Consider the following 143858-nt stretch of genomic DNA (forward strand, 5'->3'; position numbering starts at 1 on the left):
TCACGTCACGTGCACGGTGGGACAATGCACATATGTGTAGTGTAGGTGTGGCAGCAGTGTGAGCAGAGACCCTGTACACTCTGGAAACAAGGAGAGGTTCGAGTGGAGTTTAAACTGGAACAAAAGAACTGTGTTTGAGATGTTTAATCCAGATTCTCTTTGTTCATATGTGGTTGAAAGCAGAGTGACACTGTTTTTAGCGCAGAGCGTCTTTGTTTGATTGTGTGAACAACTATTTCAGGCTCATAATCAGTGTTAATTACTTTAAATAACTTTTTTTTTTTTTAATCAAAACTACTTTTAAGGTTCATAATTAAATCCATTTTTCCATTGCAACATTCACTCCATTGTATGCTTTTCAAAACAAAAGCCATGTAGTCCCCTGTCTGTGTCCTCACACTTTGCACAACTGTTTTCTCAATGGTGTGTTTTTTTTTTTTTTCATTTTTCTTTCTCAGTATTGAGAAACAACACACATGTAGAATATTTGCAGCTCTCTGATTGGCTGGTGCGTCTCTAGCTCAGCCGCGGACCAATGGGGAGGCGCTGTTGTTTGTGCGCCGCTTCTCTCGCTCCTATAAAGTCCTGCAGCAATGAGGGATGAGAGGAGACATAAGAGGAGTCAGACACATCACGGAGACGTGTTTTTTCTACGTGCGAGCTGCCGGAGCTGCTCTGTGTTTGTCTGCCGTCGAGGGACGTCCTGTCCAGGGATCTGACTGAGGCCGGAGCCGCCGAGCTGCTGCTGCTGCTGCTGCCCCTGAATCCGCACTCACAGGTAGGGAGGGAGGGGAGGGAGGGAGGGAGGATGCTCCGCTGCTGCTGGAGCTGGAGGTGGTGGAGAGGAGGGAGGCTGAGTCATGACTGTGTCGGTGAAGGAGTCCCCGGCTCCCTGTGTCCCACTCGGTCTCTATACATCTTGTCCTGGCTCCTTATTGTTTGTGTTTGTCTGCAACAGCCTGCGACCAACTTCACTTCACTGCGGTGTGTTTGCACAAAGTCCTGATCGTGCATGTGTGTGTGTCTGTGTCTGTGTGATATCAGATTATATGAGTCACACTAGTCTAATCACCTCTTCATCCCCACACATGACGACAGTTCAGTGTGGATCCTCTGCTGCTCCATGTGTGCAAGTTGGGTTTTTTTTTTTATTTGATTCGTGGACAGTAAAAACATCCATGAAATAAAGCAGAGGGACAGAGGAGTGTGTTGTTTTGTCCCCGTGTCTTTGTCTCAGCAGCGGGACGGTGACTCCCGGACTGTTGTTGATGCTGAACAGCTGAGCGCCACTTGAGGAGCAGTGCGTCGAGCAGCTGGGACACAACACAGCCACAATCCAGGAAACCAGGGGCTTTGACTTCACAATAAAACACACAGCCACAAAACACTATCGTCAGCTGGAGTGTAGTGTCCTGGGGTTGATGTTGTGGTGGAGGATGCACTCAAGTAAAAGTAAATAGATGTACTTGAGCGAATCTGCTTTGTAAAATAAGCATTAACAGTAAAAGTACTTGCACGGTCTATTCCATAATGGTGAATCTATCATTACAATTGCTTTGGCTGGTCCCTTCTTTTCTTGTGTATAGATACTTTAAACATTGACCTACCTCTCCATTTATATCAGATGCTGTCTTGTCTCATCAATATGGTAGATATTGTTGTTGTGTTGTGGTTTTTCCTCACTTTTGTTGAGGGTTTGTCGCAGATGATGTCCCACCTTGAGGCAATTGTGATTTGGAAATATCCTTCTTTGTTTTTATAACATTAAATAAAGTGAGTGCAGGCTCAATATTTTTCTTAGAAATATTTTCTCCCAGTGCAGTAAAATCCCTTTTAATCCCGTTTAACTCTTATTTTGAATTGAGTCACCGGAAGAGCTGTGTGTTGCTCTCGCTGACTTGACTCCGTGGCAGGGAGAAGGATGGAGACGCAAACTGGGGGGGGGGGGTGATGATGATGAGGAGGAGGAGGAGGAGGTGATTTCAGTCCAGTTCAGACCAGTTTCTGCTCTGCTTCTCATTCACCGCAATATAGTTGTTATTCTTTTTGTTCTCAGTGTAATGATGGAGGACAGAGTGAGGTCTGATGGAGTGATGAGATGTGAGGGAGGAGGAGGAAGAGGAGGAGGAGGAGGAGGACGCTGCTGCAGGGACAGTGTGTTGTCCTCTGCAGGGACATCAAGTTTCTGCTCTGATCAAAAACAACAACAAACATCATTCAAACACAAGTGCAGCGGATTCAACACACACACGTTCCATGTACACAACAGCTGGAACACAATAGAAACACTCCTGTTGTGTACACGCGTCGTGTCACATGTTTTTGTGTAACAATCACACACTACACAATAAAATAGCTCATGATTTATTCCCATGTTATCAAAAGGGTTTTTTATTTAGTGAATACATTGTGTGAATGTTTTTTATTATTCACGAATCCTTCAAATTACGTTATATATATATATATATATATGTTTTTATCAATTCATCAATCTGATTTGCAACAGGATTGATTGTTTTGTTGATTATTGTGTATTTTGAAATGTTTATTTCATGTGTAATTACTGCTGCAGCCCTCACTGTTCAGTAACACACACATAATAAACAATAACACACACACACACACACACACACACACACACACACACTGTGTATGAGCAGAGGCTGCAGCTCGAACTCAGCCTCGCGCCGCACTGGTTCGAACCGGCTGGAGCTCGCGCTGCCTTCACGTGCGGTGGTGTTTTTTTTTCGTTGTCCACTCAAATACTCTACAATGATATTTATTAATTTTTTTTAAAAACCAGAATGGATTCACACACTCGCTTGGTCAGAGAAATGTATTTCTTTTTTCTCTCCATAAAAAAGGGAACCTCCTGCAGCCAGTGGAGTCCCGTGGCTGTTGTGTTGTTCTCACCAAACTAATTGGTGCATTATCTTATGATCGTTTGTTTGTTGGCTGTGAAATGTAGAGTTTTCTTCTTCAGCTGTGGAATTTGGTTCTACCATATACATGGGACCCCCCCAAATCCCAAAACACACACACACACGCACAGACGCAGGGGAGTTAAACGCAACATCAACCTCACGTGTAGCAGCTGCATGCTCTATGTCACCATCAGCCAATGGGAGGCGAGCTCAGAAACCCACAAACCAATCAGATGCGTCAGTGGGCGGGACAATTTAAGATTTATGTAGGGGGGGGGTGCTTCTGAAAGGCCTCAGCTGTTTTCTGTTGGAGTCTTGTGGAGTAGACCATCATCAACATCCTCATCAGGCTGAACAAAGACGTGTATGTGCTGCAGAGCACTTTAACATGAAGTGAATGTTTTCTAATGTACAATAAAAAGCAGAAGTGTAAGCACCACTGTTATCTCTGAACGCCTCCTTGTTTCTGTTCCTCCAGCAGCCTCCCTCACCTCCAGTCAGGCCGGTGCACTGCTGCCTCAGACCCAGCTGAGATGGCTCCCACCCTGGCCACAGCCTTCTCCCGCCGCTGGTGGATGGCGGTGACAGCCGTCATCGAGAACCTGCTCTTCTCTGCCGTGCTGCTCGGTTGGGGATCCCTGCTCATCATGCTCAAGTCTGAGGGCTTCTACTCGTACTTGTGTAAAGAACATGGTGAGGCGGCTTCACACAGGATTTCACATGTGACAGATGAGGTTGAGAGGGTGTTAGGGTGAGAGGAGCTCTGAGTCCAGCTGATGTTTCACATCTACACTAGTAGTTTCCAACGAATAGAAACAGTGTTTGAGGTTTGGAATCCGTGGATTCAGATCTTTGAAGAAAATGATTTCATACTTATTTCATGTAATAACATATCAGACAGGTGACTGCATGTGATTAAGCAGAGATAGATGACATATATTCTAGTTAATTAAACTGATTGATAGAGACTGTAAATGTCGCTCTGAGGCTACATCCACGTTTCATTTGAAAACTCATCAACTCTGCTGCGCCTGACGTCCACACTACTCCAGAGTTTTAGAGCCTCCGAGAAGTTTGGAAGCGCGACCTGCCCCATTTTAGTTTGAAAACTCTTGGGCTGTGCTAACGAACAGAAACAGAGAAGTTTGGAAACAATGATTTAGACAATATAGCCTTTGCTGATTCGTCAGGCTCCTATCACATGACGCCTCCAGAAGAAAACAACTGTCATGCAGTTAATGATACAGCTGTTTACAGGAAACAGAATATTATTCAAGCAGTCTGTGTCCAGCAGCACATTCATGTACGAGACATGGGCGATCCCGTGATACATGTTTTCAGGCGTGTAAGTATGCACATGAGAATATTTGTCATGCAAAGAAGATGCATGTCGCTCATCTCAGGAGCAATCCGTCCTGTTAGCATGTGATCAGAATGTTTGTATGGGATGCTAATTGGCCAAGAGTGCCTGTCGACGCCCTGAGTGTCATTTGAGCTGCTGTGAAGGCTTTCAGCAGATCAGGGGTATTATACTCTGAGTGGGTGTGGTGAGATTAAGAACATTTAAAGACACACAAACAAGTCAACCCCCCCCCCCCCCCCCCCTGCATATTCTGCAGCTCTCATTGACTTTACTCGTAGGTGTTATTTCCTCTGTGACCTTTGAATGAATCAGCCTCTTGTGTATGAGCTTGCACACTGGATTCATATTGATCCAACAATTGGGATGTCCTTGAGGAAGACAAGTCAATAAACCAGCGGCAGGCCGGACTGGGAACAAGATTGAAAAGCAGCCGTGAAGTGCTGCTGCACAACAAGTGAAGCGGACGCTCAGATTAGTTTGTCTCATTGTCCTCGACTCTCTGCACTCGCCGGCTCATTTGCAGTTTGTGTTGGTTTCTGTCAGATTATTGCTTCAGTTTGAGAGATTTCTTCTTCCTCCAGAGAGTGATGTGGAAGCAATCCTGTAAAACATAACAACAACATAGTAAAAGCCCACTTCATCGTCACCGGTGGGTGTTTGGGTCGTCTTCATTGCCAGGAGCAGAAGGATGTGTGAATGAGACCATTCATCCCTCCATTCTCCACAGTGGGCACTGTTTTTCTGTCTCTTTGATCCTCTTATCGTCTCTGTCTGTGTTTTCCCTCAGTCCGTCTCAAAGGAACAGCGATGAAAGCCCTGAGGGGTTAATTTGTGCATTTGATAGTGGTTTGATCGCTCGCACAGATTCATTAGCTCCATCACATGACATTGTGTGAGGACACCGCTGCCATTGTTACTGTGTTTCCAGAGCGCAGAACATTACTGTAGAGCTGCAAGAAGCCTGTCTCGCTGATTATTTTCTCATTTGTGGTCTATCAGAGGACACAGCCTGTGTGATCTGTCCTGAGTGGAAAGCGGAGGATGCACTGATCTGATTGGATGAGGTTCGGGTATCTCTTTAGACAATACAGAGACATTTGCAGACATGAAGTCCAAACTTTTCCTTTCATAAATGAAGAACGCAGCAGGAATTCTCTGGCTCAGACATTTTCACAACAACCGAAAAACATCTGGAATGTTCAGGCAACGGGTGGTAGAGCAAGCAGGGGACAGGACATGTGCTTTTATTTACAGCACCAGCGTCGGCCTTTATCACCAAAAGCTCTCAATTCTTGTCGTCTCTCCGAGTTGACACCTTCCTCTGCATCTTGTTCCTCTTTTCATCTGGAGATATTCCCTTTTTTCATTTCAACGTTTGTCACATGTCAGAAACATCATTCACAAGCTGAGGATCCTGAACACAGCATCACGCTTTATTGGGCTCACTCTATCATTTTGCTCCCAGACCCCGAGTAAAAACTGAAAGCAGCTCAGGTCTCCACTTCCTCATCCCCCACTCTGTTACTGATTCTGTGGTGTTGAAACTGCAGTTCTCGGTAGCAGATCGTAGCTGTGATCGCGAGGGGCCACATCCACTGTTTCTGTGTATTTGTTTGCACAGTCACGTTCACACTGTGCAGAAGTTAGTAGAAATGTGAGCTGTGTCCAATCTCAGTCTAAGAAGAGATCAGTTCACATTTGACACCGTTATTGGTCGCTGTAAAGAAACGGCCTCTCTGTAGAGTTAGGTATGAAAACTTATTGTATGTGAGTGATGAGGAACAGAATTTAGTATTGATGTGTGACGCTGTCTTTTTGGAAAATTCCTCTTTGTGCAGCTTTGTTGTCAACATTACGTTTTCTTTAACCCTGTAAAGTGCATCGTCTGAAACTGTTCGGTTCTCAAAAGAAGAAGACTGAACGCTCTGTGAGTTTAAACAAGGGAACAATGTGACACACAATGCCGGTCACAATGCATGCTGGTAGTTTATGAAGGTTAGTGAGTCCTTTGTTCCCCTCTCTTAATGCTTTGTTGCCTCCACATGCAAGTTAACAGCTCGACAAAAGGGAAGACAATATAGTAAATGATTCATCCAGCATGGAAGTCGATAAGAATGAAGACAGGGGGTGAAGATGACGTAAAATGTTAGAGATGTGTTGTTCAACCACAACCGTCAAGAGAAGCTCCGCCGCTCCTTCACCAGTGATTCTTCAGGTGTGTGGATCTCTATGGGAGCCTCTTACCAAACATCATCAGGCTGTTTTTGCTGTGTTTTCTCACTCTTTTATATTTTTAATAAGAATCTATTTGTTCATGAAAAGTACTTGAAAGTAAGTCTCATTCAGATTTTTGCTCGTTAAATTAATATGGATGATTTACAATGAATTCCAGATGATCGACCTCAATGAAGCACAACCATCCACCTTCCTTATCAAAACCATGCGCCTTGCATTACCCACAGTGCAACTGGACCTCTGTGTCGGTTGTGCATGTCGCTGCTAATTTAGCTTCAAGCAGCGCTGAGGAAGGATCTACTGTAGGTCCACTCATGTCACTGTGTTCAATCTCCCCTCCACAATATGGTTTTTACAACTTTTATTCCACATATACAATAGTATTCGCTAACAGCTGTAAACAGGTGTTTGACCAGCTGTTAACAAGTGGACGCACCGGGCAGCGGGTCAGTGGAGAAGAGTAGGCAGCCAGGGGACTGAGCTGGCCAGACTACAGCACTTCAGCACATTGTAAAGTCTGTGCAGTGTTTGGCCGAGGAAACAAATCACGGTCCCAGAGTGTGGTGAGGAATTCCACCAAGTGGCACGACCCACTGCTGCACTGGCACATCCCATGACCTACAGCGAGATAACGACATTTTTCTGTTACAGAACGCCGACGTAGGAGTATAGAGGGAGGACAGAGGTGGAGATTTGCACGTGCACAGCGTTTCTATGTTAGTGACGCTCTCCCACAGTAGCTTGTGGTTTCCCTGGTGGTGTGAAGTATGTGTGTCACAGTGTGTGTATGTGTTTGTCTCACTCAAGATAAAGAAAGAAACATACGTTCCCTCATCTCGCTGTTCTCACATCTGTCTGTGGTGCTTTCACTGAGATCTCCATCTTCCACCTATGTCTTTATGTTGCCTGGAGGTTTTGAGACACTCGTTCAAACTTCTCAGCATGAGTTGACCTCCTCATACAATAGTTGAGCTGTGTTTATCGTACAGGATAACTCCTCCTAAGATCTTCTGTGATTACCCTTCTGTACGTCTTTATTTCAAGATGCTGATAGTCAGGGGAAGTTTTGCTGTTTGGATATCTACAGGTCAATTAAGGGACAACTTAAGACATTAACCAGACAGAAAGACAGAGGTGAGTCTGCTTAACATCAGCTGTGTAGGAGACAAAAAGGAATTTGGTGAAGCATACACACTGGAAAGCTTTTGACCTTACAGTGTTGACATGAAACACCCTCAGAAGAATAGCAGGTGTGCATTCATCAGGGACAGTTCTCAAAGCAGACTAAGTCAGCCTTTATACCCTCGGGCGTGTTTGCCTCCATGTGTGTTTGTGTGGTAAGGGCTCTTACCCGTGTTGACTCAAGTTTGCTGCAGCCGTTTGATTAGTCAGCAGTCGGGGCCACAGGGGCACAGATGCTGCTACCTTCTGTTAGCCCAACAGTCAGCACTTAATGCTCCAATACGCCTCAAATACCAGCCGGGGAGGCCGAGCACACGATCCACTTGTCAGTATAAAGATCTGATCTCAAAGCGCGTCTGAAATCCGATATCAGTGCTCTTAATTCAGACTTTTTAAGCCACAGTAAATACCACTGGCTCCGCAGGTGGTAATGGTTTGAACTTTGGATAGTCTCCCTACATTCTGCAGAGGGGATGTGTGTGAGAACTCCAGTTTCCCATTGAGCGGCTCTGGACATTCTGTGGAGTTTCTCCTGCCATCAAATTTTCATCACTGGACACGTGTTTAACATTCAATTGAGTCCCACTGAATTTGGGACTTGCTCTACTTCTCATACTGGTCACAGTGATGCCTTTATGTTACCATGTTACATGTTAATCCAGTCATCATGGATTTATAGATGACAATTTTGAACTCCAGATTAAATAGATGCATAACAACTATTAAACCGACCTCGAGATATTTCTCATCTGCGACTGTTCTATTGATTTCCTCTATAATTAAGATGTACTCGAATAAAACGCACAAGGCGACTCGCTGTGAAAGCCCTCGGTTGTTTACATCTCTGCATCCCTGTGTTAAATCAAACCAGCCCTTTCAGCAGCTTCTGTTTTTAATGTACTGCTGCTCCAGTGTCCTCACATCCCTCCGAGTGTTAACACAACACTGCAGATGTTCTCCAGGCCAGGTTACCTTTCACCTATTTACATCCCTGCAGTACGATGCATTTAATATGTGACATAATAACTTCCTGTTGACCCTCTTAATTCTCTCCTTAGCCTTAACCAGGAGACCCCCTGCCCCTCCTCCCCTTTACCTTAAGCTGGGTCAGTGGAGGCCCTATGATCAACATCACACAGTCCTTTAAGGACAAACAGGGTTTATCAGATGCAGGAGGAACTTTAGCTGCTGTTGACAACTTGAAAACACTGATGACTAAGTAGTTTCTGGCTCCCTCCCTCCTCCAGATACCAAACATCTGGTAACTGCCTCTATTAATTTCCTGGCAGTTTAGTGCAAAACAAGTCAAGGTGAGCAAGGAGTTGTCTTCCTGCTCTCTGTCTGTCTCTCGGTCTGTTATTACTCCCAGAGGCAGCCGTCCACTGGAGCTGATAAACAAAAATAGACTCCACATGAACTCAGTGGACTGTGTTTACCAGTGATTTAGCAGGAGGCAGTCTGAGTGAAACTGTTTCAGAGTTCCCCCGGTACTGAGCAGGGGTTCACTTGTGACTATTCCTGGACTCTGTTTACTCTGTATTGTGTTGTTTTCCCCTCCAGTGTGTTTACTTGACCTTTAATAAGTCCGCTGGCTTTCGATCAGCCGCTCAGCTCTGTCAGAGGGAGGGGTACAGCTCAGGCTGAACAAGTCAACAGGTTCTTCTCTGGTGTTGTTTCATCATCATGATTTTTGTGAAATTTAAAAAAGTCAAACAATCAAACCATTTTCCCAAACGGAATTCTTTTAATTACAAGCAAATGATGTGCATTCAATTCAATTAAATATAAATTAGTATTAGCAGCAAGATAGATGTAAAGCATCACATGTAAACCTGTACAGAATGGCCTCTCTCAAAGTGTATGTATCTGATTATCAGCAACTCAACAACTAGCAAACCAACATTTTAGTTGACTTTCCGAGTTATTGTTGCAACAGATGCTGATGGGGATGTTGCAGCATGAATTCGTCATGATGAGTCATTAGTTCTCCTGTGCGAACCATGACTGATAGTTCATTGTCATTTGTAACCTTTAGCTTAATTGCCAAGTAAAGCTTTAACATAAAAAAAACTATCCATCTGCATATTGTTTCTGATTTCTTTCCCTCTCTCGTTTTTTTTTTTTTTTGCATTATCCAGAAAACAGATCCAGCCTCATCTTCGCCAACACATCCACCTCTAAGAATGCCAGCTCACCTGAAGAGTACCTGGAAATGAATGGCTGGTCCATCTGCAAGGACCAGGACGAGATGTTGAACCTGGCCTTCACTGTGGGCTCCTTCCTGCTGTCCGCCATCACTCTGCCCATGGGCATCGTCATGGACAAATATGGACCGCGGAAACTGAGACTTGTGGGCAGGTGAGACTGGATAAGAAAAAAAACTGTCATAATATGTGTCAGGCAGTCTCGGTCAGTTTGGTTTGTTCATCACCTTCCTCTTATTGTTCTGTGTCCTCAGTGCCTGCTTTGCCTTTTCCTGCCTCCTCATCGCCTACGGAGCCAGTGATCCCAACAGTACGTATCTTCACTCGTGTCATAGCTCACACGTGAATGAGTTGTCATCATCATGTCCAGTCAGGTGCTAAGATTCCTCACACTCTGCTCTCAGTCATGTGCTTTCGCACAGGAGCATTAATCATACTACGCACAAACAGAGGCACATGCAGAGTATTTATTCACTCATATCCAACAGATATGAACGAGTGGGAGTCTTCTCGAGTCAGCAGAGTAGCCACATCTGACTGTGTCACTAACCCACTCTTTATTCTGCAGACCTGTCCATACTGATCTTCTTTGCTTTGGCGATGAACGGCTTTGGAGGCATGTGCATGACCTTCACTTCTCTGACGGTGAGTAGGAGAACTCATGGATGATGGTCACCACATGAACTTGTTTATAAGTGACCTTGATTGAAAAGTGTTTTATTATCCCAATAACAAGTGAAGGAAAATAATATCTTATCTCGAATGTGTTATGTGTTGATATTAAACAGATATTAGGCATTAAAAGCAATTGAACACACCAAGAAAGACTTCCCAAGGTGCACATGATTGCAGATTATAACATATATAGATTATATTTTAAAATTTAAGAAGCTTATAGTCGATATTTAGTTTCAAAGTTAGCCACATTAGCTTGGGAACAAACCAGACCGAGTATAAGATATGATAGATTTAATAGAAATAAATGAAATAATACCAATATTTAGTAATTATTATTAAGACATGCAGTTACCTAGTCTTTATTTCAACAAATATAATTACTTATATGACAAACACATTAATACATGGAGTCGTTGCTGTGCTATCCAGAGGATTTATAGAGACCGACTAATGAAGGTTCAGAAAAAAAAAGAAAAATATCTCTGAAAAACTGGAGACAAATAAGACTGTATCTGTGTTTTTAATATAATGTCAATATCATCCATTCGGACCAGATGTAATATGAGGGGACATCAGGAAAAAGCAGCGCACATGCAAAGGACGGAGAGGGAGGATATAGAGGAAAGATGGATGGAGGGCGAGAGATAAAGGGAAAGACGGCTGGGCAGATGAGACGACAGGGAGAAAGGGATGAGCGGGGCCTTGTAGAGGAGGAGAGGATTGAGGGATGGAGGGAGCCAGTGGACAGGATGATCTCATCAGTCGGAGAAATTGCTGCATCACAAGAGAGGACACGTGAGAGAGAGAGAGAGAGAGAGAGAGAGTCACAGAGTGGGTATATATTAGTAATTTATCATTTTACTCCCACAAGGCTAAAAAAAGACCTCATCACTATTTAATGCACAAAAACACATGTGGACATGTGGCGTGTTTGTGTCAATGCAGCTCTACAGATGTGTAATTGTTGTGTACCAGCACAATAGAGTGTTTGCTGCTGCGGTCGTGTCCGTGACATCAAAGACGGAGTGGACAATGTCTCTGTTGCTTTGTCATTGAACAGTCGACCAAGTGTCGTGTGACGCCTGAGCGGTCTGTTGTTTTATCACCAAACGCAGCGAGAGCAGAGACAGACTGTCACTGAGGACACACAAACAAGAAGTAGCGACAGGGGAACTTAGTGTGTATGTGTGTGTGTGTGTGTGTGTGTGTGTGTGTGTGTGTCCACCCCACCCTTTTTTGGTGCTGTGCAGTTTCCTTTTCAGGCTGCATACTGGGACCCTGACTGTCTACCCCCCCCCCCCCTCCCTAACCTGTTTCCCAGTCTTTAGTCTTGGCCTTGTTGTTTTTGTCTTCTCCAGTGTCAGTTGCTCTCGCTCGACAAGGCCAGACCTGCACACAGCTGCCAAAACTATGACGAGCGGCATGTGCACACACGCAGCAGCGCTGTGTCTTACTGTATGTCAGCGTGAGCCTGTGTGTTCCACTGCGTGTTGTTTTAGCTGCGGAGCACCTGAAAACCCTCAGAAAGCCGAGCGGGCCTCAACAAATGTTTCATTAATGCCACTGCATCAGAGTGTGTGTGTGTTTGTTTGTGTGTGTGAGAGAGAGAGAGCTTGATGGAATAAGTTCTGTTGTGTGTCTGACTTGCTCAAGCTTTTCCTCTTCCCCTGCCCTTTCCTGAGACTCTGGGTCAGAGGTTGTCACTGAGGAAAACAAGTATTTTAAGAAACCTGTAACCTTTTTCCTGAGTGGGACGGAAAGCTCAGACGCATCATCTCAGGCACCGTGAAACTCGGCAGGTCAATGTGACCCACCAAACTCGCCAAGTGTGTGTGTGTGTGTGTGTGTGTGTGTGTGTGTGTGTGTGTGTGTGTGTGTGTGTGTGTGTGTGTGTGTGTGTTTTGTATGGGACTAGAACCGTAGAGATCTTTCGTCTTGTTCTTGCACCTCTGAGCTTTCTGTCTTTGTGTTCACTGACGAGCCTAATTTGGACAATTTCCCCTCTTTCTTTTGTCAAACATCTTCTCTTTATCTTTCCCTGCTTCACTTCCTCATTCTCTCCTGTGGATGCACACTCAGCACTCACTGTTGGAAAACAGGGAGTGACTTGGAGGAGGGGGGGGGAGGGTGGTCTTCATTCCTCCCATTCTGAATTATAAACGGTTTCATGTTACAGAAGAGGACGATAAAATGACAGCCCCCCCCCCCCCCCCCCCCTCTTCATATATATCTATACAGCACATATATCCACACCCACGAAGCTCCTCCTCTTGTTCTTCCTGTGGGTCGCACGTGCTGCAGCCCCCTCTGCTTCCTGGGTTTGATTTCCTCGAGTGTGTGCTCACTGCTCAAATGTTTTCTGTCCGATGCCTTGTGTTTATCCTCTGTTACTCTATACTCCCTTTCCTTGCCACCAGTTGGTCTTATAACGTTGTTGTGCACCTCTTGGCTGATTGGCTCGTCATCCGACAGATTCCCTGCTTGAAAACAGTAAACAAACTGGCCTTTGATTCAGGTTTCAGTTGAGGAATCTTAACGCTCTGGACATTTTCTCCTCGATGACTGGGCATCTAATTTGGATGCAAAAGGAAAAAACGAGGAGCGATTTCATGTGAAATGGAAAATGCACACACATCACTTCATTCTGTCCAGTCGAGGATGAGAGTCAATAAGTGAGATCAGGCTTTGGGCTATTTTTACCATGCAGGAGATGGCAGGGGGAGATGGAGGAAGGACAGTACATGCTCTGTTTACTGCGTGGGACCACATGTAATGAGGGACCGAAGGGAGGAGAACGAGGAAAAGAAGGGATGAATGAATGTCAAAGGTCAGGAGTCGCTCAGTAATATGAGATCGGAGCTGCTCAGACACAGCAGCAGTCGCTGATATGCGGATGAGGCTTCGTGCAATGGTGTGAATCTGGCAGCAGGCTGTTCCATGTGGCTGCTGCATGGATCAAATTTGTAGACAGGGACGGGTCATGACACTTGTTCAGAGAAATCTCTGCGCTTATTCCTGGTGCAAACACTCATGTTCGCTGGTTCAGTCCAAAATATTTGAGGCTTAGTCATAAAAAAGCATAAGACTTTGAATAAGAGGGAGCAAAACATGAGGTCAGGTCAATGGAGGTATGCAGTCTGGTGTTTGTCAGCTGGTGTTTGCTAATCTTACTGCCTGGTTTATGTGCTCTGATGGATGGGAGTCCTATCCCCCGTGCGTCAGGACGAGACCAGTCAGATCTGGTTCTCAGTGGTCCAGCAGAAGTCAGCGGAACTTTCCATTCGCTGCAGCACATGCTCTTCCTTCTTTCGGTCCTCTGTTCTTTCCCTTCAAATTGCTCGGTCCCATTTCCTCTTTTTTTTTTTTTGTCTCACCCCACACGCCTGACTTCAGGCTCAGCATGTTTTCTCGCTCCCTTCGCCTCTTTGTCACCTCACACTCTGCCTTTTCCTTTGCCATTTCAACACTCAGCACAGAATCGAAACCTCAAGTGACTAATACACTCAAGAGAGAGTGCTGAACAGCCAAAAAGCAGGCTTAGGGTGTTTGTATGACTCCGGACTAAACCTGTTGAACACTTACGTTTTAATAGTTTCCTGACATGTCCCCAATGCAGCGATAAGGTTAAGACAAGTCCGAGCCTGCGTGACGCCCTGCTGAAATGTCATCACCAAGCCAATAATAATAATTCTAAAGAAGTGGGTCACAGTCTGTGCACTAATAGATATTGAATCACCTGGATACTCTTCAAACAAAGCCCTTCATGTTAAATATCTTTGTGTGCCAGGAGACCTTGCAATCGCTTTTTTTGTTATTGCAACAAATGCCTGCACACGAAACCCCTTTGCGACACCCCCCCCCACCCGCCCCTCTGCACATGCACCTTCTGCAAACTGTCCCCCTGCAGAACCCTGATCTCTTATCTCCAGGTGACTGCTCTGGAGCAAAAAATAGTCCTTCAGTGGCTGTCTAAACACTGAGCTCATCTGTGTGTGTGTACCTTGCCGCTCGGTGCATGGATACACGGCGACCACAGAGCTAACAATGGAGCTATCGAGAGATAGAAGCAATAACAGTCAGTGGCTGGCGTCATAGTCTTGAAGAGGTGTCTACACACAGGAGTCCTCTCTGTCTTTCACCATTCGCTTGAACAGTGAGTCTGATATTTGGGATGTAACTGGTATTCACAGACGTGTTGCAGGTTGATAGAGATGATTAATGAGGAAAATCAAACGTTATAAAGGAGAAAAATACCAGAACAAACATTTGAAATGTTCATGTGAGGGCGGGTGCAGCTGCAGAGGCAAGGTGTCTAACTTATTCGTTCTCATCCGTGGTCCCATGTTTTTGTTTACGGCGTTCTCTAAAAGAGAACCCGTACGAGCAAATATATGTTTATGACGTATTTCATGACTGAACCATTATTCATGTCTTGTGGCTGAACAGTTTCTGTGCTGCAATAGTTGCTTGTTCTGTTTGCACGTGAGGCCACAGCAGATCCTTTGTCCTCAGGTGTTTAACGGTCACACACTCGTACCTGTCTGCTTGACTGACTGATGTGTTATTGACTCCAGCAACTGACAGCTGCTCCTCCCATCGACACGCTCCCTCACACGTTATCCTGACTCCTCCGAACTCATGAATCCCTGCTTCTTCTTTCACGATGAGCCGACCAAACTGGTTTGTGACACGTTTTTTGGGAAGCGGTTGTTTCCCAGCAGATGTCTGTGACTCAGGCCTAGTAACCCAGAAAAACTCTGATGTGATGCAACGCTAATAATGCTCATCACAAGGACTAGACATTTGTTTTCTGTCTTACAGATGGTTTGTGGTTCTTTTGCTCTGGCACTGCACTGAGCACTCATGTGATTTTGTTGTTGTCTGTTGCTCACCTGTGCACTGTTCCGTCTCCTAGATTAGAAGAGCAAATTAACGAGGCAGGGTGTATCAGTGGGAGATACTGAGGTGGATGACAGAGATGTTAGGTCACTACTGAGGCCTCTTTCCTTTTATATTGGCACTGAATATCTGGAATTTGTTCATATGAACTCGTTACTTACAGGGACTGAACAGAAAGAACTAAATTAATAGTGGTAAATTTCATTTCTTTTGAATCCTCCTCTTAAAAAACACTAAGGCTACGTCTAAACTGAAACGTTTTTGTTTGAAACGCATCAACTCTGCTACCGATCAGTCTGATGTCTACCCCCCCCCCCCCCCCCAATCATTTCCACACAGTCCCTTATTACCCCAAAGCTCAGGTCTTTCTAAAAATGTCTGATATTCACTGAGCTCAGACTAGACATGAAAAAAAAATGCACCATCATCACAGCCTGAGGGAAAAGGAAGTGAGAGAGCAACAGTGGGGATTTGAACCTGTTGACTCTGCAGACATATCGTGAGTTGGCCTCGATTTGTCATAACCGCATCAGGTCTGCTGAGCCGGGCACAAGCTGAGCTGCTCTCCTCTCGGCTGCTGCTCCAGAAACAGAAGTGAAATGGGGGGGGGGGGGGCTTGTTATTTTGGATGTCATGGAATGGGCGTAGCGATTTTGGTCACCTTTGGTCCAATTAATCTGAGGAGTGACGTCTGTGTGTTGGGTGAGAGGGTTCAGCCATCTAACTAACAAGCTGCATCCCTGTGGTGAGCACAGTGGCTGGATGGACGGGCTGACAGACAGATGAGGACAATGAGAGGGGGACTGGAGGGAATTCTTGGAGAAGTTTTGCACCGTATGACCCATAATAATGTTCCTCCCTAATTTGTCCCTCCCTTCCCCCACTCCATTTCCAGGGAATCACTTCACTCGTTGTTGATTTGGTCTCCTCACGTCCATCTGTTCCCTCCACGCTCTTTTTGTAGGTTATTATTCACACTTTGTTTTGACTTCATGTCTGAAGAAAGCTGTTTACACTTTGAAGCTGCCTGGTTAAGAACAGCGTGTGCTCTTATTTCCACTTGAGGGTTGAGCGTCATTGTGCAAGATCTCTCTCTGGCTGTTCTGTCTCTGCACCAATTAAACCCCAGAGCAAAAACAACAGTGCAAGAAGCACCTTGCTGCAGGCAGCACTGGTTGCACTTTGTTTTGACAGCTAATAATGTTGAGCACTAGATTGAGGCGTTTGTGTTTGTTGGATTTAGTGGATTAAAGAGAATACAAGGTGCAATGCAAAATTATTGCAAACGTTTAAACAGTTGCATAAATAGAATAGAAGTTTCATGGTAATCTGTCCTCTTTGTTTATTATGTAACGCTGCTTAGCAACACACAAACAAATGCTGAAGGTCTGGATCACAGCAAAATATCTGCTATCATCAGACCAAGTTAAGCTGCGACAGCCAAACACCTATTGAACTGGGCAAAGGTGTGTTTTATTGTTCGCGATGGTGGAACCTTTTTGTAAAATGCTTCATGTCCTCATTTGAAAGCTATATGGTTTGTTTTTATGTCAGTAGAAGTTTCTATCTCTGCAGTGGCAGCAATAAAAAAAACCCTCGGCTTTTTCCATCACTAGATTCTCCTGAAGGCTTTTCTCACCACTTCCAGTGCGTGCGTCACTAAGTCGTGTTATACAGTAAATTAGAAAACTGATCTTTATCGCTGCGGCCTCAGCCTGTGGTGTTTCACCGTTATGTAAATCACATTGCGGTGTCAGAAACAGGTCATGATTGCAGGCTGTGTTTTTGTGCAGACACTGTGTGTTACATTTAAGTCTCTTTTCCACTTCCTTCTGGTTCCGTAGCTCCCCAACATGTTTGGAGACCTGAGGTCGACCTTCATCGCCCTAATGATTGGATCCTACGCCTCCTCCGCTGTCACCTTCCCGGGTATTAAGGTGAGGACTCTTTTACATCACCTGATTTTTCCATTTACTATTCAATCATCTGTCCTCAGCACTCACAAGGTGGAGGACTTGTCTCAAAGGTGATGCTCTAACATGAACTCTAAAAGTATTACTGCTTCATTATGTTATTTGGGTGCCTGCCTGTAGGTGATCTATGATCTGGGTGCCACCTTCGTCTCCATCCTGATGGTTTGGGCCGGCTGCGCCTGCCTCGTCTTCCTCAACTGCTTCGTCAACTGGCCTCTGGAGCCCTTCCCCGGCCCAGAGGACATGGATTTCACGTAAGATAAAACAGACACAACAATAATTTGTGTAGCCTCCAGCTGCTGTTGTTAAGCGTTCCTTGCTTGCTGCTAGCTAAGCTCAGGTTATACTTGCTCTAAATGGATTCTGGCTGAGCCCAGTCAGCCTTCATTCTCCACAGAGATCACTGTGCGATCACACACACGTACGAGATCGCACAGACACACATGCTCACACACTCGTGCACAGTAAATCCCAGAGTAATGCAACAGAGGCCAAAGACAGGAAATACCAGAAATCCAGAAGATCAAATAGCTTTGCTCTCTTTCACCTGGATCTTTCTTTTCTCTTTTATTTTTTCCCCCTCTATCTGCGGGTGTTTTCTTGTCCTTCCCTCATGTATTCCCTGCTCCTGTTTTCACACACCACATTCGACTGTTTTCTCCACCGCTGACTCATCATCTTTCACCTTGTTGTCTTCCGCCGTCGTCTCCTCAGGGTGAAGATCAAGTTCAGCTGGCTGGGCTTCGACCACAAGATCACCGGGAAGCAGTTTTATCGGCAGGTGACCACCGTGGGGCGCCGCCTCAGTGTCGGCAACTCCATGAAGCAGCAGCACCAGCCGCCCAAAGACCTGGCCACGCAGGAGGCCAACAAGCTGTGCCTGTCCACCGTCGACCTGGAGGTGAAGTGCAAGTCCGAGCTGGAGAGTAAGTCTGAAACACGAGCTCGAACTTAAAATCTCCCATAATGCCACTGTTGTCTGTGTGCAGAAATCTCAATAGCCACACTGAGCTTCTCAAAAACACAGATAAGTCTTTGTGTTCAATTATTTAGTCTTTAGGCAGTGCTAGTATTTGTTGTGTCCCGGTTTCCAAACTTATGAATATTCATCCCCGCATCTCAACAGACAATCTGCTGCTTTAGTCAGTGTAAAGACTGAAGTGGGAGATCTGCTCTGTATTCTGCCTCCGTGACAGACAGCAGCTCAGACAAACATGTACCTCCAGGCCTGACCTACATCTGCACACACAGGCTGCCCTGACACTGCATAATGTCACGAAACTGCCCCTTTACCTCTGCTGGTTGTCACACCGAGGTCACGGACGCCCGCTGGTCGAGGGGCGGGGGTGTTCTGGTTGCCCTCTTCTTGGTCTCTTTGGTACCAAACGGACCGTGGAATCAGTTCTTAGAAAAGCTGCTCGGCTGCTGTGTGGCATCCTGGCAGGGAGCTCTCGAGGAGCATTGTTGTAGGTTGAAGTGTCAAGCCAGTCCTTGTGTGTGTGTGTGTGTGTGTGTCAGGACCCTCATGGTTGGTTTCATAACAGCTGGACATGTTTCCGTCTGTCAGGAGCTTTACAGAGGCCCCTGTTACATCCTCACACACAAACCCGCTTCAATTGCTCTGATTTGATGGCGTCAGTGAATATTTCACTGATACTTTATTTTGAACACATAAATTTTTATCACCGCTAGCAAACGCAAATCACAAGACTCAGCATAAGCACAGTGTCCTAGTTTGGTATGTAAACTACATCTCAAGCCAGAATGAAAGACAGTCAGGGAGGATATTTATTCCACTTGATCGTTTCGATATTTAGGTCAAAAACAAATTAGATAGTGAATATTTTTTTATCTCTAACCTCTTCTGTTTTTCCAGCTGTTCTGGAAAATTTAAATAATCTTAATTCCCACCTCAGGATGAATTGTAATAACTTTGCATTTCTACAAATGTTAACATGCTGACTTGCTAAACTCTGTTCATGGTAAAAGTACATAAACCTGCTACAGATCGTTGTGAGCAGCCTCACCGAGCTGCTATCATGGCTGCAGACTCACTGAAACACTTTTCATCACATTCTTTTCTCGTAATATGCTCCGATTGTGATATTAATGAAGTGATGAGTGGGTTCAAGTGCTTATAAAAAAAAATCCCGATCAAGCCTCACGACCTGACCTTTCACGGAACGATTCCCTTCATTAAGCTTCACATGGATACCTGTTGTTCTGGGTAATAAACCCATCTGCTCCGTCTGTGCACCCGCCATTAATTGGTTTGTCCAGTGCTTGGCCATATGGGCAGTTGGGTCCTTTTTCCATTTATATTCACAACTTTGATTAATGATTAACTTTTCCCAGAACCTTTCTTTCTTTGAGCCATCACCACCCACCCGCCCCCAGGCCACTCAGCTTCTCATGCGGGCAAAGACGTGTTACCGTGGCACCCGAGTGCAAGTGGGAATATTTAGATGACAATCTCTTCCCTAACAGGCCCCTGGGGAGGAAGAACATCAGTGTAGATTTCCATTGTATGAAAAGGGTTCAGAAGAAAGTGAGAGGTGCATGAAGATTCTCTGCTGCAGAGGTCCTTTAATTATTTTTACAATAAGAACATTAGTTATGTCTCTGTACACAGGACAGAAAAATTTAAAATTAACCTCCTTCTCAATTTCGCAGCGCTCACACATTAAAGATAGTTCAAGTTCCTCTGGAGAAAAATCGTACTTATTATCACATGTTGGGGTGAGCTGCATATTCAGAGGTAATTGCATGATCGGACAGACACCTACTACCCAGAATTATAAAATATAAAAGCTTGTATAGAACCACTTTTCAAATCCAGTGTTCGTACTGACTCGTGGAAAACTGAAATGCTCTTCTCTTTCCAGAGAGACCACAGATGTCTGTTAGATCCTAAAAATACATTTCCATATAGAACCTGCTGCTCGATGACTGGTCGTAAAATGGAACCAGATTTCTTTCCGCAGGGTTTGCATAGGGAGCATTATATAAAGTAACGTATGGAGTCACATATAGTGCTCTGTAACTTTCCAGTGATTGTGAAACTCTGAAAAAATTGTCTCTGTGTGGTATAAACTGGTTTGATGGAGCTCTGATGGCCTCCTCTCTCTCTCTCTCTCTCTCTCCTCTGCAGCTCAGACCTTCATGAAAAGCATCTTCAGTCCAATCTTCCTGCTCAGCCTCATCACCATGTGCGTGACCCAGCTGCGCCTCATCTTCTACATGGGCGCCATGAACACTATCTTGGAGTCCCTGACGGATGGGGACCTGAGCACAGGTGTGTGTTGCTGATGTTTGAACATGTCCACGCAAACACAGTCGGCTTCTGGGAATGGTCACTAACGTCTGACCAGACATTTAACCGACTGTTTACCTGTTGTCCAGACTGTTTGTGTCTTGTCTCTCTGCTCTCCGACACCTAACGATCCTATCTCTGCTGCTCTGTACTCAGCGAACTCGCTTAAAGTGCTTGTCGTTAACTCTGGCTTCCCGTTTCTTTTGCCTTTCCTCCTCTCTTGATCTTTCTCTTTTTCCTGTCATGCTGGCTTCTCGCTGCTGCAGTGGAGAAGATGCAAGTGGGTAAGAGACAAAGATCTAACCACACACCTGTCTGTGCTTGTGCATTTCTCTCTAAACTCTTCATGCCATACATTTCATGTGCAAAACATAAGGATATATATATATATATAACATAAAAACATGATAATGACGCCCTCCTCCTCTCTACTTTTGTCTGTCTCTCAGTGAGTGTTTACACGTCCATCTTTGGCGTGCTCCAGCTTTTGTGTCTGGTCACCTCTCCTGTCATTGGCTACGTCATGGACTGGAAACTCAAAGATTGTGAGGACGAGAGTGACAAGTGTGCCAATAGGTGAGGGTGTATATCCAAACACTTACATTTAGAAAAAGAAGAGAAAGTAACAGCTGAAAAAAATGTCTGACTCTATTTCATTCTCTTCCTCTCCACCAGGGAGCCTGGTCAGCCCCGGCGCCCTAACAAACAGATCCAGAAGATCGTCAACGCCACCAGAGCCTTCATTTTCACCAACCTGCTCCTGGTTTGCTTTGGATTCACCTGCATCATCCCCAACCTGCACCTTCAGGTACACAGACACACACACAGACACACACAGACACACACCGGTGGAGTTTATTTCTTTCAAACTTTGTGGGTCAGCATGTGTCTCCTCACAGAGACGTTAGCACTGCAGAGCCTGTAGAGATGTACTTTCACATGGCACTGCGGCTGCTGATATTTCTCAGTGCTTCGGTGACACCTACTGGACGGAAGGAGTCATAGCATGTTATTTACTGTTACTGAATCTCGTTTGTCAAAGATGGAAGCCATGTCTCAGTGAGGACAGCTGACCTGGTTCTTAACGTTGTGTCTGTTTTCGTTTTTCTCCTCAGATTCTGTCGTTCGTCCTGCACACGATCGTCAGGGGCTTCATCCACTCTGCAGTCGGAGGCCTCTACGCTGCTGTGTAGGTGTAAACACACACACACTGATAACAACACGACTGAAAAAACCTTTGACTAGATAGACCACATGGACAAAAGTATGTGGACAACTGAACATTACTCCATTATGTGATTATCTCGATCGAGCATCGGCTTACTGTGGCTACTACTGTATTAGATCACATCAATGAGTTTATGACTCTTTCTATTAATGATACACTACAGTAGCTTTTAGCATTTAGCATTATCCCATAAGATTTTGATTTGCTGTAGCTCACACAGGAGTTGATATTCATTGTATGTACATGGTTTAGTCATGTCTCCTGTTTGAATTTTCCATCTGAGACATGTTTTTTGTCCCCTGCAGGTACCCGTCCTCTCAGTTCGGCAGCCTGACAGGCATGCAGTCTCTGATCAGCGCTCTGTTCGCCCTGCTCCAGCAGCCTCTCTTCATGGCCATGGTGGGACCCCTGGAGGGAGACCCTCTATGGGTAAGATTTTACAAACAGAGGTGACAGAGAGAGTTTCAGCCAAAACATCATGATCTTGGTCTGACCCTCATGTCGTTTTCAGGTGAACGTGGGCCTGCTGGTGCTGAGCATGCTGGGATTCTGCCTGCCCCTCTACCTGCTGTGCCACAGCCGCCACCTCCAGCGCCTCAGAGACGAGCGCGACGAGGATCCCAAGATCTACGTCCAGATCAACAACGGCGACAAGCCCGAGGCCTTCGTCTAGAAAGACTGGAGAGTTCATACACCAAAAAGAGACAGACAGAGAGAAGAAGAAGAGAGGGAGAGGACGGTGGTGGAGGTTATCATAGCCTGGGTGACACTTGTGAAAAATACACTCTGTCTCTCCCTTACACCCCCACCCCCCTCCACACCCACACACACACACACAGACACACACTCTACATTACACTGCCAGACATGACTACACACCACTGTGACACCCAGTGTTCCCCTCCTTCATCTGTTGTGTATACACTGTGGGAAGTGAGACCCACACATACACATCCTCTCCAGCCCTACGGAGATGTGTGTGTGAGTGTGTGAGTGTGTGAGTGTGTGTGTGTGTGTGTGTGTGTGTGTGTGTGTGTGTGTGTGTGTATTCAACAGCATCTCTGTAATGAGGAGTAAATAGACTTATGGGCGAAAGAGGAGGCAACGTTACACGTGCCGCTGATGGTCGACTTGTTTATGCTCTGCTGGTCCGTCTTATAAACCATCGAAGGAGAAAAGGACAAAGATTTCTGCCAATAGAATGTGTGGGAATTTTAGAGGAGACAAATTGTCAGTGACAGTATTGTGCTTTTACACACAGCCCACTCTACCACATATCTGAAATCTGGTGCGGTGTGAACGTGTTGCCACCACCGAGCAACCATGGAGTAACTATAGAGTAACCACAGAGCAAACAAGGGTGTTACTATGGTGACGGCCTGGTGTCTGTTTTATTCGTGAGGACTTGAAACATCCCCTTGGGAGACAAAATAAAAGTACGTAGACACAAGCGCACACAGACACGCACACAAGTTGCACCACTGGTCCGGACGTCTGCTTCCTCTTGCGCTGGAGGGCATTATCCAAATAAGAATCCATAGACAGCAGTATTGGTAGCAGTTGAGATTGAAATACACAGTATGACAGCACATGACGCACAGATGAATCAGAGTAAAACACAGCAGCAGGAGCCGCAGCTTTGTGTGTGTGTGTGTGTGTGTGTGTGTGTGTGTGTGTGTGTGTGTGTGTGTGACATGATGCAATGTGAGAAAGTGGCTTCTGATGTTTGAAAAACTACACTGCATGATTCCAGTGTTGACATGCTGGTCCTTTATTACACTTTCACTCAGTCAGTAGTGCAGGAACACACTCAGTAAAGTTTTTTGTTCTCTAAGTCATGAATTCCTATGTAACCTTTTATTGTTGTTGTTTTTTTCTTTTTAAATGTATTTATTGCAATATGATTGCAGATGTACTGTTAAATCTTTTTTTTACCCTACATACGATCTGAAGATGTGGAGGAGGAATTATGTTTCTAGACTATGTATACAGGATGACGATATTAGATGTAGTGCGTTTTAAAAGGCTGCCGTGGCGTAGAGGTGGAGCCCCCTGTTGTTCTGCTCGCTACACACATGGGTTTTGGAAATGTTCAATTCGTCGTAGCAATAAGTGCTTCTGTGGGATGCTGGGCAACGCGTTGACTCACAATCAAACACACGGACAGGCATATAATGTTTATGGGCTGTATCTCTAATCCACAACGGGTGCTAATTAATTACAGATATGTGTTTTGTGTATTTTTGCTAGTTGAAGTCATTTTACCACAAAGGGCAACACAATTGGCATAAATTTACCATGCTGTGGTTTTCCAAAGAGCCAATCATTTCACGTGGCTACTTTTCTCTTGGCTTTTGATGGAGATTGTTGATACTGCACCATAACACGCAGTGGAGCCACTTGAATTCACCAGTTACTGACATAAAGGGACATTAGCTTGAAGGTAGCAGGCTGATAAAGACACATTCGTCCTACTTCTAAAAAAAAAAAAAAGACTGAAAAGCCCAGGAGGCAGGAGCATTGAGGGTGTAGAGAATGATACAGGGGGATAATATTTGCATTTCGATTCAGCCCACTGTCTTCAGATGCCACAGAGTAAAGCTCCAGATAGTCTCTGCCCGCCAGTAAACTCACAGAGGCACTTCCAAAGACAGCCATGGCCCTCAGAGTGCCTCTTCATGAGTACGGGACGATTGGAGGAGTAGATTCAATGTTGCTCACCCAGTCCAGTCCCTCCCTCCAGTCACATATCCATCTATCTGTTGCTCTCATCCACCCATCCATAAGTCCGCAAACATGTCGCGAAGTGTTGGCGGAGCTGAGAGACAAGCCTCTGCTGCCACCAGAGGCCCCCAGTGAATGACTTAGCGAGAAGCGAATGGCACATGATGCACTTTAGACCTTGAAAATGGACCTCAGTCATGTATTTCTGAATGGCCTGCCCCCCCCTCCCCCACCCTGCAACGGACACAAAGCGCATGGCTGTTTAGTGGTGATTCATGATTCAATGAATGTATACTTAGAGCTTCAGATGTAGACTTATAATTCCGAACATGAGAATGGAAAGATGCTGTTATTTTTTTATACTCAGAAATTGCTTCACGTGTTTCCTATATTGCCTTTATGTGCGTGGACGGTGCGGCAGAGTCTTGTCTCTCAGCTCAGGACCTTTTTGTAATTGTGGACATCACCATATCACAACTGTAGGACACAATCATCCTCATTCACCTACATGATACCTATCTAGGATCAGAGAGAACTGTATGGAGTCAAATTGGTGCTGGAATCATTCAACTGTTTTCTTAGATGTCAAATGTAAAGGAACTTCAGTAAAGTAAAGTATTCTACATTTCTAATAAAACCAAATTCACATTTGTACATTTCTTTTTATGTCAAAATTTAATGTTGATTCTTAGGAAAATAAAAATGCAGCAGAAATTAATGAATCCTCACACAATGCCAGCACAACATTTATTACTAAATTAACTTTTATAGTCATAGATCTTTATCAGATATCCTGGTAAACATACACTGATAGTCTGCAGGAATTCATTACGTTCTTATGTTTTCTTACCTCCGCCAATGTGGTTATGTTTTCGAAATTTGGGACGCGATGTGAATCTAGTTAAAGGGGCAGATCCACATTTTTTTATTACTGTCCTCAACATTCAAGAGAGATTCACCAGTTACTCAGGAAATAATAGATCTTGATGTAAAATATCAGGCATGTGTAGGATTGCTTGGCTTTGGTGTCACAGGGTTGCTGTTTTTGCATTATTCACACATTCACATTTTTGTATTCTTTAAGTACAAAATTTCTTCTGGTTCTCCATCACATTTACACCAGGGACTGAAGTGGTCTTCCAAATGCCCCTTTCTTCTACAGCAGATTTTAAAATGTTAGTTCGTGTATCTTTATTTTTACATGACAGATACAAACGCACACACGGACAGTGATCGTTTTTCTATTATTCTTTTTAAGACGTGGAAAAACAAGATCTGTGTTGTGATATCGTCTCTCTCTAAATAACAGCTTTGTACTGGAGAGATTCAACAATGTGAATTTGTACATAGAACCGTACAAATCAAAAAATCTATTTGCTGTAAAACAAGTTTGAAATTACAATTGCACAACTTGTTTCCATTGTTAAGTCCAATAAAACACATTCGACTTACATTATGGCACTAATCTAACTCCATACAGAGCATCTCTCTGTGTGCTGGTGTCACTTGACGTTCTGTTAACGCAGGAGATGACAGGCAGGTACAGATATTCTCTCAGTGTTTACCTGTGAATGTGGCCGATGAGTTTTTAATATGTGCTTGGTAACCCACTGAAATAACACACAACATTGTGATTATGCAGCCTGGATAAATGTGTGCAGAGTTAACAGGTGAAACCTTCATTCCCTTACAGGGGGAAACTGATCAGCACTTTCCTTCACTGCGGTACCTTAAACGACTCACCCGCCCCCCCAATGCCATCACCCCCCTGGTCTGATCCCATTTCCCCAGGATATAGATTCTACATTGTAGTTTTGTTTATCGTCTGATGAACTGATCAATTGTTTGTTGTCTGAAGATGAATCCTAGGATGAGCATTTGCTTGCGGAGGATGTTTTAATGGCTTTGTGTGATAATAGGAAATGGAGATTTAAACCGAAGCCTCGTTTCCACTTCCCTGGGTTTTTATGTTCTGAATCTTTTCTACTCTGTACCTTCTTTATTTTCTTCATCTTCATTCTTATTTTTTTGCTGATGTTTACGAGGATATGAATCTCCACGGTCCTATATTATATATTTGTTTTGTTTACTTGTGCCACAGTATTAGCCATTGTCACTGACATTTCAAATCATATTGTTTCAACTGAAAGTAAAAAAAAAAAAAAGACAGATGCAAAACAAAATAAACACAATAATTTGTTTAAATGTGTCTCCTCTTTCACAAACAGCACTACTCGTCTTTCACCCTGGATGGAAGGAGGAGGGTTTTTTTTGACCAGCAGGGGTCAAACTCTCACATAAAAGCTGATTGTATCTGGAGTTTTACAGTTAATAAATGATCCATTCAACACATACACTGATACATGATGTGATTAACCTGTGGGGCGATAAGGTTTCACCAGCATTGTTTTAAATTAACCGTTTGACTCATGTCCAGTAAACAGGTGTTACCAGAGTGGATGGTTTCTCCCTGTACTGGTTTGACTACACAAGGGTGTAGACGGCTCCACCCTCTGTGAAGACAAGGAGACTTGTCCCGTCCTTGCACATGAACTAATACTCAGGCTTTGATCGCTGATACTCGACAACATGTGAAACCTTATCTACGAATCTATTTGTTTGATTTCACACGTCAGGCATCAAACACACTCTTGAAAACATCACTAGGATTATTTTATACTCAACTTCTTCCAATACGTAACTTTCACTCCTACACACTGGACCTTTAAATGTCTGTTGGGCCTTGTTGGAGGTGTGGCCTTTCTTCTTCAGGTGTGATTATAATTCAGCAGGTATTAGTAGAAGAAGTATTCATAGATTTTCAAAGTGGAATCAAGTGTAGTGGCAGCAGTGACATTAGCTCCATGAAACGATATGATCACAACTTCAAGTTCCGGATGGAAAGACTCGATAATGATTTACCAAACTGCTCGTGAACGCAGCATGAAGTTACCTGAAACTTAAAGGTGGGTGTGTCCCTCTGAGTCGAAGCCGCGCCCCTCCGCTCACCCAGCCGGTATCTTCAGGAAGTGGAGAACCGGCTCACAGACACCGACCTGCGGCCAGTGGAGCTCCGTGATCCCCGCACAGCTACAGTCGACACCGCCAACATGCTGATCACTGAATAGTGAGTATCTCAACTTTTCTGAAAGTGCTTCGTTTTTTTTTTTTTATCAGCTACAAAACAGAAACTTGTGGTTTTTTCCTTTTCAACCTTTCTCAAACTATTCACTACTCATCTTCATTTTTCAGCAACATTACTTTGAATGCATACATGCATGTTAAGTAAATGAGTATATGCGTGTTTATGACAACGAGGATCAATACCGACAAGGAGAGGTTTCATTTTTTATTTGAATAACAGGTGGAGCGCAGTTAAATACATTTGACAGCTAAGTGAACTCACCACCTGACACTCCAGTCATTTTGTGTGTGGAGGAAATCATGGGTGCAGCCAATCAACTTCCATTTCCATCCACTTTATTTGTTTCTTTGATGCACTGAGGTGTGCAGAAATATCCAAAAGCCAGTAAATGTATTTTTGAAAAATTCCCCTGAAGGAAAATGTTCGCCAAGAATTTGGAGTCATTGAGTTTAAATATCAGGTATCTTGGGTTTTTTTCTTTGCTCGGTTCATTGGCGGTTTATCGGCCGAACATAATAATAATCATAACTCACAGAATCGTCCTCTTCTTCCTGACTGCTCCTCGAGTCAAGATCTGAACTTTACTTCTTCTTCTTTCCATCTTCTTCTTCTTCTTCTTTGGGATTTAAGTCAGTTTAGTTAACATATTCAGACAAATGACAAACCTGCCTTTGATTGAAATGAGTGAATGAATTCACTATTCAGTAAAAAAAAAAAACCACAAAACTACACTCTTGTAACTCCTGAGCCAGGCGGTTTGACAACCCTGCCTCATGCACATCATTGCTGGAACATCATTCCGTGGCTGGCTGTCATATGATCACGGTGCAGAGTGCATGAGAAGGAGTCAGCCATGATAAATTATATGGCTTCAGATGATTCTGCCTTGTCTCAAAAAAATGCACTGGACCCTCATGGTGAGACCTTATGGCCGTGCTGTGTAAACGGTGCAGGGTAACATAACAACACATACAGTGTCCCTTTTCACCACACCAGCCTTTAAGTTCATGCTCGGGAGGCTCCTCTCTTACTCTGATCTGTTGTAATGAAATATTCAGGCCCTGCAAGACTGGCAGCAGGTGGCGATTAATGAGCTATTGTATGGGCTCACGCAAGAGATGGATACACAAAGAACACACACACACCCACACACATATTGTTGTCATTGCTGTTTTTGTTGGTGCATGTGCAGAAAGCTTGGATACATTACCAGTAGAGTTTCATTAGATTCCTGCAGCGGTGTGGTGTTTACATGACTGTCAGTCACCTCTGACTGATGGCTAATGGTCATCAACTATGTTCCTGTTGCTTTCTCACGTGTTGAGCTCAAATCCACGCCCTCCGATTTAGGATGCAGGTGCATCCTCAGCCCCTCATGCTGAGATGAGCACATTACACAAGTTCATTCATCCTAAGGCGTACTGCACGGCTTGCGAAAGCAGTTATTGTGTTACCGTGGAGGAGGTTTAGCAAGTTTTGGGGTGTGCACTATGATGACATCATGGGTCGTCTCTGATTGGGCTTAAAACTTTAAATATATAACAGAGAGTTTGGGCTTTGGAAGTTACGCATTCACAAGACAGGTAGCATTATGGGAAACGTTACCACGGCATCTGTTAACCTTTTTAAATATGTATTTAGTGACTACTGTAAGACAACAGAAGTGTCCCTTTAATTTAGTTATGCATCAAGCGTTAATTAAGTAAAGTTATAAAAGATAACGCAGACACTTTACATCACAGGTTCCCATTGAGCTTAAATATGAAACAGCCAGCCTCATTCACAGCAGGTAACTCACCAAGGCACACAACTCCTCCATACAATGGTGAATCGCCCTTTTTATGGGTTGTTGGGTTCGTCCTAAAGGGAAGATGTTGACATGTTAACTTACGCTATTGTCTTTGTTGGTCAACAGCTGAAGTGTGTCTGTTGTTGTGTTTCCTGTTTGATTGCTGTCTGGTATTTCTGTGTGTTTAATACCTACTCTCTGCTCTCTTGTAGCCGAATCGTCCTGCCTGTGTCAGTGGAGGAGGTAAGGACTCATTTGGTTACTCATTGTTTTAAACAGGGACAGTTCATGATAACTGACATCAATTATTTAAAGTATTTGATGATTTGCCTTTACTTCCTCTAAATCAAAAGTGTCACTGCAGGGATTTTCTCATTTCCAGTAGCAATTTCCTCTCTCTCTGGTGTCAGTTGATACATTTTTTGTTATATTTTTTCTCTCAGTGACTGTTTAAAATCCTACAGGCTGCTGATCGACATACAGTATTTCAGCATCTGATTTTACTGCCTGATTACAGGCACAGCAGAGCAGATTAGTCTCAGTCGATGTGCTTTAGATGCCCTTGCAGTTGAAACACTAAACGTTTGCTTCATATCAGGTCCAGAATTTATTTAGTTGCATTAAATATACAGCGAGAGCAGTTTCTGCCTCTACACCCTCCCCCCCTCGTTAGCCCTGCAAAGGATGTTGTGTTCACCCCTGTCCGCTTGTTTGTAAGAAAGATTACACAAAAACTACTGGTGCTGGGAACTGATATTTATTAGTGTGTGAAATTCTATGCAGCTTGTTTGAATTTAACCAAGCTGCAAATATTTAATTTAATGTACTTACTCTTTTAATAGAAAGACCATTGCTTGATCCCAGTTTTGATCAAAATCTTCCACACAACACTGAACCTTTGTTTTTCCATAACTTCACTTTGAGCAGTAGCCAGGATTTCACACACACCCACATAATCACAGTTTAGTGAATGAGCTTTTCTTCCGATCCGTTTTTAGTTTTTTTTAATTTGTGTGTTGTTGAGAAACCAAGGGAACTATTAAAGCACCTTGAGCTGGATTAGATATGAATGGAATAGGTGTGTGCTATGTAATCTGCGTATGATGTCATATGTGATGACGCAAAACGATTTGGAAAGAATTCAGTTACTTAAAAATGTATCCCAACAGCTCGCAGGATAACAAAACAATGTGTGCATCGCAATTACATTACCATTTCTAATGGTCAGTTTGGTAATGGTATTATTTTTAGTCAAAATTATTTTTTTATAGAATCATTGGTTCCTTTGAATTATGCAAAATAAGGTTTAAAGGCAAATTATTTTCATTTGTGTTGTATTTATTTTGTAGATTACACAACAGTTACATTATTTTAAATTTAATTTCACACTTAGCGAAACACAATTTGACTTTCCTCAGGTGGGGGAGTCGCACTGTTTCCAGTCTTTAAACAAGGTTTCTCAAGTTGTTTTCAGACATTCACTGAACTCCGCAGTTCCTCTGTATTTCCCCCGGAGGTGTGGGGAGGTTATTTACGCTTCCAACTCTCAACAGTTACAAAAATGAAAAAAAAAAAACCCTACAAAGCTAAATATGTCCCGCTGACAAAGTGGTGTCATGCACAAGACACCAAAGATGTCCAGAGAGATTCTGGTGATAGAAACTGACGTCAGTGTCTTCGTGTCCCAAAACAAAACACGTGATCTCAGCGGTGGACTTAATACGTAATACTTAATAGTCATGATATGCTCAAAAATCATTTATGAAGTCATGGTGACCTATACTTCAGATGTAATAAAACAACAGAACCATAACATGGCTGCATACTACTCGTGTGGTGTCATCCAAGTGTCCGCAAGCCCTGACATTTATATATGACTCAAAACGAGGTCATTTAAATCGTGTTTTAAGCCTAAATGTCCACAGATCTCTTCCTATGAGCTGACAAACGCGGCAAAGACCGTCAGACGTGCTAATGTCCGCTAGCTTAGCCACGTCCGTTGGACTTCTAGGCTAAAAGCACGGTGTAAACAATCTCGTTTCGAGTCAAAGATGGATGTCGGGGCTTGCAAACACTTGGATGACACCACACGAGCAGTATGGCCGCATGTTTTCTGCTCTTTTATTACGTGTGAAGAAGAGGACACCATTAACTTTAATTGTATTGGATTTACCCCTCGAGACTCCACAAGTGTTTTGTGAACTTCACAACACTTCACCCAGCCCTCCATCCATCAGCATAGTTGTGAGTAAATGAGTAACTTTTTCACTATCCCATTTAAGACGTCATATACCTGATGACATCATAACCACAGGATAAATCTGTTTTCAATTTTAATACACGTAAATATAGTTGTCAGTTACGGCCCTGATTAATTGAACATGTAGTGTGCAGCTATTTATGGAAAGACTGGTGGACAGTGAAGGCTTTAAACAAGTTTCAACAAGCAGACACTCAGAGCCATGCTGACGGTTATTCACATGGGACTGAAATGCTACAGTAGTTTGTGTTTCCACTAATTATAACAATGGTCCACACACCTTGTTTCTGTCAGTGATACCCTTGTTGTGAACCAGCAGGTTCACAGGTTTCTGCTGAAAAAACGATTTCGTGACCACCTCTGCTCAGGTTCAGCCTGTTTTCGTTGTTCGCAGCTGAAAGTCGTCCTCCGACCTTCTCTTATAGGTTCATAATTACATCTTGACAAAAGGAAGAAGTACTGGTTCTTCACGATGAGTCACATTTTTGAGTTCATGCTCACAGTGGCAGGGCAGAGCATCCCACGGCTACCAGAACAGGTTACTAGCCTGAAGCAGTCTCTGAGGAGAACAACATTTTTGTGTAGGTCAACTGCAAACGGTAGCACAGGTTTTAAAGTCTCTTCAGCTTTTGCAATATTTTTCCGACTTGGAAAAGTCACGTGAATCTAAATTTAGAACAGCAACTCTGTGGATAGCCAGCAAGACGTTTGGTACACATGTTGCCGACGTCATCACGTGTAAACAAATAAACATAATTATTCTTTTTTTAAATTTCACTATAGACACTTGCAAACTGCACGTCCATCTATTACAAGCACATCTCAGCTCGCGAACACACAAACACCCACACACATGTGGAAGTGTCCTGGCCAGCACCGGTCATGTGAGGCAGTCTTTCCAGTGTCACAACACATGCCCCTGAGTCAGGAAGGGGGTGGAGGGGTGCAGGAGGAGGAAGAAGAGAAAGGAAGAAGGAAAAGCTGAGCCTGCAGTTTTTTGAATGCTGAAGTCTGTGATAAAGGAAAATGGTTAACTCACGGTCATTCACATGGGGTCATGACAGAGTAATTCTTCCAACTAGCTCTCTGAACGTGTGTTTCCATCTCGTCGTGCGTCCTCGTTATTGGAGCATTTGATGCCCATGTTACATAGTATCACCAACAAAATCTCTCCAGTGATGCTCTGAGTGCTGCGGCTGAAACTATTGTAGAAGCTCGTGAGGTGACTCATTAGGAAACACTCACTTTTAGTTTATCAAGTAGGTATAATGTTGTCAAATAAATAAAGCAACCTCAGGCCACCTTTTCATTTGAGGAAATCGGAAGCATTGAATTCAATATTTGGCCACTCTGGGCGGCAGAACAAGCTGCAAGCAGAGTTTATCAGCACGACATAGCTGGAAATGACACATTGAAGAACATTTGGAGCATTCACAGGCTTACCTCCTGTAGGGGAGATTAAAATGATTGAATTCATTATTGTATAAAAGTGTCTAAACCACAAACCCTCCTTCCTCCCTCCAGTACCAAGTGGGTCAGCTGTACGCAGTAGCTGAGGCCAGTAAGGATGAGACGGGTGGGGGAGAAGGCGTGGAGGTGTTGGAAAATAGACCCTACGAGGAAAATGGAGAGAAGGGACAGTACACCCACAAGATCTACTACCTGCAGAGGTTGGCTGTGCACTGCTTATCTCACACTGATGAATGCTTAAAGGTTCGGTTGGCTAGACAACATCAGGGTTTCCCCTACATTTGCCGATGCAAGATTATTGCTCCCGCTGCTTTGGGATGAAAATAATTCCTTATGGTAAACACTGAATACGCAACCGATTCATCTCATCCCTACGCCCTCCTCTCAAAGCTACACCCCCAAAAACACATGCACCTGCTGCACTGACTGACAACTGCTAGAAGACGACTTCGCCGTGACTCTGCAATGTCGGGACATGAACAGGTGTTTTAGGAACAAATGGCCAACCCTACCTTTAAGAAGTTGTATAAAAGCAATTCTGTCATACCTAATATGTATCTGTGGTACTGTGTGTGTATTTTGTTTTCATACTTTCTGTTTGTGACTCTGCAGCAAAGTGCCAGCTATCATCCGCACATTAGCTCCGACTGGTTCTCTGGAGGTTCATGAGGAGGCCTGGAACGCATATCCTTACTGCAAAACCGGTGAGTCCCCCCACACACACACAAGCAGCATGAGGGTTAACACTTCAACACGTCCCATTGTACAGTAAACACTGTACTTTTGGTTGTGGACTGTTTCGGCTGACAACCTTGATGCTTTGAATCTGTGTATCAACTAAAACCTTGTCTCTCCTTCTCTTTCTGATCCATCCCCTCTCCATCACGTGCCACCCTGTCCTCTGATGCAGTCCTCACAGTAAGTACTCTTAGATGAAAGTTTTTCCATTTAACTGTTTATTTTAACTATGGGCCCATTCACAGATGAAACCACGTGAACATTATTATATTACGATTTCAGTGACCTGTATTTTCACGGTATTGTTAAAATGTTCAGAAATTCCTGATACACAAAATTAAATTATTTCTCAAATTATTATATTTAAGTAATATATTCATTAATAAAAGAAATAACAGCACCAACATCATATCAAATGTGCAACGTTAAAACTGAAGGAATATCATAATAATAACTGCTGCTCATTTTAGCTCAGTGTGAGGATGCATTTTACGTCATTTAGTGGAGTGTGCGCGCAAAGTTTTATACACACACCCTTTTCGGCTTTTGTGCGCATGTACACTTTTAGTATGAATCCTACGCACTGCTTTATAAATGAGGATCCAGAGCACTGGCAGCTCTCCTGCTCTCACTGCCTGCCACTCCCTCCAGCAGGTTTTTACTACACAATAAACCCACATTGATTGCTGCGTGCGTCTTGGAGACTTACTAACCTGAGGGTCGCCGGTTTAATCCCAATCTCCTCCATTGCATGTACCGAAGTGTCTTGAGGCAAGATTGTGGAGCAAACAGTTGTTATTTTATTTCACACTGCTAACACAATATTGCTGAATAAGTGTTGACTTGAAGGCCCGTGACTGATTGTCACTGAGATTATTTCATGAGTAAGGTCGATAAATATGACCTTTGTCCTGTTCCACACTGGGTCTCAGGGACACAGAAGTAATGCAGCTGAAGAATGGGCGCATAAAAAAGAGAATTAAAACAGACATATGAAAGTAACTCAAAAGTTACAATCCCTTGTAAGTAGTTACTTTTTGATGCAGAAAAAGTGATGTGATATATCTTCTATGTTCACAGAATCCCTGGATGAAAGAAAAATTCTTGATCAAGATTGAGACGTGGCACAAACCTGACATGGGGGATCAGGAAAATGTAAGTCATTTTAATTGTAATTACTAGTAACCAGTTGTGGTCATAATTTTCCCACCATATACGTTTGCATTAACAGCTGTTAACTTAGTTATCGATGAGAACTATTTAGCATCAAACTTCATTCCTTCGCTCGCCAAGAACTGTAATCATTGGTGGAAAACAACGTTAATTTTTCTGCTGCTTTGCTTCTATTTTTTTTAATCACACCTCTGCTCTTACTTATTAAATAAAGCAAAAGTAGCATCATAAAACGTTCAAACTTGAATACATTAATAATGGTAGACTTGATATTCAAAGAGCTGCTAATCAAATGAAAAGTCATAGAGGGTTTGAATCCTTTAAATCCTGGTGACTGTGTTGTTTATATTTAAGTCCGAGATTGGATCTTCTAGCACAGGCAGCAGGAGAAGTGAAGCTAAATAGGTAGAAATTCACAAACATCTCGTGCACACTTTCATGGTTTCCTGATGAATTATGAATACAACACATATATTCTATATATATATAATCAAGCTCCCAGGCTTTAACACATTAGTGGTTCAATCCCTGTTCAGTACTATTGGTCAATTTCCACCAGCCTCAGCTGAACATTGTGTTTAGTGAATGTTAGAATGCTGATGAGCGAAACTAAGCAAGTGGTAGTTAACAGAAAACATGAAATCTGGTATGTGTGTATGGTTTTACCAAGAAACCGAGCTCACTTGTTTTTCTTTGCCTTGCTGCAGGTACATGGAGCAAGCCCCGAACGGGAAATAGTTGACATCGACATAGCGGACAGAAAAGGCATAAGTTCAAGTGTAAGATTTAAAAAAAATGTCCATGTGTTTTGGATCTGAGCAGAGATCATTCTTTTCCCCTGATGGATATTTGATTCAAATGAACTAAACATTCAGTGTAATTGATCTGCTGCTTATTATGTTGCTTCATATTTGTCATAGCTGTGCTGCATGTCATTGTACTGATTCTATTCATTCTTAGGACTACAAACCAGAACTTGACCCAGCCCTTGTTAAGTCAGAGAAGACAGGTAGAGGACCTCTTGGCCCCAACTGGAAGGTACAACTCCTCACTGTGGCTCATTAAGTTAAATGAATAAATAAAAATATGAGTTTAAAGGCCTGTTTTTATGTGATCTGTGCATCTGTGCCTTTGCAGAAAGAACTCGCTAACAACCCCAACTGTCCGCATATGTGTGCCTACAAGCTAGTCACCATTGAATGCAAGTGGTATGGACTTCAGGCCAAGCTGGAGAAAATGATTCAAAAGGTACAACATTGCTGTTTGTTTTTTTGTTTGATCAGTATGTCATTTTTGACACCTACTGCTTTTTGTGGCCATTATATGCATATTTTGCTTAGACCTGAAATAGCACAGTACTATTTATCTGGTGTGTTCTCACGCTGCCTTTCTTTCACGCCCACTCTGTCCAGATGGAGAAGCGAATTTTCACCAACTTCCACAGACAGCTGTTCTGCTGGCTCGACAAGTGGATCGATCTGTCCATGGACGACATCCGACGTATGGAGGATGAGACAAAGAACGAGCTGGATAAGGTGACTGAGGATTTTAAACACTGTCTTATTACAGCACAATGAGCCGTTGCATTGATATAACACTAAGACGATCCTGTCAGTGCCGAGCAACTAGATCTGTACGTCACATGACTGATGTAGATATGTGGCAGGATATTTTCATGTGATGTGAATGTGCACAGTTTTTTCTGAGTGTGTGTGTGTGTGTGTGTGTGCATGCGCTTGTATTGTCTTTGTGAGGACCTCTTCGAGCGTAGATCTTATGGAGTGAGGACATTTTGGGAAAGTAAGGACATTTTAATTAACACAATTAATTGAGGGTAAAATTGAAATCCTGCTGGTCGGCCCAAAATCTAAAAGGGAAATGTTGCTGAATAAATCTGGGGAAATTAAGTCCTGGGATTAAACATGAGGTCACAAGTCTATACATATTATTTTAGATTCAGATCTAAGCTTCAGTTCACACATCAGAAAGGTGACGACCGTATATCTAACACATTATCGATATGTAAGGGAAGCCAGCTCGCTACTGGTAATCACGGGTACATTTGTTTTATTCATGCGGTGCTTTGATTTTTATTTTATTTATTTTGTAATCTTTGTTGTGAAGCACATTTTGCTGCAGTTCTTGTTTGAAAGGGGATATACAGGTTTATTATTATTATTATATATACACCACCTTTAGTTGATGATGGTGCAGATATTCCAATAAAACCTCTATGACAGTTTCCACACATGTTCACAGGCACAATGAAATTAACCTTTTTATGGCACAACTGTCGTATTGGATTGCATCAGATTATACAGGTGGACCTAATAAATTGGACACTGCATGTTTGTTTTATAACATTTTTTTTTTCCACGTCATAGTTGAGGGCTGGTGATAAAGTTCAAGGCATGTCAAATGAGTAAAAGTGATTGCAACGGATGGATTCACCCGGTGAGTATTTTACTTTTGTCTCGGATGAATTTAACACCAAGAGTGTTGAACAGGAAGAAGACAGTTGATTTTTTTTTTCTCTTCTCTGATACAGGACGATTTGACTTCCTTCAACAAACTCAGTCTCCTCACCTCGGACACTGAACCCAGACCAGCTTGATGGGCATTGTCAAGAATATAGCACTTACATCCTGATAAAATTTGCTTTTAATAAGAGCTGATTATTGTAAAACATTTGTTTGTATTTATGTACTGCATTTGTGAAACCAACTTTGGGAATGTAACATTCTTGCTTATGCCTGTTCTGTACTCTTAAATTCAAAAACACTGGGGAAGAGGTTTGGTTTGTGTCTAAAGCAACATATCTGATTAACTGTACTCGTGTGCCTTTTTAATGGAATATATTTGGACTTTGTTCTTTCCTTTGATTTTGTATTTTCCAGTTGTTTCCAATTGTTTACTTTTTTATTTTCAAAAAGAAAAGCTCCAGAGTTATTTTGTTTTCTACAACTGACTTAAACAGAAGAGATCTGACGACAAGTAGAATAGGCTCTAGTGCATTTAGCAAATTTCTCCACTAATCTCACAAAGTACACACATTGTTTTTTTTTTTTAAATCATCAAACTGGAAATTCATCCTGGCATAGTGACTGGAAGCCAAACTTTAACTTGTGAGGTATTAACATTCAAAATACCTCAATCAGAGCAATTTAAAGTAAGCTATTCATTCTGGTCTAATTTGGTCCGGTGGTTGGTTTAACCTCGGACAAAGATTACAACCGCTGTGTTCTAATTACAACTTTAAGCTTTGACTGTCAGTGATTATAATATGTCAGAGAAACCTAAAGCTCGAGCATATTCCTAAATAATTGACACAATAAAGCAGTTCTGTCTCGATAACTTGATAACTGGATAACTTCTCTGTAACGTCAAACCTCTGTCATTGTAATTGTCTGAATTTGGATGTTTTAATGTCGATCCAATTGTGTATTAAAGAAAGTTTATTTGTTGATTGCTGTTTGTGTGAGTGTACATTGGTCTGGTGTTCAATCACCAATACATGAACATGCATGAGGAACCCCCCCCCCCCCCCCCCCCCCCCCCTCCTCCTCACTGCCTGCCAGTAGAAATACATTTTAAAGCCTGGCTCCTTCAGAATAAAAGCATAACCACAACCTTTACAGACTCGGAAAACGGCATACGAGTCACATGGATTACACTTAAATGCACATATTTACTGCACAATAGTTTAGAAAAAGAAATTTGTGAAAGAAATGAAACTCAAATAAACACGTGACTATTTTTTTAAAGCAGGAAACTTTATTCTTGTGTTTTCCGGATAAGGGGCGTGGTCGTTTCAGTTTACGGTCCAGCTGATGAGAAGCTTCCGCTCAACCGGTTTGTTTACAGTTCAGTGTTCAACCTGTTTCTACACGTAAACAGCTGGAAACCAGGCTGCTCACACGTCCAGGTACAACACGATGAAACCCCAACTCTGTCAGCTCCACCGCTCAGTGTCTGATGCTAGAAAACTAGCTTTAGCAGCTAGCCGCGCAGTGTAGCTGTTAGCTCACGTGTGTTTGCTAAAAAAAAGCAGCGGGGCACGGTTGTTGATGTTAGCTTTAGCTTCGTGAAGTTAGCTCGGCGGAAGTTATGGCCCCAGCTCTGCAGTCACACGTGTGCACAAGACGGATGTGAAATATGACAAACGCATCGTGGAGTCAAACTTCCGCTGTCACAGAGTTTACACTGACGCTGCTAGCATCGTTGGCTAACACGTAGCTGTAACATTGCATTTCTCAGTGTGTGTGTGCCGCCGACGTGTCTGTGTCACCGTCCTCCAGCTGTGGAGGCGAAGATGGAGGAGACGGAGGAGCAGCAGCAGCAGCCGGAGAGGGGAGACACCGACACGCACAGCTTCAGGTTGGTGACAGCTCATGTGTAAACCATGCACAGACCTGCGGGTGTGTCTGTCAACTTCCAAGAGCTCATTAAAAGGAGACATTTAGTAAGTGGCTTGATCGGGTTCAGGTTTGAATCTGGTTTCAGGGAGATGTGCAGCTCAGCAGCATGTTGTCAATATGCAGTAGCATCAACACGGCAGACCTGAGAACGGACCTTGGCTCGAGATCATGTTGTTCTACAGACACGGCTTTAAAATGACTGTTTTAGTGGATTTTTCAGGGAATAATTGATTGAAACATGAGTGTGTGTTTATTTAGAATATATTGGATGATGGTGAGTATACACATCAACCCGATCATTGCTTCTCTCCACTGGCTCCCTGTCCTTTTCAGATTTTATTTTACTTCACATTGCATCCTGTTGATTCTCTTATATTTACTTTTCTTGCTTTGCTGTCAAAGCACTTTGTAAACTCAATAATAAAGTTTATTATTATTATTAAAAGTGGCATACGCTCTCTACTGAGTACCATTCTAATCTTTAGTTCGATCTGCAACAACACACCACAGACAGTTGGGTTAGTGAAGACAGACTTGCTGATGAATTCATCAGAAGTTCCTGTGGTATATCGTAATGTCTAATTCTTTAATTCAGGAAACAGTTTTTGTTGTGAAACTAATTATCTGTATAGAACTGTCATCAAACCACATTGTCCTGGAAATATGGTGTTGTGATTTGGGGACTAAGGGATGTAGAATGTAAAATTTAATAATCGATAATTTATACACTGTTTACCTTAGAATAGTTTGCTGGAGTTTGCATGGACGAAAAAAGTTCTCTTTGCTTCAGTCATTATCGTCTGAGTCTGTCCTGCTTGAGTTTAAGAGCTTTCAAACCCTCGATCTATTGCAATACCCAACAGAGTGCTGTGTGTGCCAGTCTACCAACATCAGACTGGCAAACAATGCACTGTGGCTGGTGGATTACGTTGCCCAGTAATACCTACCTAATGCGGATTTAAAGGAAAAAACAATGTGTTGCCATCCAGGAGGGTGCTCAGCAGCCTGCAAAGGGACAGAGTTTTTTTTATGCTCAAACATGCCAGTTGGTTTTATAATTTATTAATAAGCCTAATGTTGAAACATTTTACAGTGAGATTAGACGTGGGTTTGAGTAGACAAAGAAGACTTGTGGAAATAATGAACCAGCTCCCTAATCACTGTGGAGCACCCAAATCATTAAACCAGGACTTCGCTCATTTCACTCAGAGGTTTGATTCTACAGGAGCCACCGAAACCTTACACCGACGCTCAGTTGATTCCTTTCGTATTTCCAATCATCAAAATTTGGATTAATTTTCTGCCAGAGCACTGCCAACAATTCGTGGTCCTTTTGCAAGAATTTTCTTCTTCCATAATCTTTAACATCGATCCTTGAGGGAGAATGGATGAAATCAATCAGCTGTTAGGCAACGTAGAACGTGTCCGATCTGAGAGCCTCTGCAGCGACGCCACACAGTCAACGGGCAGCAAACAGGTCCTGCTTCATCGGCTCAACCAGCTGTTGACCTGCGTGGATGACTTCGACGCCAAACATGAACTGCATGAGAAAATGGTCAAGACACTGGATAACGCCTTCCTCTTCTGTGGCAAGAGAGCCAACACCCCGAGGAAAGACCGTTTCAGGTGGAGAACCAATGTCACCTCCTAGCTTGTCTTTCCTGTATTACGAAGGTGGAGACAGTGTGTGTGTGTTTTGTGCATGACTACCTCTTTCCTTTGATTAACTTCTGTTGCTATTTCTCTTTTACATTCTTTCATGGATTTTCTGTGTGTTCAATGGAGTCCCATATTAAAAGGCCACTTCTGAACTTTGGTGAAAGAACCCCACCAGTGGAGCATGTGTTTCAGAGCAGGGAAATTAATTATTATGGATGCAATGAGTTTGGGCTCAAGGATGACATGTCTCATTATGTGGTGACTATAGCAGCCTGACTGGCTCGTTATAGCAGCACAGTGCTTACACTGTAGGGGTGTTTAGCTTACTGTCACTCAGTGCTCCTTTTTGGTTTTGGCAACACTGAATGAAGCTCTTTGAGTGTACGTTGGACATTATCCATCTGTTACTGATGAATTATTGTTTGGTGTGAAATTCTGTGCACATTTTTTCACTTCCATGTCCACAGGCTTCACATGGTGACGTGGAATGTGGCCACAGCTGATCCTCCAGATGACGTAACCTTGCTTCTCCATCTAAACTCCCCAAAACGCCCGGACCTCTACGTCATCGGGTAGGTGGCGACAGCGTTGGAAGTCTGGTTATATAACTGGGTATGGAAAGAGTGACTCACAATTAAAAGTGTGGGTGTGTTTGTGTGTGTGTGTGTGTGTGTTTTAGCTTGCAGGAGGTGTACTCAGGGCCACTGAGATTCGTATCAGATGCTGTGTTCAATGACCCATGGAGTCATCTGTTTATGTCTATTTTAGCACCACGGAATTACGTTAAGGTACAGATCTTCTCATAACACCCTCTTATACCTGCACTCATATTAGAAGTGTAGTACAGATAAGCAAAGACATTATTGTTGCTTCCTTTTCAGCGAGTAACACTGTTTGAAACTAGAATTTTAGTGTTATGTTGTTAGTTATTATCCTCACCTAGATTTACATAACATGTTGACTTAAGAGAGTTTGCTGCAGTGCACACTCAGTGTGGCCATGTGTGTGTTTCAGGTGTCATCTATCAGGATGCAGGGTTTGCTGCTGCTCTTCTTCTCCAAACTGCAGCATGTCCCCTTCATCAGCGACATCCAGGCCACATACACACGTACAGGCATTTTTGGATATTGGGTAAAGGAAACACACACAAGTTGCTTTCTTGTTCACTGAAATCCGGGTAATCTCCTGAAATTATCCATGGGGATGTTTGTGAAAAACGCAAATGTCAGTGAGTCAGTTGCTGCTGATATTTTACGCACACTTCTCAAACCCTATAAAGAGATTGTGATGTGTAAAATTATTGCAGTTCCCCTTTAAATAGGGAATGGAATAGAATATGTGTTTAAAATATGTCAAAACCAAACCACAGAAACAGAAGTAAATGTTTTAAATCTCATCTTAATTTTTTCAAGATATCAAAAGTAGCTAATGAGCTGTGTTGTGCGCTTTGATAGTCTTTTTGTGTACAACACTGGAACATTTCTTATGTGCCTTAAATGGAAATTGTAATGGCAGTTCAACAGAACTGGTGGTTTTCCTGTTTCTAATCTCTGCCTGTTTGTTTCTTAGGGGAACAAAGGGGGTGTTTCCATCCGTTTGTCTTTCTATGGCCACATGCTCTGTTTCCTCAACTGTCATTTGGCTGCTCATATGAAATATGCCTCTGAGAGAGTGGATGAGTTTGAGTACATCATGGACACGCAAACATTTGCGTGTAAAAAAGCTCCAAGAATTGCTGACCACAAGTAAGTCGCTGCACAGAATATCAAATCTCCACTTTACCCAAAGAGATTTTCACGATGACTGATATGAAGCTTCATCTCATCGTATCTCCAGTCTGGTCTTTTGGTTTGGAGATCTCAACTTCCGAATTCAGGACCACGGCATGCACTTTGTCCGCACCTGTATCAACAATCAAACCTACAACCTGCTGTGGAGCAAAGATCAGGTGTGACACTTACTATGACACGCATCACTTCCAGCTCTTGTGAAACGCTCAGGTCTCAGTTGTACACCAGCTTGGATGGATCGTGTATTTGAGTTTGTGTTGTCCTTTGCAGTTGATCATGATGAAGAAGAAAGAACAGATGCTTCAGGACTTTGAGGAAGGCCCTCTGGACTTTCAACCCACGTACAAGTTTGACTTAAACTCTGATACTTATGACAGCAGGCAAGTTACTCATAAAATAACTTTTTTTAAATCACAACCATCTTCAGTTCCTGTTTCTTACAGTATTAATTTGCATATACTTCATCGACACCTCTTTTCAACTTCACAGGCTCTACAAGACATGGTTTGGCTTTAAGTAAGAGCACAAAGTCCATTTTTATCCAAATCTCCCTTGATATATCAGGTTGAATCTTAATTTTATCCACCACTGCAGTATATGCATACTCACAACTTTAACATGCAAGGGGTGTACTCGTTTCCTGCTGGAACCATAGACAATATGTAAAGATGGAAGGTATGACAGCTTCCTAAAGTGAAAACAAATCATCGTATCACACAGATGGCTCATGTTTCCGAATAAGGTCTTTATTAGATGAGTGAGATGTGTTGACTTCCTTTTTATACATCAGGAGGAAGTGCAGAAGCATTGTCCATCTTTATATACTGTACAGTCATTGGTTGTGACTTTTAAACATGTTTCTACAGGATTAACAAGGATTGTTTTTATCTGTAACACGCTGCAGATGAGACAACAAGCAAAAAACCCTAAACAGCCTTTTCAGTCAAATGTTTTCCCTGATAAGAAAAGACCGGAAAGCTTGTTATCTTACTGAATACTGTCTGAGCTCAAGCAGTATTCAAGAGCTGATGAGATGAAATTGTTGTTAAATGTACCCTGTATAGTTTATGGCCACTAGTGGCTTTAGCAATATCATCTTTATGTTTAGTTCAGACTATTTCACTGATGACCGGTGGAAGTGATAATCGCTTTCTGTTTGCAAGAGTGAACGAAAACATATGATGAAATAAAAGAAAATCTCAACAAATGAAGTGGAAAAGACAGACAGCATATTTATACAGCATGTTTAACTAAATGGGTTTTGTGTGAAACAAAAAATATAGAGGAAACTTTACAGGGTGCCTTTAAATAGCAATCAGTTGTCTACATTAACCCACATTCAACCTAATGTTGTTTATGTAAAATGAAAGCTGCTACGTAACAGCTAACGCGCATGCTCCATAACGATATGCACCGTAAAGTCTGTACAGTCTTTATCATGGAGGAAGAGTTGTCTCATCTTTATTTGGTAGTTTCACTTTCTCATTCATCATCCAGTCACGGGTTTCACAACAGTGGTGATTCTTGCTGTAAACCTTTAAATGTGTTTCCTGACTGAAGCCCCCTCCTCTCTGTTGCGTTTGTCATGTGTTGCCCACCTGTCCAGTGGAAAGAAACGCAAACCTGCCTGGACAGACAGGATCCTGTGGCGGCTCAGGCCCAAAGACCAAACCTCTGATAAGCAAGACGACAACTCGGAGGTAGTGAAGAAGGTCAAGGAGCTGGAGGAGGATGAGGAGTACCCTCTGAGGATCAGGCAGGACTTGTACACCAGCAACATGGAGTTTAGCATCAGTGACCACAAGCCTGTCATCGGCATCTTCACACTGGAGGTGAGAAACTCTAACACGGGTGTTTTTGCTCTATAGAAATTTAAAAAATGAAATGTCAGGACTTATATTTGTCATAAACACTTTGGACTCATGTATGACCAGATTAGAATTTGGATGCACAGATTAATTTGTATAATTATTTATTATCAAAACTAAAACTGTATTGATACAGAGAATGATTTCTCCTCTCATCCAGTTGAGGAAGATGTCTGAGACTCCTCTCGTACATCTGCAGGCGGAGGGCGAATGGAGCGCAGACATTGATGCAATGGTCCTCTACAGCCCTCTGCAGCCGTTCCCCTCCAGTACATGGGACTGGATTGGACTTTATAAGGTAGGTTCATCAACACCAGGTTACCAATGCCAGCAGTGATATTGCAGCAGGTGAGTAATAAATGTTTGTATGACATTCAGGTTGGATTCAACAGTTTGACAGACTACATCACCTACACGTGGGTCAAAGACGACGAGGTGGCTTTCAATGAAGAAGTCATACAGGTAGTAGCTTGTGCACCAATGAGTAAAAAGACGAGAAAGTCCCCGGAGTTTAATAAGTGTGTCTCTGTTTTTGTAGGTGTATGTTAGTAAAGAGGAAATCCCTGTGCAGGGAGGAGAGTGTGTGCTGTGCTACTACAGTAGTACTCTGCGGGGCATCATTGGTATCAGTGAACCATTCAAGGTGAGTAAATGATGGATTTTCATTTTTTAAAATCTGATTAAAACAAAATACCCGGTCTTGTTCATTAAGCTCCAGGTTGATCTTCCTCTTTCTCTTTTAGGTCCACGAGTCCAAGGTGGCCATTGAGGAAGGCCTGCTACATGACCAGATTAACAGACTCGACCAACTCGTAGCAAGTTAAGATCTTTGAGACTGATCTCCAGGAGTTATAGCTGTGATAAAGTGTAGAGATGAAACAGCTTGGGCCTGGATTTCCTGAACAACGACCAAGCTTTTTATAACTGTGCTTCTTCACCTGTCAGTGAAAGAGCAGATTAGGAAATGCCCCACTGACCTCTCTAATGCTACTGGAGTGGCTACTTAACACCCCTGTGGTCAATACACCTATTATTTTTACGATCACATATAGAGAGATCACATTCTCTCTATATGTAAACCAGAGTGAGCTCTGGGTAAATTCAAAGCAGAAAAAAATGAATCCTTCGTACGCTGACTGAAAACCTGAGACTAGTCACGTTACACTGGAGCAAAGAACTGCCAGCTTTATCTTGAGGGCTAAAATGTGGTAGAACTGTGAAAGTCATAGTATCTGGTTGTGTAATAGTGTTGTATGCTGAAACACATTGACGGGATGTTGTGTTTGTTTCGTGAGGAATCAGAGTGACAAGGTTAGACCCGAGGTTTTCTGGGAGGCATGAGCCCCTTGCGGTGTGTTGTGACATGTGTTGATCCTGTACCAGGTGAAAGGAGTGGGTGCATTCAGGTTTCTTAATGTAGTTTGACCTATTTTGACTTTTTAGCTTGGTCCCAGCGGACAACATGGAGGGTGTGGGTGTTGCTAACCTGCAGCCAGCCACCAGGGGGCAATCGTAATTTTGACTCCACTTTCAAAAACTGTCATGTTGTCCATTTTTATATGTGCAGTCACTGACTGTGATTTAAAGCTCATTCAGCCTGTTAGGGATTTCTGCAGATATATCATGTCTTCCCTTCATCTCTAATTCCCATCTCCAAGTCACTCCTAATAACTCCAGGACTTGCCTGAGCCTCATAACATTTCAAAATGTTCTTCGGCATCAATTGTTATTCATTGATATTTGTTTGTTTATCAGTGGGTACATTGCAAACAGGAACTATTTCAGCATAGGTTTTGATTCCACTCATTTTCCACATTAAAAAAAGTGGGTTCAAATTGTCCAGGTTACTAATTTACATCTCGCACTTGAATTTGTCTGAGGTGGACGTTCACTGTGTTAAATGGAAAAGCCCTCATTTAGATGTAATGATAAAGTAGTAAGTGTGATGTAGGATTAAGGCCTGCTGCTTGTGTGAGCAGTTCAATGCGTTAGTTCGTAGTAACAGGCTGTTAAAGATCAAAAATCATTGTTTGAAAACCTCCAAGTGCTGTCAGAGCTGCATGAGGCTGAAAGGAAAAGGGAACAAAGCCCACTGGCCATGTGTGTTTACAATTGCTAACAAGGTTAATGCATAGTTCAATGCTGAAGCAACTGTTCACTGCTGACGTAGCAAACACAAAGAGGTGGGTATCCGTGAATCCCTCTCGTTACTGGTATGTCTGCTCATGACACTGTCAAAGATGGAGCAGGAGTTTAACTTTCCATGTGTTCATTTGAGTCTGTCCTAAAGTTTTAAATTAAAAAAAAACAATTTCTTGTTCAAGGGGAAATCAGAGCTTAATATCTGTGGGAGAGAATTGTCAAAAAAGAAATTCTGTATTTAAAATTAAAGATGGAGTCACTGAATAACCAGCAAATGTTACCTGGAACTGTTGCAGTGTGTAGAACCACTGAACGTGAAGTTGTTGAGTCACAGATCTCGTTACCACCAGTGAGCTCTGTCAGCTGCCAGGATCGTATAAACGAGGACATGTCATGATTTGTGTGACATTTTTAAAACTCTACTTCAGTGTGAGAGGAAACTGAAATGGCGCTTTTGTTCAGTGAGCCCACTCACTCCAGAGAATTGACTGACATGGTTTTAGGTACTAGATAATGACTGAAAAAACCTGAAATGAAGTATAATAAATGTACGGAAGTGAAGAATTCCGTTAAAAAAACGTAAGATGATGTAATTTAATTTGTTTTCTATCCTGAAATGATTTCTGTCTCATGAAAGCTCGACCTTTTCCAGGTTTGTTTATTGAAATATTTAACAGATGTTACTTTGCTGTGTGAGTGGACAGTTCTAGGAAGATGTTCTCCTCATATTCAAATAAATGTGGTTGTTCCTGGAGAACTTGAAAACATATATAAAATATAACTCTGACCTTCTGACTCATTTTTAGCTTGCTGTCTCATTAACCCACCAGCATTTTTCAGTTTTATAGCAATCCTTCCTTACGAGTACAGTTTGTGACATCATCAGATGGAGAAGTTAATGATATGTTACACTGATGACTGTAATGAATAAGTACTTACAGCTTTACTCATTATTATCGGTGTGTGTTAAGAGAAAAATGAGGATTCAGCAAGTGCCTTTGAAATGACTGTCGCTTTACATTTACTGTATACTTTACTATTGCTGCTCAATTTTGATACGATGTGTATCATTAATATACAGTAGATTATTTTTATCATAACATGCTGTGGTTTTCACTGCCTTTTCTTGTTGGGAGAGCTTTTGGTTTTAAGTATTGCTGTTCCAAACATCCACCTCTCTTTGAGTGTTGGTGTTAATGACTTGCTGGAATGAAATATATTAGCTGCTTATTTTATTTTTTAAACTAAAGAGAAACATATTTTCTCAAGTAGTGATGTAACGAAATGTACTGTAACAGAACAAATGCAAATATTAAAGTCTCACTTATACATGATTACTTTGTGTATGTTTATGTGGTTTTTTTTTACGTTTGAAGAATCGATCACTATTTTCTTCAATGGAATTGAATTTGGCTTCAACACTGTTTAACCCTGTAACTACTAAAGTGTTGTGTGGACTCAAACTCTTCACCGCTCCATCGGCATAGTGGTGAGTATGAGTGAATTTTCATTTTTGGGTGTACTATCCCTTTAAAGGATTAAGTGTGTTGGATTTAGCTGCATTAACTAAATCTCACTCGCCTCTCTCTCAGCTTTTAGGAGAGTGTGTTTGTACGGTGGACTTGAGGTAAAGTAAAAACATAGAAGACCCTCTCTGTTGGGTTGTCTTTTCTGGGCTCATTCTAAGGAAATGTAAAAAATAATACACTAATGAAGACAATATGAATGTAACATTTCATTTTTGCCAATGGATCTCAAAATTAAATATGGTAATATTTTATTAATTTAATGAACTTGCACATTAATGGTACAGTGTGTAGAATTTAGTGATATCTAGTGTTGAAGTAGCAGAAACACCCCTCACCTCACCCTCTCCTTCCAAACATGATAAAGAACCTGTGGTAGCTTCAGTTGTCATAAAAACTCAAAAGGTGTTTAGTTTGTCCAGTCTGGACTAATGTAAAAAACATGGCGGCCTCCGTAGAGAGGGTCCCCTCCATGTAAATATAAAGTATTTGAATATAAAATACTTTTTCTGGGGTAAAGAAAACTACAATTCATACAATTAAGATGAAACAGTTAGTGAAAACATCATGAGGATTATTCTACATTAAATTTCTGCCAATAGATCCCTTTCACCTTAATCACACACACTGGAGCTTTAAATAACAGGTAAAAACAAATTTGAAACCCAGTTCAGACCATACTTACGACAAATATAATATCACATAATTCAAACGTAATTTCTTATAACTGCTGCATTGTGAAGGAGACCACAGTCGTGTGCGGAGCTTTCCTGCTGCTGACTGTTCAGAAGTTGTGTATTACAATGGGCTCCCTGTGCTGGGCGCAGGTGACCTCATCGATGTACAGAGAGGTGGCCTTCATGTTGATGCATTCCTGCAACTCGCGCTGGCATCGAACCAGCGCCCTCTGCTCCTCCTCTGACTGGACCACTGCCTCACGCAGTCTGAAGTCGGAGAGACACAGAGACGCCACGTGCATGGTTAGATCTCTAAACAAGACTTGAGCGAATATGAGAAGGACGGTGGTAAAGAGTAGGAACAACTGCACAGACATAAAAAATATGTTAGGTATTAATATGGTAGTAATAATATACATACTTAAGTAATCAAGTACATATCAAGTAATCAATATTTCGTTGGTTTTATATTTCTACTCATAATGGTTGACTCGTTAATTTCGATTAAATACATTTTATTATCATAATGTATTGAACCTTTCCTCGTTATTACTAGATTTCTTTGTCACGGCTCATGTTAATTAGCAGCTATAACATCTGTCTATCCACTCAGGCGTCATGTAACCTTTTTTATATTGCATCATCTCTTCACAGTAGACGTGAGCGTGCCAGGTCTTACTTGCTGATGTGGGCTGTGAGCTGCTGGACCTCAGCGAGCAGCTGCGTGTGCACCGGGTCGTGACATCGCTCTTTGACGGGCCTCTGGTGACGCAAATCCATCCGGGCCCGGGCCAGAGTCAGGAACTGTTCCTGCTCTGTGATGGCCACCTGGAGATCCTCTCTGATCCTCTGCTGGCTGGAGAACTCAGACAGAGTCTAGAGAGGACGCACGTTTGACACCAGGGTCAACCAGTATTTCTATTTACCGGTACAGCCAATAAATAAACATTTCATGCACCGCAGAATCATGGCCTCTCACCTCACTCGCTCTCTCTGCCAAATAAACCCCCCACGCCTCCTCTGCTCTTCCCTTTACCTTGCTCAGTTGCTCCTCCATCTGGCTCTTGGCAGACTTGATTTCATTGACATTCAGCTGAAAGGCTGCTGTTGTAGCCTGGACCTGCTTCTGCATGTCAGCCGCCGTCTGCTCCAGGAGAGACTCCACGAGGGCCCGTAGCGACAGTGAGTTGGTCTTCTGCTGCTCCGCTTTGGCTATGTTCACCTCTGAGATGTTCTCCCACTGTTGAGGAGTCACTGCCAAGCTGAGAGACGGAGAAATGTGGAAACAAAACCTTTATATAAACATTTTTTGGTGCATCTCCAGAGTGTAGACATGTTGAGGAGAAAACAAGACACCAGGTAATGATTTCAAATCATCCGACGATGTTCAACTTCACAGGGTCAAGGTCGCTGCAGCTCACCTCGGCAAACTAGAGTTGGTATTCATGGACTTCAGCTGGTCTTTGATGGAATGGATGGTCATGAGGTTGCAGGAGTTGTCGATGCACTGGGCCTCATATTTTTCCCTCAGATCTTGTTCTAAGTGGTACTTGGCAGATTGGTTCAGTCTGGAACACGAAACAATATGTTCTGTCTTGATTTTAATCTCAACTCTGGCCAGTGATTTGATAACATTCTTGCTGGTTTTTGACTTGCTGGAGTCACAACTCGTCCATCTCTCTTACCGGATCTGCTCAGTGATCTGCTCCACTACACGCTGCAGGAGGGAAGCCACCCCCTCTATAACCTCCCTCTCCTTCTGCAGCTCTCTGTCCACCTCATCCTGGAGTCTCTCAGTGGGAGGATGGTTCATCCTGCAGGACACAGAATAAACGAATACAGCTTTTATCACTTATCACATCCATCCTGCTGCTGCACCTGAAAAAAATGCACAAATCTTCTGATTCAAACTTTATTTGCTGATGTTGTTTCCCTGTTGGACAAAGTGATTTTAATTTCATTTGTCTCGTCTCCACATCGTCTGTTAGGATGAAGAATTAGCTGGAGATTTTTTATTTATCCATACCACCATTCTCTAAACCGTTTTTCCTGTGAGGGTCGTGGTGGAGGTGCTGGAACCAATTCACCAACGTCACCAATTCCATCACAGGGCCGACAAACAGAGACAAACATCCATTCACTGTCCCCAGTTAATCTAACCCCAGTCTGCATTAATGTCCCAACACCTAACTTTCATATTTTACATCTGTTTTTCTGGTATTTATAATATTTATATAGTGATCCCCATTTTTATATTTTTGCCGATACACAAACATAAAGCAGATTACAACACAAGTAGATTCCATGTGTGTGAAATCCAATTTAAAAAGGCCTATTGAACAGAATGGGATGATAGATGTGACATGAAGGTTTCACACTCATCGTGGAAAGTCCAGTGCAGGAGATTCCCTCTTGTTATCATTAATAAGTAAACTTGAAAGTGAAAGGAAAAGCTTAGTGTGAAACTTTAGACTGAGTTCCTGAAAACTAAAGATACTTGCCAAATCTGTTAGATAAAAGATATATAGAGACAATTAGGAAGTATCAAAACAATACATTGAATCTGTGTATCTGCAATAATTTTAAGTATAAGTGTCATGATCCCTCTTCCTCCAGCCTCACCTCTCCTCCAGACAGAGAGTAGTGACCCTCAGGGGCTCTTTGCAGGCCTCCAGCGCCTTAACCACTCTGCTCTGCAACGCTATGAGGATTTCAATCTCCTCACTGATCTCCTCCAACTTCAGCTCCAACTCCTTCTTCAGGAACTTGATGTCTTTGACCCTCTGATCTGAGAAGCAGATTAAAAAAAAGCACTGCTATAAACCCTGAACATCAACCCTCTGCATCAGACTCAGTCACTCACTCACCAAGCTGCTTGTTGTCGTTATCTTGCATTCGTTTACACGCTTTGTTCGTCTCTTGGATCAGCCTCATGCATTCTCCACTGAAGAGCTCTGACCGCTTCCTCGTGAGCTCAACATCGTCTAGATCAGGTCCGGCTGTCTGCTGACGGCTGAGGTCCATGTTGCTGTAGTCTTAACGTCTGCATTCACCACAACGCATTCAGATTAATTAAAGTCAAATTTGTGCAATATATATACGTATAAGGGGAATTATTTCTTAATCATAACAACGACAAAAACAACCAACTCCCAAAAAATGTCTATTTAAGTGTAAGAAGTTTGTCATTGAAGAGTCAAAGGACATGTGCTGTTTTAGTTATTTGCTTTAAAGTTTTCCCTCAATGATATGAAATGTGTGATTGAGCTTGTGAGTTCTGTCCGTCGTGAGCACGCACTTCACCTCAGCTTTAGCTGTGTGGGTCACCAACGTGGGATTTTCTACTGGAGCTGAAACCTTCCACGAAAAATAAGACGCGTCACAGAAACCCACGTGTCGCTTCATCGATCAGAGACCTACCGTGTTTCCGCGAGGCCTCAGAACATGAAACAAGTTTTATCCTCCGCCGCTCGGGGCTACCGTAGAGCAACAGAGGGTTACCGTGGCAACAACGTGTCATCTTACCGGAGCTGACGTCACCTACACGCGCACACACACCATATATAGTTTAGTGTGTGTGTGTGTGTGTGTGTGTGTGTGTTTATCTTTAATTATTTATGTTAGCTTGTTTTTTTCTTTCTGTGTGTATTTTATTTTGAGAGTTTAGCTCTAATCCAGTCAGTTATTATATATATTTATATTTATATATATATCGGTGTGAATGTTAAATTCAGATAATAATCTTGTCCAAATTTATCACTAGGTCAGATAAAAGATGAGAGAATTCAGATAAAAACCCAGTTTGACAGTAAATTAAAACCACAAGGATAAGTAGGCAGGAGCAGAGATAAAATGTAAGCACCTCCACAGATGTGAACTTCACGTTTGAATTTTGTTTGATTAACTGTCTGTCAGGTTCATGAAATCCTGTTCGAGCAGCTCTGACTGTTGGTATGTCACGTTGTCAATGTTAACATGAACGACTGCACATGTATGTTGTTCACAGTGAGAGAGCAGTTGATGCCCGATGGCCACAATCTTTAATTCCAGTAAAATATATAATTTGAAACAACCATATTATAAAACGAGTTACAAAACTAAAAACTAGGTAAAAGTCAGTTTTGGAAGTGGGAGCGACCGGCTGCAACACAGACACATGAAATGATTTGTTGGTAAATGTTTCAATTTTTGACATAATGATAATAATAATAATAATAATAATAATAACAAAAACCAACAACAAAAACAGCCAACTAAAAAATATATATATTTATATCCTTATACATTCAAACCAGATTTGTATTCAGATATGCATTCAGTATCTTAAATATGATTCTTTTCATCACAATTCAAAAATAATTTTTCTGTGAAATCAACGAAAATTTAAAAAAAAATCTCACAAGGTCCCGGAGCACCACAACGTATCCCTCCACCAACCTTCATGGAAGTTTTTTTGTGTAATCCTACAAACCAACTGAAATAGATGGAAAACATAACCTCCTTTGCAGAGTTTTACATTGTAACCTCAAATAATAAAACATTGTGGCAATAACTTCAGCTACAGAAGCTTATTCTAAATAACATGAATACAAAGAGGTGGACTTCAAACACAATAACTAAACTTAAACTGCTTTTAAAATGTCTCAATATGAAGTTTCCAGCTCAAAACATTTCAGTCAGTTAGCTTTACAGATCAGCAGCTGTATTTGCATTTCACAGAAAACACTCTACACAGTGTGAAGTTCAACGTATTCTTAACTACTGTCACTACACGCAATCACTAATTTAAACTAATGGTCAGTTAAAGTAAAAACAAAATGTAATCCTTTATTGAGACAGAAACTAAATCTAATGTAGCCCTTTAATTAATTTACCTACAATCCAAACACGCATCTGTTACGACTGACATATTGATCAAAGCTGTGAGAGGCACCTCATCCATGTCCTCTTTATTTCAGGTGAGCGTAGATTTGGCACTTGGTCTGGAAACACAGGGAGGAGGGAACACCTCTTATTATTCGAACTTCACAGAAACGTTGACACAAATCTTACGTGATGCAGGAATGTTACCTGATGCCTGCGCAGTGTGACGAGAGGCAGGGCCAGAGAACAGTGGGGACAGATGCTGATCTGGTCTTGATCTCCTCCGTCACCTAATGGACCATTGGGGGGGGTGGGTGACAGGGAGGCTGCCCTATAGATGCTGTTTAGCTGAGGAATGGTCACCTGCCCAGGTAACTCCTCCTCCTCCTCCTCCTCCTCCTCATCCTCCGTCTCTTCCTCTCCAGAGTCGTCACAACCGGATGCGGAGGCACACTCTAGCTGGTTTGTGGAAATGCAGACAAAGGTATTATTACCTGTGGTAATCCATCCAGTAGTTTTTGTGGAAACAAACACACAAATGCAAAAAAAAAACAATAATCTTCACGATGAAGATGAAAATGCTCCACAGTGGATTTTTGGATTTAAGGGATAGTTCACTGAAAAATTTAAATTAACTCATTATCCACTCACCACGATGCCGATGGAGGGGTGAGTGAAGTGACTCGAAAAGGTCTAGTCTAACCGAGACCTTTAGGTTTTAGCCAAAAACCTTTTAGCCTAGGTTTTAGCCTAGGCTATGTCACTTTCGAGAATATTTAAAAAAAAAAACCTTCTCTGCAAAGCAAAGGGTTTTACGGCCACACATGCCAAGGTTTGCTAAATTAAATATTGCAGCATGAAGCAAATTAGGACATTTGTTTGCTTGACTTAGCATTTTAGCTAAATGCTAGTGTAAAGCAACAGCCGCTTCACCATTTGTTAGATGTTGACAATAAATTGATCAAAAAAACTTAAATAATAACGCAGTTTTAGAAAATATTTAGAAATAAGATTTTTCACAAAATCAATTAAAATTTTTGTCAAAGAGGATTTCATCATTTTTAAGTTTTTTTAAAATTCCAAAGAACCTCTGTGAAGCTTGAAGAACTGTTCTCATAATTTATAAGAGAAATGCCAAGAAAAAAAAAAGCTTTTACCTCATGTTCCTCTAGGTCCTCAGCAGGAAATAATAGCATGCATATGCTACAGCTAACTGTTACCTTTTCTGTGGTGAGAGAACGAGCAAGAGTTAATTACAGGAGATAAAACACCTGGTGGCTGTTTGAAATCTGTGCCGAACCCTGCATCCCCTTACTCTGATTTGTTGGAGTGCTGGCAGGACTTGTATTATTGTCAGCAGAAGAGCAGGTGGAGGCGTGCTCCGGCTGGTCACTCAGTTTCACGAAGCGGTTGCAGTCCCTGCAGAGCTCGGTGCGACTCCCACACGCCAGACAATGTTCCGCCAGCTTCTTCCAGGGCAGCTCCAGGTCACAGAACTTACAGGCCTGCAGGCGCTCAACACACTCATCAGCCTGGGAGACAGAGACGAGCAGAGTCAGACGGATAAATAGACATTTGGCAAATACTGAATCAAACCCTCACGACAAAAGTGTTGCTCTTTTCCAGGCAACACAATCCATCTGTCTTAACACTCTCGCTGCCTGTTAGACATCTTTTATTCTCAATGACCAGGGGGGGAAGACAACAAACATGGGCAGCACAAATACGTACATTTCTAAAAGTAAACTAATACTGCTTCCTATGTCCAGCCTGCAGTAATACTGGACTCACCTTGTGATCCTTGAGACGACAACGCTCCATCTTCTGGAAACACTCGGAGCATCTCGTCTGCAAACAAACAGAGCTGTAAACCCACAGTGTAGAGTGTGTGTGTTTGTGTGTGTGTGTGTGTGTGCGTGTGTGTGTACCTCAGTGTGCTCCTCCTCTCTGTGCTGCTCCAGTTGCTCTTTGGGAACTGTCTCACCACAGTCAGGACACAGACATAAGAAGCGTCTGCAGTGCGTCTCGTGCAGAGCGAAGTTGGCCTCCGCGACGTTTTTGTGGCTTGAAGAAAGTCGGAGAATGTCAATGGGGAAATTGCATTAAAACAAAAATATATGGCACAGACTGTAGTGAGCAATGTATACGGCTATATATATATATATATATATATATATATATATATATATATATATATATATATATAAGGAATATGGTTTTCTTTTCACAGTGGAAAGGGGACAATACATTTACACTTAAGCCTGCCTCTACAGGATTCATTTAAAAAAGGGATTAAGAAGACACAGTTGCTGAAGGTCACCTCCATAACATCATTCAGGGGACAGAAGTCCTGTCTCTAAGCATTATTTCTTTTACATCATTGTTATAGGACCAGCATGTCCATGTGTTGATGCCTTTATAAAGTCGGCCTGTTGTATAATTCATGTCCGGCCTTCTTTAAATTCCAAAAAAACAAAGGAGAATGGCAGGAGCATATGAAATTCTGAAATACTGTGTCATGCTGTATGGCTCCAGTGAAATATAGTATAATTCAATTCATATAATTCTGTGTCCACTGAGGTTAAAAGGTTCAAGTTAGAGGAAGGTAATCTGAAAGTGAAAGGACACTTAACACGAACGTTAAACTCCATTAGAACACTTGGTATTTCTTTCTAATCAGATATTCACATGAACTTTGTCCCTTCATTTCTTACACAAATCGTCTCAACATGACGCCCCCCCCCCCCCAGCAGGAGATTTCCCTGTGAGGAGTTTGTGATAACAAGTCATCGTATTAGCCGAACTGTGACCCACCTACTGCTGAAAAGTCCATTTTGATTTGCGTCCTATATTCTGTTTATTCACCAGCCAGTAATCAGAACAATCTTAAACACAGAGATTTTTTAAATGCAGTTTTGTTGTGAACTCTCACCACAGGCCGCAGGTGCGTGTTCCCTCCGTGTTGTCCATGGAGGGTTAATTCCTCCTGTTATCCACTGGAACAAAAAAGATTCAAAGATAAACCACAGCAGGAGACAGAACTTCTGTTCTCCGTGTTTCACTTCAACCAAAACAGAAAGTGAAATCATGTTCACAGACTGTTGTTTCCCACGTCTTGCCACACGGGGTCGCAAGTCGTCCTGAATATGTCTTGTTGGGCAGTTTTCGGAATGGGAGAAGTTACACAGAGAAAACTTGTGCATAAAGATGGAGCAATGGATTTAGGTAATAAACAGAGATAACCTTCTGTAAATACATTGCACAGAGTATGAAAAGAAATGCAATGTGAGTTTGTGAAGCGCTGAGCTGGACTAAAAAAAAGAGGACGAGTGAGACAATCTGCAGCAAATACTACAAACGAATACACAGGATACTGTATACTAATACACAGGATACTGTATACTGATATTGACTGGATTCAAATGTCATGCAAACATTTACATCTGTGATGAAGAAATCTACTTATATGAGCAGACCTGCACACGCTCAGTGGTTTCTGGATAAATAAATGACATAACTTTATAAATAACAGAAGATATCAGGTCAGCGAGTCTGCTGCCCCGCTGAAGCCATGAGTTGTCACAGCAGGCTCCTGCAGCGGGTAGCGAGGAGACGGAGAGCCAGGTGGGGAAGAAGAGGAGACATGGTGAAGCAGCTCACTGTGTTTGAACAGCAGTGGACATGCTGTCTGTTCCAGGCTGAGCCGCTGCTGCTGCTGCTGCTGCTGTCAGATCATCAGATCTTGTGTGTGGAGGTGAGAACCAGCAACTGAAGAGAGAGACAGAGGCAGACACCTGAGGAGCTCTGTCAGCAGTTCAAACAACAGACAGGTTCCTGTGTGTGTGTCTGTCTCGGTCTGAAACAAGCAGAGACACTCGGTGTGTCAGGTGAGGGCCCTGGAAGCCAGTTTCAGGTTCAACTCATTTCTGTAAAAGTAGTTTGTTGGTAATTGTTGCTTCTCTGTGTGTTTCCCTGTGATCCTCCAACTCTACAACTCTACTAGTGCAGAGACAGAGCAGGAGACGTCTGATCAGTTCAGGGTTTTTATTGTAAATACTGCAGCCAGAGAGGAAGGTGATGTCAGGGGGGTGTCGATGAAAACCAGGAGGGAGAAGAGAGATGGGGTTCCAAGTGAGCAGCTGAGCGGTGTTGCCAGAGTGATTCAGGGCGACAGGGACCGAGGAAAAAAAGGAGAACACGATGAGTCAAGGTCAAAATACTAGACTAAGAAAAATCCCCCCAAAAATGTAATAAGGTGCTCGAGGTGCAGGGAGCTGAGTCTACGATCTGGCAGAAAATATGAAGGGGCTTGACTAGGTGGTGTTCTGTGTTCTGCCCCGACTCCAGCATACTTACACTTCACTTACTCAGAGAAACAGAGAGAGAGACAGAGACGGAGAGAGAGAGAGAGAGAGACAGAAGTTAGCATAAAGAAGTTCCTTTTTATATGATTTTGTTTATGCTCCCTGTATAAAGACACATTTCTCAGCACTGAAAGATTCTGCTGTGTCGAAGTTGAACACTGATCGGTGACAGTTCCCCTATACGTCGGTAATCTCTTTACCAGGGCTGAGTTTGATTCCACTTGATTTGTTCAAAATATCAATTTAGTTGTTTCGTCATAGAATCATTTTGCCGGGATAAGAAAGAAATTCTCAGAAACCGTAAACTATGAAAGCAGACTCACCCGCAGGTGGCGCTAACAGATCAAGTTAGTCTGCATAAGGAGCTGTGAGTCTCTTAACTGTTTTTTTTAAAGTTGACCTTCAAGTTCAGCAAATCTAGAAAATCCAGATGAAACTTTGCAGCTGATGTTACTGAGACATACAATACTGTGAAACTTTACAGACAAAACTGTGTATTAATACACTGTAAATAGAACCACAGTCTATAAATGGACTTTACTGCTCTAATATTGAATGAAACTGAAACATTTCTACTACATCAGCTTCTTTTGGCTTTAAAAACATCTTGAAATTCAGGAAATTACAGTTAAGTGCTTTGTTTCAAATCAAATGTAACTGAAAACTAAAATGTGTTTTACTTTCCAAAGACTGAACTGTGAAAATCTTAAGCTCTTCAAAGTTTTTATGATCATACATTTGTTCATATTTTTTACTTGGACAAAATAAAACAATAAGAACATAAGGAATAACACACATCTCATATTATTTCCAGATACAGGACAAACATATGGACCACGAGGATTCACAGAAATATGACTTTTTATTTAAACTCACCGTCAGATGCAGCAGACTGATTCATGCTTTAGATAATCTGCAGCATCTGTTCCACATCTTCTCTCGCTTTTATCTTAATTCTCCAAGTTCAATGTCTCATAGAGAACGAGCACGTTAGTGGAGGAGGAGAATTATTAACATTTGAGAAGAGTAGGATCAGACAGATATATTGGTTTACTGTGTCTCAGACTGATATATGATAGTTGTCCTTTATTGGAAATCAAATTCAGTGTCTGCCATCCATCTCTGACAGGATATTCTTTAAGTTTTTGCCTTTTTCTTTGCATCATTCTGCTGCGAACACAGCCAACTTAAATAATCATCTGCGATTAAACAGTGATGATGCAATTATAATTTTTGAACCCTGGAATTGTCGAATATACGAAAAACATCCATCGTGAGGCTGCAGGTGGAGCAGAGCACGGCCCGGAAGGAAAAGGAGGTTTCAGAACATCAGGTGCATTCAAGAACTGCTAGAACTGTACAAAGAGGTGAAATTACTATTAGTTTTATCTTCTTCTTTATTTTTACTTTGTAGATTTGTTAAGATAGTAATATATTATTGTGTGATGTGTCTCCGTGTTCCTTCTCTCCTTGGCTTAAAGTTATGTCTTGTTGTCACCAGGTTGGAGGCCGAGAAAAGCAACCTGAAGACCCGACTTAACGAGGCCAAGGTGGGATAAACTGGTATAGTTCTTTACACACGCAATGCATTCAACAGTGGGTCATAGTTCTGCTTTGTGTTCATGTTGGTGGTCTGTGAACCTGTGACCGCCAGTGGGAGGCGGAAAATCTTTCCCTCACGGAAATGCGTGTGTTTGTGTGGAGCTGCACCAGATGCTGAAGGACCAAACTGAGAAGAACACGACGTTGAATGTGAATTTATTTGAGAGCACTACATGTGAGTGTTAATGCAGAATCAATCGTATTAATCTCGTACATATATCACATTTGTGTTTGGAGTAAAGCTTATTTGTACGTTTTAAATTCAATCTCTTTAGCTCTAGTTTAGTCCCAACTTCTAAGTGCTAGCTTGGTTTGTCTGCTGTTTAATGATGGACAGGTAAAGTGCACAGTAAGTCTTGTAGCTTAAATATAAGAGATGTGTTTGGAGAGAACAAGAATAAATAAAGTCATGGGCTGTAAAACCACAACAGTGAGCTGAAGAATCCCAAAACGCTTTCTGGTAATTAGATAAACTGCAGAATGAAAAATACTTGACGTACACAAAGTCATTTCATCAACGAGTCACATCATGGTTTGATGATTTTATTGTGCCCATTGCTTTTAGCACAATAAGTAAAAATGGCACTTTACTAAAGTAAGTTACTATTAGATTTAGTGTCTTTGTTTTTATCATTGAGATCAGCCTTTGATAACAAGTTAAATATGAAGATGGTGATGACAGGTTCAAATACAAAGGTACACCTCCTATAAGAATTCATTCATAAATAAAATAAGGTGGTGGCACACATGCTCGCAGCCCCTCCTGCACCTGCTGACTGTGATGCTTTGCATTATCACTCGGTTCCATTTTTATGTCGCGTTTCTTGCTGACAGAAGCATAAACGACATTTTGTTCATCCGTATTCTTATTTTGTGGATCAGTGACAATAAAAGTTTGCTTGAACCGCTGTATTCAAGACGCATGTCGGTCAGGTGCATACACTTTAAAAAAATAAACGTTCACAGCTCTCTGAAAGTGAATTTGAATCTGAACTGAATCTGAAATAAAACAATGAAACCCATATTACTGGATTAATAGTTCCTTATAAGAAAACACATTATCTGGTGCGTCGTTTCGCACAGGTACTGAAATTGTGTATTTGTCAAAGTGTTGCACCTTCAGGGCAGGTCCTGCATTGTGATGTTTTTCTTCTGTGAGGCCCTCAACAAAATATAATTTCAAGACTTGATTGATTTTGATTTGATATTGTGTTTACATGGCTTCTATTCCTGAATGAATTTCTAATTAATTCAATAAGAAAAACCTCAGGGACATGTAGTATTGTCTCCTCTATTGCAGCAATGTGTCTTCGCTCTTGGACAAATCTAATAAAGTCGCTATGTATAGTCTGTTGTGTGTACTCAAAGGATATCAATGTACAGAGTGCAGAGGAGGTGTGTTCAGAGGTCACCAGGCGCCCACTGCTCAATTTCGGTAAGGGTCTCCCCCGTGGGTTCGTCCAATTACGTTAACAAAATTTTGTCTGTGTGTGTCTAAACTTTGCAGTTGGAGTCTTTGGATACGGTCCCAGCCAACAACACGGAGGTACAGTCAGGAAACTATATACAAACTGTGCTATATACAAACTGCAGAGATGAATCATTTGTCTGAAGAGCTTGAAGCTGTAAAGCAACAATACAGAGACGACCACTAATCTGCCGTGACGAAGCTGCACCGAGAATTCTCAGAGGAACCAAATTGCGTTCATCTTTTTATTCAGATTTTTATAGATTCTGTGCATTGACTGCACATCACATTACCATTTGAAGTCCCTCACTTACCCTAACAGCATCTCAGTCTCCAACTTTTGTGGAAAGGTCTAAAAGTAAAAGCTGGAAACTGACAAAAAAAGCGCTGAGAGATTTACTGAACTGTGTAAATACATAAATATGTATGGAAATACATAATCCCCATTGAAAATCCTTACCTCTGACTGTGCTGTTTGAAGCATGGTACAAAACAGCGGAGGCTGACTGCCTTCTCATCTCATCTCATGTTTGTTTACTGTGTCTATACTTTCCTCAGAATTAATTGGCCAATGACTCATTTATATAAGCATAATCAGAAAAACCGTTGGAACGTTCTTCTTGCATCTTGTGCCTCAGATTTAACCGTTCACTCTGTTTTAGTGAACTCCCTGTGTCGTTGCATAGCTGGAGATAACAGTTAATGACTTTCCAACCAGGTAAGGTGAAGTTTCTAAAGACAAAGACGGGCTGGACCGGCGTGTGTCTGAACTGGAGAGTCTGGCCTCCAGACAGAAAGCTTGTATCAGGCTGCAGCAGAAGATCTGGATCAGGAACCTTCAGTCCCCTCACACGCTGGAGTGACATCGATGCTGAAGCTCGGAGGTTGTAAAGAATAATTCGCATTATTCTATCTGTCAGTTACTAAACACGAGTGATGATGTCACCTGAACTGATTTACTGTGGTTCAGGAAAGACTTTCAGTGTCTGAATGAAGGTCACAATACAGTTTCAGCCTTTTTATAGCATTCATTAAAAAACGTCTATCCTAATATAAAGGCTCGTGCTGTCGTTAAAGGACCTTCTCGTTCGGTGCGATGATTCGAGAGAAGTAAGGGACTCTGTTAGAAACTCGACCATGACTGGTACATGCAATAAAATAATCTCAAACTTGAGATCACGTCTGGCCAGAAGTCTTTCAGCTCCACGGCTTCAATGAAGTCACTGTACTCCAGCAGACTACCTTCGCCAAAGAGGTTGTTGTTTGTAAGCAAGGTTACACAAAATCTATTAAATGGATTACCATGAAACTTGGTTGAAGGATAAAATATGGGTCAGGTAAGAAAACATTGAATCTTGGTGAGGATCTGAATCAGGGGGCTGAAAAAAATATTTCATGGACCTTGATTAAAGAAATCAGTCATGTTTAGGGAACTGAAATTTGTGCAATACAGTGCAAATAAAACTCCAGATCTGGAGATTTAAATGTGGTCTCATAAGGGGACTGGTGGACCTTGATGGAGGTGTGTGCTCTACGCTGTGCTATTCTTGTTTCGGTTCTGTTTTCTTAACCACAAACATCAAACCTGAGGTTGCAGGAGTTCACTCACTCCAGCTTTCATTCACCAATGTCATTAATGTGCCTATGATGAGTGCAAACACGGATCAAAGAGGCAGATCTTACTGTAAGGACATTTAATGAGTAGTTGCCTTCGGCTGACTGGAACTGATTTAATCTTATTTTATGTTTACGTAAAAGAACAAAAAACTTTTGTTCACAGAGTTGTACTGAGGCCAAGAGAGAGCTGGCTCACATCCCTGCAGGACACAGCTGAAAACACATGCACACTGATAATGAGCAGAGATGTATGTCTCACACACACACACACACACACACACACACACACACACACACACACACACACACACACACACACACACACACACACACACACACCTGATCACAGTGATCCTTTGTTTTTATTCAAACATTAAACAGTGACCAACAGAGAGGGAGAGATAGCAGGAGCTGTGTGGAGTAGCAGCTGTAGTGTCAGACACTGTGTGTGTGTGTGTGTGTGTGTGTGTGTGTGTGTGTGTGAGTGTGTGTGTGTGTGTGTGTGTGAGTGTGTGTGTGTGTGTGTGTGTCCTCCATTTATATCGATCAGATTTTACGTTGGTAAGAGAGGAAACATGCGCTCTCATGGAAACAAACTATACAACCATAACATCTGATATACCTCTTGACTATACAAAGATTCAGATTTTTTTTTATACCAACAGATTCTTTATAGAAAAGTATTTTTTTTTATATGACTGTATACAAATGTATGATTCTGCCTCTACTGCAGTTGCACTTTATCACGTGGATAGTTTCTGTTATTTGGCCAGTTAACTGTGAACATATGGTGCGACCTCACACCGTCCTGTCTCGTGGTACCCCGGTCTTATGAGCATGCAGATCTGATCTGGGAACACGAGATGTGAATGATCCAATAACAGAGTTTGTTCCATTTCCAGCAGAAAGGGGCTCTGAGATCAACCATCGTCCAACAGGGTCAGGTCGTTGCACAATTCAGTGAATTCCAGCGATGAAAAAGCTTCTCTCCTCTCGGTTTTCATCCTGCGTGTGAGAAACACACCAGCTCCTCTGTGCAGACTTGAGATGAACGTAGATATAGAGACTTCCTGTTCGGCTGCACTTTGCTACAAGTCCTGAGAAAAACATCAACCTGGGATCCACCTCCGATTGTTTTGTTTTGTTTTTCTAAAAAAAGTTGACAAATCTTAAAAACCTTACAAACACTCACAGTAACAAGAGACCAGTGTGGGTGAACGACACAACAGTCATGACAGGGGATCAGTGACCATCGCTCTCTGCAGCCATGAGAGGGCAGCATTGCCAAACAATTTAAAGTCCGATATCAAGTTGAATGGACGCCAATATCTGGACGGGCAGGACGCTGCTGATCCCAGTTCATTTTAAATTCCTTGTTCTGTTTAAGCAGTTACCAATCTGTTTAGTTTTTCTAGTTGATGCTACAAAGAAGAGAAACAAGTGAGGAAACATGTTGCTTGATTTAAAACCAACTAGCATATGAGTTCCACGCATAACGAAAGAAATGGTAAAATACAAAAATAGATGATTTGAAAATAATTTTAAAGGTAGAAAAATATATGTAATCAAATGATATTCATGTACAGGAAAAATGGTCACGTGACCCATGCTTTAGTTTGGTTAACGCGGACAACGGACAGTAAACCTTTCAAACTGAAAACGTGTATTTGTAATGCTGAAAAGACACATTTCCTTTCTGCATCTTTTTAAAGGCAACAATAGGCGTAATGCGCTCTGTAGCATCCAGTTAGCTCTGATGAATGTGTGATGTAGGACAGGTTGTGTGTGTGTGTGTGTGTGTGTGTGTGTGTGTGTGTGTGTGGGCTATGAAGACGGAGGTCATCCCGTGGTCGCCAGGCCGGGTGGAGAGGTCACCATACGGAGCATTTGTCCACAGGGTTCATTGGAGAACCCTTGGGACAGTGGAACACGCGGGAAAACTCATCGAACTGGGAGACGCTGCCGATCACTCTACAGGGGGGGGGGAGGGGAGACAAACATCCAACATGGTGAACATCTTTTGTGCTTCACTTACCTCCGCCACAGAGGTCATGTTTCCTGTTTGTTTGTCTGGTAGTTCCCAGGATAACAAAAAAACTACCATGAAACTTGGCGGAGGGACGCGGAAGTTTGCGTCAGGATAGAAGCCATTACATTTTGTAGAAATAATACAGAGATCGTTATGAAAAATCTGTAGAGTGCTAATGAACAGGTGGAAATGTGTGCAGGGTGTGATCTGGATTTTTAGTGTTTTTTATTCACTCACTGTAACAAATATTCCTTTCAAATCACAGAACCACAACCTGTGCACTCTTAGTTACACGGTCGTTAGCAGTGAATTTTGTTTTAGGTGTATTAGAAATGAAGAGTTTGTAAAATCTAAATGTAACTTGCATAAATCTGACATATTGATGGATCCTGAGTGTTTCTGTGTTCTGTGAGTGTGGACACTGTACCTGTAGTGCTCTGGTGCGTGTTTGTCAGTCAACAGCTGCAAGTAAATGGACTGAGATCTCCTCTTCATACACCAGTTCTGAAATGACAGCATGGACACAACAGTGAGATTGGATATCTAATAGGTTATTAAAGGTACGGTTGGTAAGTTGTTTCTGAAATACTTATTATCTTGTTGGTTGAAATCAACAAGTTGTCAGAAAGAAAAAAAAAGAAAGCCGGGATCTATGACCCTCACAGGTCTGTAATAAACATGACCGACATTATGACCAGCATGGTTGGCTGGCGTAGCTGTCTGTCACTCACAATCAGGTCAGACGTTAGCGAGCGAGTCACAGAAAAGTCGTCCTGTAGCTGTTGTCAGTGAAGGTTCATCTGTTTTGGGGGCGTTGCTTTGCCAATAGCGCCGATAGGATGGGTTGAGGTGCATGGTTTCAAAGTGTAGCCTGCTCTTGATAACTTCTTCCAGCATTATCAACCCTTGCTTTAAATTCAAAAAGTCATGTCTGCCGGCCCTGCTGTGCAGATGTGACTATTTTCTGTAATCACTGAAGTGGCTGAAGTGTCTCAGAGCTGAAGATGATGCTTCATTACTCACCCTGGACTCACAGGTGAAATATAAAAATAAACGTGTGTCAAGAGTTTTTTTAAAATGGCATAAAACTAGCAAAGTGCATTAAAAAGTGTTTTTAGATTTCGGTCATTGTTTCATTAAGCCGTGGTTTTTTCGATTAATCCACCATTTCAATGATGAATCATAATAGACGCAGCAGTGGTGGTCTGGTGCTTTTAGACACCACACTGTCATCAACACTCATTTGTTTTTGATCCCTCCAGTGGTTAATGAATCCATCAGCTCATGTTGGGATAATATAAAACTCCTACCTGCTCCGTGCGATCAGTCACTCCGGCTGAGAGGAGCTGCTGAAATGACTCAACATACAAATGTAATGAAAGACACAAAGCGTGAATTCGCTGGGAGACGTCTGTACCTGTGCGAAGGCAATGAAGAGTAGCTGCTCGTGAGTGTATTTGAGTCCAGGCAGAGGCCTCTCCGGACCATGTTCCCTCACCCACTTCTGGTACGCCTGGACAGGAGAGCGACAGAAGTTTCAAATGAAAGGAATTATGTTTCCACGCAAATATATTCTCTTCACGTGATGAAAAACTCGCTCGTTATACTTACCTGAGCCAACCTCACTGATTGACATGACCACCGGTCACTGTGACCCTATTGTTGCATTCTGATGCTACGAGTTATTTAAAATTCATTTCATTTATTCTCTTTGAACTTATTGTTTCCACTCCTCTCCTCAATATAGAACGCTCGCTATGGAATTGAATTATGCAGCATCCCAGATCCTCCGCTGTCCAGACAAGCACACACAAGCACACACACACAGACACACACAAGCACACACACACACACACACAGACACACACACTAACACAAGTAGAGGGAGGTCATTTAAGTTGAAATGTTTTTAAATCTGCTATCTTGATTTAGAGGCACTTCTGCTCAATATACTTTCACACAAATGAAGCTCCGAGGTCATGAAAAATAGCAAACTCACAGTATTTAAACATCGATGTCATAACACTTACAAAGTACGACAGCTTCAGCCCTCCCATGTCTGCGATGTTCTCCCCCAGTGTCAGACGACCATTCACCTAGACACGCAGAAAAGAAACCTCTGAAACACTGAAGCGTCTCGACAGCTGGACAACACTGCAGTCTACGTTAGCTTCGCATAAAGAATCAAAAAATAAAATAAAAAACAGCTGCTGCTTGTAGCTTCATATTTACCATGCAGGCGTGATAGTGATACTGACCGTCTCATCTTAATCTTGGCAAGAGTTTTACCTGAGAGGCCAAAGTACCACCAGGCCATGAAACTCTCCCATGATGCCATCAACCCCTGCTACCATGAAAATGAAAATACATATGTAGTGTGCATATGTTTTTGCAAACCCACCCTCTGGTTATAAACACTGAAGTTATCGTAGAGCTTGACGATACACTCAGCTTTCCTTTGGAACTTCCTGTAGGAGTCCTCCGTCCACCACTGTTGGAGGTTGCCATGGCGGTCGTACTGGCCCCCTAGGGACATGAACCATTGCATCACTAAGATGAAGGGGCAAAAGGGTATGGGTGTTAGCATGGAGACACCACAACCTGCAACTTTTCTTCACAGTCCAAAGAGCTGCCCAGCTGGTCGTCTTCTGCAGGAGTCAAACCATGAGAAGGTAAATCGTTCTAAAATCCACGGTCGACCTTGGCTGATGTAATCAGTTCATGAGCCAATCCAACAACTTTTCCAAACAACTACATTTGTCCGATAAAACAAAGGCTGTCTCTCCGGCAAAGAAGCCGGTTGCACATTCAAAGTTGTTCCAGCATTGAGACTGTGGCTGACAGGAAGTTCACCCCCTCATTAAATTCTTTTACTGTATTTTAAAGGGCAGCACTTTGACTGAAAATGAAAGTTAGAGATTGTGGCTCAAAATAGTCTTTACTGCACTGTTGGACACAGGCATCCTACAAATGTCACAAAATTACACCAATCATCAGGGAGCCCTTGCTCTTTCTGTCAAGTAGACTTGTGTATTGCGATGATGGGGTCAAACTGGTGAAAAATGGAGATACGTGTAAGTTGAAATGGATGATGGGTGGAGAGGCTGTAATTCTTACCCCAGTCATCGTATCCATGTGTTAGCTCATGGCCAATGATCGCTCCTATTCCTCCGTAGTTGAGAGACCTGGCAGCAGGAAGGAGAAATATGGAACGTTAGACAGAAGCTAGTTAGCTTTTAAAGAGACGAGGCTGAAACTGAACTTCAACAAATTTAATCAAATGTCCGGAGCGTAACACACACACCTTTAGAGGCTTTTATTTTTCATACAAGAGGAGTAATAATTAAAACTTTGCATTACTTCCTCTTACAAATACACAAAAAGTGCCTGTATATCCAATAAGAACATTGAACAATTAACCTTTTGACTTTCTGGGGTATTGCAATAGCTTTGTCTCTCTTCCCCTTTGTATTGTCAATCTGTGCTCATTGCTAATTCTGCCCAGCAAAGCCAGATGGAATACACTTGGGACCTAATTTTTGGAACCACGTGGCTGAGACCTGCATGCGTCCACCTCCATACTCCCTGAGTGCAAAGACCTATGGGTCGCTCCACCTCTCCTTGACCGTGGGCCGATCCAAAGTGCTGTCTTTGGCGCTCATGCAGATATAGAGAGCGATGAGAGGGCAGGCTCGGGGCTATTCACATGGCTACGTCTGAAAATGACTTTCTGACAGCTAGTCGATACGCTGCCTCACACTGGGCCAGACTCCCTCGCTGAACTAACTGGCTGATTGAAGCTTCATTATATTCAACGTGATAGTGGCGGTGTGTGTGTCTGTGTGTGTGTCTGTGTGTGTGTCTGTGTGTGTGTCTGTGTGTGTGTCTGTGTGTGTGTCTGTGGGCAAGTGTGAGCAGGAGTAGGAGAGTGAGAGTTTAAGGGAGGTTAGGGCTACTGCAGTAATAACTTAAAGGGGACAGGTACACACACACACCTTACAAAAATTCAAAATTAATATTGATCAACATGCATGGCAGTGGGTACAGGAAGTAGTGCTGATCAGACCTAATGAGAGCACACAGAAGTGCTACCTAATGTTGGCTACACAAGCTGCTCAATGTAATTAGCTCATATTTGTGAGGAGTGTGTGTGTGTGTGTGCGTGTGTTTTGTGTTATTTTATATTTGCTCAGGAGAGTTGCAGCAGGTGCAGCTTCTTGGACTGGATTGTATGCATTGACTTAAAATAATTCTCTGTGGCAGCAGTAGAATTGCGCCTCTGTGAATAGCTTAGGCTAACAAAAGGTTGTGTTGAGTGGAGAAGCAGTTGTTTACCTGCATATTCCCCAGTGCTGCACTGCATTGCTCTTTCACTGACCATGATCCAAACCACAGAGAGTTGAAGCTTACTTATTTTAAAAGTTTATCTCATTGGTGAAACTCTGACATACAAATAATTCTGACCCAAAAACAAACTTTTTGAATATTTTTTCATGCAGTGTACATGTTTGTATATTGTATATTTATTCTTAAACGCATAATCATCGGTAACTTCTCAAAATTGCCTAATGTTGATAACCTTACTTAAAGTTACGTTACAATTTTAGAACTGTGACGGTCCACAAAATGTCCACTAAAAGTAGTTTTTTCTTTTTTTCGCCAGTAAAAGGCTCGAATTCGAAGTACCATGAATTTACATGCCCACAAACATACGGCCCATCTGGATTATCAGACTGAACTGAACAAACACATTGAAGACAGTGGTTAGCTGGAGTCTTTAACCTCCATGAGCTGCGAGAAATGTAAATTATATGCAGTTAAAAATCATTATCCTCAGTCAGTCAGTTTATAATTAATGGGTTCAAACATGTGAAACTACATGATCCTCTGAAGTGATTGTCTCATGTGGTAATTACAGCATAATGGTTCATTTAATTTACCTTCATTTCCCCAAAGATCCTGTTGAGCAAGGTGCTTTAAAGATGTCGTCATTACACAACCTGACTGAGAACAAATGGAAAGTGACTACGAGTAAGAAATGAGAAGCCCGTGTCTCCTGGTGAGTTAAACCACCGAGAAGTTCAAGGTATTAAAGTATTCTGGTCAAACCAGATCACGTAGAGGTGTAGCAGCAAAACCCAAGAGTGAACTAAACTGGGCTGAAGTGCATTTTGTGGCTGATAAATTCAACTGTTCATATATGATTGAAATAATCTGAAATAAATGTTATATCTTATTTTAAGTGTTAATCAGATTTAATTTCAATCAAAGTGTTTAAGTCCGAAATATACGTTTAATTTTTGGCAGAGAGAGATGACCTACGAGAAGGATTTGATCCGTTTCAGTATGACGGCTATGTAGTTTGATTACCTACATAATCTTTTATGATTTCATGACACTGGAGCCTCGAGTTTGATCAGTTGCTAAACTTTAAAGCTTCATGATTATTAAAGTTGTTGTACTTGTTATATATAACATATATACTTATAGCTGATTGTAAAACTTCAATACTTCTCTGGTACATATGTCTGTATGGTGTATATAGTATTCAAAGCAGTGGGTTGATTTGAGTCTGGTCAGACTTCTAATTCAAGTTTTTCTACTTTTAGAACAGTTTATCTAAGCAAACGTTTTGTGGTACTATTTGGGTTATGATCACATTTGTCATTTTTTCTAATTCTTGTTTCACATTTAGATAAGACATTTGTAGAGTCTTATATAAAATAAAATAAAATTGCTATTGGCCATGATACCTGTCAAACCTTATTAAAAATACAGAATGCAAAGCCAAGGACAAAATGTTTGCTCTTGATGTATAACTAATTTAAAGTTTTGTCCAGAATTGCTGGACGGACAGGGAAGCCATGTGAGTTCAGCAAAGCTACTTTTAGAGTCGACCTCTCAGTGACACCTGTTCCATTAGCAGGACCTTGTTCGGTAATTGAGCTCTTGGTGGGTAGTTAAATTGGTTTAATCAGCCATGCTGGGACTTAAGGGAAGCAGGAGCTGGCCAGACTAACGCAGCCTTTAATGGCCTTTGTTGTTGTAGCTGTGAAGATGTTGTTTCCTCCCTGTGGGCGGCGGCGGCGGCGGCGGCAGCAGCAGCAGCAGCAGCAGCAGAGAAAGGCAGGGACGGGAGGAGGGTGACTTACTGTGGGAACTCAGGGTTGTAGAGAGTGGGCTGAAGGATCCCAGCAGGAAAGACTGGAAAAGAGATGAGGAAACAACATGAGAGAAGTGGAAAGGTTCAGGAACTCCTACAGCTCGTGTGAACATCACACACGGTCAGTGACAGTGCACGGGCTCCTTTAGAGGGAACAGACAAGAGATTGGAAATACAAAACACTGTTACCAGATCACACTGAGTCAGAACGGATCAAACCACTATCTCTGAGTCCTGACGAAGCAGCAGCTTTATAAATGCAGAATGAATCATTATTAGTATGACACACAGTCTGCAGTATACTGATGACATAATATTGTACATAATGCTGGAAACTTTTAAACGGTCCCTCCAGCTGCACTTTGTCTAATTAGCAAAGGTTAGCATGGGAAAGAGTTAAACTATGATGGGTCACATTTTAGATTTTGTGAATCATCATCATGCTAAAGATAAAACTGCGGACATTAGAATTCAGTTCAAAGAGTAGCATCACACAGATGATAAAATAACTGATTATAGTTTTCAAACCTTTCTAAGAAAAACAAACGACAGTTTATTTTGTCATGTAACTCGATAGTTGCAATGTTGGTTAACATTTATGAAACATTATGGGACATTTTCTGACTTAAAAACAAACTACATCAGCTCCCACTAACGAGAAATGACACAACTGTCCTTGTCTCTGTGCCTTCAAATAAAAGCTGATGCTAAACATAAATAAAACAAACAAGAGAGACGGGATTAAGTGACTAAAGTAATTTGATTAAAGAAAAAAATACAATACAGAAATAAGCACACTGAGAAAAAAAAGGGGTGAGAAGTGAAAAGTTCAGGGTTAAGTGAGAGAAATAATGTGTGGTTGAAAAAAACAAAATGACCCAAGGGGCACTGATGACTGTGTTTGTCTGACTCCTCTTGTCCTCGAGCATCAGTTCGCGAGCACACCATTGATTTTTCGGTGAGAGATTTAATCCAGCAGGCAGGCTGACACAGACAGCGGGGGAAGCCTGGGAGAAGATGAGGCGGGCAGCGAGGGAGGGTTGACACAGCGAGGCTAGATTTGTTAAAAGTCGGGAAAGTGTCACGGCTTGTTTTTCCTCCAGGGGGGTATTAAGTATGTGAGGTGCAGATCGAAGTAGAAAGTGAGTGATGACAGAGAATATGATATGAGGGAGTGGACGCTGTTCTCTCTAAGCAGCCGTCGTGTTTGACTTGCAGAAAACAGGCGGCAACACGGAGTAATTGTGTGTAACTAATGCACGGTCCATGTCATGATGCAGAATGGCAATAGGGGAAAGTGTGTTTGTGTGTGAGTGTGTGCAGACAGATGGCAGAGAGAACACAAATATCAGTATGAACAATGAGGACTTGCACTGACCCATTTGGTTCTTGTTAGGGAGGTAGTAGGCATTAAGGGCCTGAGGGGGGAGAAGCCACCTGAGGAGAGAAACAGAGTCGAGCAGAGGATTAAAAATGGGACCTCACACACACACACACACACACACACACACACAAATCTACCAACTACAAAACACACCCCAGATCCTGAACAGAATCCCAAACACCTCCGTCTCTCTCTGTCTAAACTCCCTGGTGAGAAACGCTCAGAGTGTGCGGTCCCACGGCCAGAGTTCCTCCCTCCCTGCATATGAAACCTCGGACAGTTCCTTTATGGTAATCCACTTAAAACCAGACTAATCGATTTGGCACAAAATCCCCCAAATGACTAACTCTAAAAAGTGTGAGATGCCCTTGTTCTGGGAGCGAAAGAGTGATGGCTGTGTGTGGACTGCAGATGGAGATGGAGAGGAGACAAACACAGGGAAGAGGAGGAGGAGGACGAGTGATTCTTTATTTTTTTTCCCCCCCGCGACAGGACAGAGTGAGTGATGAAGGGTTCACTTTTCGGTGATATAGAGGGAGTATGTGATTTAACTCTTCAGGGCACTGAGTGTGGGCTAATGATACAGTTGTTTTGAGCACCTTGGAATACTAATGTGACTGCATTGTGTTGTCATAGCGGAGAGGCACTCCATCGAACCGTACAGGGCTCTATTTTTTAAAAAAGGGAGCCGCATGTCCCACAGCACTTTTCGGCTGCCTGGCTGCTATAGATAAGTAAATCAAATGGATTTTCTCCTGCTGTGTATGTCAATATGGTATCTGTTGGTTTAATTTAGAGGCACATCAAAAAATGTGTCAAACTACGAAGGGATTCACAGGGACACATGTCAGACATATTAGCGAGACCCGCTCACAGTGGCGTAACCGCAGCAGCGTCCGGTGTGAGCCTCAGCTGCGTGAGCTCAGACCACATTTCAGATATATTAACCTTCTTTAATTGCTTCGCCCTGCGTGTCAGTGAGTAGTGACGGCTGCCTAGTGTGATGTAATTTGTGTAACGTGAAGAGGACTCACGCCGTCTTGTCCACCTCTTCGTGGATCTTCTTGACCGACAGCTTGATGTTGAACTTGATGCTGTTGAGGATGTTCTTGAAGTACGTCTTCTCATCCACCTCAAACTGCAAAACCACAGACGTGAGGTCAGTGTTAGGATCTTACTCAGTGCATTAAAGGTATTGTTAGACATTTTGGGAAGTGCACTTTTCATCACTTTCTGTCAGAGAGTTTGATACCACTCTCTTGTGTGTACACTAAACATGAAGCTACCACACTCTTTACAGTCTTCTCCAAATGGGGGACACAACGAGCCTGGCTTTGATCAATAAAGACAAATTCCACCTCTAAAACTTTCACTTAACAAATTAAACTTTTCGTTTTAATCCGTATAGAACAAAAATCAATATTTTTAATGAAATGAAACAGAATTTGCTTTATTACCGTTCACTTATGGGGTTTATATATAAGTATGAATGATTTACTGAACTGAACATAATCGTAAGACCCAGGTTCAGAACTTTTCAAAATAAAAGCTCTGTACTTCAGCTCGATATGTGCTTTTACTTTGAAAACTATGTATGTTGCTGTCACGGGATCAACAGCCAAGAAAGTCTACGTCAATCTGATACTGTAAAAAACTCAAAATCAAATCAAAATATTCTGGGGGGAAATATTATTGGTGGTCAGTTTTGTGATTTAGCCGCGGGTGTAGAAGAAGAAATGTTCATCTCGGCCGATAGAAGAAAAGTTACCACTCTGCACCGCCCCCCCCGGACTGCACTGTTTTCCTTTTTATTCAAACATTATTAACATTGAACATAACATGTGGCCAAATTGCAATTGCAACAATGCACTCTCTAGAGTCCTAAATAATACATGAGGAATGTGTGAAACTCATTAGATTAATGGTTCTTGAGTTATGCATTCCACAAACATACACAGACAGAGATTTGTGGAATTAGTACGTCGACATGAGAGTCAATCTTTTAATTGGAGTTTCGGTAAGAAAGCCAGTAAACATATTTCCTTAATTGGATGTTTTTGGTTAGTGCGAGCTGAACCTTTAAATCAGCAGCTAATCAGCTCTAAATAGTGATAATCTGCGGTGACTGTGGCAGAATTTATTTCTGATTTAATTCCCCCTGTTCAGATGCTGGTGCCTAACATTAAAATGCACTTGCAGTCGTTTACTGTACACAGACTGAGGACCCGGTTTTTGTTCACATGCCAGAGGAATTTAACGTAACTTGCTTCTGAAGCATCTCCATCCTTTAAACTGTAAACACATAATCTCTCTTGTTGGGTTTTTGCTTGTTTAGGCTCACAGGGCCAGATGTGCCTCTGAGTGTTTGAGTAGAAAATACACGGACCATAGTCACATAGTCAGACAGAATGTCCACAACCACTTCCCTACCTCTGCACTTTTAGAATAAAACCAACAACACTGGTAGTGCAACAACTTGCTTATAAATAAGGTTGTTATTGAAGGAATGCTTTGGCGGTGGCGGACTAAAACTATATTTCAGGCTCTGGAATTTGACTCGATTCCAGACTCCCCTCTTTATGTAACCCAGCAGACTACTAATTCGATGTAAAAGGCCCCAGAGCAGTTATACATTTGGTTTAATATGTTGATCTGGGAGCCGTTATCCAGTTTACAAAATACAATGAAAAGCATCAGAGGGGTGATAGATACCCTGCATGTTCACAGTACATAGCCCATTCAGGCCATGCTAACTTTTCTATATCGTCATGTTTGAATCACCTCCCCTCTTTCAGCACAGCCGTCATGATAAACTCGATTGGTTTATAGTTCTTGGGTTCACACTTTTATTCTCTCCACCCACAATTAAGCAAATCCTCATCCCAGTAGTCTGCAGATGTAAAGTACATGCTTCTCTATTATTTATGCAGCTGTCCCCACAGGCTCTCCATCAACGCACTCTTGATTGCACATTTTCTTTGACAGCTGAGCGGCTCCCAGGTTTTACATGTGCTCCCTTGTTGGAGCTTCATACTTAAAGCATGTGATTTATATGAACACTCTCATCAGTGGGTGTTATTTACTTCTGTGCATGATGTATTTTTGCTCCATCTGAATACAATCACCCAGGCTGCACTGTAATGTCTGATGGAAAGTGATTCTAGAGACATACTCACACAGAGAGGGGGAGGGGGTTGCTGGGAAATTGGATTAAGAGTGAAGGTGGGTACTTGTGCATGGTGCGGGTGGCTGGACAGTTTAGAGCAGAATATGAAGCTTGTGACTCACCCCATATTCCTGATCTATGAGCTCAGGTTTGAGCAGGAAGTCTGGGTACCCTGTCATCACCATCATGTGTTTCAGCTGCAGGGAGGAGGAGGAAGAGAGGACGATGAAGAGATGGAGAAGTAGAGGAGGAAGAACTGGTCCGAAATCATGTAGCATCCACTCACACACACTTGTTTTGGGACACAACCATCCTACCACACACACACACTAATCAAGCAAACCCAAAGTAATAGGATTACAGGGAAGCTCTTTATATTCAGCATGGCCCTCTAAAAGGATTATAACTCCAGATTGTAAAAGTATTAGAAGGGATATCTTGCAGTGCAGACCCTAAAGCAGCACCACAGAGAGATCCGGATTAGGCGATCCTCCCTTCTCAATGTCAAGCCCTTGATGTATTCTATCACACACTTCCATCTAACCAAGCAATCAATCAAAGCCCCGGAAAGAAAAGAACTGCAAAGAAATAATTAAATCCTTTTCAAATACTAATCGGATCTGGCAGGGAGCTGTGTCTGCGACGCAGAAGCTGACTTAGGCTCCGAACCTTTGCTCTGGCAGCCTCCTTGGTGGCCTCATCCATCCAGTCCAGCTCCTGCAGACGGAGATCCAGGGAATGTTTTATGTCCTCCACCAGCTCCTGTACCTGGAGGGAGATCACATCATATTGGAAGAAGTGTCAAAAGCCTTAAAACATATTACAATTTACGTTGTCCTCCATAAACACATCTTCTGCCAATGTTATGACGGAATGTTTCACAAGAGTAATCTTCTGGAGTTTTAGTTTTTAGTCCATTTACCATATAAAGATTCATCTGAATTTCTTCTCAATCGGATCGTTTATAATGCTGAATTTGCTCCACCTTTGTCGTCCCATTCAGCTGCGGCTCTTGAAGTCGGTTGTGGGTAATGCTAATACCGGACTGTAGGTACTACTGACCCATCACTGGATTTCTATGTGAGTGAATATAAAATTCAAATAACATGGGACTCTGTGCTGTTTTCCAGCTAAGCACCAACACAAGTTAGAGTAACTTAAATGGGTCAACTAGGATTTGCAGTACACAAAGCATGCAAGCTGCAAATGTCTGCATGTAGCATGATAACCAGCGCATATTGCATGACATGATTAACTCAGGCCTTTACACACCAGTGGTGTGAAAAATAAACAAGAACATTTGACATAGTTGCCTTTGAATATTCCACATTTCAAAATTCTTCATACCGGCACTGATACGAATTTGGAAAAGTTGCAAAACTTTGTCATTTAAAAGTTTGAAAAGACTTGATACAGCTCGTTCATCTTATCTCATCTCATTTTATTTCACTAGTCTTAAATTCTCCTGTAGTGAGGTAGCTCTGGATCCTTCCTCCTGATCAGTCCAGACCTGAGGCGCTGCACCTCTCACCATGTATGTGTGTGAAGATCTGTGACAGACCAAACTTAACCTGTGGCTCTCTGATAACCTGGTGCTTTAGCATTAAAGTCAGATCTAGTCACTTCTGGATTGTTTCATTTTTTCTGTCTGTTCTACTTTCAGTTATAATTTCATCCTCCCTTTGTAAATCTTGCCAAACGCTTTGAAGTGTAGAGCTGCTATTTTTGGCCTCACCCATTTATCTCCTGTTTTGGGTTTTATGAAGTTTAGTCTTAGAGCCTTTTCTGTGGTTCATTCAGTAGTGTGGCGTTGTTTCGATATGGGCTTGTTTTGTTTGTTGTTTTGGCCTGGGCTCTCCCCAAAGTTAAATTATGCTAAAAATTCTGGCATAAAAAAAAACACTTACATGGGGGGAACCTTTATAAAGGCATTGGTGACAGACAACTGGATGGCCAGTTTGAGGTCCTGTTTGTCTTGCTGGGGTTGTTAGAGCTGCACCTCAGTGGGTAGAGGACCAACTACTGGGGTCCTACAGACTCAGAGCAGCATCTGACATTGTGTCTGAGGCAAGTTGTTGTATAACCCGAATTATACTAATGTGAAAGCTCAGAAAAAACGGACCTGTTAACAAAATATTGTATCCCTTCACTGCGTTATATTCACCTTTTGTGAGAAAGTACTGATGAGAAAAACAACAAATTGAAAAAAATATATGAATGCACCTTAAGTCTGCAAATACAGTCAATTTATCATTTTTATAATCTGAATGTTTTTTTTTCAAAATTCAAGTATATTCAACACACGGCCGTGAAATGACTTCTGGTTATCTCTAAGTTAAATTAAAAAAATACAGCGGTAGGAGGTCATGAAATACTACATTGTTACTGTTCTTAAGTACACTTTTACATTTATCAGTGAGTAGATTTATTTTCCTGTCTTTTTCACATACTTCACAACATATATCAGCAAATATATGTACTTTCTACTCAACTGCATTTTTACAATGTATTGTGTTACATGTCCATATTGTGTCAAAATTAAAAAAAATTTCAATAACGAGAGGGGAATTGTTCCACTGATCCAATCAGAGTGGGAAGGTAACAGTAGAACCCGCTCACTGGTGAAGAAATACCAGAGATGTGTTTTTAAGAGGCCCCCGCCCAGACTCAGTCACAATGACATAGTAGACTGTTGCATTAACCAATAGGCTACGCACAGAAAGTACTTTTTACTACTTTTACTCAAGTGGAAAAGTTAGTGTGCTACTTTCCCTGTTACTTGAGTGCATTTCTGTCTTTTTATTTGTATAATAATATAGTAGTATTTGTAGTAATAACATTGACGGACTCATGGTAGATATTTTTTTAAGGATAAAGATCAAAATCATCTTATTTATTCAAACCCTGCCACTCGTCTGGTTTCTAGCAGAGATGCAGAACAGACTCCAGAGGTCTGATAAACTCACTTATTTCCAAGTCCACACCTCCTGATTTTATACAATTTCGAACATAATCTCCAGACACAGCTGATATTGACTCAAGTCACGTCAGTTGTGGAATTTTATCGTACAGCACAGCTGCCTCTCGAGACACAAACAGGCTTTATAAACCGTCTTTAACATATACATATACACATTTGATATGTAAAGCTGGTGGAGTTCCCCTTTAAATAACCAGAAGCTGCTTAGGTCTATCTACGATGGGTCTTTCCACTCCTGGGTGTTTTTCCCACGCAGTTTTAGACTGATTGTCCCGAGTAACCATGTGTACATTATAATTCTGATACACACATGATCAAACCCACCTTTAAGGAGCATGGCACATGGGTACGGGTATCTGACTTTTGTGGTGAAGAGCAGAGTTCATGTCAGAATCCAGGACCTTTTTTTTTTTACTTGCCTCACCCTAACCACACCTAATCTATTATCGGCATGGTCAGACTCTCCATCTTATCTTAAAGGCTCAGTGTTCAGAATTTAGTGACATCTAGTGGTGAAGTTGCATGTTGCAGCTGAATACCCCTCACCTCAACCTCCCCTTCCAAACATGAAAGAGAACCTGTGGTAGCTTCAGTTCTCTTACACACTGAACCTTTAACCATCCTCGAACTGCCAAACACAGATAATGCGTCGGTAATAATTTGAAATTGGCACTGCACATAATCTGTGTTTGCAGTAAAGTCCAATATAACTTGTCTGTTCTGGTGATAGGAACAAAGAACATCTTCTGTCCAAACCTCAAATAACCTTTAACATATTTCTACTTGTGCTTTCTAAAACCTACTGTAAGCAGAAATTCTACCCCTGAATGCCACCAGGACATGTCCCTCGACAATATCTCCACATTGGCGATTCAGAGTAACAAAAAAGCTTGTCTATCCCACTCTGTCTCCTGTCAGCCTCTCAGCTCCTGACGCTCATTAATTCCTGGTCATGCTGAGTAAAGCAGCATCAGTGAGTCAGTCAAGGCTACACACATCGCCACTGGCCCCAGGTCTGGTACCTCTGGTGTTGATAATGAGGTCTCCAACCTGTGTGGACATGCCAGCATTGTACACACCCATGTCTGTGAGCAATGCAAAATGATCGGTGAGGACAGGGACAACACCAGAAAATGCAGCAAGTGTGAGACTTTCTATCCTGTAAACACTCAGAAAGGACCAATAATGTGATGTTTAGATGCTTATGGATTTAGCATGTATTTTAAAAACGTGTTATATAATGACTTGACCCTAAAAAACACCCACTCTTCCATTATATTCGTCAGACAGGAGCCACTGGCTTGAAGCGTCATTGAAATTTACACTTTGTATCTCATTAGAATCTTAAATAGAACATTCGGCTCTTGCAAACTTTAATTTCAATTAAGGTACAGTACATAGAAAGTAATTAGTGGACTCATCCACTTGTGTCAGACTTGCTTTCAAAGTCCTGAGCTTTGGCAGAGATTCTAAAGTTTGCAAGAGAAGAGGAAAAGGCAGCTCAAAGTAAGAGAGCGTGCATGGGTGGACAGTAGGAGTATAAGAAGAAGAAGGAGGTGGAAAGGAGATGATGGAGGGCTTAGAGAAAGAGTCTGGGGTTACAGAGGTCAGAAATCCCATTGGGACCCACATCCCCATGTCCTAGAATTGACACGAGACTAGATAAGAATACATATAGGGGAGGATTAAGGTGAAAGAGAAGGCGACAAAATGGTAGAAGTGGGGATTAGAAAAGACTGACCTCAGCAGAGAGCAAATCAGAAACAAAAAAAAAGCAGCGAGTGAGAGGTACAGAGACTTTAACAAGGTAGCTGTGATTGGCATAGATGGTATTTTCAGATGCCAGTTCAGGATCAAAATTAAACCCTCTAAGTATTCTAGTCAGTATTCAGTCAAAACCCACCATCGCCCCCTACATCGTCCCTGTGGAGCCAAAGAAACGAAACATATTAAAAAACTGTCACAGCCCGTAAGTTTTAGATTTGAATATTAGTTGTCCGAGATGATACGTCTCAAACTATTGTAAAATATCGTTATATTTCAGCAATATGCGCAGTCACAAAACTTAGATTTAATGTGAGTTATGTGGGTTTTCCTGTTGCTGCCTTTGAACATTGCGTAGTTTGACATTAGTGAGATTCCAATCGGGACTGCAGACAAATTGCTCATTACCGCACACATCTTAGTCTAAGTAGTGCTGGAAACACATTCATTAAAAAGAAATGATACAGTTGCAGCTTGACACATGGTTCAATCTCCAAACTGGCTCTTTCAAATCTGAAACGTCTGAATTATCTTCCCCAATGCAACCTTCAGAAATGTTGTCAGACCCAGCGACGGAGTGTGGCTGACGATGGTACCAGAAAAATGTTGTTACATCCGCAGGAAGCCACTTTATTTGCATCACTGGAGCGAATGGAATCACATGCAATCAAATCACTGCTTCCCAGAGTGTGACAAAGTGTTGGGTTGGATGTGGGCAGTTTCCTTGCATTAGGTTTTAGACTTAATGTGCTGGTTTTGGTTTAATATTTTTGGTTTACTTATTTCCAAAATAAATTTATTTTGAGATTAGTGTTGTTCTCTCTGGGCACCAACCAACCAATGTCTATATACTGCAGGTAGACAGACTGCCCAGGGAGAGGGATGAGAGAGAACATTGATGTTATCTCACTTTCATAACACATATTAAATGCATATGGTATGAAGTAGTGCACTGGAAGTTTCAGAGAAAGTTAATTAATATCAGTAAAATAAAACCGAGCATCAAGCAAAACTGTGAGTCACACTTACAGTAACTTAAAATATGTAGAAAATTAAAAGCTGAACAATAAAAATATTTCTTTCCCAAGGGCTATGCTTGATTGATTACTGTCTAGGTGTTAACTCATCAACTAAAAACGTTTGACAAAATGGAAGCCATCACAATCCATCAATCCATCTACAGTCCCAACATCCGTCTATCCTCCATACATACCTTAGCCTTGCTCTGTGAGGAGAAGTGCTGGTGGACGAACAGGGCTCCCAGAGCCATGCCAAAGTGTTTGTTGGCCTGGGTGAGGCAGAGATGGCCCAGCTCCAGCTGCTGCTCTGTGCCATCAATCTCCCGGGAAAACTCGTGGATGATGCTGCGGAAGGCGGTGGACAGATGTTCGCTTAGCGCCACCACAATGCGCCACAGCATGTAGTTATGGAGAACCCTAAGACAGATGACACGAGAAGGAGGGGTCAGTTACATTATCATGCATTTGGTTTGGATTGAATCTACCATTGAAACACGGTAACAGCTCTGGAAACAGAGACAGATGTTTTTGGATGAATAATGGAGGGATGGAACATGAGCCAAGGAAAAATTCATAAGTTTCTGGTGAGGATCCAGAGAAAGGGGCAGATTCACGATTTTTTTTTTTTTCATTTTCATTATTTTGTCAGGGAGTAATTGGTGTATTTTTATTTCTAAAATATTGAGGTTGTGGAAATGTATGGCTGTGGAGAAGTTGGTCTGGATTTGAGTCAAAATCCAGATTATTGATTTGTTTGTCAGCAGGAGGTATGCGCTCTACAGCTTTAATGTACGTGTATAAGACTAATGACTAACTTCTGTTTCTGTAAAGGCACGTCTGCGGTGTCAAACTGTATTCTTCCTCATTGCCCAAAGTTTTTGTTTTTACATTTGCCCTCCGAGCCACTGCGAGAGTCAGAAAAGTTAGAGGGAAAACAAGAGGGGGACAGTGATCGAGAGCGAGCGGCGAGGAGTCAAGAGGGTCTAACAGTTAAAGCACAGCTCGCTCCAATCGAGAGTGACACTCAGCGGAGGGGCAGCAGCGGGGTGAGGAAAGTGTCGAGCGGGAGGCGAGAGAATGGATCATTCATTTATGTATTCAAGCTGTGTCTCCCCCAACCCCCCCAGACGATAGAGTTAGAGAGAGCTGCTGTGTCCTCATGCCCCCACTGGGTGCACACATCTCATCTGCCCTGCGGAGACAAATGCCCCCCTCTATCACCCCTACTGGGAGATCGCCATGCGAACCTCGAGGCATGTTGTTGTTTTCCCCTGTTTTTTCCCTTTTTTTTTTTTTTTTTTTTTAATGCAACGACAGATATTAAATCAAAAGCGCCTTGGCGACAGCACCCTGAGGTCCCCGCCAACAAAGCACTTGTGAAGTGAATTTAATTGACGGGAAAAGTGAAAGGAAAGCAGGAGGTGAGGGGAGGGTGAATAAATGAACGAGAGCCTCAGGTGGTGTCCTTGATCATCAGCCACCATCAGCTAATCAACATGTGTTACATGTGTGGCTGCTTTGCTCGATTAGCTGCTCGGTGTATCTTTGTCGTCACCTGTTTGCTGCAGATTATTTGTTTGCCCAAGAGAGAAGCTTCATGTATGGAAGTCATCTCTGTGGGTAGAACCTACAGTTCTCCTCCTGATGAGTGGGAGCGATGGGGAGAGGAGCGAGGTTTTACTCGAGGCATCTATGAAGAAAAGCGATGACAGTAATCTCTCAGAGTAAAGGGGGATAATCCACAATGAGCTGTGTGCTTACTAAAAAAAACAAACACACAATGCTAATTAAATTTGCACCCATGGTTTGCTTTCTTTTCATGACTGCACGGTTGAGTGTAGCAGCCGATTATATGCTGCAGTCCTCACCAAAAAGCAGGACATCGGTCATTACAAACACTTGAAACAACATATGTTTATGCTTTCCTGACAGCAAACGCTTTTATGTTCTTATGTAAATGAAGACCATTAAAACGCAAAAGTAATGTGATGCTGTTACATCCATAACAAGTTGTAGACACCATTTTAAAACCAGCCCTCAAATCAGTGTTGTACTGAGTCAGACCACTGATGAGACTGCTGCTGTGATCTAAAAACGATGCACGTATTCTGACTTGTTAAACTACTTGTATATCAGAATGTTAGTGAAACACAAGAAATCATAATGATTTCCATCACCAGACAAATTTACAGCGAAGGTCAGGCTGTAGCAGTTTGACTTCCTATTGTAGTACCAACCTCTAATGACCAGGTTTTGGCAGTGATGCATTGTTTGATGGATGGTTGATGTCAATTCTGTCCTCAAGTGTTCAGGGAGAGAGACCGGACAGAGATGTCTCAGGTTGGCTTGGGGGCTAGAAATCTGTGTGTGTGTGTGTGAGAGAGGCTGAGTGTGTCTAGAGTTGGGGGAGTTTTTGTTCAGAATTGTTGGGTATGTTGAATATATGATTCAGGAGCCTCATCTTCAGAGGCTGCATTTCAAGACTGATTGAGTCACAGCAGTGCGACTAGACCAAGTTCCATTTCAAATGCAGCAAACAAATGCTTCCTTCCATTCCCAAGCAATGAAGTCTCCAATATGTGGATCCTGGTCCAACCTCTCCCACCTCATATCGGTTCGAACTTTGCTGTCTACGCTGCTGTCTACGCTGCTGTCTACGCTGCTGTCTACCCGGCCCACGAAGAACCTCCTTTGTGGGCCGGGTAGACCGCATCCTCTGAGGGATGCAGCCCTGAATTGAGACACAGCTTTTGGCTGTAAATAAAGATGGATGACTTGTCCACTCTTCCTCCCACTATCCAGAAATAAATCTACAATATCCAGAATACGAGTCTGCGCAGTAGCAATCAGGGATGAAACTGCGAGGTCCTGGGGATACAAAGGCTCCACCAACTGTCTCAGTTGTCAATCATGACGTTTCACTTCCTTTTTTTATACCATTTGAAAAAAATGATTTAACGTGTACGATGACTTTAACTTAATTATTTAAGCAAAATAAAAATGTTTTCATTGAGGTTTGACTGTTTTGACATTTTCAACAACCATTCATTACAACAAACATTCTTCTAATTCTAATTCTTCTATCCCATGTTTTACACAACGTGATTGGAATGACACACAAAAAATATAATATGCCATCAACGTATCTTTCGCCCACTAGAAACTCCCCTACAGGGTCACATCACCCCACTCTCCCCTGCATGTCATATGTCAGTGTGTGTGTGGGGGGGGGGGGGGCTGTCTGCCAGAGCCCTGTACAGATCAAGAAGTAGGTTTAATCACTCGAGGACTGAGTGAAGGCTCATTAGGTGAATGTTTTTTAATGGACCTGGTTAGGGAGATGAAAAGATACTGCCCATGTGCACTGCATCAACACATTAGCACAGGTAATGACCCTGTAGGTTATAAGGGGGGGGGGGCTCCTCTGGTCCAGACTTCACTTCTGGATATGCAGACAGCAGATATTTGATAATTTTACATGTAAAATAATACGATTAAAGTGTAGTAATGAGATATAAAAAGAAAAAAAAAGGTTTTAAAATACAAGTGCAAACACAGAGAGATAAAAGCAAACACATTTATTCTTGAGATGTTTATCCAAAGCACCTTATAGCAGCAGGACTGTGTGTATTTTCAGCTTGGGAGGCCCAGCTGGGAATCAGACCTCGACTGCTGAAAGCTACTTAACCATGAAATCTAACGTTTGGTGAACAGCTTCATGTGAACAAAAGCTTTACAACTACCTCGAGTGTGTATTTTAAAAAGTGGTGGACCCAGCAGGAAGCAAACCCTCCGCTGCTGCTGTGTCTTTTCTGTGGGTTACTCATGAACACAAATATATTGTATTGCTTAAAACACCCCTAAACAAACACACGAAACGAGAGACACTCCCCGCTAGTCTTCAAAGCCGACTCCAAACAGGCAGGAGAAATACCACGAACCACCTACCCCTGCAGACGCCCCCGAGAGAGAGAGGGATGAACAGAGGGAGCAGACGGAGAGAGAGATGAGAGAGGGGGAGAGTGGTGAGAGGGGGGTATGTGGGAGAGAGGCTGGTGCTTTCCCCTTCATTGGAGGCCTGCTCATCTGGCTAATGGGATTGGCTGCAGTCACCACAATGCAAGGGGGACTACACACACACACACACACACACACACACACACACACACACACACACACACACACACACAGAGGAGAAAAGAAGGATGGATGGATGGAGCATGAGAAGACAGACGTGTGAGTTATCTTGTCAGTAGCCGTGTATGATGGGAAAGCCATCAATGTGAGAGTATGGTAAGGATGGAGAGCGATAACAATGGAGAGAAGGATCCGTCAATAAGATGCCTAAGAGATGGAGAGAGAGAGAGAAAACATGGACAGAGGAGAAAATGAGAGAGTGCAATGGATAGATGGAGTTGTCAATAGAAACCCCCAAACCAAGTTTAAGAGAATGAAGACAGAGGAAAAGAAAATACTTCATGCATAGAGGGGAAGATGATTGGTAGTAAAGGGAAAGGATTAGGATGGAGTTTGAATGAGGCACGGATGGATGGATAAAGAAAAACACCTCGGGTTGTAACAGAAAAAAGTAGGTGAAATGGGTGGCAGACAGAAAGGCAAAGAAAATAGAGAGTGAAAGAAAGTATGAAAAGAAAGATGTAAAGGAGACTAGGGGAGAAAAAGGACACACATTTAACCATGGAGAATGGGAAAAGAATGAAGAAGGGGATGACAAAAGAAAGGACAAGGGAAAAGAGGTAGTATGGAAGAAATGCAAGGAGTAAAGAGAAGGAGAGCAGGGGGGAAATGGAAGAAAGGTGGCGAGATGGTAGATCCATTCATTTTTAACCATCCACCCTGTTGACATGAAACAGATGAAGCACCTGGCTGTGTTCTTGTTGGACAGCTCTTCACTCTGCAACCTCAAACTGTTCCTCCAACGGACCAAGTATGTGAACTCTCCTCTCATTGTCTGTATACATATGAAAGTCAGTCTGTTCCAAAGCCTTTGGCTCTGTTTTGAGTTCAAATGCACTCTTGATCTCTGTATGTGTGTGTGTGTGTGTGTGTGTGAGTGTCAGTGAATGACAAGAGTTCAGCAAAGTACGACAGTGTACAAAAGAGTATTTCTGTAGTCCGTTTGTGGCGTTGAGAAGAACAAAACCACATCTGCTCTACTGGACAATGACACAACGGGCCAACACCTCTGCCACAACCTTTGACTGCAGCTACGTGAGGCTAAACAATGGAACCATGCGAGTGTGTGTATGTGTGTGGATCATGTGTCTTCCATCTAGAATTATCATGGATACCAACACTTCCATCTTGCCTCAGTCTCAGTCTTAAACAAGCATCAGTGTGATGAGAACTACATAAAATGACAGAAACCATCTTTTTCGAAAAAATTAATTAACTAGGAAAAGCAAACATCGAGCAACACAACATCCCCAACAGATGAAACAGTGGAGGAAGGAAGTGTTTTTTTGTTCTGACAGGATTTTGCTCTGGCAGGTACAGATTCCTGGTGTTATCTCCATGTGAATGTTAACTCCAGTTTCCTGGAGTCTGTATTATTATGTGTGGATGTGTTCTCTGGTCTTGCTACAAGCTGTGTGACTCGTTAATAACTGGCAGTGGTGGAAAGGACCCCTTGATGTGAGCAACCGGCGCATTCATAAGCAATGCTAATGAGCAATACCCCATAGCGCCATTCCACCATTTGTGCAACTCTGTGTGTGTGTGTGTGTGAATGAGCAACGCCAACTTTTGTTTAAAGCCTAAAATGAACTTCCTAGGAGACAGAACCTGGAGACAGACTGGAGGTGGAGACTGAGTAAGAGGAATAAAAGGAGAAAGGACCGCAACAAAGATGTGGGGAGAGAGTGAGGAACAGGTGAGGGAGAAGATGACAGCAGGCAGCCCCCAGATTGATTGAAAAAGGGATAGATAGGCAACAATAGCAGAGTGGCAGATGGAGAGATGGGAGAGCAGAGAGGTGTTGGGAGATCGAGGCAGATTGAGGGCAACTACAGGGTGGTCGCACAAAGTTGAAAAGGAGAAACGCAGCCAGAGAAGATTGAGGAAAGAGAGACAGATGGAGAGAGGTGGTGGAGCAGGGGATTGAAGAGTTTGGTGAAGGGAGAGTGAGAGAGAAAAGAAGACTGACTGAAAGGTGGAGACAGACACAGAGGGAGAAATTCTTAAAAGTCCAAACTGCTGCTGCTGCTGCTTACTGTCATTGTACGGAAAATCATTCCTGCTAAAAACAGAATTAATTACTGTGAGGCCTGACACGGTCTAATTTATCTCACCGCAGTTTCATAATGATCCGGAAGGAACGGGCACTTCTTCTCACTGACCCATGTGTCAGTCTGGACATTGGCAGCACTGTATGGATGTGTGTGTGTTAAGATGTGGGCATTTAACAGGCTGGGAGGGTCTGACAAAAAGTTTGAGTTGAGTTGCATTGTGGAAATTGCACGGATTTTGGAGCTAAACTAAATAAGTCAATCACTGCTTCTTTTTGACTATTTTGACTATTCTTTTAAAAATGTCAGGTCGGTCCTCCACACTAATAAAAGTGACATTCAAAGACAAATTCATGAGAAACTGCTGTAAAGATTAAATTAATAATAATAATTCACCTTCTATCTTATTTATTATTTGTGTGAATAATATGACTTACAATATTAAAATGATATATACATTTCAAAGCTCTGACTTTATTGAATAAAACATTTTTCTGGGCCCAACATAATTTTGATAATTAAATTGAATTACCAATATTTTGTCAGTTTCTTTTCATTGTCTTTTTTTCCTGTTTCCTGGCAGAGGAGCATCTTGTCATGAGGTGCGGAGAAGCCTTACATGCTGCATGTTCTGGTCATATACTGGAGCAGCATTTGATTTAACAAGGAAATAAAAGTAAAGCTACTGTGAAAATCTCTGCACTGGACGTTCACCCTGACTGAGTGAAGAAATGATAACAGGGAGAGAAGACAGGATGTCATACAGACACAGGTGGAGGGGAGAGAAGACAGGGAGAGAGGGTGATTGAAGAAGAGTCTCGTTTATTACTGAAGCCATCAGGGAGGATGGATGGACAGCCCAGTCAGAGAGAAGATTGGTAAACAACAAGAAAAGAGACAGAGCATCAAACCTGGCTCCGGCAACCTGTGGAGAAGTGAGGCTGCGATAATGGATCGGGCAGAGGCTCAGGTAACATGTACATTCACAAAGGAGATTATGAAACCCTTCAATGACATGACCCCGACTCAATGCATGTGCATGTAGGACTGTTGTGATGTAAAGCTACATTTCACAAAGAAGGAGAGCAGCAGGGGAGCAGATAAAAGAGATCAGGAATAGTCTCTTCCAGAAAAAATCGCAGCGCAAAACAGAAACTCTGACACTGATGGGAGCGGAGCTAAATCGCTGCAGAAATATAAATTCTTTTGTTGTTGATCATTAAAGTAATTTAAATAAAATACCAGAGATGGTGGACACAATAAGAAGAAGTAAAGAAAACAATACTTACTATGAATATATATATATATATATATATATACATGTGTGTAGCTGGAGGAAGGAAAAAAGCCAAATACAGACAATAAATTGAGCAATTTATAGCGACCATGAAGCTATTTGCATGATGGCACATATAAGTTGATCCGATGTTACATGGGAAACTCACAGCAGTTCTGTGGCTTTGGCTCAGGAGGTAGAGAGGGTCATCCACTAAGTCAGTGGTTCAATCCCAGTTCCAACAGTTCACTTCAAGATACTGACACCTAAATTGCCCCTGACTTTGCCTTCAGTGTATGAATGGTGCGATAGAAAAAAGCAGAGCATTAAGAAACAGGTTGCTTGAATGAGTGAATGTGACTTGTACTGTGAAGCACTTTGAATGGTAGATAACACCACTATAATACTGTGCATTTACCATAAAGTGCACCAAGCTGTCATGGTAAAACCCTGTACAAAGACATGGGTCTCCTAGAATCATTTTTGAGGCAATTGAATTTCCCTTAAATAGTCAACCAGCCAGTCAACCAGCCAGTCACACAGTCAGTCACCCATCCAATCAACCATCCAGTCACACAGCCAGTCACACAGTCAGTCACCCATCCAATCAACCATCCAGTCAACCAGCCAGTCACACAGCCAGTCACCCATCCAGTCACCCATCCTCTGGGGCTGTTGTGTATTTGTGTAAAGGACAGCGACTATTGACGAGCTGTCAGTGGCTATAACACACATCCTGGTGTGCAACAGGCCTCTAAAGCTTCCCCTGGAGTCTGTCAAGAGGAGGAAGGAGGATGAAGTGCGTGTGTGCGTGTGCGTGTTTATGTGTGTCCAGGTCTGTCCATGTGCGTCTGTCTACGTCTGCAGGTGGTAGAAAGGTGTGGGTGTGAGATCAATAATAATCATCTGCTGTAGAAGTGGAAGTTCACCCAACAGTGACTCACCTCACACACACACACAAATGTGCACACAAATACATGCATAGCAGCACTCAAAGCCCAATCCATACAACTCGTGACATTATACGTTGTAGCCAAATTTGTAGTGACAGCCTTAAACCAAAGGCAACACATACACACACACAAACACAAGAACTAAAGAACAAAAGCGCTTACTCGTACTCAAAAAGTAAAGCATGCGTCTAATTTCATCGATTTTCCATACACCTCAGTGCCCTCATCTTTTCTCCCCCTGCCCCACACCCTCGGCCGTCAAAGCACCCGGCCGCCCGTTCTCTCTTTCTCCCTACCTCTTTGAAGTGGTCTTGATGATGTCGGACACTTTCTGTAAGTAGTCGGTAGCCAGCACCACGATCTCTTCGTCCTCCGAGAGGTTTTCGAGGAAGATTTTGTCCAGCAGCCGTTTCCAGTGAAGCTGTGGCGGGACAAGGAATGATCGAGTCACTTCTTTTTTAGGTTAAATACAAAATTGAACCTGTAGCTGCTTCACAATGTCAAGCTCAGTCTGGGACTTGACCCACATTTACACAAGTTTCACTTCTGGTTCGACCACGGTAACTTTTAACACCGGCTACAATTTCTTTGTTATTGCTTTTGTGACAAAAAGCAATTTTTGTTCCCCAAGTGATGTTACTTTAAGAGGAGCTATTGATATCATATCACAACTGTGAAATGGAAAAAGTGAGCAAGTCAGTTTCTGTCTATCTCTTCCAGGAAAGATGCACAGTGTGCACAGACCTAATGGAAAAATCTATTTACTAATTCAGGAAACCTCTGCAGATATCGAGAACACAACATCTTATCAGCTCCACACTTGGTAAATTTATCGCTAAAGAAAGTGCATTGTTGAATTTGGTGCGATTTGGACAAGCAACAGGTTTAACACTAATACACTTTGAATAAACAGGCGAATAGCTTTCTGTAGCGGCAGCGGCCAAGACAAGACAACGGCAGCATCGGATTCTCCAGCCGAGTCGAGCTTCACCGAACTTTGCATGAACAAGTGAACAGCTCTGTGTGCAGCAGCGGTGGTGCAGCTCCAGGATCCTGTGGACTGAGTTTAGCGGCAGGTCTTTAGTTGCTGCAGTTTAATTACTGAAAATCACTTTTTCAGTTTGAGCTGTAACCAGCATCACCACAGACCAAGTGAACAGCCCATTCCAAACAGGCAGGTTTAGAATGGCACTGGAACTGGAATTCAGTTTTGAAGAGACATGAACCTCAGAACTTCATTACTGTCACATCATACATTAAATAATCCTGAAATAATACTACGTGTACTGTGTAGTGTTACAACTTTTAAATTCAATTCAGTATATTGGCTATTCAACTCAAATGAAGACGAAGATGCAGAAGATGGTGATTCAGACAGCAGCAGAGAATCGGGCAGATTAAATAGGCGTTTAGGAGCTAAGGCTGCAAGCAGCAACACTGGAAAAGAAAATAGCTTGTACAACCCTCGCGGCTGCTGCTGCTGTCCCTCCATTAAAAATTTGCCCTTGCTTCAGGTCTGCCTGTGACCGGGTCCTTAATCAAAGGGGCTCAGAGCTTGCTGCTGGCAGGAGGTCAACGTTAGGAGCACAACATTCCTGAGATTTGTCTTTGTCTAATGATTCATTTACTGCATATGTTCCTATTTATATTTATTAGACATAAATTATGCTTAAAAAAAAAATGTATTCAAAATCCTATTTTCATAGGTCATACAATAACTTGGGGCGTCGGTATAAGGCTGATTGCTGCATGTTCATGCTTAGTGCGATTCCTTATAATTGCAGCATCCTTGTGACTATTTTTTTCCACAAATCATGAGTGACACGCTCCTGGGCAGCAACACACTGAAGCAACTTTGCAGTGTTCTCTCTCTACCCTACTTGAATCTTAAAATGTCTGATCTATGTCTTTCCATGTTTCTCCTTATCCTTGTCACACCCCTTGTTTCCACACTTTCAATGTGTGCAGTCTCATTTTTTGGCTGAGAACTCTTTTTCTTTCTCCCAGCACATTCCCAGTTTCCATCTCCCATCCCTCCCATCCCTCCCTCCCTCCCTCCACTCCTCGTTCATCTTGACGATTCTCTGTTGGTGTTCTCGCTGCTTCAGAGGAGAGCCTCCACATTCTTGTTTCTCCCTCTTTGTGTCTCCACTGTCTCACCCCCTCCTTCCGTCCCTTCCCTCCATTGTGTCCATCAACCCCCCCCTCCATATTATATCATAAATTATGTTTATGTACTATGTGTGTGTGTGTGTGTGTGTGTGTGTGTGTGTAGTACCCACACTAGGAGCAATGCGCTGTAGCTGCCTCAGGGTGATGCGGTTGTACATGGTGCTGATGTCCTTTCTTTGGTCATCATATTCTGACACAGTGATCTGGAGAGAGAGGAGATTTTACACAACAATGCACACACGCACATACTCTCACATGCACACGCAATAAGCTCACATTGGCCAGACGAGTCTCCAGCTGTATAATCTCCTTGGACTTCTGCGTGGGTTCTTGAGCTCCCAGCATGCTCAGCAAGCGCTCCATCAGGGCCTTGTACGCCGCCAGGATCTGAGAAGCACAGCGACATCAGCGTTAATAGGCAGGAGGAGCCGCAACATCATCAGTAATGGCCAGCGACGGGGGCTGACATGTGGCAAAGTGGACAGGATAACAAAAGCACAGCGGGTGACAGAGGAAAACAGGTGGATTGATGAAGACGAGAGAGAGATGGTTCAGGAAGACAGACGGTAGATGAGAGAAAACGAAGGACAGAGTGGAAGAGGAAGAAAAGAGAAGAGAATGGTAGGAGGGGAGGTTAAGAAGGAGGGAAAGAACCTAAAGAGCTTCAAGTTTGAGGTAAAGGTAGAAGAAAGATGATAAAGGGGACGATAGCAGAGGGAAAAGTGAGAGAAAATGAAATGATGGGAAGGAGGGATGGACAGGGAAGGGTTAGTTAAATACTTTCCAGACCTTCAGTATGTGCTCAGTTATTGCTCTTCAGGCTCTGTGCTTCAGCACATTAAATTTGAAATTAAATAATAGACACTACATTAAAGTGCCAAGTGTCAGCTTTCATTTGAGTGGGTGAACGTCAGTGTGGAAAGAGCCGTGTGTGAGATTAAGCCCTTAAAACAAATACTGCCCAAATTAAAAGGGTTCAAATGTAATTGAACACTTGGCCACTAATGTTTCTCAGGCCGCTGTGTTGTCTCAACAATAGTTAATGCTCAAAAGAGCTCACACATGGCTCAGAGTCGATTGAGAGGTGAGAGTTTAGGTTGAGGTCAGTAGTCTCATTCCTCTTCTGAGGCCCAGGCTAAAAGCAGAGAGCCGGTGGAGGACAGCTGCAGCGATGCTCTGACAGTGACTCTTCAGGGTAGAGTGTTTGCTGATGGTCTGTGGTTGAAAACTTTGCAGGTCAGTGACTGCAGTGGTTTTCTTCTAAGATCGTTTGTCGGGGAGGACGGCAAACGGCCAGGTTGGAGCCTGGCTGCTGCAGGAGGAGTCATGCCTCCATATGTGGGCCGCTCCACACACACTGAGTACGGGACACTGTCTTTCCTCTTAGTGAGCAAAGGATTTTGGCCCATTAAACTGTGTGACTCCCACACAGTCCTTTATATATTGATGTAAACCAACTTAAATTAAAGGTGAGACTTAGTCTGAATAACAACAAAATGTGTAACTGACCAAAATAAATGAGGCATGTTTACCTTCACACTGTCCTCATCCTGTCCCAGATAGAGGCTTCTCTCTGGGAGTGTGAGCCCCTCCTGATCAACCTGTACACACACACACACACACACACACACACACACACACACGGTCAGATAGTCACATATGTAACATATTATGTATTTTCAAATGATTGTAATGATGCCAGTTTCTGCAAGCTGTGACACATGTGCTAAACACATAAATTATCTATGACCTTCATAAATAATTCCTGCAGCGTGTGCACTGGAGTGACATTTCATCTGTTATTTAATCTCAGTTTTGCTTTAATAAAGGTTGGTCTATGAGGCTTGTCTGAGACTCACAGCTTTATTTATTGGACGTTTCAGCTGAACTGTGACTCAGATCCGGTATTGCACAGCTAACCTGACAAGAAACGTTCGGTTCGTTTCAGAGCTGTTGATGCACCTTAAATAAAGGCTTGAGTATTAAGGCGTGTTCGGAGTGAATGCAAAGTGAATTTTGCATTCACTCCGACACTTTAGGTCATAATAAGGCACAGGACAAATTCATATACATCATGTGAAATTCACTTTGTGTTTCGTCTGAACACACCTTTAATCTCCCATGACTGTCTTCTTTCCATCTAACAATCAATACTTTTACAACCTTTCTTTTATACTTTGTGAAGCACTTTGGTCAAACAAGTTGTTTAAAATCATGTGCTACATAAATAAAATTAACATTGACACCACGTTTGTGGCTTCATTAACTCACATCATGCATTCACAAGTACACACAGCTTCCAATCATCCTTCTTCTCACCCTGATAGCGTTCCTGGAGGAGTTTTTGTCGTCCACATTGACAGTGAGGGAGAAAAAGACGGCGGTGCTGTACACGCCCTGTGTCCTGTACAATAGCTCATCGAAGTCCGGCCTCTGTGGCGCACCATCGCTCTCCCACCCAGCAGAACCCGGAGGAGCCCCCACCAGGTCCCACCCCCCACAGCTGTCTATCACCTCCGTCATGGGGTCAGAGCCCAGCTTGTCGATTTCCTGGATGTTGACGCAAGATCTGTAGAACTCCTTGACCTTGCGCTCTGCAGAGTTGTGCCCACGCCTCCGTACTGGCTCCAGAAGGAGGTGCTGTAGTTTCTCCTCGTTGTGCTCCCCTATAGCCGTGATGATGCCATAGCTGAGCTTGTCCTCTGGGATGCCGTGGCGCCTCAACCAACCGCCACAGGCAAACGAGTAGAAGTCCTGGCAGGGCTGGATGGTTGGGTCAATATTGGACTGAACGAAGCGAGCCGTGCGCAGCAGGGAGCGTTTGCGTTGGCAGTCCTGTCGGCACTGTGGGTCCTGCTGGGCGTCCAGGGAAATGTACTTGAGTGCCAGCATGCTCCCCAAGATAACACACATGCCTGCAGCGAAGACCAGAGCAGAGAGGAGGCAGATCTCCCTCCGGCTCCATCGAGGAAGCCCTCCACTGTTGCTGGCGTTGCTTGGATCTTTGTTTCGACCGTTTGACAAAGTGCCTCCTCGGCTTCGCCCCATATGGCGGTCCAGGCTGCCCCCCAGGTGAAGGGTCATGCCATTGCTTAGGATGTCACTGCTGTACCGACCGCCGTATTTTACTTCCTGGAACTCATCATAGTGGGCAGTTAGTGAGTATGTCTTCTCCATGGCAAATAATTGTTTTAGGTAAAAAGCAGTAGTTGGATTCTGGGTAAAATGGATAAAAAAAGAACTTATTTCTATGTTCAGAGTACTGTCATGACAGCTCCTCCCGAGACAAAAGGGAGGACTCCCGCTAAAGGACAACACGCTGAAGAGAAGTCAAAATCCTGTTGGGCCTCTTTAGGCAAAGTCCCCTTTATTCTTTTTTAAATCAGCAGTCTGCAGAGCGAGGGGCTCCCAATGGGCATGAGGAATCTCTCGGGTCCTGCTTTCTCTCGCTCATCCTCCTTCTTGCTGCTCCCTTTCCATTTGCTCCTCTCTCTCTCCAACTGGTTACAGGTCAGCTGTCGATAGAAGCAGGAATGAGACAGGCTGGTTCTGTGGGCGAGAGAGAGAGAGAGATTGGAAATTGAATCCACAATCACAGCAGCAGAGAATGACAAAATAGCGCCTGTTTCGGCACATTTGCCCCACATGGTTTCCTTCTGTTGTTTGTCAGCTAAAGCTGTTGAATTGATTGGTGATAGTCATCCCTCCGAGGGAGAAGATGCCCCCGGTGACTCATGGCTTTGGATAGATCAATGGAGAAATGAGAAAAGAGCTGAGTATCAGCTGGACATGGAGAGGCGTGGCAATCACCATAACTTAGCCTGTGTCAGTTCAAATTGATGTAAAACTTTTTATTATTACAGAGGGGCAGGCAGAATTTATGTCCTGTCTCACGGAGCTGAACGCACACACACACACACACACACACATACACACACCTACAAACAACTCCAGCATCGATGGCATTAGCTGATCCTCTTCTGAGATTTAAAAAATTATATCAAGTTATCACATTACAAGCAGCTGCCAAAATATAAATCATATGCACAAATATCCCAAAGTGTTTTCATTTATCTTGACGTTAAGTGGTTTTTCAAGTAAGTCCCACAAGACACCGGATTCACAGTGTGTCCATGAGCCTGTATAATGCGGCACCAACAGACAAATTATTTATTTTCTTACTTCTGTTTGCGTTCTCGTTTGCCTCTGCTGATGCATTCCACTTGTAGCCTGTAGGCAATATCACAAGTCTTTAGACAGGGAGACTGACAGACAAATTGTTTTTTGGATGCTCTTCCACTGTGAGTTTGCAAGCCCCTTTCTCTATCTCTTTGTGTGTGTGTGTGTGTGTGTGTGTGTGTGTGTGTGTGTGTGTGTGTGTTACACAGCGGATTTAAAGCTGTGAAGCTGATCTGTGGAAATGGATCCATTATCTCCATTTAGAATAGCAAACTTCAGGACCAGCGTCTTAACAAGCTTTCTCTGACCTTACTGTGGAACGCTCTATGTAGATTAAAAAAAGAGGAAACAGTCGGAAAGAAAGACAAAATCACAGACAGAAATAAGAAGTTCAGTCTTTGCAGGTAAACAGAGACGAGCAGCGCGCATGTCATCCTGTGAAAGGTGGCAAGTACAAATCTTATGGGAATGGCAGATGAGTGGTTAGTGGCTAAAAGCATTATGTGAACAGGTGGAGGGGGTAATAGACATAATATAGAAAGTTTGATGCATGGATGGTGAAGAAATAAAAGTCATATCTAAAACTGCAGAGATCTGTGGTTCAAACAGAGGTAATGATAACAACGGATGGTCTGTGCAAACACAATTGACTGTGTTTTTATTGCCGGGAAGCCAGCAGGGGATTCTTCCTGTTACAGCCCAGTATCCCTGGGAATAAACCTTCACGTGGAATAAATTGATGTATGATTTATGGTCAGAGCCAGTGAAGGGTATCCCCTCACACAGGAAGGCAGAAAGTAAAGCTCAAATTAAACTTTCCATTCAGCTGTGAAGGTTTGCATGAAATAAATTGTATCATCTGGTCACATCTGCAAGGATCAGTGCTGCCTGAAAATGAATGATAGCACAGAAAAGCTGCACATCACAACATCACAACTCATTGTGGTATGAACAGAAGGCCGTGTGCTTCCGCTGCTGTAGCCCATTTACTCCAAATCACATGTAATTTATGTTACAGCTTACCAATTTATTAACCATCCCGTGTTTCTGTGTGCATTTGTTCTACCACTCCACACATCCATTGTATTTTCCATTAAAGGAGCCCTGGGATACCCGTGTTTCCTTGTTAACAAACCAAAGGTATGTTTACGGTCAGTGGTGTCCACCAATATTTGTATCCTAGAACTTAATATGGAAGACATTTCTCCACTCCCCACCCAATCCAGAAATTAAGCCAAAATATTTGTCTGCAAAGCCGTTTTCAGACACAGCCTGTCTGTCTTTCACACATGCACAACGCAGTGGGAGGTTTTCTTCACACCGGTATCAGCTCTTATCACCACAAACTCTATTGTCTGTGTTTTCTGCTGAATTTCTATGGACTTTTTACGAGGAGGCCAGGTGGAGAAAGTCCACAGAAACCACGAGGCCTCTCACTTGGACATTTGAGTTCACACATGCACCTCCTCCGGAGAAAACACGGAGGATCTGCAGAGTTCCGAGCATGTCTGAAAGCAGCTCAAGTGCCTCATGCTTAGTCGTCCTGTATTTCCTGAGTATTGTATAAATAAATAACAAAAAGCACTTTGAGATTGAGAGTTCAATGATAAACTCTCCATAATGCTGGTTTTTGCATCATCCAATTCCACCATCCTGTTTTTTGAGTGGTCTAGTGCTCCCTACTGGTCATTCGAGGTGCTTGCACAATGAGATGGTGGAAGTGAGGGGAAAGCATGAAGCTCTCGTGCATCATTACATCCTCACCGTGCGGCTCATGGCTCAACATGTCGTGAATGTCTATCTGCACTCTCTACATGCCAACAGCAGTGTTCGGTGATGGGATGTGCACTGCAGAGATGAGTGGGTTTTTCAGAGAGGGAGAAAATGTGCAGGAAAATGGTTGAGAGAGAGTCAAGGATAGTGTGTCTTTGTGCAGTGTCATTATCATTATCAGTTTAACATATCATCCATCAATGCTCTGCCTAGTTACACAAATGTACACACACACACACACACACACACTCACACACCCACGGTCAGATTCTGTATCTGTATAGAGAGTCTGGTTATAATAATATTGAATTTCTTCAAAGTACATGCATTTTCTCCTTCATTCTTTCAAATGCACATGCACTGTCTCAGGTCAGGCATTATAGTAAATTATGCTATGAATGTGCGTGTATACACACACACACACACACACACACGCACGCACACACACACACGCACACACACACACACACACACACACACACACACACACACACACACACACACACACACACACACACACACACACACACTATCACATTCTGAGGGGACACCCAGCCCATGGCTAATGGATTGGGTCTTTTGTGGGTACCATCACACAGAGAGGCATGCTTGATGAATGGCTATTTACCGAACATGACAGGGCCTAATATCTGAGAGTTATACTAAAACTGCAGCAACCTCTCCACACACACACACACACACACACACACACACACACACACACACACACACACACACACACATGGAAACAGAAATTGCACCACACACACTCGGCCATGCATACCACCTTGTCAGTTGTCAAGCATTTCCCATAGATTTATTTTCCTTTTTTTAATCAGACATTGACTTTCACTCATTGGATGGGTTCTCAAAGTTAGATCGGGGGACGTCTGGGGGTTCCTGAAGACGGTACCAAACTGACAAACTCCAATAATTCCAAATAAATGACATAAAAAATATCTTTGAAGGTTAACTTCAGTATGAGAAAGAACATTATTTTAGCTGTCAGTTGATCCAGGCCCCAGTTCAAGTTATTTTCAGTAATTCTATCAACTTGACCCTTCAGCTGTGAAAAATCAATGAGGCAAAATCACTTTCTCAATTCCATCACTTTCCTCTGCTGAATCTGCCTTGCTAAGCTAACTGTAGGCTAGTGGTTTGATCAGGTCTGAACCACAATCTTAGCCGTCAGTGAAGGACTGAGAATCAGGGTCAGTGACGAGAAAAGATGCTTCATGTTGAGTGAATGCAACTTGAGCTGTTACCAGCTATACCACCATATAGACCTGGAGTGGGGAACCTTCGGTCTCCAGGCTGCACACATCCCAAGAGACAATTTATGTTTACTCTCAGAAATACATAAGATTCTCATGACAGCAATAAATCTTTTCTGTGATAACACAAAACAACATAAAATTGAAGATGTCCTTCAGGGTGGTCCCTTCCAGCTGTACCCTGTCACTTCATGGTCAAGGTAAACGAACACACGGTAGCTGACAAGGATCATACTGACTTTCAAGAAAAGAAAAGAAAAGAAGATGCAGAAAGTCGTTCTTTCCAAGAGAAATGAACCAACTTTTATATTTGGATGAAATAGTTTGCGGGGACGTGCTCAAACTGACGAAAAAGGCCATGTGCAATCCCAGCTGGAAACACGCAGCTGAACTGGAGATCCAAGGACAAATGGTCTTAGATAAAGTTATCACATTCTGACAGGGACAGTGTCAGTGTGTTCGGTTGGGATCACTGCCGAGTTTGATACGAGGGAGGAATCAGTGTTGTTGTCAGACAAAGGTGAGGATTAGTTCAATTCAGTTTTTGCATCTTCCAACACTGCGAAAACAAAAGTCTGCAATTACATGTGAACGTGGTGAGTTTCCAAAATCCTTCGGGCATTGGTCGTGATGTTTCAGGACATGAACAGCAAACAGCTGTTTGATGATGAAATGCCTGATGTATGAAAACCAACAACATAAAATCATTGAGCCGCAAAGACACAATTATTTTATGAAAACCCTCTTCTCTGATGAGACATGCACTGAAGTCTGCATCTCTGTTTAAGATGACCTTATGCAGTTTTCCTTAAAATGGATTTGCTCAAGAATGTGTGACCCAAACCTGGAAAACGAGCTGTGAGGAACATCATCATCACTACCACCTGACATCAGACGCTTTGCATTAAGCTGTTTTCAGATGGAAACACACCGGAGAATTGAATCAGGACTTTCTCCGCAGCTTTCCTTTCACACACGGACATCGCAGCGGGAGATTCTTTGCACAGACACGTTCACAACAGCAATAAATCCTCCGCAGGACTCAGGTAAGGGGCGGTGCAGCAGACAGAGGCAGGACGTAAATTATTAATTCTGCTGCGGAGATCTCATGATTTTGTTTACAGCACATCAACAAAGTATCAACACAAACTCTCTTGACTAGTTGCCTGTGTCTTGAGATATCTGAGATATTTGTTTTCTTTTTTTCATTTTTGCGTGAGAAGCGTCATCAACACCCCCTCTCGCTTGCCTTGAATCCTGCAGAGGATCTCCTGCAGTGTTCTCACATCGGCTCCTCTTAAGTTTCTGCAGACTTTATGCTACAGGAGGCCAGGCGGAGAAAGTCGGCAGAAACTCCGGAGACTCACACTCGGACATTTGCATTCACGGATACACGTCCTCTGGAGAAATTCCGGAGTTGTGCATGTCTGAAAGCAGCTTTAGAGAGGTCAGTGTGATATATGTGTTAAATCATTTTTGCATGGCCTTAAGGAGGTTAGAAAGAATGAAATGACCCCTGATAGGAGAAAGGTTCCCCTCCCCTGATATAGACATTATAACCAGAGTTACTTATGTAGTTCTATGAATTCTGGTTAAGCCTCATGTCATTGACGGATATTAAAACATCTGAAAATGCCAACAGAGTGTTGCTATGGGCAGAGGGAGAGACAGAGGAAACCTGGAACAGCAACCAACTGCCAGCAGTCACAGGAAATTTAGTTTCTGAAAACAGGTTCTTAAGTTGCTCTTTAAAGAAACTACACTACACGTCTCTTGTTCTCTAACTGCTATCAATAAATCCTCAGTGAAGATCGATGGGTAATCAATAAGTGGAGCCCTCTGACGGGTCAGGTCCACATCACTGTTACATCGCTGGATCCCAGTTCTCATAGAATTACAGCAAATCTGCAAAACTGGTTCAGTAGACGACTGCTCTACAAATGTGTGTTAGTGATGCATGAGCTGAGTGATTCAGAAATGTTTAAAAATAAAAGTGAATATTTTACTGGTGTAAATTTGTTTCCTAATAAATGAGCACATCAAATAGAAATGTAAGCTGCATCAGCTTGAGCTGTACGGAGTTATCGCTAGTTGTTGCCGTGCTTTAGGAGTAACAGGCTTCAGTGCTTTGGAGGTTAACGTATCGACGTAAAGAAAATTCCCCTTGGCAACAGATTTACAGAAGTTGCCAGGGGGCATGTTACAAAGACCATATCTGTTCATACAGACCGTCAGTAGCGTTCACTGTGGAAATGAGGGTAAATGTCCATTTAACCAAACACATTACCTGTTAAACCCTCATATCTCCTGCCTTCAGCAAATGCTGTATTTGGTGTCTCCCTCAAAACTTATCACCAAAATTATTAAACTCTCCAGACAGTCAAACTCACACCCCAACATGAATTCACAGACGCACATTCCTCTTCTCTCTGCTGCAGTTTGTCATGATACCACCAAGAGTACCAGAAATAAGAGCTTAGCGGGAAACTCTACTTCTATCTCCCCTCAGCTGCGTTACGTCACCTGAAAGCCCCCGATAAATGGGTTTATTATCCCCTAATCAAAACGGTCACAGAGCCTGCCCCGGCAGCTTCACGGCACTCTGAGGGTTCAGTATTGGGAGTCAGCCCCTCGAGTCTTATCACCAGTCGCCAGAGGCTGCAGTAGAGTGCTATGGTGTTTTTGTGTGGGCTACAGACCTGGACACACTGCACAAGGGTCCCACCGACAGACACAGTTTACATCTTAGACTTCAGAAGAACACCCTTTGTGGTGATATTAAAGAAACGATTGAGGTTCTCTGTGTATTGACTAAATATCCCACAATATTAAGACCTTTTTATCCATCGTTGATTCTACAGAAAACTGATTCAGGAGAAAAAGCCCTCACTCACTAACTCTCTCCATCCAACGCACACACACACACACGCACATCATTCAAGTGGAACCTTGACTGACAGGTATAAAGCACTTACATACAGTAACTCTATTAACCGTAATGACTCCCATAAGTCTTCTTCTGTAGAGCAGTATGCCAAACTACGTTTCGAATTTTCAACCACTTGAGTCATCAGTTAGGTAAACCTTTACCCCCCCCTGAGATATTCAGCCACTATCTCTGAACAACTATTCATGTGAAGTACTTTGCTTTAATATTTACCTACTTTCAAGTACTTCGGTCAAGGGAGATGAAAACATATGATGAGCACAAGAGAACAGGATGAAACTTGAGTAGATATCATCTGTGCAAGACTTTTCTTGCGTCCCATACACCGCACAACATCAAGCTTAATTGATCATCAGCCCGATAACAGACACTACATCCCACAGTCCTGGTGACTGCACAAGTGAACTTTAATAAACACAATATTACCACCCAACAAACACAAAAACACAAAACCCACATGAACCAAGTCTGAACAAACACAAAACATCAGTCAAAACACTTAACATTCCCATGAGCCTTTGCAACATACTGTCCAATCAGAGTGACACTACAATTTAAGTTTTAATTTTAATCCACTTAAAGGCTGCTTTTCTGGGTTGTGTTCTGTGCCTGATTGAACTTTTCTTTTCTCTATTCTTCATAAGTTAAACATTCTGTTTCTTCTATTTAAAAGATTCTGCAGCCTGTGTCAGTTTCACCACTAAGAAGCACAGCAGCATTCACCTCCTGTGGTTTTAAGCTGAAGTCTCTATGAGAGAGAAAAGCGCTTCTCTGTCGGCGGACGGAGCAGTGAAAGTGAAGACTGGAATGATGGGTTATAAGCTCGTCAATAGCGTGTCCTGAAGAGAGCGACCATAATATATGAAAACTTTCTGGGCGATGCAAAGCTGGTGGTGCGTAAAAAGATGGACGAGAGACCGCTGAAGCTGCTCCGCAAAGAAGATAAGAGAAATAATTAGCGATACTTTTACGCACACCTGATAATTCCCTGAATTAATTTAGAAAAAGCATCTTGATATTGAGCAGAAAACTTCTAGACTCGTCCATGTGCTCGTTGTGATGAAAATGTGGAACCATGTGCGTAAAAGACGAGTGGACACCTCTCATCAGCGCGTCGGCTCTGAGACGTGACCCCCAAGTTAAACTGTGCTACTTCTTCTTTAAACCCCACTCTTCCAGTATATTAACATAACAATTAACTACATGATTGTGATAATAGCACAACCCTATCGTCCCACACTGCACACAACGTGCCACGGAACACGGCTGGTGGAGCGACCTGTTCCAGCACCAACATCTCATCTGTGGATACGGATGGAAACTTGTGCAAAAAAAAAAAAAAAAACCCATGAAGAGCTTACCTGTGGGGAGTGAATCTGAATCCCAGCCGGGGGTGTTAAAGTGTCTTTGTCCAGTCTGCGTGAAAATGTATGTGGATGCGTGTGTTTGGGTTCGATGGATGGAGATCCACAACAGTTAAGGTCCGGCTAGATGTCCGCCCCGCCTCCGGAGACCGACACACACGGGGATCCGCACCGCTCTCTGCCGCCGCTGCAGCTCACAGCCTCCGATGTATGGAGGAGGGAGAAAGGGAGGGAGAATGGGAGGAGAGGAGAGAAGGTGGGGGGGGTCCCCTCATTAACAAGGTGAGGCACTGGCTGACACACACACACACACACACACACACGCTCACAAACATCATTCAAGTCAAGTCTTTTATTTTCTTTTGCTTCTAATTGATATTTCCCTGAGTAATTATATCTAATATCTTAAGTGTAATTGCTTTGACTTAATATTGGGTTATTGAGTTATTTGTTTTCTGTTTTTGGAAGAATAGAAATTTTGGACTTGCTGACTCATGCACATTCCTAGACAACACTATCCACATTAGAAGGATTTTATCACACAGCAGTTATTCCCATATCAACCCACTGTGTTTTATCAGCTAAAAGCAACAGCAGGGAGACTGTGCAGTGAACTCCCACGAACATGTGCCCAGCCCTAATATTAATGGCGAAGTATGCTCCTCTGTTATTCAGTTAAAGAAGCAGATTAGAATTTAGATCATATGTTCCCAGCAGCTCAGAGGGTAAACATCAACTAATTCCCAAATGAGTAAGTCTATTCCACTGATTGATATCATAGGGCTGCAGCATTTTACTGTGCCACCACAACACACAGCGCGTTGTAATAAATCTTGTGCTCCAAACAACCGCTAAACATTAGCTACAGAACTGGAGAACATTCATCTCTACGTAGCCTGAAAGTCTCACAAACCAAACTAATCAAACCAAAAAGGTCAACTAATATTATTATGCAAATCAGCTGAGTAACTAACCGGCCATTTCATTACCCCGATCGTTCAGTGAGAGGAGGCAGGGGCGGAGGGAGGAAGAGCGTCAGTAGATTTTAGAGACAGTGACTACTAATGTGTTATTTTTGACCTTTTGTTTGTTGACTTACTGAAGAAAAAGAAAACTGCTCAACAGAAAGGGCCAATTTTAAGAATCACACTTAATTGCCAAGGAAACACAACAGTAACAAAATGATGCATCAGGGCGGCATACAGAAATAACTGAAAACACAAAGGCAGAATAAAATCAGCGAAACACAATCGTTCATATGGAGCTCATGATGAAAAAGAGCCAAATGAAACGGAGCAATTTATAACTATTCAAATGTGTGATTGGTTAATGAATGAGAGAGACCTGGCTGCAGACAAGATGGCTGCAGACGACTGACATCCACCACAGACTGCCACATGCAACTTCACCACTAGATGTCACTAAATTCTACACACTGAACCTTTAAAGGGTGCACACAACATTTTCAGTGGAGAACTTTGCATTCGTTACCCTCTCATTTATATCGATTTTTTTTAATGGGCCAATATAAAGTTATCCGACAAGCCTTTAAAAAGTCTACTGAAATCAAATGTAGTAACAAAATAAATACCAGAAGAATAGCAACTAGTGGACAGGTGTGGAATAACAAGTAGGCCCACTGGAAAGGTCCATAATCATGCACATGCAGCCCAGGCTTTAAGGTTTATAGCTTTATGATGCGTTTTGGCATCTTTTAGCTCTTTGTCTTGGTTCCACAGCCAACTCTACTATTTTGGTTCACTATTGTTTCAATCTCATCGCTCTCATTTTTCTTAGGCAGCTGTTTTCAGTAAAATGCTCTTATACACCCACATCTACTCCAGGAGTAGCAATGATAAAAAGACAGTCCACTTGATTTCCTTCAAAGAATTCAGTTGATCTTTTTGTACCTCAGGATATGTCTTTATAGATTCTATAATCAAAGTGAAGTTAGTCTGAATTTTCAATCTGATTGACCATCTTTTCATGGTTAAAATTGCTCAGAGCCATTCTCGCCCACTGTCCCCTGCAGTTCAGGGGCTCATTTGGCCAACAGGCAACAACAGCGAGGACAATGAGGCAAACGAGGCACACTTTTAATCCGGCTGAGTGAAGCAGCGGAGATTGGGTTCAGCTGTCAGCCCGCGTGGAAGCAGGACACTTGGTAAAATTATGCCACAACACTGGCGGCCTACAGACCCAGAATTATAACGAGCGGCCCAGCAGAGCAGAGGGGAGGGAGGGAGCCTTGTGCACCCGGGGAACGCTGACAATGAGCAGATGAGCTGGGATCAATGTCGGGGTTTGACAAAGAGAAGGGGAGGGAGTGTATGGATGAGTGGCGGTCTGGTCCCTCAGCACTTTGACTCAGCCTCATTTTTTATTAGGTTGTTATTTACACACCTGCTGCCATGGGGAGAGGTAAGGAAACTCACTCTCTCCATCTCTTCCTGGCTCTCATGGACAGACACATATACAATCAACAACACTGCAGGCACAGGCGCACACACACACACACACACAAACACACACACACACACACGCACACACACACACACGCACACACACATGCACACGCACACGCACACACCTGCGCTAACCTCCCCCAACAGTTCCTCTTAACAATAATCGGAAAGTCCACATGAGCGGCAGACTACAAGTCTATTTTTGAGTGTCTAAAAATATAACTTTTGTCCTGGTTCACTGGATTCATTAAGGTCCCTGGTGAGGCAGACATTTCACAGAGGAAGTTAAGACAGAGATGATAATTCTGAAATTACATACAGCAGGAAGTGAGCCGGTTTCACAAGAACGCATTAGCATCCAGCAGTACACCTTCCACCTTCCTCTGGGATGGGTGTAATAGAATTGGAGAGGTAGCCTCCAGGTAGCGCTCAGGTTTAGCCAAACTGAAGATGGATGGAGGTTGCTTGCCTAAAAGGTGCAACAACTAAGATAAGAGGAGGAGGAGGGAGGAGGAGGGAGGAGGATGGAGGAGGATGGGGAGGATGTTTTCTCTCCTGTCTGCTCAGCACCTGAGCCTGACCCCACCCCATGCATCCACCACCCTCCATCTTCCACTCAGACAGGCTAATGGGGAACCGGGAGCACCATTTATATTCCTTGCCCCCCCACCGGCACCCTACCTTGGCTATCCGATTCTACACCCCCCAGATGGGTGAAATAGATGTGTGTGTGTTTGTGTGTGTGGGGGTGTGAGCGTCTATGTGGTTTTCTATGTCTCTTCATGTGAGAATCAACTTTAGTGTGAGGTGTTGGTTCATGATGAAGGCTTCAATATGTGTAATACCATGAGTCATTTTATAGAAGTAGCTGACCGTGACATTATAGTGCTATGTAACACAAACTGTTTGGAGGTAAAGGGAAAATGTATTTGTATTTAAAGGAAACACATTAATGATCATATCATTTTTACTGTGTAGCTGGAATCCAGCTTCTTAAATCAAATAACTCCTCTTTTGTGTGCTCAATGCGACGCCATTCTGTACAACAGAAAAACTTAAAGCTGATTAGAGTCTTGGCCGGAAACTTCAGGCTAAACAAATTGTTGTTATGTTGATGCCACAGTTTTGGGAAATACAAACACATTACTTTTAAATCCACAAGCTGGAATTCAAGGTGTGAGGCTCGGTGGTTTGTGTTCCATTCTTTTCAGTCTTCTCAACTTTGTCTGTTAGTAAACATACCAATGCCATAGACTTAACTCAGTGCATCTATGTTGAGCATGGCCCTTTAAGGTGCTTATTTTGGAATCGTTTTTGATAAGTGCAAGTTGCAGCCTTCTTTATTTTGCATGTCATCATACCCATCTGAAATCTCCATTACCCTCTGTTGTACTGAGCAATAAAGATGCAGTTTTATCCACGATAAGAAGAAATATATAACCATAATGGGCTCAGATTGGCAAATGTAGACCTGCAAAGCTTCTGGACATTATAGCAGTAAATGCACCCTGAAGCAGATTTATAATATCGTACGTTTGTATGAGGTCAACAGACTCATTGGTCTGTTAGCTCTTTGCAACTTAGTGGTAAGAAACCCATCAGCTGCATTCGCATGATACGTTCTGTCTGTATTCGTGCTCTCCAGAGGATGAATAATAATATTTCATGTGCTTTCCTCTGGCACTGCCATGAGGCTGAAATTAACTTTCAATATTTTCAGGATATCTGACAACATGAAATGTACTGGTTGTGTTCATGCTCCCCGGAGGATAGACGCTTAATGTTGTGCACTGTCAACAAGCTTTCCTCCATCACCACTCGGCCAAAGTGTCAAGTTTTCACCCAACGTATCCTCGTAATCTAAGAGGTACCGTATATTACCATGAGATCTGCTCCCAGGGGGATTTTAATGAGCAGTAAATAAGTTCTAAAGTACCTATGTGTCAGCATATTCATATGCAATATCACTGAAATCTAATGTGACCGTAAATATCTGTATGTGTGGGCAGCCGGGTCTCCTTCAGTTCACTGAATTTAAAATGCAGTTTGAGAAAGTATGTCATTTTCTAATACTGGCAGTCAATTTATTCATAGTTGTATAATTATAGATTGAAACAAGCTTTTTTAAGGTTTTTTTTCACATTTTTTTTACAGTCCAGAGTAAAATTTATTTCCTGATTAAATGAAAATGAGTTGAGCCTCTTCTAAATATCCGTGTGCACGTCCGTGTTTGTGTGTTTGCCAGTATATCGAGCCAAACGTCTGAGATTCCTCTGTGACTGATAAAAACTGAAATGAATCGTAATGAAGATGGACAAGAACTTGGCTGGCATTCCTTCCTCCTCCTCCTCCTCCTCCTCCTCCTCCTCTGCAGCTTTCTTCTTTCCATCCTTTTTTCTTTCCCCCTCTTTTTTTCCCTTCTCCTTTCTCATTTCGGTCCAGGTCCCCGCATGCGTAGCTGGTGACAACGTGGGTCAATTCTATTTTCCAGTCAAACGCCGAAAATCAGTCAGTGTCTTTCATTCATTTAATCAAGAGGTGTCTCACACTTCATAAACTAAACGTTGATTTCTAGGGATTGACGGCTCGTTCCCTTGTGACAGTCCCTAAAACGTTGAGCTAACTTTTGCTAAAGTAACTCGAATGAGGAAACTTGTTTGTAAAAGAAAATCCCAGTTGATCCCCTCAAGGAACTCTGGAAATCCTTGAACCGCAGATTAAAAACTGCAGCCTTAAACAACCTGCAAAACAAAAACCTAAAACACGTCCCACGAGTCACAGCTGCAATGTTCATTAATTGCTTCATTAACCATTTGTTTTCTGAGAGACTCGTCTGAACACCTCTGAATGTCACGGACTGCAAACACTCACAAATACACAGCTACACACACAGGTGCACATTCTTTTCCTGAACGCACACACACACACACACACACGACACACACACTCACACTCTCTCACACACACACACACACACACACACACACACACACACACACACACACATACTCACAATCAAACTTTCACAGTAATGAAGGATAAAAAGTGCAAGAAACTGCTGAAGAGAACGTTCCTCTGAGGGCCTTCGGTTACTTTCTGTTGTGCTCACAACTTTATATAAAAAAACTAATAACGTCCCCTCGCTCGCTCCTTTCCCCAGTCCCACTTCTCCATCTTTTTCACTTGTTTAGTCTCAAGTGTCAGAAACCCCATTACAGTAATTAAGTCAGTGGATCCTCAAAGAGCTTCCCTTAAAACAGCCGGAGAGGGAGGGAGGCATGGAGGGGGAGAGATATGGTTGGAAGGAGAGAGATGGATGGAAAGAGCTCAACGGCTTCAGAGAGAGATGATGGAGTAAAGGAGAGATGAAGGGGTGGATGAGAGCGTGGAGGAGGAAGAGGCGGAACAAATACGTTTCAAACACAAGGGAAGAAAAACACAGGAAGCAGCGTTAAGATGTACATGTACCCGCTTTACTTCAGTAAATCAGCAGCATATTACCTTTGAGGTGTCGCTGTAATTACTGTTAACAAATTAGACCATATTCCAGATGGTTGGCAAACACCGCCGGCCTCTTTTACTGTGAGCCTCATTTATTGCTCTGTGCCACCATTCTTCATTCTTCCCATCCCGGGCTAAATTGTTTGCTGGTATAATATAAACGTAACATATTTAACTTGATAGTGATAGTTTAATGTCTTAAAAAGCATTACACCCTCATGTGTGGTAAAAACCATAAAACGAAATGACGAGAACGACTGGAGGAAGGATCTCTGGAGCTCTGGGAAGGAAAAACAGCAAAGGTGATGTGGAGAAGCTGGAAGGATTAATGATTTATGATTTTAAAGGATGAGCAAGTGTCTGTCAAGGCTGAGCAGTATATATATATAATGTATATATACTTGATCATTATTGATATTGATGTGACTTTAGTTGATTAAACTAATGTTTATTATTTTATTTGCGAACTAAGTACCAGGAATAAGAGCAGGGGACAGAAACAGCAATGTATCCACCTTTTTCTATTCATTGAAGAGAATCTCTGTTTTCATCTTGACTCCAACTTAGAAGCACATTTACAAAACCACAGAATAAAACATTAAATGCCGCAGATTATATATTTTGCTATGTAGCAGATCACATAATGTTACTGCTTGAAAATATGTCTGAAACTGACTTTGCAGAAGTAGTTTTCCATGTTTTCCTTTTTTCTTCTTTCGGTGAATTGACTGTATTCCAGTGTTCTGGATCACTCAGAGCCCTTAACAGTACGAATCACACTTGATTACAATACGATTCACACACATTAATACAGTGCTACTATATGCACACTCCATTTATACGGTGTTGGTAGAGCCATCAGGGGTAATTTGTATCTTGCCCAATAACCCTTCAGAATGTGAACCAAAGGAGCTGGGGATTGAACCACCGAACCTCAAATTGGTGGACGACCCTCTCTCATCCACCCTTTAGAGGTTGTTAGAACCATGGAATGGCCAGTGCTGCGGCTAAAGCACGTGTCGCTCACAGTTTTAAAACGTGAGAGCGGTGCAGATGGATGTCGTCTTTAATGTTGCAGTGCTACAATTTCTCTATATCTCACATGATACAAGTTTTCAGTCGACCTGGGCTGCACAGTGCGACAAGCAGAGAACTTTAAAGATTGTTTTTTACTTTTTTTATTACACGGTCTTTAGTCATTGTCCCCTCACACTGAAGAGATGGGACATGTCACACAATAAAAAGCAGAGTTTATCCCTGTGGAAAGATTTCCAGGTTTTATTTTACACGGCAAAGAAGATGACAAGAAGATTGCTCCTACATTCAATTTGGCTTTTTATAATCACTCATAGGTACGGTCACTGGGTTCTGAAGATAAGACAGGTCTAACATCTGCCTGAAGGTACGATGAGTAAAAATAATTAATAAATTCACTTTTAAGTAACGAGATCAACACTATTGACCTGGTGTGACAAAGTGTTCCTGTGGGTGTCTGATATAAACCTTGATGTCCTTTCAGTCAGACTCACACGCACACAATGACGGCAGCAAACCAAAAAAAAAAAAAAAAAAAGACGAAGAAGAGAGAAACTACGATACCTCAAGGCTCAAGGGAAAGTGTCACAGCTGTGATTGGAAAAGGCACAGACCAGATTAGCAGGTGGCAACCTGAATTCAGAGAGAAAGGTGCGTGAACATGAGGGAGGGGTGGGAAAAGGACAGGTGTCAGGGCTCCATGATAAAAGACTGGCAACGGACGAGTTATAGACACTGTGGGGAGGGAGGGCGGAGGGATGGAGAGGGTTGGCGCTCCAGTGCCAGAAGTGCTTAAAGCTGTCCTCCTGCATTGATATTCTGAGCTCATAGTTTGCTAACCCCCCACCCCCCCCCCCCTCCTTTTTCTCCTCCTCCTCTTTTTTCTTCAGAGGGTGATGTCATCCCTATATGGATCCTTTGGTCAGATGCCACCATCACTTACATCTCTGTCACTGTCACCATCCGCACACACATCCACTTAGCCCCGCAGCGACCTACATCTTAATGCACATTTGCCGCAAAGGACGAAAATATATTCTGTTTCATTAGATGGGTGGAGTCGTGAGAGAACAGGCCGGAGTGAGGCGGTCATCCAGCTGCAGCAGTCTGAGATCTGCTGAAGCTACAAGAGCTTTACAGCTTATTTAGGTTAGCTAACCACAGCGCTTCGGGCCGTGGCCGTGGCGTAGGGGTGCGCTCCATTTTAATATATCTGAGTGGTCCAGTGTTCCAGTGGTGCATGTCCACATGAGGGAGGGTGGAGTCATAAATCACCTCAAATCATGATGAATTCATGGTTGGGAGGAGGAGGAGGTGGCCTGGTGTGTTTGTTGCTTTTCTGTTATGAATCAAAAATGGAAGCAACACCATCTTACATCTGGCTTTAGTCTACAATGGGAATGGATGCAATCAGTATTCACTCCCAGATTAAATGACTCTAGAGCAGACACAGCTTTTAAATCTGGTCTGGCTCCCAGTGATGAAAACTTGACAACCGGGTGATTCAGCAAAACAACAAGGTGAGACAGAGGCTCGGGTTTTAGAGCGTTTGTGACGTCGAACACGATCACAATGTTTCAGCAGGTTTACTCAGAAACTTGTGGAAACCGGCTTTGTCGGTGTAAAAGTGGTATATGACACTCAGTAACTCGCTTCAGCCGATCCTGTGCAGGACTCATATTGGATTGTCAATTTTCAGACCCTGTTGGATGAAGGCAGGGGAAGACCAAGCGAGAGGGAGGAAACAGCTTCCGTGCTCTGCTACACTATTGGCTGTCAATTGATTAACAGGGTCATTTGAAAGTGAGTCTCTCTCTTGATCTCGTTATCTCTCTCTCTCTCTCTCTCTCTCTCTCTCTCTGCTACCCAAGAGTGACCCACTCCCCCTCAACCCTCCCACCACCCTCCCCATTCCTCTGTCCAGCACTACACCCGAAGGCAATTACAGCCAACCTGCCAGCGACTCGGTGTTCCGGGCTCGTAATTTTTAACTTGCCGTAATTAAAAGTGTTACAGCGACAGCAGCGCGAGGGATGGGTAGGTGTTGGGTGATGAGGTGTGGGATGATTGACTGATGGACAAGGCAAAGGTGGGGGTTGGGGTAAAAGGGGCATGTGACAAAACCAGGACAAGGGCAAAAGTCGTCGTCTTCAGTTTGATTGGAAAGAGGAATTGGAGGAGGAAGGAAAATGGGACACAGTGTGTGTGTGTGTGTGTGTGTGTGTGTGTGTGTGTGTGTGTGTGTGAAGAGGTGGGTGTTTAACATGTTGACAGGGTCCCCAGGGAATTACTAACGAGATGACCAGGTTGAGCTGGATGTGCCTGTCGGGTTCTCTTGTCTAATCAATCAATTACTCCAGATAGTGTACTGGAGAGCAATGCAGGAGCTTGTGCGTGTTTAAATACATGTCTGTGACCTCATAAGACACGCATGAACAGTGAGGAAATATGTTTTACCGTGTGTGTGTGTGTGAGGGGATTCCGAAGCAGGGGTCCCTGTACACCAGCGGTCTGCAGTATTCAGAGAATGTGAAAAGTTTAATCAATATGAAGCTGATGTCAAACTTCTGCATCCCACTGACATTTGTAAGGTCACTAATAACTAAAAGTTATTTTGCGCTGTTTTGAAAAATGATCTAGTACAAAAACAACATTTCGTCGGCGGGGCTAAATATCATGGCTCGACAGAAGAGATTAGGCCATTAGTGAATAGAGCTCAGCGCAGAAATGTTTGTAATAAACAGCAGACAAAAGATGAATAAATGCCACAGAAGTCAACAGACAAAAGAGATCGCAGCTGAAAAGAGAAGGAATTGTATACATATGGAAGTTACAATTAAAAAAGAAACATCCATGGCTGTGTGGGGTTTTAAAAAAGAATGCTAATTGACTTTTTGTCATTTAGTCATTGTTGTTTACCTTTGTTTAACCCATTAAGATTTTAATTTCTTATAGTAATGGCTCTAATTTATAAAGAAGAAATTAAACTGAGTTACTGAAACAATACACACACACACACACACACACACACACACACACACACTGCAACTGATGGTGAAAACTAGTTAGCAAGCTAGCAGAGAAGTGTATGGATATCGGATAAATAGCTAAAAGTAATCAATAAGATCGCATAAACTGCTATATGCTTGTGTGGGCTAAAGTGTTAAAAAGTCAAATGGCTGAAAACCAATTGATAAAAAGTTGAAACACTAAAAAAGTTGATATAATTAGCTCAATAACAAATAGCTACATGTGACCGATTAACTATTCAAATAGTTTAAAAGTAACAGCTAATTGATTGTAGTAATAGATCGCTAAGAGTAATAGATTAATGATATAAAAAGATGGATGAGTGGTTCAAACACAAATGCTAGCTGCTAAGTAGTGGGTAAAAATTAAACTAGCCAATGTGGTGAAGTGAATATTAACGAGACCAGACTAACATATGCATCCATAGTTCAACTTTTATATAATCATCAATGTTTCAAATGTACAATATTTAACTTCAGCCACTAGGGGTCTCTCAAAACAAAAACAATAACTTGCTAGCCGTGTGTTTTTTTTCCCTTCATCAGAAGTCGTTTGTCCTGGACGTTACAGCAGGGGTGAGCACAGCCACAGGTAAAGCTGATATGTTACGAGTATAAAAGGCAACCAAACTGAAATTGTGAATTTCCCTGGATTTGAAAATTGTTGGAAACATTTTGGATAATGTAAGTAGGCTACACAAGTCACCAAAATATATAACATAGGTCTAGCAGACATGTAATGAAGTATTGTCACACACTATATCTTGAAATCACACCTCGTGGTGTTTTACTTTAGTTAATCTGACTGAGTTTTGGGACAAAAAAGATTGGGAACCTTGATTGATGATGATCAATAGAGGCCAGAAAAAAGAACATTCATACATTATTTTCATTGCAGGAGTGCAGGACTGTATGGCCTTAATATCTCATTTTAATGTCCTTGCAGGCTCTACGGCTATTTTTCAAGGGAGAACCACACACACACACACACACACACACACACACACACACACACACACACACACACACACACACACTCCATGAGGGAGGAGTTAACAGTTGTAACCCATTCTGTATTCTCCTCCCTTCAGCCTTCTCCGCCTGCCCTCTTTCCTTTTCATTCTCTCTGTCCTTCTGCTCTGCTATTCCCAAATTTTTTATTATCAGGTCCAATAAAAGAGCGTGAAATGAAAACATAATTGGGTTTTAATCTGTCTGCGGAGCTCCAGCCACCCGGTGACAAAATCCCAACCAGATCGCTCGTCACCGCCTCATTAAGGGATGGATGAAGAGGTAAAAGTGGTGCCAGGAAAGGAATTTTTTTTTCTCCAAGAAACGTGTGTAAGCATATGTGCGTATAAGAATTAGACGTGTGTGTATTTATTTACACCGCTCTCTTTCCCACAGTGTTGGTTTTGTTTGCACTGAAGAAAACGCAGCGAGCCAAGCTGCAGGACGAGGTGTGCTCGCAGCCTATAAACAAGTGTTCAAGTGGGAAAGCTCAAGCACCCTTAAGTAGCTCCTTATCACCACCTTGAGAATGTGTACGTGTATGTGCTGTTGAGTGTGTGTGTGTTTTTCTCTTTGTCTCGTGGCTGTGGAAGCCTTGAGCTCCTTAAAGAGCCCCATGGGATGAGCAACCAGAGGAACCACCGCCTCCACTCTGCATCACACACACATCTGTAGTGAGCCAGAAGGAAAGTACCCGGGAGGAAGGACAGCACCACATTTTCTCCCTCGTTCAGTTGGAGCAAAGATGTTGGAAGGTCCTTGTTTTCAATCATGAGTTTATTTTCTGCAGAAGCAAAAATGCTACACAAACCTTCAGATACTACTACAGATTTGAGTAGGCTTAAGCTGTGATTATGTTTGAAGTATTGGTCATTGTGCATGTCCACTGTGACGCCTCTGTCTTTCATACTTACTCTCTCCTCTACAATGGGTGTCCCTGCTGATAGAAATACAACCACACTGACAGAAGAGGGCAAAGAAGAAGATGAAAGATGAATTTTCCAGTACGGCTTGTTACCTACAGGAGCACCACTCCTGGCTTGTATGTGCTTCTTTGCCTCGACAAACCGTTCGATAGCATATAGGTTTTACTTAGTCAACCTGGAAGTTCTCAACATTGCATTGTGGGTACTTTAGCCTCTACTGCTACATACTGCTACACCTCCTCCCTTTAGCTCAGCGCCAATTTTTCACTTAAAGGTACAGTGTGTAGAATGTTGTGATGTCTAGTGATGAAGGTTCATGTTGCAGCTGAACACCCCTCACCTCACCCTCTCCTTCCAAACATGAAAAAGAACCTGTGGTAGCTTCATTTGTCATAAAAACTCAAAAGGTGTTTAGTTTGTCCAGTCTGGACTAATGTAAAAAAAACATGGCGGCCTCCGTAGAGAGGGTCCCCTCCATGTAAATATAAAGTATTTAAATATAAAGGATCTTTTCTGGGGTAAAGAAAACTACAGTTCATATAATTTAGATGAAACGAACTAGTGAAAACATCATGAGGGTTATTCTACATTCAATTTGTGCCAATAGTTCCCTTTCACCTAAATCTTGCCCACTGGACCTTTAAGCCATTCTTTTAACACAACTCTATATTGGCAAATTCTGTAGATGGTGTAAAAGATGCCATTTCAAGTCGAATTTGAATTTCTGCCTCAGTCTGATATGGGGAAATAAAAATGATCAAATTATTAAACTGATCTGGTGGATCAGATATTATTGGCCAAGGGATGTGAGTTACTAAATGTGGGTCTTTCCATGAGGCTTCATAACCTTTCTCACTGCAGACAGTTTGAAACACAAGTGTAACTAATAACATTAATAATGAGAACTCTCCATTTAGATATTAGGGTCACTGCCCTGGAATTGTTCATGTTGCCTCAGTGGAATGACTAAACAGAATTAAACCATGTTTCTTTTGTGATCGCCTCAGTTATCGCATTGAACTGTTTCTGCAGACAGCTCTGCTGATACAAGCTGCTGGTAACTTATAAATTTAATTAAACTTCATTAAAGCTCGGTCTTTTATTTGCACGTAACAAAAAGCACAATGCAGTCATTCCGTTTTTTTGTGTTTTTTTTTTTTCAATTTAAACGTAAGAAGAACAAAACTTTCACCTTGTGGACACACAAAAGCACCGTGAACCCTCAGTGTTATAATTCATGGCTGCTGCGATTTTCATTTCCAATGACTGTAGTAGAGAGAGAGGTGGGGTGAGAGAGAGTGAAGCTGGTCAAACAACAAGCAGCGGGAAAACCTGATAATGCATTTGTAAAAACCCTAAAGACTCTTTATCTCCAAAAACAGATTTACCACCACCTCTCCTCCCAAAAAAAGTGGCTGCAAAAATGACTTTTATTGGTTTTAACTAACCATGAACATAGCAGTGTCCATGGCAACCTACCTGGCTTTTGCTGCCATGATTTGCTGAATGGGTTTCCCCCCTGCCACTGATGTGTTAGGCAGCCAGTCGATAGCACAACATGGTGTAATGAACAGACTGTATGAAACAAGGAGCGCATTGACACAACTCCACAGATAAGAGCTGGGAGAAAATGCTGACTGTGTTGAACAATGATACAACTATTTAAAGCAGCAAAAGCCCTGGAGCCCAGCTGTTGAGAACGCAGTGACAAGAAGGAGAGGCAAATTATCCCAAATGGCTATGTTCAGCTTTACTTTGATTTATTTAAGAGAAAGTGCTTATGCCAGAAAGGAAATAGGAGAATGTAGATGCCACCGGGAGAAAACATCTTATATCACCTGAATGACAGCACAGCAGAAACAGTTATAAAAGAAAGGGTTGGTTTTTTTCTTCCAATTTGCTTTAATTCAATTCAAATGAAGAGAGTTATTGGTTGTGAAATGTTTTAATCCTCTCCATACTCAAACACGTCTCCTCAAATTTACGTCTGCCGATGCACTGACCATTCGAAACGTGTCCGTTTGATATGGGCCGTTAGTTTAGTGCGTGGTGATGCTGGTTGTGGATTCCTTTAACAACAAAAGTGACCTGCGGTAATAGAACTGCTGCAAGTGAATAATGGCTCAAATTTAGAGAACTGATTTCTATGAGTGTGTGAAATTTGGTGCAGCTTGATTGGATTTAAGGAGACTGTTGGGCCTTGGTGAGTGAATGTCCTCCCCCTTTTTCTCACACACAAAGGGAGTATATCACAGCTTTCACATTGAATTGAACACTGAAATAACGTCTACATGCTGCCTACCTTCACTCTGTGGACAAAGATTCAACTTGCAACAAATGTCCTCCGATTCCAGGGAGGAAAAACCTTAAGAAAACCAACCAGACTCATTTTAAATTTCCCCAGGAATGAGAAGCACATTTAAGTTCTACTCATGTTCAACCATGAAACTCTTTGCCACTTTTTTTATTGCAAAAAAATTATTTGTTGGAATCTTACCTGCTGTCTACTGGTATATATGATCCTGGTTATATATGTATAACACAAAATAGCATAAACAGAACCGTTCTCTCTGCTCTTTCTAACGTAATGTTCATTTCCTTTACATATTTACAATTCCATCCAGGGGGATGTGAACACTTACTCCATATCCTAATGTTGCATACTACACGCACACACACGCACGCACGCACGCACGCACGCACGCACTCCAACTTGACTGTTTCTCTTGGGAAGTAGAAGAAATGGGAAATGAAAAGAAAAAAACACAGTCCCTCACTCTCTAATCTATTTAATCTATACTTTGTCCAATCTCCTCCTTCATCCTCTTCCTCCCCCTCTTCCAATCTCTCCATCTTTCCTCCTTTATAAATAATCTGTCATTCTCTCCTCCCCTCCATTTAACAGCTATTTACCTATTCTCCTCTTCTGGTCCAATCTCCCCACTTTAACTCTCCCTCGCTCCCTCACCCCTCTCCTCCCTTCCCAGGCCTGACGGGCTGAGTAGAGTTAGTCGGGGGCTGTAACCTCCTCACACCCTCCTCTCTCCTTCCACTCAATCCATCTTTTCAGAAAAACATAAATACCAGTTTCCTATTACATCAGTCTGATGAAGCCAGCAGCTGAGGCAAGATTACATTACTGCTGAGAACAATACTGCTGTGTATGTGTGTGCGTGCGTGTGCATGTGAATCAATCAATCCATCACATTTTAGTTGGCTTGCTCCCCTGAGGGACATGTATGTACATATGTGTGTGTGTGTGTGTCTCTGCTACTTCACCAGGTGCCTCTCAGAGGAAACAAGATAAAAACACCTCCCGAATTATCGAATAATAATTTCATATGAGACTTGGTTGCACTTGTGATTCCTCATGTTGTGGGGACCTAAATCTGTTTACGCAGTCACATGATGTGGCCATGTCTTCTTTATGAGGACAAAAAGCAAATACACAGCAGCATAAATCATATCGTCTTAAGGTGAATGCATGTAAAAGGTTAGGGTAAGGGTTAGGCCTGTAGTAGTTATGGTTAGGGTTAGAATCTTTAATGTAAGCCAAGTAATGTCCCCTGAAGTCACAGAGACAAGACTGTGTGTGTGTGTATGTGTGTGTGTGTATGTGTGTGTGTGTATGTGCCTGTAAATCAGATTGATTGCAGCTATAATTAAATTGTATGTTCTTCCAGAGATCATGCCCCCCCCTCCCTCTGTGTCTCTCTCTGTGTCCCTCTCTTTTACGGTAAGCTGAAGATTGTTATGCTGCTCCGTCACACACTGGAGCACAGATTCCTTCCATTTGCCACACACAGGGTCATGTGAACCATAGTGCAGCATATAAGTTGTGCTTCACACGTTGCTGTATTATATTTACTCACAGGTGCACCACACTGTTTATTTGGGGGGAAAAAAAACGATTTCACTGGCTCATGTGTTCAAAACCTGGAGAACCTCGACCATTTATAGTGAATGTTTAAAGTTGATGACCTTGATGAAAACTGTCAGTCTGCAATATGCTAATATGCACATTAATGATATGTTCATTGGATCAAATTTACAATCTGCCCGGTGTCATTTATCTGTTTGCGTCAACCTCCACATCACTGTTTCTGAAAATGACTGAAATGTGGCTTATTTAATCTTTTAGCTTCCAAGCTGCTGCTCTTCTCTGCTAAAAACCTGATTTTATCGTAGTGACGTGTTCTGATGGTCACAACGCATTCGTCAAAGACAAAGCCTGTGATGTATTTACTTATATTACTCTGGGACAAAGAGACAGAATATTCCACCTAGCGTCTGTTTGTAACCACTGCCCCGCCTCTCTGCCTGAATTGAATACACAATCAACACAGAGACAAAAAGCCAAACCTTTGACAATACTAGCAAGTAACTTCTAAGGAGAGGAGCTAAGGTTTCTCCAAAAAGTCGCGAAGTGAGTCACCGGGTTATTTATGTATTTATTTATCGTAAGTCTCTAAATGGGTCTAAAAAACAGATCACAAATATACATTGTAAGTATATACTCGTAATGGTTGAGTGTGTAGAATCTAGTGACATCTAGTGACGGAGGTGCATGTTCCTCCCCTTCCAAACATGAAAGAACCTGTGGTAGCTTCAGTCATGAAAACTCAAAGGGTGTTTAGTTTGTCCAGTCTGGGCTACTGTAAAAAACATGGCGGCCTCCGTAGAGAGGACCCACTCACGTTGTAAATATAAAGTATTTAAATACAAAGGGCCCATTTTAGGGTAAAGAAAACAACAATTCGTACAATTTACATGAAACACACTAGGATTATTTTATATAAAATTTCTGCAAATGAATCCCTTTCACCTAAATCTAAAATTCTAGACCTTTATAAGAGGCTGAATCATTTTAAGAGCTGGGTACTTTAGATGCTTACAAATCATATTCAAACAGTTCAGACGATGTATAAATTACACTTACTGAAAGGCCTCAGTAGTCAGCCACATCAGGCAAGTATAAAATGTAGCATATGTAGCCTATGACTCAGTTCCCTTTGTTTCTTATCACAGTGTGACACCTCACAAAGTGGAACATATATACTAAGATTAAAAAGGTATGACAATTTAATTGTTAACCACAAGTATATATTATACAGTATACTAAAGAACAGTGAGATATCCAGGCCTTAGACACGTACAAACATAGCCATCATGTAATCAGAAGTTACTCAGAGACATATCACTGTCATCTTTCAAGGTAAGAATATGAAAAGAGGAAAGAAACAGAAATGATTTGCTTTGCAGGCTTTTAAAAAAAAAAGAGATGATAAGGTTGGATACAGACACACGAACTGCACATGTTGTTGACGTATCATTAAGCTTTTCTCCCTTTTCATACTTTTTGGAGTCAAAGGAAAAATACCCTTTTAATTACAGTTGGCATACTGACTTAATACCTCCTCATCCTCTCATCTAACCCAATCCTCACAGAGTAACAGAGGAGTGGGAGATAAGAGATCCAAGCAGATGGGCCTCCACCCAAAGCTCCATTGTAATTTCTCCGTTAAAGAGGGAGGGATTGGCTGCATGATCACTGTTGGCGCCTGAAGTTGGCATTTGTGAGAGTGACACTGTGATGTGAATTTTATTATTCTCCGTAATGAGCTGACAGTTATTGCATTGTTGTGCCTTAATTATGTTGGATTGGAATTGCCTTTTCGATAATGAGGCTACCTCCAAGACTCGTATTCAATTTACTCGCTTCTCTAATTCCCCATCATCTGCCATAACACCTCCCCCGAACGCATGACGAGTATGGGAAAGCTGCATGTGACGTGACGCGCACGCATGAATGCTCTAGATGAGCACATAGGCTCTTAAATGCATTTCGAATGATCTCTCTTTACGGTCATTTCATAAAAACAGCAGTGAGAGGAGGGTAAACAAAGAAAGTCCTATGAGCAGAAAGAGCAGCTGTGTGACTCAGAGATGGTGGAAATTAAAGTGAACTAATAAAATCTAGAGAAAATTCATATATTTGCCATAACCACAAATTGTGGTGTCTGAGGTATGGTTAAAACTTGGCTACCATTGGGTAGCATTTCACTTACTTAACAATTTAATTTGAATTCATATTTCTTTTCTTTACCTTGTAGCTTAATCTAACCTTTAATGGCCACAACTTAGCAAGCGCCTGGTAAATTAAACAAAATGATTTCTAACAATATCTTTTAACCTAATGAATGTTATTCATTTATCAAATTATTTCTGGCTCACTTTTTCACTTTCCGAGCCAAGAAACACTCAGCCCTCATGGTAACATTTTTTCCTATGAATATTGTTTTTTTTCTCAATCATTGCTCCGATTTCTCCAACCTGCACACAGATTCATGTTCAGGTGTAGATCTGAGGAATCATAATGTACTGTATGTTAACTCCACTGATCCACATCAAAATCTGTTTACAGGTGTTAGTGAGTTATAACTGGAAGGTGTATAAAGACTCAGTTACTCCAGATGGAGCTGAGTGAAGTGTGATAAAGTTGCTCAAGGCAGTCCTCACTCCAGAGTAAAAGTTAGAAAATTATTTTGGTGTAGAGTAGAAAGTCCTCAGGGTCCCACTCCCTGTCTGCGTGAGGCTACATTGGCTACTATGGCAAAACACAGCATAATCTCTGCTGGTGGTTATGTTGCATTGCGGATCATTTCAGTGACAGGAAGAGAATAGAAAGAATTGTTTTTCTGCTTATGCTGCATTGACTTTGATCCTTTTCTCAAAATGATTGGTCCATTGTGACTTTGACAGTATGACAAAAGCGCAGTGTGAAAATCGTTAAAAGCAATCTTTTAAGGTTTCCATGATCTCAGTTTGATCCGTAAACCTAACTGACACAATATTAATCACATACTGTGGCTAAAAGTCTTAAGAGTTAATTATGTTTGTTTCAAACCAGGTCGTTCACCGTGTTGTCAGACCCTCTTCATACCCGTCTTTAAAGGGGATACTCAAATGCTAGGCCATTGTTTGCTCGTTGTGGTGTCCTCTGCACTTGATAAACCTGCAGACTTTTGGTGCGGTGATGCATTGTTTTGCATTGTTGCTCCACAGCAAGAAAGTTCCAGGTTCGAATCACGGTTCGCCAGAGTTCTTTCTGTGTGGAGTTTTGCAAGTTCTCCCCATGTTAGCATAGGTTTTTTCCGTGAACTTCAGTTTCCGCCCACAGTCCAAAGACATGCAGATCGGGGTTAGGTTAACTGGAGACTCTAAATTGACCGTGTGAATATGAGAGCACAACACAGGGGGAGGTTCCCTGCACAACTGCAACAAATCCTCTGCATTACCCAGACGAGGGGTGGAGCAGTCAGGTGCAGCAGGAAGAGGCAGAGATCACGTGTCTTCTACGTGTATAAAACCACTTTTTCACCTGGAGAGATTTGTTTTCTTTGAGTTTTTTCCATTTTTGCATCTGTTACATGTTAGAGGCGTCATCAATCTGTCATCAAGACATTACACTAGAGGGCCAGGTGGAGAAAGTCTGCAAAAACTGCAAAGGCTCTCACCTGAACATTTGCGTTCAGACATGCACCTCCTGAACCACATGCAACACGGACGATCTGCAGATTTCAGTGCATGCCTAAAAGCAACTTACATTGGCTCAGTAATGTTCCCCGCCTCCTGCTTAATGTCAGCTGGGATTGGCTCCAGCTCCCCCTACAGCCCACAAAAGGTATAGATAATGGATTGATGCTCAAAGTTGTTCTTAGTTGGGAGTTGGAGTGTGTTACAACTTCTTTCCTCTCCTTTACCTAAACCAATTAACATAAAAAACATAACCAATACTCTAACTAACAGAGTACTGGTTATATTTATATTTATATATACATATATTTATAATTTTATCCAAATTTGCGTTGCTTCATAGAGACAGTGTTTTTCTCTGCTCTGAACTCCACTGTGTCTGTCATTTATATCAGCTCAATCGGATCAAACTGAAAAAAAAACCGATCAAAGCCACTGGAGCTGCAGTCTTTTCTCCTGCTGTGCTTCGTCAGTCTCTGTGGCTTCAAACCGAGCGTCAGTATCTGGGCTGTGGGACACCCAAACTGTCAAAAATGATGATCAAAATCTCCCTCACAGTCTTTAATCAATCCCAAAATAGCTATGATTAATGACTCTGCTCCCCTGTTGATTTTTAATTGTCTGATGATCCTCTTGTCAATATTTCACATCAGGTATTGTTTGATGTTCTGGATGACTAATTCATCTTGTTTGGATTTTTCCGTAAGGGGCGCCTGTCTGTGGAAAGTCAACATAAATAGTAAAAGTGTGCAGCAGTGTTAAAAAGAGGAGTCTTGGTGTTTTGCTGTTACTTGTAAGTTTTGATGTGAGACGGAGCTTTAACTGTCCAGTGCTCTGCTGCTGCGTGCAGACACATCCAGACACAACGCTCTATGGGCTAGCACAGCCAGAGAGCAACGCCACAGGCATCACACACACACACACACACGAGTGTCTGTACACGAATTCATCCATAAAGTCAGATGTCCACCCGTCCACCACACACAGGTACAAACGCCACTGGCGAAAAATCCAAACAAGATTAGACCCCTTGACGTTGACACCTGTCAATACAGTTTGTGCCTGAAGGATGCAGGTGATGCTGCATGTTTACTCATTACACACCCACACATACACTTATGTCCACAAGCCACTGGTTTTCTTTTTCTTTCTTTTCCCAACTTTCACGCTAGAAAATATTTCTTATTCTCAACACTCTGCTTCCCTCTCCCAAGATCTGTCTGTGTCCATCTCCTTCATTTTAACTCCTTGTTTCTTTTAAGTCAGTCACACTGCCCTGCCTCTTGAAGGAGATCATTGTCTCCATAATCTGCTTACTGTTTCACTCAGCCTTTATTAGCCTCTAACTCATCTTTTACTTTTGGATTTGATTATAGGGGTTTATGAGACTGAATCATTTCTTCACTCTGTATGGAACTGGCTGGAGCTCTGCCTTCTATGTTTAGTCTCAGGCTCGTATATAAATTGTTTAACAAAAAAAATCAATCAATATGAGTAAACCCAAGTCTTGGCAATTAAAATATTGAAATATCCTCCTGAAATAAAGGTAATACTGTGATACTGATACTTTCGTAGACTGTCGCAGTTGCCCCATCAGATTACATTGCAGCTGTGTACCATTGATTCACACACCCACATTTATAAACATAAATGACAAAATAATTAATTAGTAAATCCACTCAAAATAAAAGCAAAATTAAAGAGATCAATTTTCCTCTTTTGGTAATGTCGAGGACATATAGTTCACCCAAAGATCCAACCTCATCACTCTCAACATCATGTTATGTGCAACATTGCTACTTAGAGAACCCAATCTTAATTTGCATGACATCAAGAGTAATGAATGCACACATACATTACTTTACATTAAATATAATTTAGCTGATACTTTTATAGCCTTTAGTTGGTTTTGTTCCAGCTGTTGGGGCGGGACAACTTCGATTTAATGAGCAAAACCATCACAGCCCTTCCTCAACCTGAGCAGAGTCTAATTAGCTGAAATAGGTGACACATGTAGATTTGTCTTTCACTGTCATCTCGCATTCAGGCTGCGTTTGAATAGCCTAGCCTTAATTGCTTGCTCGAGCGCTTTTGTGTTGTGTGTAGTCCAGTGCTGTGGGTGCGCTGTAGGTGTGTGAACACATCTTGGGTATCTTGCTTTTATCACTTCTGCTGAGGCCATGAAGAATGAATTACCATAGCAGCCTTTTAATCCCAGCGTATGAATGGTTTCATTCTGTATCGTATTTCCTGTTTTCTCCCATACATGTCTTCAATTTCCTCATGTTCCTCAACCTCGCTATTGAATGTTCCCTCTGGGGAATATCAAGCTGTTGTCTCCCCTCGCCTCCCCCATCTCTAAACCCTTCCTCCACCTGCTCCGTCCCCTGATGAGAATGGACAGCCATGTTCGATTGTGGACTGGCAGTGGTGGGGGAGACTACAGGGGGCGGCAGATACAGCATATGTATGTGTGTGTGTGTGTGTGTGTGTGTGTGTGGAGGGCTCCTGGTGGTGGGGGCCATGCTGGGATTGCCCTCTACTGCAGCCGCTAAACATTCAGCTGCATTCCCATCAGCCCCTCTGTTATTGCCACGGACCAGTGAATCCACTGACTGACTCAACAGCTGTCCACAATATATAGATGTATGTGTGACTGTGTGTGTGTGAGACTGTATGAGTGTCTGTGAGTGTATGTGTGTGTTTAAAGTCAAGAACTGACGGTGGTGTGTGAGCACTTACATTTGAGAGTGAGTGTGTGTCTGTGTGAGTAGCTGGCAGGTCAGTGTTTGTGTTTTCATTTGAAGGTAAAATGAATGATGCATGTGTGTGTGTGTGTGTGTGGGGGGGGGGGGGGGTATTATGTGTCTGTAGGTGTGTGTGAGCTGAAATGAAATGACAGGGCAAGGTGGATTGGCATTTTGCTCGGTGTGTACTTATGTTTCTGTCACATTCCCCTGGTTGCCACCTCTAGATGTTTCTAATCTTCTGTGCACTTTAAAGATTTTGAATTCATGTTTTCAAAATCACAACACCAACAGGAACCGTACTGGACCTCCTCATTCAACTTTTGAACGTATCCAAGTTGAAGTTTTCACACAGAGGAACCCTTCTTTAAATCAACAGAGCAAAGAAGAAAATCCTCTTTTTTTCTTTTTTTTGTTTGTCTTGAAGACTTCTCTGTTGCTTCACCCCTGCTGTGACTGTGGTTCAGCAGACAGTGAGATGAGAGAGCTCTAATTCAAATGTGGCACAGTCTGCTTAGCCTGAAACACAAATATGACGAGGTGACACTTCAAGAACTCACATCAGATTTTGTAAGCACTGATGCAACAGTGTAAAATGCCTTTAAAATAGTGAAAGATGCATTGGACCACGACCCAGACCAACGCATACAAATTTAGTCCAACCATTGGAGGCGTTTTCGTTCCTAATCAAACTGAACCATGGCTTTGGATCATTTGCAGCGTGAAATATTTTTTTGAAAAGTTTGGACTTTCAGACCTATTGCAAGTCAAGACAGCATTAAACAATAATACAAAATAAATGAATGCATAAATAAATACAGAAGTGGAATCGACTTGCATGATTGCCAGTCTTCCTCTGTTGAAGTTTGAATGTTGTTCATTAAGTTTCTGATGATGAAGGGAATCAATAACCAGCAAGTACACTAAAGGTCAGGAATAGGCCGGCAGGAATATAAGAACGGGCTCCTGGAACGCTGGGCAGAGAACACCAGACAGTCCGGCAGGGCATGAGAGGAGAAGGGCCAGTCTATACCAGGAGAAGATTAGAGGGTTGGAAAAAGGTACATGTGGGTGGGGAGGAGTCGGGTGGCTGCAAGGCGAGAAAGGCGGGTGATTGCAGGGCAGGGAGGAGTGGCAGGGTCTGAATGACAGGACAGTTGGTGATATTACAAGGGCAGGCGAATAATGAATGAAAGAATGAATAAACTGTGACAGTCGGGTCTCAAGAGCCCTGGAGTAGAGCGTCATCAGACACCGCCTCAGCCCACCCCCGTTATCTGCTGCTGATTAAATATAATTTTCTGAGTTTAAGCCTATGAGCTGTATTTGTCTGGAGACGTCTCTGAAGCCTCGGGGGCTGGTTGTGGAGACGAAGATTTTGCATAAACTGTTGAACATCACGGAAAACATCAGTTACAGGCTTGTTCAGTTCTGCTGTGACAAAGAATTCTCAGTCATCAGACTGTGCAAAGATGCTTCAGTGTGTTCGGACAGAGGACTTCCTGTTTTTCCTTGTGAATGCTCACCTGAAATCGAGGAAGACATAGCTTTAGTCTATACATTTTGTTCCAATTGTTTTTATTCTCATACTTTATTTAGTCCATTCAGTTATCGTATATAATTATAGCCCCTATAAGGAGTTTTTAATTGGTTATGAAATGGTCTTATTTTAATGTTGCTGCCTCTTTATGATCTGCAACAGTAAATGGAAACAATCAGGAAGAAAATTGGCTTTTTCTACAAACTTTTCTGAATGTCTGTGTTCGGGTCGGGCAACCACTAGAACAGTATACAACAGACTTCTTATTCTTCTTGTCTAAGATCCTACTTATCCCAGAGACCACCGGCATTACCATCCCACCAGCAAAACAACACAGGCTGCACAGGGACAGGAAACAAAAGCGGGGAGGGAAGCGAACCAGGCTACGCTCTAGGCTAAAGGCTAACCCGTACACACCAGGGATCCAGAGTCTGTTCCTCGCCAACTCCAGGTCTCTTACAAACAAGATGGATGAGATCAGAATGAGAACTACGCCTCATTGTGTGACTCTGATCACAGAGGCCAGGCTGAACAACAACATCCAGGACGTGGCGTTCGAAGTAGACATTTTTTTATTCCAAGGGAATTCACAATAATAACAAATACAGCAATGCATTCCCCCCACAAGCTACGGCTCAGGTACAATTTGAAAGCTGCATGACGTCATCCACAAGCAGCTGGACGGTGCGATCATCGTAGCAGGGGACTTCAATCACCGAGAAAATAACGATAACAATCGTACAGTAAGAAAAAAACATATTACCTCATCGTTATGCAACCTGCGAACAACTGTGCATCTTTTTTTCAGTCTTTCCACATGCACATTGAAAACAGTGGAAACACTTTTGTCCTTGTTGGAGAGTTAATTGTATTATTTGTCCCCTTCCTTGTTGTTTGGTTTGGTTCGGATTTACACTCTGGACAGTTTGACATTTCTTCTTCTTACGTAAGAATCTTTGCTTCAGCAAATTAAATCTGAGACACAATAATGCATAGCCTTTACATTAAAGTGCCCAGTCTCAGCTTTAATTCAAGTTGGTTGACATCAATGTATGATTCAAAATCAAATCATCCTAATTACGATGAAAGTTAGATGTGGTTTTTGAATGAAACGTGAAAAGGGAGAATGTAATTACTGCATTACAACAAGTGACAGAACCATTCACACACAATCATACACAGTTTCTATATGTTGCATCACAAATCATTCACACTCTGACAGAACAGCTCTCAGGGGCATTTTAAGGTTCAGTGTCTTGCCTAAGGACACTTCAGCATGCAGACTGGAGGAGCCGGGGATCAAACCACCAAACTTCTGGTGAATGAACACACTATTTGCTTACTGAGCCACAGTCACCTTCAGGTGAAATGTTCTTTCTGTGTCCTGTTGGTATCATTGAAGTGGTGCAATCACTTAAAATAATGCTTAATGCCATTATACAAGCTTTTTACAAGCTTCTCAATGTAAAATGTAAAACTGACAAGTTGCCACAGCTGGGAAATAAATGTAGTGAGGCAAATTATACTGCAGCATTCCAGAGAAGTACAAGAAACTCAAACTTTAACCTATGTATAGTTCATTATTATTATGTTGTGGTGCACGTTCACAGAACATGATCATTTATAAGTTTTAATGTTGGTTTTGCCGTTTGATGTCTTTGAGGGGTTTAGCACATACAAGATCCCCATCGCAGATCCTGATGAAATTAGAGCAATTTATTTTCGACGACAAGGAAGCACGGCCACCGCTACATAATCAACTACGAGGTGTTGCCTAGGTGCTCCAGTAACACAGCAACAGAACAGCTTTTATAAAGGTTCGCGACTTTATTATCCGTGAGGGAAAACTGACCAGCAGCAGAGAACAAAAACTACACAATACAATGCAGCAATAAAATGAAGAGATAAAAGACATAAAACACATGATGCATTGGATCAGATTGATATTCTCTGCATAAACACACTCACATACTGTTCCTCGGTCGGACTGCTCTCCGGCCATCTTCGGATCTTTGTGACCCCCTCAGCCCCAGCACACTGCTGCTGATAAAGGGGAGAGAGTGATAAGCCAACACAGAACACCTGTTCACAATCAAACTCCCTCCCTGGCACCGTTCCCTGAACCACATCCCCAATCTCTCCCTCCTGCAGCAGATGCTGATCACACCCCGCTACCACAGTCTCATTCATCTCATAGGAAATCCTATTAATGTAACACATGATCCGTTGTTACATCAGTTATCTAAATAAACTGGTGACAGAGTCATGGGGGACCCAGACAGTGGTGGGTAGAGTGAAGTATTACAGTAAAGTAAACAAGTAAAAGTATTGTTTATTGTTGTTAAAACATATTCAACTAATTAACGCAAGATATGAAGATGCAAAGCTTAAAAAAAATTCAAATCATATTCCAATAAATTAAACAAAACAAAAAACAATATAACCATATAATTAACACCTTCCATGGCAGTGGATTAGTCTAAAACTAAACTGCATGTGAAAGTACTTCATACTATTTTTACAAGTGGTTTAAGACTCATACATTACTTATGGAATAAAGGGTATACCATCAGAGTAGATAATATCATCTTTCAAGTTACAAGTGTGGGACTTGAAATGTGTGTAAATTCATAAGTGAGTGTTTTTTTGCATGAGATACTAGTAATAGTTGTTATACTTCATGTGAATACGCTCTTTAACACGAACAGTAAAGTTCTGAAAGTTTCAAATTCAGAGGCGAAACAAACAACGTGTGGCCCAACGTAAAGGAGTAGAAGTAATCATTTTTATCAAAAATGTAAATGAGTAGAAGTGTCATGGGGTTACCTCATGCCCTGTAATATATAAGGTGGTAAACACTTAACATACACCATTGGCTGCAGCACATCAGTAGCATTAGCATGGCTGTATCATTAGGCAGCATGGTAGCATGTTAAGCTAGCACTCACAAACCATTTCATCTTTCTAAACTGTACTGATACACAGAGTCCACAACCAAGAGTCAGAAATAACCTCAACGACACACAGTTTTATTTCACAAACATTTATTGTAATTTAATGTTTTGGGTGCATGTGTTTGTGATGTCATATCCACCCTCCCTCACCTTCATGCAGGGGCCTGGTCCCACTGGCAAACAGGAAGTGGGAGATTCCAACTCCATTTATAGAGAGGGGAATCTGGAGTGTACCACATGAAAGCCAGTCCAGAGGGGTGTTTTAAATGATATCACAGAAATGCCCTTGTAAATGCCCATCTAATATAATAGTGTGATATTTCTATGACAGGCTAGGTCGGGTGAAATGCTGATGTCATATCTGATAGAGATTTGTTAATTGATATTTGTCTCTCTGGTTTGTCTGGTAGGAGGGGCTTCCCATATAAAGCCAGTGGGTAGATGTTCCTCAAGTGGGAGTTAAGCTTGGGGCCTGGAGGCCGTGTGTACGAGAACCCACGAGTCAGTGGCCTAGTACTTCAGTTTGAAGAGTTTTTGTTTGTTTGTTTAGTATCTTTTCATTTCTTTTTTCCCTGCATGGGACTGGTAACTAAAATAAATTGAAGCAACAGGTGAAGATCTCGAATCCTGTCTCCTTCTTCCACCATGGGGCTCAATATTACAAGGAGTTAAAACTATTTAGCAAAACAGCTACTCTCAGAAGTACAATTTATAGAAAAAACTACTCAAGTACATGTAACGGAGTAACCTCCCGACCCAGACATTGATACACAAGGTGAGTGAAGGCTGAACCGTGTAGTCCCATCACACTGAAGAGCTGCTGCTGCAACAACTACTACAAGCCGGATTTTTAAAAAGCTGTCAGAACAAACTGTGCATCAGAGCTGGCTCTGTATGAGGCTGTGTAACTGCAGACTGCCCATGCTGACATTTGTCCGCTGACGAAAGTGCTTATAATGAGCATAACAACCAAACCATGGAGGAAAGGGAGATGGAGGCCTGGTCAGATGAATCACGCTTTCTTTTACATCATGTGCACTTGCATCTTTCACCCAGTGAAGACATGGGACCAGATGCACAATGGGAAGAAGGCAAGCTGGTGAAGGCAGAGTGGTTTGATACACATCATGCTTGGCTATTGACAATGGCGTTGGCTAATTGCTTGCTGTGTTAGCTTGTATGCTACTGTTCAACTCAAGAGTTGAGTGCAGTGAAAGTTTACTCCCAGACCCCAAAAACCTTCCAAGGTCTCCGACTGTCGGTCTCTTCTCCCTCAGCTTGTCAACAAATGTACATGCACAGCTGCACAGCTTGCAGTACAATGTGCGTACGCTGCGTACAGTCAACAGCAAATCTTGCACTGTGTGACTTGAACATTGTTGCAGACGGTTTCACGTAGAAGGTCTGGACTGTTGTGTCACAAACCTTCATGGGTGGTTTGAAGAACTTAACTGACAGCTCAGGGTGTTGCCTCCACAGATCTCAATCCAGTCAGGCCCCACCTGACTACTTACAGGATTTAAAGGATCTAAAGCAGGGGCCTCGTGGGGTCAATTACTCATGAGGGGGCCCTACATAATATTAGACCTGTTTTAATATTGTGGATGATGGGTGTGTGCTGTTCTACAATCTAGCCTGACAGGTACAGTAACCAACGGGAAGGAGGCTTAACAAACATCAATTCTGGCTCTTTCTTTATCCTTTTCCATTACATTATTTATCTGTTTTGAATTACTCATTCCTCCTTCATCAGCACCAAACTATCACACTGTTCTCTCTTTCGTCCTGTCTTTGTATTTCTCTCCCTTCACCCCTCTTTCTCCCGCTGACAGCGATGTTGCTGATACGGAGGGCTGCTGAGTTCACTGCTATAACACTGTCGTTGTACAAGGCTGAAGGTAAAGCGAGCTCATACTCTAGCTGATAATCCATTTCACCTGAAGTAAAAGCATAACCTGGCTGCCGTGTTTTGTCAGGTTTTGACAGTGACGTAATGTGCTGGCCGTGGCCACAGAGAGATAACCCTGCCAAGACTGTAAAAATGTCTGGGAAGGACACATCTGTGCATCCTCTGCCAGAGGAGACTCCAAGTAGTTTCTTCTCCCTCCGACGCTCTTTGGAGAGCTTACAGCACAGTGACACCAACATTAATTTCCAGAAGATGAGTGGATTCTGCAGATTTGGGATCGAGACCAACTTCAAGAGTCCAAAAACATGTCAGAATGTACTGGAAGCCAAGCCTCACTGTGTAGAAGCAAGCTCAAGAAAAATGTATTTTCAATTTAAGGGATTCACTGCAAAGATATTAAGCTTGTTACATATATGTGTGTGTGTGTGTGTGTGTGTGTGTGTGTGTGTGTGTGTGTGAGAGAGAGACACATTTTCTGCAAAGTGGTTTAGCTCTAACATATAATATATATATGTATATAATATAAAATATCCGTATCATATGGTCCTACTTTATATTTCTGCATCCTTGTGTCAGTGAAGGCCAACATGTAGCCTGTGCACAGACCATCTGCCAGACTTCAGGTTGAAAATAATACAAGGGAGGCATCAGGTATTGTATTTGATGCCCTTAATGAGGGCAACTCAACAGGTTTAAATGTGCTTTATCTAAGAACGTATTGTAACTCAAAATGAAGACCTTCTGACTGGATTTGCCAAAAAACAGCCATTATTGTTTGTAACGTCATCCAAGCCAATTAACATTGGAACATTTGAACATCACTAACCCACAATGATCAAACTATTCTATTGCATCAGACTCTGGTCAAAGTATGATAACACATCCGTCACGTTGAGTCTCATGTACGTCACTGTCATGTTTTGGCTGAAGCCTAAGATGCTTGTTTGCATCATTAATAAAAAGGTTTATCAGAGCTAGTATTATTATTATTATTAAAACTATGGTAACATTGTGATGAGAAGTAATTTGTGTTAATACGACTGACTGAGCTACCACTGCATTGGTAGTAGTTGCAGTCAGTGCTTCAACTTCCCTGTGCAAGGTGTTATTAGAATAAGTATGAATAAAATGATTCATTTCCATAACACACTTACAGTCCAACCTATGGATGTGTGGCCTTGACATATCTGATGTTTACATGTCGGCAGCTGTTGGTTCACATATGGACCAGCTGTTTCTGTTAACCTTCAGTGCAGATATGAGATCGACAGTGTGCACTTATCAATCACCACAAGAGGTAACATGGTAAGTAAAACGGAATGATGATGGTTGGAAGGGACAGAAAGGCCCGAGGTCAGTGTCAACAATAAGAACACTCATGTTGTGTGGTTCAAGGTGCTCTGTCATACATTCTTGACATGTTTGCACAACAACTTCCCGAGGTAAACTTCAGCCAGATCCTCAGATCCTTCAAAATGATGTCCTAAAAAAGTTTGGTGTTTACAGGAAGACTTGATTGAAATATAACATAACTGGATAACTATTGTTTAACACCCAAAACAAAGAAAGTGTTTCTCCAGTGAATCACTCAGTCTTGCATTAATGCGGCTCCTTCTGCAGAAAGTCTACAGCAGAACTATCCTCTGTCAGACATGTGCTGCCACACGTCTGCCCTGGATATTAATCTCCAAAAGAAAAAGCATAAATATTGATATTGCAAAGGTCCAGGTGACTTGGAAAGAAGTTGAGCTTCACCCAAGGAGCAACTCAAATTCAGAACAGTGCAGCAGTCAGACTCACAGCAGACGTACCCAGGGCAGGAGATTTCCTCCTGCTGAAACTTTTATTTGTCTGTTAATGGAGTGAGAAAGGCCTTCGGTGGTATGAAAAGTCAACACATATCAACATCACAATTAGGCTGCGACTCACAACATCCTAATCAGTTGTTTTATATCACACAGGGACCGGGAGGGCAATGCCAACACAGTCGTCAGGGTTGAAAAGCAACAGAAATGAAAGTAGCGGTGATATATGATCAACAAATTGACCATGAGTGTGTTTGCTTGTTCTCTACACTTGTTATCATCGGGATAAGATGTATTTAAATTTTTCTTTTCTCAAAACAAAATCGGCTCTAACTTGGATTTTTAGAGAAGGGGAGAGAAAAACAGCTGGTGAGGATGTGTGAATGTGAGTGAGTGAGAATGAATGAGACCCCTCTGGCCAGTGCTGAGGTTTCTCTCTGACATATATCGATTGTGGGTCTGAACAACGGCCCTGGCAGAGAGCTGCAGACCTGGCATGGTGTGTGTCTGTGTGTGTGTGTGTGTGTGTGTGTGTGTGTGTGTGTGAGAGAGAGGGAGAGAGAGAGAGAGAGAGAGAGAGAGAGAGAGGACAACCTGAACCACGTCTGCATTGAAGTGAATAAAATTAGAGTTGTGTTAAGAGTTGTGGTTCCTCTCGCAGTGATTGAGGCCCGATGAATCATTTATTCAGAAATGAGACCGGACACCACTAAACACAGTTAAACGTCAGCGTTCTCAGAGCAGAATAGGTGTTACCCGGTGGTGTTAAACCAAACAGCATTATCAGCAGCACAAACGCTTGTTGACACACAGCAGCTGTGTCGGCAGAAGCTGGCAGTAACTGTGATGCTAATGAAAAAATAATGACCTGTTTGTGTTGACTGTGAGCCGGCCATGTAATCTACATAACATTATTTTCCCGGTGTGGAGAGTTTTGAGTTCACTGGTGAAACCCTGGCACGTGGAGCTCCTGCATAGTAATCAAGGAAAACTGTTCAATCGTCAATTTGAAAATAAGAAAACATTTATGTGGCACCATGAATAGGTTCATTTGCAGAGTTCTCCAATTAAAGTCCGCACACAAAGAATAATTAAGAGGAAAATCTGTTCCCGCGTGATAAAAGTGGCAAGTGATGTGTCCAACAACAGTCATACAATACTCACATCAGTGGCCATAGAAGCATTAGGTACTGCCATTAATCATGTCAGGGGTTTTAATAAAAACTAATATGATGAACAAAGAAATAAAGAAATATCACAGTGTGGTAGTTCAGTTTGTGGGATATGGGGCTAGGGTCGGTAATCCTGGAATCATACAACCGGTACATCCCACCCTCCCATCAGCCTTCTCGTCAAAGCAACGTCCCAAAACACACGATTCACTGACAACTGCTAAAAGACGACTTCTCCGTGTCTCACTCACTAACTATCGCGTGAGATCACGAGACGGGTGCGGACAGGCAGGCAGGTATTTTAGTGACGAACAGTTACACCAGCCATTTCAATCATTCAGAGTCATTTAAATCAGTCTGAATTAAGTGATTGCTTGTCTTTATTACAGTCCTGCGAGGTCCCCAGGCACATTTATTTTCAGATGACTTAGTTTATTGATGGCTATCGGGACATGAAGAGGATTTTAACTATTATGAAAAAAAAAGTTCTTTAGAGCCCTGAAATATTAATATACAGATAAATAGACTTAGAAAGGTCTTATAAGGTTTAGCCTTTGGCTTGGTTTGAATTCCTTTATTTAATATTTAACTCGACTGAGTTGAAAGTCAAAATCAATGGTCGGCCTGCTATCTCTCCTCCTGGAGCTGTCAACACTCCAACCATTTTTTGCAGAAGTGGAGAACAAGGAACTGAATTTTTTTATTCACCAGATTTTTCTCTATGGACAAAATTCTTGTTGTGGTCTTTCTTTTTCCACTCGCTCTTTATCCGGCTGCCCCTGACTTTTTACATCCTTTCTGATTGAACGCGATGTTTAATAAGCACCTGACGGCAGCAGCCTTTAACAGCTCCACCGGACATGTGCTTCTTATTAAACTGCACATTGCAGTAATTTGCAGCTGTGACACTTTTCTCATCTGGCTGCAGACAGACAGTCTGTAAACCCCAACAGCCTAAATGAACTAGAATTAAGTTCAACTTGATTCAAACTAAATAGCCTGTTAACCATAATGCATTGCCAATTCATTGAGAGGTTGTTTTAATTTTATTTATATATTTTAAGCACATAAACTTTGGCATCACATGAGTTGCTCACTCTGCACTCAGCTGCCTCCGGGTTTTCATGTGTTGTCTTTTGAACGTGACAGCGTCACATGATGGTCTCCGTGATGGTCACATGAACCAAGAAGGTCATGTTCTGTCTGTCGGCAGCATCACAAGAACTGTTGAACCGATTTCCATTCCAATTCTCTGATACCGCAAATGTTCTCAAGGTCAAGAACGGACTTTATGCTGAAGCCACTGTATATATTTTACTTTATATTGTACCCTCCAGCTCATTACATTTTTATTGTATGGCCCATTCTTCTGGCTTTTGTTGCCCATTTCTGCCAACTCAGTCTCTGCTTAAAAGAGCTTCTCCAAACTGATTTGTTAGAAACAGACTTTTTTTGCAAGTTGGCTGTAACAGGTGGTGACACGAGTCCACGTGAAACACACAATATCTGTAACATACCTACATCAGGGACACGACACTGAGCTGGTTTTATCAGATACAAGACTCTTTTTTTTTTTTTTTACAATAATGGCACATCCAGGTATTTCAGTCTAACATGTTGTCTGGCCAAACTCTATCTCAGTTCTGCAATAACAGAACCTGATTTATTTAAGTGCAGCATTACTCACATCACTGTCTGTAAAAAAAAAAAAAAATCACATTTGTATACAACGAAACTGCAACAGCAAACATTTTGTGATGGAAACATAATTGCAACTGGTTTCAATTTTCTAAATAACATAATGGAGATTATGTTAATATTAAATTTGGCTTCACAGTCGAGCGCTACCAAACATTTCCTCCTCCACTAAAGAGTCATCTTCCTCTGAGTGGTTCTTTCCTCAGAGTAGACTCAGTTTCTTACACAATCTTTTGTGTAAAAAAAAAAGTCCTGATACTTATGATAATTTGGTGCTAATGAGACAAAAGATCAAGTATTTTATTTTTAAACTTAAGTATAAGTTAAGAGGATGCTCCACATTCCTCAGTCTAAAATTATGACTCTTTTCTTTAAATATGACGATTTTGTTCTCGCGAAACGAGAACTCATTTATTTTTGATATTACAATTTTATTCCTTGTAAAATTACAACTTTTTTTCTTGGAATTTTCTGATTTTATTCTCATAGCTTTACGACTTTATTCTCAGAATGTGTTTTACTTCAACATGGCCCTGGACTCTGTCGCACTCACTGCACTTGGTTAAGCTTAGGAAAAAAGATTGGACTCTTGTTTAATACAGAAATAATTCAGACACAACATGTTTATTTACAAAGTGCTTCTGATTTGACAGTCATGCACTTAAGTACATTCACCGTCACCCCAAGCACCTCCTGACATTCGGCTGCTATTAACAAATGCAGCGCTTCGTTCATGGACACATATATTGCCTCCAACATAATGGAGCCAGTGATTACACATCCTATGAAAGATATTTGCTGTTGCGGTCTAGAAACATCATTTCCAGGAGACGGGGTTGTTGTTCATGGTAGAAGCATCTGATCATATAAGGCGACCTAAAAGGCTGCCTCTGTTTTCACTTTGGGGAGTTTCATTAGTGATATTGTGTTTTAGCATTTTGATTAAACTCACCAGTTTGGTCTCTATAAGCACAATCCCGAAGGCTGCTGGTTGAAAATGCTTCAAGGTCTTTTAAAGAATTAAGGCTGAAGTTATGAATTTTAAAATAAATGTGGGTCAATTAACAAGTATGGTAATTACTGTGTGTGTTAATTAGCGTTAGTGAGAGGAGGGAGGTCATTCTCTGTTTTTTTTGACACAAACACAAACACACACACGCACACACACACAGAGCCACACCCTTGCTTTGTATTTTCCATTAGGCTTGATTGGAAGTGTTGATTGATTCTGTCCATGTGTTGTCAGATCAGTGCAGGCGAGTCAGCCACTCTCCTTTATTGGGACACGGTGGCAGAGTGAGGACTGAAAGAGCTGATCCAGCAGATAACAGAGTGGGACAGAGTGAAGATAAGTTGAATACTTTATTGCATATCCTCAAACCTTTGAGTCCACCTCTCTCTCTCTCTCTCGCTCTCGCTCTTTCTTTGCTGTAGTGTATCTCTGCCAATAGACAGCGTGGTTCTGAATAGAGAATTTAATCAAGCTATCAAATTAACCATGATTTCCCTTTATAACATTCTGCATGAGGAAAAGAAAGTTTAAGTTCAACTCAAGAAGACGCACGCTGAAAGTTTGTTTTGCAATGCTTTATGGGATATGTAGTTAATTTACTCTCCTTCTCACTCATTTTTTTCCATTTTCTAAAATTGTTTAGCCCCAAATCAAATGTTTTATGGTCATGACTCATCTCAAAACTGTCAGAATAGTTCCAGGAGAAAATGAATAAATTGAATTATTTTTAAAAGACAAGGGCATCTATCTATCTGTCTATCTATCTTTCCATCTATCAGTTTGGACAGGTCTTCGTGTTGCTGTATTCACACCGTGAGGCTGTCTGTCCTGATGTGTTTGTCTAACCACATGTCTTCTCTTATCTGTGTATTTCCTGACCTGAATGTCAAACTGACAAACTGAGTTAGAGTTACCGCAGAACAATCAAGATCAAATAACGTTGCCCTGTGCCGCACTGTTGTCATCCTCTCACCCCTTTGCTCTAAGCCAGCTTGTTTTTCCTGTCTCATCACAGGAAATCAGCATATCAGCAGGGGCTGATGGGACTGATGATCAGTACAAATGGTTCATTGATTACTTGGCCACAGGCTGAGATTTCTGGCTCGCAGGCTCCTTGGCCCATCGTCTGTTTGGAACTTACACCTCAGACTTGAGTCTCACGACAACCACTCCTCGTTTCTCACACCCACACACACCCACACAGCAATACAACTGTATATATATGAGTCATAGTCAAGCCAAGGAACTAGTACTTTCTTATTGATTGTGAAAATACTGCTGAATGCTAAAATGGTATTTGTATTTTAGCGAAAACGACACTGGAAATGTTTCCACGGGACCCAAAAAGGTGAAGCTTTGTGAAGTTCCAGCCCCACTAATGCGTAATAGACTTCAATATCTTCACCTTTAATTCGGTGTAAGTGTCACTGCATACCACAGGTTTCTAAGTCTCCTTCCTCCACAGCAGCAGCAGTGTGTCTCAATGTGAACCGACGCATCCCGCCTCTGCAATTACAGAAGTAGTGATTAATTGAGCACCAGTTTACAGACACTGTGGACCACTGACAGGACAAGAAACAAAGAACACGTAGAATCAGTTTTTCAGTCTCATTCCTGTCGCCTGCACCAACACTTCTTCTCTCTCATTGTCAGTCTCTTTGTCTCTCGGCTTTGACTGGAAGTGAGAGAAATCTAATTTGCCTTGAGACACGGGGCCCTTCAGTGTTTTTCAGGACGCGGTGAAGCAAACAAGGGGCTACAACAGGAGGAAGCAGGGGGAGAAGATTCACTAAACTTTAAGATGAGGTGAGATCGTGTTATCTAAAGATTTCAAAGTAGATTTCCTGGGATGAGAGAGAGCGCCTGGCTGAATTTGGTCGACTCAATTAAAGTATAGGACATTGTTCACCTTCTTAGAGAAATCACTTTCCCTTTGTACTTTTGGATGTGTCTTTTTAGAGCAGTTGCTCATTTCACCCCTCGCTATTGATGCAATCCCTCCCAAGGCCAATCAGGTGAAAATATGTTCTTATCGGCTGCCACTTGATTTCCTCAGTGGTAATTTCCTCACCGAGCAGTATGTTGCAAATCCCAAAACCCAGCAGGGAGATTCCCAAAGGTTTGGTCAAAATCTGATCAAGTGTGTCCTTGAGCAAATAAGCTCAGCAGCCAAATTACCAAAATCTAGAGGGTAGAACTCTGTGTGTGTGTGAGAAAGAGTGAGAGAAGTACAAGTATGCAAAACATCTTTAATGTCTGAATTGATCGAGGCTTGAACCTGCAAATGTGGAAGAATTATGCAAACAAATACACCATGATGAGAGGAACAAAGGAAACATCCTGCTGTTTACCGTACAAACTCCAGTGGCGTGAGAGTGCTGAGGGAACTGGAACTTCCTCAATTCTTTTCGGGGAAAGGTCATTTTGTTTTTGGAAGCGATGGAAAATTCAAAGCATCAGTGTCTTCTTGTTTTTTTCTTAATTAATTTACCGTGTATGTGTGACTAGCTCAGCAGATAGATCCACCTATTACGGTACGCTCACTGAATTTCTGCCTGTTCAGATCTTCTATCATTAACATCCATTCTAAAAACAAGTGGACAGCTCGAAGTACAGCTGCAGACATACTGGATCTTAACCACCATGGGAAAAATAATCACCCATGACCCATCCATCAACCACAACCTCCTGCTAACATGGACTTAGCTGCTTTACGCTACATTGGCTAACTGCCACCTAAAGCCTTGTTGAAATGTACTATGGTAGTTGTCACCAACCTTCAGATTATATAGTCAATGTTTTTAATGACATGAACCTGAATTTATTTCATTACTGTTCACGTATAGTTTTGAAGGTACGTTTGCATGATTCACTTAACTGGTGTAGATTTTTAATACTTTGCATGTCGGCCAGTTCAGAGGTCTGTGACACAATCTTCAGACCCAAGTTCACAAGCTTTGTAATTGGGCTTGATACAAAGACTACACTCGTGTTTTATTGTGAGATGAAGTCAAGGTGTCAGCAAAGTCATGAGGATTTATCTTCTGGCGGAATGTCAAAAAATCAATAATAATGGTTGCAAAACAATCAATGAAATAGATGATAAGAGTTTCAGAGGTAAAGTGAAAGCTTTGACATGCATATGACACCTGATGAAAATTCAACTCACTACAGTTGTTAACATTCGTCCTCCTGGCACCAAGATGAGAGAGAGAAATTACATTAAAAAGAGCAAATGTTTAAAATACTGTCTTTTTTCTGCCTTGCAAAGAGTATCACAGTAAAAAAACGTGCCTTCCTGAAAATGTAATGCTGCAGTACTACCATGGACTATGTCTGCCATGAGGTTTTATGTGAAATTCACCACTGTGATTTTGCCAGCCACCCTAATTCAGTGGAGAAGAATTAAATTCTTTTGTTCTGCCTAGAAGCAATGAAAGAACCCCCTCAGTAGTACCTCTGCAGGGTTGCTTGGGAATATTTCCTGAGTGGAATGTAGTTTCAATTAAAAGTGTCACAGTCGGGTACATGAATTATCCAGGAAAAGCACAACAGAAAATTAATTCAGGTTAATTGTGTTGAGGTGGTGAAAAGTGGTGGACACCTCAAAACCAAGGTATATAAAATGTAAAAGGATAGACACAACTATGGAAGAACTAGAAAAAGTGATATAGCCCCTTATGACACCGGACACACAAACACTCTCACGCTCTAACAAACGGCTTTTGTCTGCGGTGAGAAAAGGTAAAGCAACGTTTGTTCCCAGGTCAAATATCACTGCAGCAGTCACTGGTATTTATTGGCCCTCTTATATTCATCCTTTGGCAGAGCGATGCTTTTACACGTGTCACCTCGGTTGGTAACTCGTTGTCATCTCTGCCCTGAATCTCATCCATCACCGTTTATGCAGTGCATTGTTCAGTCAACGGTGAATTTGATGAAAACATATATAAAAGAAACCATTGTAACACAGTCACCAGACTTCATGTTGCTAAATATTAATTAATTAATAATATAGAAATATTTTTTCCATCAAGATCCATTAATTATTTTTGGGGGGAAACAGTAAACATTTTGAAAAATGCCTGATATACCACATCCTTCCACCAGGTTTTCGTGATAATCAGTTGTTTTTGTGTAATCTTGCTTAAAAACATACAAACCAACAAACAGACGGGGGTGACAACATAACCTCCCTGGTGGAGGTGAAAAGTGAACCTGAGAATTTACAGGAAGCTGTTGTGTGAAACAGCCACAGTTTGCTGACTCATACACCTGCTGTGGGTCATTTGATGGTTTTCAGTTCTGGTCTGACATTATGATGATCACTAAAACACAAAGTGCTGATGAAATGATTCGGCTCATGCAGTGCTGTTCAGATTAGAGAGGGCTGTGTAGTGTCTGTGTGTGTGTGTGTGTGTGTGTGTGTGTGTTATGCTGCTTTGCATCGTGTGGGGCTTTTACAGACCAGTCCACCTGGCTGTGTTTTGAAGCCCCTAACATTAATTCAGAGCCCATTTTCAGTCCATTATGCCGGGCCGCCGGGGAGGCCACAGCAAATTAGAACTATCTCTCCTCCACTGACTTCATCATTAAAATTAAAATGGCACTCCCTGCACCCAAACCTGTCACACTAACAGACACACACACACACACTGACCAGAGAGCACACACAAACACAGACTCACAACAACACTTACACTACCCGACATATAAATCTCTACAAATTGACAAACCTTGAAAGGCTAGACTTAAAAATGGACACCCATCAGAGCACACACACACACACACACACAAACACACACACAAACACACACACACACACACACACACACACACACACACACACAGCCGTTGAGTGGATGGCGAGTGGCCTGTCACAGTGGGACAGCGTATTAAGTGCCACTGCGCTCGGTTCTGTTTGGACCAGTCTGTTGATGCACGCGTGTGTGTGTCCAGATGTGTAAGAGTGTTGGCCGCATTTACGCTGCGGGGTGTTGCCTCTGATACCGTGGCTAATGTAAGAAATAAGAATGGCCGGTCATTTAGTTGATATAGCTTCACAGCCGGCCTCGGCACACACTGTGTGGCCCAAACAAGATCGATAGAGGAGAACAGAGGAGACTAGAGCAGACCCAGAGAGCGAGGCAAGAGGAGAGGATGGGAATAGATGTACTAATATTACAGTCTCAACTCCTTGCCTGTGGTTATCACAGCCGTAAAACTCAATAATTACACCACTTTCTGTGTAAACAGGACTGACTGAGGAGAGTGTGTGTGATGCCTGACTGTCGTTGGTGTTTTGGTTTACATCATATATGCTTTGACTTTATAAAATATGGACGTGAATTCATTTGAAAGAACAAATTTTGTGCTTATTCAAATTAGCTTGAATGATTTCAATTCAAATGACTCTGAATAAGTGCAGTGAACCACGTCCATGTGTGTGCACATCTGTGCTCGAGTTCTATGCACGAGCCGTGTGTGTGTGTGTGTGTGTGTGTGTGTTGTGACCGGTAAAAGTTCCCACTAATG

General features: G+C 42.3%; 6 protein-coding genes and 1 long non-coding RNA gene across 24 annotated transcripts; 3 read left to right on the forward strand and 4 right to left on the reverse strand.

Moving 5' to 3' along the window:
• The first annotated feature begins 567 nt into the window (after positions 1-567).
• Positions 568-26928, forward strand: LOC109634506 (large neutral amino acids transporter small subunit 4-like). 4 transcript variants are annotated; one of them, XM_020095020.2, is made up of 15 exons: positions 568-778; positions 3403-3617; positions 9843-10062; positions 10163-10218; positions 10477-10553; positions 17330-17422; positions 17579-17712; positions 18173-18384; positions 20610-20753; positions 21038-21055; positions 21221-21347; positions 21447-21579; positions 21887-21960; positions 22305-22428; positions 22511-26928. In XM_020095020.2, the coding sequence occupies exons 2-15, from the start codon at positions 3458-3460 to the stop codon at positions 22670-22672; spliced, it is 1734 nt and encodes a 577-aa protein (XP_019950579.1). In that variant the 5' UTR covers positions 568-778; positions 3403-3457; the 3' UTR covers positions 22673-26928. The 4 variants fall into 4 exon arrangements, with proteins under 4 accessions (XP_019950579.1, XP_019950581.1, XP_019950580.1 ...); XM_020095021.2 differs by having other exon boundaries at positions 589-778; positions 3406-3617; XM_020095022.2 differs by lacking the exon at positions 21038-21055.
• A 660-nt stretch (positions 26929-27588) lies between these two features.
• LOC109634367 (phosphatidylinositol transfer protein alpha isoform-like) lies at positions 27589-38762 on the forward strand. Its single transcript, XM_020094823.2, has 12 exons — positions 27589-27850; positions 29870-29900; positions 33442-33587; positions 34000-34091; positions 34298-34305; positions 35206-35280; positions 36006-36077; positions 36259-36336; positions 36436-36546; positions 36711-36833; positions 37683-37752; positions 37847-38762. The coding sequence occupies exons 1-11, from the start codon at positions 27834-27836 to the stop codon at positions 37722-37724; spliced, it is 795 nt and encodes a 264-aa protein (XP_019950382.1). The 5' UTR covers positions 27589-27833; the 3' UTR covers positions 37725-37752; positions 37847-38762.
• On the reverse strand, positions 37008-37676 carry LOC138412038 (uncharacterized). Its single transcript, XR_011244559.1, has 2 exons — positions 37088-37676; positions 37008-37055 (listed from the first exon to the last, which is right to left on the reverse strand). It is a non-coding gene; the product is annotated as an uncharacterized lncRNA (long non-coding RNA).
• Positions 38763-39071: 309 nt separating the features above from the next.
• inpp5ka (inositol polyphosphate-5-phosphatase Ka) lies at positions 39072-48509 on the forward strand. 10 transcript variants are annotated; one of them, XM_020095234.2, is made up of 14 exons: positions 39072-39223; positions 39556-39675; positions 41843-41947; positions 42055-42163; positions 42390-42506; positions 42945-43120; positions 43212-43323; positions 43436-43545; positions 43655-43681; positions 44772-44997; positions 45194-45331; positions 45412-45495; positions 45572-45676; positions 45777-48509. In XM_020095234.2, exons 2-14 carry the CDS (start codon positions 39611-39613, stop codon positions 45855-45857), a joined length of 1455 nt encoding a protein of 484 aa, XP_019950793.2. In that variant the 5' UTR covers positions 39072-39223; positions 39556-39610; the 3' UTR covers positions 45858-48509. The 10 variants fall into 10 exon arrangements, with proteins under 10 accessions (XP_019950793.2, XP_019950794.2, XP_069390638.1 ...); XM_020095235.2 differs by lacking the exon at positions 43655-43681; XM_069534537.1 differs by lacking the exon at positions 43655-43681 and having other exon boundaries at positions 45233-45331.
• Positions 48510-48935: 426 nt separating this feature from the next.
• On the reverse strand, positions 48936-53909 carry tekt1 (tektin 1). 4 transcript variants are annotated; one of them, XM_069534541.1, is made up of 8 exons: positions 53779-53909; positions 52246-52421; positions 52001-52166; positions 51064-51192; positions 50800-50946; positions 50415-50640; positions 50058-50254; positions 48936-49645 (listed from the first exon to the last, which is right to left on the reverse strand). In XM_069534541.1, exons 2-8 carry the CDS (start codon positions 52400-52402, stop codon positions 49486-49488), a joined length of 1182 nt encoding a protein of 393 aa, XP_069390642.1. In that variant the 5' UTR covers positions 52403-52421; positions 53779-53909; the 3' UTR covers positions 48936-49485. The 4 variants fall into 4 exon arrangements, with proteins under 4 accessions (XP_069390642.1, XP_019950539.2, XP_069390641.1 ...); XM_020094980.2 differs by lacking the exon at positions 53779-53909 and adding an exon at positions 52799-53102; XM_069534540.1 differs by lacking the exon at positions 53779-53909 and adding an exon at positions 52682-53102.
• xaf1 (XIAP associated factor 1) lies at positions 53400-57346 on the reverse strand. Its single transcript, XM_020094968.2, has 7 exons — positions 57174-57346; positions 56170-56305; positions 56033-56089; positions 55557-55773; positions 55399-55466; positions 54449-54700; positions 53400-54360 (listed from the first exon to the last, which is right to left on the reverse strand). Exons 1-7 carry the CDS (start codon positions 57209-57211, stop codon positions 54328-54330), a joined length of 801 nt encoding a protein of 266 aa, XP_019950527.2. The 5' UTR covers positions 57212-57346; the 3' UTR covers positions 53400-54327.
• A 6378-nt stretch (positions 57347-63724) lies between these two features.
• LOC109634412 (endothelin-converting enzyme-like 1) lies at positions 63725-104927 on the reverse strand. 3 transcript variants are annotated; one of them, XM_069534526.1, is made up of 18 exons: positions 103981-104898; positions 94766-95995; positions 93979-94047; positions 92723-92833; positions 92557-92649; positions 90571-90695; positions 81992-82214; positions 76704-76802; positions 76157-76231; positions 73903-74006; positions 72863-72921; positions 71474-71525; positions 68439-68506; positions 67723-67871; positions 67352-67417; positions 66739-66834; positions 65749-65825; positions 63725-65263 (listed from the first exon to the last, which is right to left on the reverse strand). In XM_069534526.1, exons 2-18 carry the CDS (start codon positions 95621-95623, stop codon positions 65164-65166), a joined length of 2424 nt encoding a protein of 807 aa, XP_069390627.1. In that variant the 5' UTR covers positions 95624-95995; positions 103981-104898; the 3' UTR covers positions 63725-65163. The 3 variants fall into 3 exon arrangements, with proteins under 3 accessions (XP_069390627.1, XP_019950446.1, XP_069390628.1); XM_020094887.2 differs by having other exon boundaries at positions 67723-67847; positions 103981-104775; XM_069534527.1 differs by lacking the exons at positions 63725-65263; positions 65749-65825; positions 66739-66834; positions 67352-67417 and having other exon boundaries at positions 67841-67969; positions 103981-104927.
• Between the last annotated feature and the right edge of the window lie 38931 nt (positions 104928-143858).

The sequence above is a fragment of the Paralichthys olivaceus genome, chromosome 11, assembly GCF_024713975.1.
Source record: "Paralichthys olivaceus isolate ysfri-2021 chromosome 11, ASM2471397v2, whole genome shotgun sequence".
NCBI lineage: Eukaryota > Metazoa > Chordata > Actinopteri > Pleuronectiformes > Paralichthyidae > Paralichthys > Paralichthys olivaceus.

Coding starts and splice junctions, on each gene's coding strand:
- LOC109634506 (XM_020095020.2), top strand. CDS start 3,458: ATGGCTCCCACCCTGGCCACAGCCTTCTCCCGCCGCTGGTGGATGGCG. Junction 3,618..9,842: donor GTACTTGTGTAAAGAACATG/GTGAGGCGGCTT, acceptor TGCATTATCCAG/AAAACAGATCCAGCCTCATC. Junction 10,554..17,329: donor TGACCTTCACTTCTCTGACG/GTGAGTAGGAGA, acceptor CTGGTTCCGTAG/CTCCCCAACATGTTTGGAGA.
- LOC109634367 (XM_020094823.2), top strand. Junction 36,337..36,435: donor CTCTTGGCCCCAACTGGAAG/GTACAACTCCTC, acceptor GTGCCTTTGCAG/AAAGAACTCGCTAACAACCC. Junction 36,834..37,682: donor CAAAGAACGAGCTGGATAAG/GTGACTGAGGAT, acceptor TCCACGTCATAG/TTGAGGGCTGGTGATAAAGT.
- inpp5ka (XM_069534529.1), top strand. CDS start 41,101: ATGGATGAAATCAATCAGCTGTTAGGCAACGTAGAACGTGTCCGATCT. Junction 43,546..43,654: donor TCTGATACTTATGACAGCAG/GCAAGTTACTCA, acceptor TCAACTTCACAG/GCTCTACAAGACATGGTTTG. Junction 45,677..45,776: donor GTATCAGTGAACCATTCAAG/GTGAGTAAATGA, acceptor TTTCTCTTTTAG/GTCCACGAGTCCAAGGTGGC.
- tekt1 (XM_069534541.1), bottom strand. CDS start 52,402: ATGGACCTCAGCCGTCAGCAGACAGCCGGACCTGATCTAGACGATGTT. Junction 52,167..52,245: donor TAACGACAACAAGCAGCTTG/GTGAGTGAGTGA, acceptor TCTGCTTCTCAG/ATCAGAGGGTCAAAGACATC. Junction 51,193..52,000: donor ACTCTCTGTCTGGAGGAGAG/GTGAGGCTGGAG, acceptor TGTGTCCTGCAG/GATGAACCATCCTCCCACTG.
- xaf1 (XM_020094968.2), bottom strand. CDS start 57,211: ATGGACAACACGGAGGGAACACGCACCTGCGGCCTGTG. Junction 56,306..57,173: donor ACACGCACCTGCGGCCTGTG/GTGAGAGTTCAC, acceptor ACTTTCTTCAAG/CCACAAAAACGTCGCGGAGG. Junction 55,774..56,032: donor GTCGTCTCAAGGATCACAAG/GTGAGTCCAGTA, acceptor TCTGTCTCCCAG/GCTGATGAGTGTGTTGAGCG.
- LOC109634412 (XM_069534526.1), bottom strand. CDS start 95,623: ATGGAGAAGACATACTCACTAACTGCCCACTATGATGAGTTCCAGGAA. Junction 94,048..94,765: donor CCTCCAGGAACGCTATCAGG/GTGAGAAGAAGG, acceptor GTGTGTGTACAG/GTTGATCAGGAGGGGCTCAC. Junction 68,507..71,473: donor TACAACCCTGAGTTCCCACA/GTAAGTCACCCT, acceptor TCCTGCTGCCAG/GTCTCTCAACTACGGAGGAA.